Consider the following 121,896-nt stretch of genomic DNA (forward strand, 5'->3'; position numbering starts at 1 on the left):
AATATGTCTTCAAGTTTCACATCAGGATTGGGAATGATGGGCAAAATTCCAAAAAAGTGCAGTTCCCCCTTTAAGAAGCCAAAAACATACCACTTCCACACGGAAGGTGAGAAGAACTAATTTTCTGTGCATTATAACACAGACAAAGGGAAAGAAATATGTCTTCATGTTTCATCAGGATTGGGAATTATGGGCAAAATTCCAAAAAAGTGCAGTTCCCCCTTTAAGAAGCCAAAAACATACGTACCACTTCCACACGGAAGGTGAGGAGTACTTATTTTCTGTGTATTATAACACAGACAAAGGGAAAGAAATATGTCTTCAAGTTTCACATCAGGATTGGGAATGATGGGCAAAATTCCAAAAAAGTGCAGTTCCCCCTTTAACAAGCCAAAAACATACCACTTCCACACGGAAGGTGAGGAGAACTTATTTTCTGTGCATTATAACACAGACAACGGGAAATAAATATGTCTTCAAGTTTCACATCAGGATTGGGAATGATAGGCAAAATTCCAAAAAAGTGCAGTTCCCCCTTTAAGAAGCCAAAAACATACCACTTCCACACGGAAGGTGAGAAGAACTAATTTTCTGTGCATTATAACACAGACAAAGGGAAAGAAATATGTCTTCATGTTTCATCAGGATTGGGAATTATGGGCAAAATTCCAAAAAGTGCAGTCCCCTCTTTAAAAAGCCAAAAACACCACTTCCACAGGGAAGGTGAGGAGTACTTATTTTCTGTGTATTATAACACAGACAAAGGGAAAGAAATATGTCTTCATGTTTCACATCAGTAAAGTGCAGTTCCCCTTTAAGTTGAGAAGATGTACATTTGAAGCTAACTAGTTAGCTTGCTGGCTAGCGGCCATATTGGAAAATTAAGTTGGACGAATGTGAAGAAAGATTATTTAAGAAGAAAGTTGAAGTATTTGGAAAAAAATGGAAGAAAAAGAGCTGAGACCGAAGTACATGCTAGTCAAATTCTTTTTGTCGCTTATATTACAAAGCCTAGATGGGTTTTTTTCTGAACTATGATGTACTTTCTTATCATATGTATGTACATGTATTGCTTTACAAACTATCAAAGTGGTCCCCAGTTGCATCCTTTCATTTTTCACTACATGGAAAAGGTTCCATTCATTTCCTCACTTTTTTGTCAGTATGTCCGTGGTTGATTAAATACGTCCAATTAAAGAAAGTCCAATTAAAGACAGTCATGTAACCAACCGAGCGACCGAGATACTCGACTTCTTGTTTTGATTGTTCCCACGAGCAGCAACACTGCAGCCGTTATTGGGCGTCCAGTAGTGGGGTTGAGAAAAGGGATGATGCGTCTCCATGTGACTTTAATTGAGTGATTAAGCGTAATTCAATAAGCAATGGAAGGGCCGTGCGCGTGAGTTTGAGGCGTAAAGCAAAGGAGGGCTGGTGAGTGGATTCTTTGTCCTTGACCCTCCACCATTGCTGCTACCTTTCAGCCTCAATCACGCGCTATCGTAGGCCTTGGCCCGGCCCGCCAAGCCGGACTGGAGCGCCGCATCCTAATTGTCCAGGCCTGCCGCTTTACGGAATGACGCTCATTTTGCTGTTTTAATGGTCAGCCATGCTCTGCCTTGTGTTTGCCATGTGAGTCGCTATGCTATTTCCAGCGGCATCAAACACACTCCTTTTGTGGGCAGACAAAACCCAACCTTTGGAAACCGTGAAGGACGTATTTGCTAATGCCCATAAGATGGTTCTTTTAGTCAAAGAAATTATTATAAAATAACTATGAAATGAGTGGAAATGTTCAGCATTCACACAAATTAGCAGTTTTTGTGGGGGCCTGTAACCCATAAACTCATGCATGACGAGCTAAAACCCGTCTTAAAAGTCTCATTTATTTCTTAATTGTCTTATTTTCATCTATTATGCCCACTAAATTGGGTAATAGGAGTGTAAACGTTACTGTAGGGGAGTTATATCATGCCCGGAGAGCTCTACTACTGTTTAGAAGGTCATAAACAGATTACTTTGCTGTAAATTCGCGTATCAAAGCAATTAACTGCGATAAACAAGGGAATGCTGCACTGTATTGTTTGATCACCTGTCTGTGATATTATTTTTCTGACTTGAAATTTCTCACACATAATTTATTTATTTAGTCAAATCACCACACCATTTGCTACATACTTTTAGCAGGCTAACAAATTCATGTGTAACAATAATTTATACAGAGGTACAAGAAAAATTGTCCAATCACCCGTCCAAATATGTGTGTGTGTGTGGGGGGGGGGGGGGGTAGACAGGACAGGATGACTGGGCGATAAAAGAGGAAAGGGAACAACAGAAGGAGAGGGGAAGAATATAGAGAACAAATATTAGCTTTATCCGATATGCTATTATTGTCTAACTAAACAATTTCTGATTCGGCTATCAACCAATACCAATTAGCGATACCTGTAACATCACATATCACCTGTTGCAGGTTTTTTTAACTGCGGTTTTGATACTGATATTTACTCATTTTAAATTTTATGCCAATATCAACCATATATTTTTATCTATTCAGTAAAACCTCCACTTACAAAAACCTCATTCATTCATTCATTTTTACCGCTTAGCCTCACGAGGGTCGCGGGGGTGCCCAGAAAAGGGAAAAGCAAAATGTGTTCATGTTTCACATTAGGATTGGGAATGATGGACAAAATTCCAAAAAAGTGCAGTCCCCACTTTAAGAAGCCAAAAACATACCACTTCCACACGGAAGGTGAGGAGAACTTATTTTCACACTACCATGTGTGAGCTATTGTCTCAATGTTTTGTATCATTATTGCCACCGAGTGACCACAATACTACATATGATAATGTATATGTACAGTATATGTATATTTCATATGTTTGACTAATAATAGAACCCACAAAAGTCTACCACAAAACAGCAATCAGAGGCGGGGTACACCCTGGACTGGTGGCCAGCCAATCCCAGGGCACATATAGACAAACAACCATTCACACTCACATTCATACCTATGGACAATTTGGAGTGGACATTTGGAATGTGGGAGGAAACCGGAGTACCCGGAGAAAAGCCACGCATGCACGGGGAGAACATGCAAACTCCACACAGAGATGGCCGAGGGTGGGATCGAACTTGGGTTTCCGAGCTGTGTGACCACTCGTCCGCCGTACAGCCACCTTGTTACACAAAAAAATGTCAGAATTCACGAAAAAACATTAAAATACAAAAGTGCATCTCCTCCCAGAATTCAATTGGTATCACATGAAGGCTTTGTTGTGCTCTCCCATTGGCTATGGTGGTTATCTCCCAGAATCCTCAGCAATGCTACGTCACGGCGCAGTGCAGAGTAGTAGTAGCGTACCTAAAGCTCTCATTCCTTGTCTTGAGTTTTTGCGCTGTGAATTTCGAGGGAATTTAAAGTACACGTGTCTTTAAAAAGTGAAGCCAATTAAAAGTATAAAAGTGAAGTTATGTCAACTCATGTATGATTTCTGACTTTGTACTAAATATGACTGTTGGGCTAGAACAGGGGTCGGCAACCTTTATTATCAAAAGAGCCATTTTACCCACACGCTTACTAAAGGAAAACAGATAGGAGCCGCAAAACATCATTTAAAAACAATATCTTATAAACTTTTGAAAGTTTGAATCAGTTTTAACGCCAAATTTTTACACCAAATTGTTGCTTCTCGTCACATGTGAGCTCTTTGAGCTCATCCAATCACGAGTCAGAACTCATTCACTTCAATTCATTCAGGGTCTCACAGAAAGTCAGATTAAAAAAAAAAACTCATTAAAAAATGCATATTTTTTCCCATTAGGGTATTTAAAAAAAATACTTGAGCGTTGTGAAGGGAGCCACAACAAAGTGGCTGAAGAGCCACATGCGGCTCTGGAGCCAGGGGTTGCTGACCCCTGGGCTAGAACAAATTACGGCATTTATAGGGTACATTTCATCATACGAAAAATCCAAGATAGGAAAGCCGCTCCGGAATGAATTCTTTTTGTACGTCAAGGTATCTGTGTATTAATATAATGGTACATTTTGAGCAAGATTGGTAGTAAAGCATGGCCACTTTGGACAGGACTTAGTCCCAAAAGTCAACATTCACATTATAAATGGTTGATGTTGCCTGATTGTTGCTGAGCGGCCCAACAGCTGTACTCCTCTGGCATCACCAGCAATTTGTTAAAAGTTAACATACGGAAAAAACACAAAAAGCAGCAGGGTTAACAAGTAACAAGACTTAGCAACAAATTTCCCATGAGTCATTAACCATTTGTCTAATGATTGTAACATTTTGTATCGCAAGTAGAGCAGCGTTTTCCTTTTCTATAGCACAACCCACAGGGGGTTCCACAAATATCATCTTCAAATCCGAGTGCAACTGAAGCAAGAAAAAAAACACATTCATTGTAGAATAAAAAGCCCGCTTCAAAAAATGTCAGCCAGTTGTCAGCACTATTGGAAGAGCTCCTTGTGGAAGCAATCACAGGCCATTATTATCCAACATGTGTCTTTAATGCTTGGGCGGCCCACCTGCCAACACTCATATTGTACTACAGTACATTTGGCTTGTGCCAACAAGACCCAGAGACTTACAGTAATACCTTGCAGCCCAACAGGGAGCGCAGACGTCAGCCGCTGGCCCCCGGTTGGATTTAAGACCAGAATTGCTTCAGAATTCTACGTACGGAATGACAAGGAGCGCAACTGACTTGGCAAATTTCGGCAAACGAGAAACGCAGTTGATGCTCGGTTGCCAACGACTTCTCATGAAAAAGTACGCATGGTGGTTAGGGGTGCCGTGTGCCACGAGGCAAGGCACCGACAGCCCAGTTGGAGGATTCCAAACGCGATGCGTCATGCTGATGACCGCTGGTTTGAGGGACCCTCTATGAACTTTTGCTTCTGGCCCCAACAACTGTTACTTGCACTTCGGGTCCATTATTCGGGTCCACTTATTCTGATATATTTGGAACTTTTGCTTTGAATGCTTTCACAGGTTGGCAACACTTCCAAACAATGGGAAAGGAAGTGTCATGGAGACACAGACTGTGGTGGTCTGGCAGGTTTGTTTCTGCGGACAGTTGTGTGTGTGTGTGTGGGGGGGGGACAAGGCCGTTGTTCAACAAGTGTCCTCCTGAATTAAGTGCAAGCTGCATGACTCTGATTAGGGAGCATGTGAAAGGATTTCTTTCTTGTCTCAACGAGGACATTCCGAACAATTAGGAGGATGAGTACGGCTCTGTTTGTCACTCCGAAGAAACCCTCGTCCCTGGGGTCACGACTACCTGGGAGCCTGAGATCCATGTGATCCCGAGTATATTGCATTGTGCACTCTACTACAGGAAGTTGTTGCGCTGCAACAGTACACCATACACTGTACACAACAGTACACCATACTTGCCGACATTAATATTTCCTTTGGGATACTCCCACTTTTCCCCCTTTTTCCCAGCGCCCCCACATTTCCTAGTTTCCCATATTATTACTTTAAAAGTGACTTATTATTATTATTATTGCTCTCTGGTTCTACCATATCTTACTTATTGTCTGGAAATATGGGCTAATAACTATAAAAGCAATCTTCACTGGCTAAATGTACTGCAAAAAAGGCCAGTAAGGATAATTCATAATGGCGCCTATAGAGAACATACTAACTCCTTATTTGTAAAATCGCAAATACTTCAACTTGCTGATATAGTTCATCTTCAAACAGCTCAAATAATAAAAATAAGCAATTAGCTAAAAATGTCATCCAATACAAGAGAGGAGACATATGATCTCAGGGAGGACTACGTTGGACCTGCACTCAATTGTAATCTGATGCATGTTCAAATGAAATAAAACCATTACCATTAGCATATTATACTCATTCCCATGTCCTTGTATTGATTTATGGACTCCTATAAAGCAGCTACACACAAATCCCAAAACGGGTCTAGATCTCTGCACGTCTTCCGGCAGTGTTTCCTTGGATTTCCTGCCTCCCATCCAAATGGTCTGTGTAATGATTGGTCACATTCCCAAGCGCTACAGAGGACTTCTGGAAACGTTGGTCTGCGTTTACTGAGTGCCGCCAATACGTATAAGGACGTTGGGGTGGCATTGATGTCAGCAGAACTCGGTGTTAAACAAAAAACCTCAACCTGGCAACTTTGTCTGGTGACATTCCAATCACGCTTTGTGACATATTTTCTCACAAGCGACTAGCGACAAATTTGAACTTTTTCTGGCTTTCTTGCAGAGTTTTCTGGTATTTGAGGACTTAACAGTGAAAGCACAAAGTGAAAGCCCACAGCATAGTGGAGCTCCACGCATACATGAATCATGCATACCGGCGGGTGGATTTCTGGGACAGCTAATAGCTACGTTTCTTACTGAGGAGTTCGCAAATCCTGGGAAATTAAACAAGGGACACCATGTTGGCAGGACCATGCCAGCATTGTCCAACTCTTAATTTCAGATTCTCATATAAGTAACATCACATATCTCCTGTCGTATGTTAACTAGGGTTGTCAAAGTTAACGCATTAATGACGCCATGATTAATGTGCACTCCTGCTGTTTGACCCTCGGCCCCCAACGTAGTTTGGTCAAAGGACGGTAACTCAAAGCTGGAACAAATATTGATGGGAAATGGAGAAAGAAAAGAGTATTTAGATTGGTAACGTTAGTTTCAAAGCCCTGGTAGATGGCTCTTGTAGCAAGACCAAAGTTATTTGTATCTACTGTCGCTGTGTTTGACTTATCCTGGATTACGTGGCCTGCCAGAGACTGGAGCAGTGCAGGTATTGTTTTTATTGTCATATACAGTGCTACCTTGGCATAAGAGTGGCCCAAATAACTAACCGTGGATACAAGCAACTGAATTGAGTTTGGGTAGAAATAGACTAAGGAGCTCAGTCATCTGGGCGGGGTTCAGATAGGAGAGGACACAGACCTACAGACCTACCAACATGTACAATTTTATAGTACTCAACATGCAATTTGACTCCTGAATATGTTTTGCTGTATTTTCCTGGATTCGGTTTCCAGTTCAGTCTGTACAGTACAGATAAATGAATAAATATGATCAGTTTCTCTCGTATTTCAAATCAGAGTGGCACAAAAAAAATTCTGTGCCTTGATGGAATGACAAGCATGACAGAAAATAAAAGAAATACTTGAGAAAAACTGCTTTACCACAATTCTACTCATTAAAATTATGCCTCTATGTGATGTTGTATCAGTATTGGTTGATATCGGAATCGGAAATTGAGAGTTGGACAATATCGGTATATCGGTTATCGGCAAAAAGACAATATTGGACATGCCTAGACTAATTTTAGAAGCATAAAATTGAAATATGAATAAAAAAGACTTTTCCCAATTATAATATTAGAAGAGACAAACAAAACAACAAATAAAGTTTACGTTTAAAAAAAAAAATTAGGTTGTGGAAAAAGTTATGTCACCAGAATAAAATCAAGAAAAGAAGAAAATAAAAAAACAGCTGTAATTTCACATGAATATAAATAACATACATATAATCACATATAGTATAAAGTAATATATAAACTTAATATATAATATATACTTTTTAGTAGCGGAGTTGAAATATCAAAGAAAAAAAATAACGCCATAATTAGGGTTGAACCGATTATGGGAACGTTTAATGAATGCGTGACTTGTGGTGCCATTGGCTTCAGTTTTTGTTGTGTTAGTTTAGGGGGAAAAATTATACTACTCTGCAAATAACTTATGGGAATAAAGTCGCAATAGTACATCGGAAGAAAGTTTCAAATACTTGAAAAATGTCTGAAATAATAGCAAAAATGGGGGGAAAAGTCATAATACAAACTCATAATCCACTTTTTCATCTGTATGACAAAGGCGAGATGCAATTTTGCCTTCTCAGCATATCTAGCGGTGTACGTACAGTATGTACGTGAGGTGGAAAAGGTTTGGACACCCCCTGAAATATGGTCGGCAGTCCCCCCACTTCCTGGTAACACTCCTTGAAAGCAAGATTCTTAGATTGGATTATGGGCGGCCTGGGGCGTGTGTAGGTAGCGGTAACCTCACCAGAGGGGAAAACAGGGTCAGCCAACTGTTTCAAGTGAAGGTGGAATTTGGGGCATCTGCGTTTGTTTGTAATTGGCCGCGTTTGGGGCCAACTGTGACATCCTGCAAAGCCTAAGGGGGAGGGCAGAGGTTAGCATTAAAATGCATTTAGTGCAAGTCAAAAAAAAAGAAGAAGAAATTACCAATACCAGCTCAAAAATGTCAGCTCTGGACGATTGTGGCGATGTGAACAGCCCTGAGGTAAAAGGAGAAAACAGGTTTCTCTCCACAGAAACACGAAGCGTCATGAGACATGAAATCCTAAAAACCTCCTGTGGGCCACCTCTGAATCTCCCGGGGTGAAAGGTTACTGCCGTGACAGCATCGGCTCATCCGAGGGTCACTTTTTACCCCAGTAGCAAAACACCAGAGGGCAAGATGGCGGGCTTGGACCGGCCACCCCGACCTGACTCCCCAGGTTCCTGGCAGGGAGGCGCAGAGCCCGGGATCAGGGTTCTCCCCCTTGCACAAATACAGACGGGGTCGTGGGTCATCTGGGGAGCTCACACAAGGCTTTCATCCCGGAGCAGCTCATTTCAAGGGAATGTGGCTCCTTACCCATCCAGATATGAGTCCTCCTTGAGCCCTGGTGGATGAGCTCAACCCTGGATCGACAGACGTGTTCACTCAGACGCCTTTGTTTTGCTTTGTTCCTGCATCTCTGTGGACATCGCCAGGCCCGGTCCGGACACTGCGGTGGGAAGATCAGGTCGGGGCGACACACATGGTGCTCTGTTACAATCCAAACACGTGCTAACACTGTATCAAATAGGCAGATAAAGGAAACCTGGGTAAAACAATAATAATATTGCGTGGGTGATACTTAATGTTATCATCATAATGATGTCTTTGAACGCAACCCCTCGCTGCTCATTTTTCTGCATGCGACCCAGAATACCTGGCGGCGCCCCTGCACGGATGCCCACTAAGTGCTGTAACATGTATTCCAGGTGGAAATGTAAGTATGTGTGCGGTTTGCGCCGCCATTTGACTTACATAGCATGTCCTTGAATGCGAGTCTTGGTGTGAAGTAGTTAAGGCCGCGCACGCCGCCATGTGTTGTGCTCCGAACCGCTTTCAGAGTTCAAAGATGAGGAATATGGGAAAATAGAAATTGAAGTGAAATGACTTATAAAATGACAGCCTTCTTACTTTTTTCCATCACAATCCGGAAACAAAGCCCTTTCGGCTCGGGGCCATCTTGGTGAAGCTAATGTCAAAATTGCAGGACATGGCGGATATTTTTGGAATGTTTGGCACAAAGCCGGTCATTATCCCGTGTCTGTTTGCAGCAGCTGTTGCTTTAAAAAGCTGAAATTCACCATTCCCATATTTATCACCATGTTTCAACTTTTGTGGTGCATTAATACCGCGTGTGTGTGACAGGGAACGTGTGAGAGAGCTGCTGTGATATTTGCAGCATGTGTCCTCTGAAGTCTGCCATATGTCCCCCGTTAAAACAATTATGAGTGCTGTTTTACTTTCGCCGTTATTACAGCGAGACGCTTCCATGAATATGTTAACACTGCCGGGTGATAAATTTATTCCACATTTTAGCCTGCTCATGTCAAATGTTTGATCAAAAAAAGGCCTGGCCAAATATAAGATCTACTAAATCTACTAAAAATGAGTGAAATTATCTGTCCGAGTTCAATTAAGATTGCTTAAATGAAGATTTCCATATCTTAACGTAAAGGGGACCTATTATGCTCATTTTTCAACCCTTTGTATTAAGTTGTGGACTCCTATAGAGCAGCTACACACAATAGAAAACTTTTTCGATTTTCCAGAATCTGCACCTATTCAGCTGTATTTCCTTGGATTTGTGCTTCCTGCCAAAACGGTCTGTTTTCATTTATTCCTCTTAAAAATAAGCAAGACCTTTAAGCTGGGAATACTTGAATAAGAATGACATACTTATTTCTTTACTTTGTTACAGCTGATACAAAGTGACTAGTGGTTCCAGGAATATCTTAACTCATGCTGTTAAAATCCCAAGCAGAAGTGCTCATTTGCTAAGATGGTAAACAGTCTTTCGCTTGTTTAGTGCTTTTCCACCTCTAGTACCTTTACCTATTGATGACGCAGCATCAGGACCAGGACCAACTAAGTAGGACGTAATCACCCTGTACTTTGGTGGTGATAAAAAAAAAAAACACCCAAAAACTTAAACTGGATTATGAAAGCAGGAAGTGAACAAATGTAACAGTTACTGATTGTAAAAGTACCAGATGGAGGGGTAGGATTTAATAAGCTTTGCTTCTTTCTACTCCTTTTGGACATGTGGAACTGGGAACTGATTATGGGATGCACTCAATTGGAATCTGATGCATGTTCAAATGAAATAAAACCATTACCATTACCAGTACCATAAAACCAGGCTAGCGCCCCAGAGGCTAACATGAGAAGCTAGCCGACAACAGTACAGTCAGAGTGGCCAGGGACACAATACCGATACCGATGTCTACCAATTAGAGGATTTTTGGGGCTGATGCTGACTGATATTGGGGGCTGAAAAGAAGCTGATATCCAATATATTGTCCAATAACCAATATATCAGCCAATCTACAGTATGAAAAGAGCATACTGTAATTTCTTAGAATAGCCAAAATATGATTCAATGCAAAATATTTGATTTTTGATGATTCATCAAACATTTTTAACAGTCCTTTTTTACAGACCAAATTTTTTCCTACCTGACCGTTTCGACTGGTCATGTGATTGGACGTGCCATGACAGCTGATTCATATAACACCTGTATAAGTCATTCATCATAAATCAAATCAGACATTTTTTTTTATGACCAGGGATATTTTTGGTGGGTTTACTCATTCGACTTTTTTTGTTCCTTACTGCGTCCAACCTCACCAGCAACGGCGTCTCAGTGTTGATACCTGACAGAATACGACATTGAATCCACATTCTGCTGAGGATACAACTATCTATCCACCATCTAGGAGTGTTTTATAGTGAGGTGATGGATTGATGGAGAGCTAACAAGTTGTACAAGTGGTAGTTAAATCAAGTGGCGAGACGGCAGCGCAGCATCTCCTCCGTCTGCCCCCGTTTGTTCCCGTTTATTGAATTATACATCAGTACAACCGCTGCTCTTTTTTCCCCTCTCCTCTCATCTCCATCTAATTTGATCAGAGAATCTGCTGATGCGGTGTGCGTCCGACTCATGTGAAAGCAATTTCAAAATACGCACACAAACCTAGCGCCTGTCCCTGGCACGCACACACATACACACTCACACACACACACACACACACACACACACACACACAGGGTGTGGTCTGTACTATTTCTCAACCAACTAGTAATATCAAATACAATAAATTATGAATGGTTGTCATGACAGAAGAATGGCCTTTAATATTGTTAGGCTTTTTACATTATTAGAGGCCTCCAAACATGAAATAACACCCCTATAGTCACCTTCAAACGCCTATTACCCAATATAGTACAAATAACTATATAACTATAATTATTGTGCCTGCCAGCTAGGAGACCAGGGTTCAATCCCACCCTCGGGCATCTCTGTGTGGAGTTTGCATGTTCTCCCCGTGCATGCGTGGGTTTTCTCCGGGTACTCCGGTTTCCTCCCACATTCCAAAAACATGCTAGGTTAATTGTCCATAGGTATGAATGTGAGTGTGAATGGTTGTTTGTCTATATGTGCCCTGTGATTGGCTGGCGACCAGTCCAGGGTGGACCCCGCCTTACGCCCGAAGACAGCTGGGATAGGCTCCAGCACCCCCCCGCGACCCTCGTGAGGAAAAGCGGTAGAAAATGAATGAATGAATATTGTGCCTGCTGCAATAAAGGGTTCAAGTCTGGTGCTTGTGTGTCTAACCCAACATTGAATTAAAGGAGAACTGCATTTTGTTTTTAATTTGCTCATCGTTCACAATCCTTATGTGAAACATGAACACATAATTCTTTCCCTTTTCTGTGCATTCTAGCGCGAGAAAACAAGTTTATATCAGCTTGCTAGCAACAGGCGTCACAGGAAATACCTATTTTGACACTAAACCCCTCACAGAAAACGTCAAAAGTGTTTCATTTACATAATTTGCATAATCTGATTTGCATATTAACTAAGCTATTACTGTAGCAGCTGACATGAAAAAGTATTTTTATCTCGAGGACTAACACGACGCGTCGCTAATGGCTAGTCTCAGTGTCATTCACAAACAGAAAAGAGGATACCTAGCTCTCAATTTGGCTACAAAGACTCGTTTGCCACTCGATTGCTCGTTTTGCCATCAGCATTTTTTACCTGAAGACTGGAGCACACGTCTCGTGCTGGAAGACACAGCGGACATCGCTGCTGTTGTTATTGAAGGAACTAGCATAAGTAGCATATGTGTATTTTTTTACGCTTCATAGTCGACAAATGGGCCTTTCCCAATGACAGCATTGTAAGCTAGCTGAAATTAACTTGTTTTCGCATGTTAATTCGCATGTAAAAGGGACAGAAAAGGGAAACAAATATGTGTTCATGTTTCACATAAGGACAGCAACGAGTGTAGAATACTACATATGATCACAACGTATTTGCATTTTTCTGCATTTAGACATTTTTATGCTTGAAAATGCTAAAAAAAAAAAGTAATGTGCTTAAATATGCATATTTTGACTTATAGTAGGCCGTATTCAACAATGAAACAGTCTGATTTATTAATTCTGTCATTCTTACAATTCCATAACAATGCTATACTTTAGGGATGTCCAATATTGCCTTTTTGCCAATCGACACTTTACATCTTTCTTTTTTAATACTGTATATTCTATCCTATGAAGTAGGGGGAATAAGGAATAATAAACCATGACTTGACGTATATTCACCCTCAGGATTTATTCTTCCTCTCAAAAATACCAAAACTTCAGATATCATAAGATGATTAATCAACAATTACCAATTTGTTTCCAGACACGTTTCACATATTTCAATTAGCCTGCTTCATGCTATCAACTGTACGTTAAAGCTTGCTAGCATTAGCCATTTCGCTTATGTTCATATCCTCTACAACACATTTTGTAACAAACATTTAGCAGTCAGCTGTTTACTCTAGCAACTTTCTAAACTCTTTACAGCCGCTAAAATATAAATTATCTCTACTTTGTACTAACCTGTGGTACACAATAAGGAAGACAATCCACGATGACTTGACGTATATTCACACTCGGGATTTATTCTTCCTCGGCTGTTTTGTCACCTCCTCTATACCACCATCGCTGCTAGCACCCCCTAGTGGACTTTGCGGTATTACACCCAAACGCCAACAATGGAGATTTGGTTATTTTAGAATAGAACAAACTAGTAAAAAATAGTAGGGTGTCTTTTTTTCTTTTACAACTGAATTTTATATGTATGACATGAATTATTACTACTCTTAAATGCTTTAAACATATTTATGCAGTTTTTTTAAACCTTATCTTTTATGTACCTTACGTACACATTGAGACGTGTTTATTCAAGCACATTTTCATATGCCATGAGAATGTGGCTTCTGTGTGATTCCATGTTTACCCATTGAGGGAAGACGCTGTATCGAGCTAAGATGAAAGCTACGCGGCTAGCACGAATCAAGATAAAATATATATTTAACCCTCAAAATAAGCAGATTGCATGTCATTTTCTGAGTGAAAGTTACATAAACAATTGCCATGCAATCAAGGACACATTTATGTTTATAATATTGACGTAATAATATTGATAATATTCAAAATGTTCCTTTATAAATGACTGGTTGTTGGGATCACAAATTTAAATATTATACGTATATAAGTTATAAATATATCATATAGCAGACCAACATATGAAGTTTATAGGAAAAGTGTGCAATAATTATTTAACCACTTTTGTTGTTTTATTGATACAAAACATCGGAACGCAAAATTTGTTAATTTGGTAAGCTCACTGACCTTTGACCTACATACCTACATACAAGTGAAGCCAAATCATGATAAAGAATATTTAAGGTGGCCAATTGCAAGTTGTTAGAGTAGCAACATGGTAGCCTCAAAACAACTGTCAAATGACCTGAAAACAAAGATTGTTCATCATCATGGTCTAGGGCAGGGGTCTCAAACTCAATTTACCTGGGGGCCACTGGAGCTAGGGTCTGGGCAAGGCTGGGCCGCATCAGGATTTAAAAAAAAAAACAAAAAAAAAAAAACGCATTCATTAAAAACAGAAAAATATACAAACTTTTTCAGTGCTTTGGTTCCGATTTTCTCCAATAAAAGCTCTGATAAAACATTCCACTGTTCTCAAATATCTTACTTTTTATTTTTCTGCACAAAATAAGATGAAAAATAAATAAATCAAGAATAAAGAAAATCAATCAATCAGTAATAAATAAATATAATAATAATAATAAAAGGGCAAATAATAAAAAGTTAAGAAAGCACATATAGTTGGTGGGTAGACAAATTATTTTTTCATATTAAAATGAACAAAGCATTATTAGAGCCCTGTAGACATGACAAAACACGACTATAGTCACATTTATACTCTTTTTATTTACAACATATTGCGCAACTGCAGGGTCTTGAGACGCATGCTAACTCGCAAACTAGAGAGCTAGCGACCTAAACGGTAGCCTTCAAGTTATTTCCTTTCAACTTAAATAGCCAAATACTTACCACTTCCACACGGATAGGGAGGATAACTATTAACAGTTATTTAACCTTTAACATGAACATGAATCAAACGTAATCATTTTTTCTGGGTACATGATACCATACAGCATCCATGTCAAACTCTCATATCAAGGCGGGGGCCTCAAACTAGTGTCCTGCGGGCCACATTTGGCCCGCGGGCCGCGTGTTTGAGACCCCTGGTCTAGGGGAATGATACATTAAGCTCGGTTAGCCATTAGGTTCCACTAAATATTGATGCCATTTTTCTGTTGAGGTTCCCAAATTTGGACACATGATTTGAAATAATTATTGAACAATTTCTATAAATCCTATGAACTTCATTTCACTTCTCATCTGTATCATCACTGTGTTGGTCTGCTGTATGATATATTGAAAAACATGCAAAAACTTGCTGTGCTGCCTTTGCTACGTTGGTGCAAATGACAGCCACAAAACACTCCTTTTACCACGTCAAACCAAACACAGCATTGCAAAGAACGGGACTCAAACATGCGTCACCGTGACGCTCGAGTAATACATGAGGCCGATGTCAGCGTAAACTGCGAGTCTCTGTGCTTCGCCATGCTGCCATGGCGGCCTCCTCCAGGCGGCAAATAGCTGGACTTGCTTCCTGCTGGAAGTTAAACAACCAGGTTGCCATTTAACCAAAACCTTTTAGAGAGAATGCCAAGCAGAGGCCGTGTATGTATATCCAGGACAGCTGAGCCGCTAGCCTGCAGCACACCAGTGGTTTATATTAACCCAGCCAGGGGGGAAACATTAAGACAGGGCCCCCCCAAAAATAGGCACAAATTAAAATATCATTTTGCTATTTGGGTTGAGATATTTCTTTTAAATATAGTCATAAAACAATCAAAATGATCTCTTTGTTTTGATGGTGAAAACGTGAAATCCACATGGACCAAAAAGTAAACATCCATATTCGCCCTTTCTATGTGTTCTATGACATGGATGGATAATATTAAATATGGAATTATACAGTATTTAAAAACTTTTAAAAAAGTACACGTCCTGTTTTGATTTTAAAAGAGAATAAATGTGTCTTTTGTTACAGTGAGAATTAAAAATAGTACAGCAGTAAAATGTCGATGCCATTAATGTATGATGGGGCTATTTACAAGAAACTTAATGCTAAACTTATTTTCTGCGCTGTCGCTGATGATAATGTGCCAACAAAATGAACGAGTTCACTTACACAACTGTAAACCCGTATTAGCATATCGGTATACGCATCGGTATACGCTACTGTGATAATATTTCTCCAAAATATGCATCTAACTAAATTCAGGTTTGAGTCAAATGCAATTTATGGAATCCCATATTTTGCTCATCATCCGCAATCCTTATGTGCAACATGAACGCATATTTCTTTATCTTTTCTGTGCAGTCTGGCAAGCAAAAATGACTTAGTATGAGCTAGCTAACAATGCACGTCATTGGCACGTACCTATGAATCCAATCCACTTTATTTATATAGCACGTATTATAAACACAGTTTCTAACATGCAGCACAGACAAGTAATGTAAAAATGTAAAAATGTAAAAATGTAAAAATGTAAAAATGTAAAAATGTAAAAATGTAAAAATGTAAAAATGTAAAAATGTAAAAATGTAAAAATGTCAAAATGTCAAAATGTCAAAATGTCAAAATGTCAAAATGTCAAAATGTAAAAAATGTCAAAATGTCAAAATGTCAAAATGTCAAAAATATGTATTAAATCTTAAATATTAAATATTAAATCTTAAATCTTAAATATTAAATATTAAATATTAAATATTAAATATTAAATATTAAATATTAAATATTAAATATTAAATATTAAATATTAAATATTAAATATTAAATATTAAATGTTAAATGTTAAAAGTTAAAAGTTAAATATTAAATATTAAATATTAAATATTAAATATTAAATATTAAATATTAAATATTAAATATTAAATATTAAATGTTAAATGTTAAATGTTGAATGTTGAATGTTGAATGTTGAATGTTAAATGTTAAATGTTAAATGTTAAATGTTAAATGTCAAATATCAAATATCAAATATCAAATATTAAATATTAAATATTAAATATTAAATATTAAATATTAAATATTAAATATTAAATATTAAATATTAAATATTAAATATTAAATATTAAATATTAAATATTAAATATTAAATATTAAATGTTGAATGTTGAATGTTGAATGTTGAATGTTGAATGTTAAATGTTAAATGTTAAATGTTAAATGTTAAATATCAAATGTCAAATGTCAAATATTAAATATTAAATATTAAATATTAAATATTAAATATTAAATATTAAATATTAAATATTAAATATTAAATATTAAATATTAAATATTAAATATTAAATATTAAATATTAAATATTAAATATTAAATATTAAATATTAAATAGCCCCTTCAACGCAACAAACAAACAGTAAAAAGTTTCAAATCGTTGTCTATTACGACTTCAAGGTTGGTGGCTTTGGGACTGGCCATAAACTCCCTGAAAAAAACCTTTACGGTTTGATATAGATGTTGTGATCATGCATGAACACGTACACTGATGATAACATGTAATATTTACAGTATCCTGCCATATTTTGATGACTTAAAACATTACGGAAACTTCTTTCCAAGGCGTATTGATTTGACATAGAACAGTAGCTTACGCTACTTCCGTTTTTTTGTTAGCTGCTACAATAAAAATATCACTGGAGCTTGAATATACAGGAAATGGAACACTGTTTTTTTTATGTCTGAGGGTTTTAGCAACAAAATAGATCCCATAGCTCCCATGACATCCATTGTTAGCAAGCTCATACTAACTCGTTTTCTTATGCTGGAATGCATGCATTGTGATTATTATTTTATTCTATCTGATTTCATTTATTCCACTCCCGACACACCTGCTCCAAAGTGATTATGCTCCCAAGTGCTCTTAAGGACTTCCGGACAACTGCCGAACCCCACTTTCTAATTTTGTTGGTATAGGACAGGGGTGGGCAAACTTTTTGACTTGTGGGCCGCATTGATTTAACAACATTGACGGGGGGGGGGACAGACTATAATATTTTACACGTAACGGTCAATTTTTACACGTATATTTCACACACGTTTTACATGTAAAAGTGTCATGCAATCTGCTATATGTGCACTTTGAAATCATTTATTTGATATAAAGTGTGTTAGAAATTAAATGTATAATAATAATAATGATTATTATTGTTATTTGATAATTATTTTTATTTACTACTATTATTAATTAATATCATTAATATTAATTATTATTTGTAATTTAATATTCATATTATTAATGGTAATAATTTATAATATTTTATTGATTGTATTATTAATATAATTATTATTTATTTAATATTATTGGAAAATATACATTTTTTATATTTATTATTATTATTATGTGCTTGTGTCCCTTTTTTCAGGAGCATTTTGTAAACATTAGACCACATCAAATAACAAAATTGATAAAACCATCAAAAGGTTGGCTCAGGCCATGATGCCAGCTTGTATGCTGAGTTTAAATGAAATACTTTGGAAAGAACAGGCGGGCCGTATTCAAGCACTTGGCGGGCCGGATGTGGCCCCCGGCCCGTAGTTTGCCCACCCCTGGTATAGGAGTTGATAATAAACGAATAAACCCTTGGGGGAGCTACTTGAAAAGTGGTTTGGAAGGGAAGCAGGACATCCATGGAAACACTACTGGAATAGGTGCAGATTCTGGAAGATCTAGAAAGCTTTCTGTGGGGGTTATTGTGTGGAGTTGCTCTATGGGAGCCCACAACTCAAGAATTAGAATAGGTGCCCTTTAAAGTGCTGCTGTTTTAGTCTTATTGGGACATTTGGGCTGAATTTGGAAAGGTTGTCAATTTTGTGCTATATATAGCACATTTAGCATATATGCTAAATGATTTCCAATTTTAAAACGCAAATGCTAGCGGAATAGCTTCATTAGGCATATTAGTATCATTAGTATGCCATATTGTTGGCATATTAGTATCATTAGTATGCTTCTTTGATGGTGTGTGACGTGGGCCAACTCACAGTTCCACACACTCCGTGTTTTAATAAAGGTCTGTGAAGGCGACATGGGCGGGTCCCATCACGTGCAGTACGGAGCTGTCAATATGTTTCAATAAAATGATGCGTTCACGTCTTACGTAATTCCGAGTCCGTTAAAGTCCTTGAGATGTCGTACACACAGCTGCTCCGGGAGGGGGGGGCAATGTGATTGGCCCTGAACGCAGCACTTGGGCCTGTCACTCATATACGGCCGTCATTTTACCTGAAAACTATCTTTAAACTGAGACTGCTTTGAAGCTAAACTAAATTAGAATCAAACACATTTTTTATGAGCCAAAATACGCAGAAAAAATATCATTTTCTTCTCGAGTTCTATAAGCAAAATAGCAAAATGAATATTCCTCCTCATCTCAATATTGGTGTCAAAGCATAAATAAGTAACCCGAATTTTGTTGAAACTCATTTGGATCCATTTGCTATTTTAAAATGATTTTTTTAAAACAAAAATAACAAGAACAAAACGGAGTTAATTTAATGTCATTTCATTTCAAATCCCATCCAAAGTTAAATTAACGGCTTTTTAAATTATTTTAAAAAGCACCGAAACCACATCTAAATGGATTATGTTGGTATATTTAAAAAAAACAACTAATAATAATCATATTAAATAGGTACATTTCCAATGAACATTATTGTTTCGTATCGTATTGAAATGCATTTGTTACTTATGATATAGTATTATTATTATTAAATAGTCTAGTAATATATATAATAGAATTCAGGAGCAAACTTATTATTCCATTTGCGCACAAACGACAAAAGACACAAGTTGTGTTTACTAGCAAGGCAAACATTTCAACGAGGAATATTGGTGGTAATTCTTTGTAAGTAATTGAATATTTACCTAAATAAGACGACTTGGCAGCGACAATCGTCCTTTGTGCGTGGATTCTATCCTCAGTAGTTCGCTTTGGGAAATAGTTAAAAAAAAAAAAGACAATATAATATTTAGCATTTGGAATCATTTCTTCAATAAATAAATACTAAAGACACAAAGAGACAAAAAATTAAAAAAAAAAAAAAAAAAAAAGCATGAATGTCATGTGTTGTGTTTCCCGCGTGTGTGTCTCCCCCCCCCCCCCCCCCCCAATCAACCCCCCCCCGGAGGTTGACCTCCATAATAGCGCAGTCAGAGCGCAGTGGGCCTACTTGCAGTGCGCTCAGCTTGAAGGTCGGTGCTCTGCTGCGTGATATTTCCCACTGTGGGCTCCCAACATCTCACAGCAGCTTCTCCGTGGAAAAAAAATCTCTTTTTTAAATCCGTCCCTGATGCGTGTGTTTGAGTGTGTGCGTGGAAGGTTGTGGGGTTCTGTATAAAAAGTGGGAGGGCAGCGTGGATTCTCTCTTCTTTCGTTCTTTCTTTCTTTCTTTTTTTTTTTTTTTTTTTTAAATCTAACCTTCTCGGCATGAACGCAGATACTTGCGTGTCATACTGCGATATGACATCGATGGATTCCTATTACACTCCGTCTTCCACGCAAGGCAGGGAGCACCAGGCGAACCCGTTCAGGACTTTCAGCGCCACGGAAGCCAAATACAGCCCCACCTTCCCGGGCGGGAAAGGGCAAGGTTTTGCGGAGAAGTCCCGGTCCAGTCCCTTCCAGTCCGAGTGCCAGACTCTGGACGGCGCGGAAGGAGAGAGCACCTTTAACAAGTACCAGGTTTTCATGCACAGGCCCGCCTGCAAGACTCCCCCCGAAGGCGGCAAGCTGCACCCGGACGGCATCCTTCCCTGCTACGGTGAGTGTGCGCGTACTTTTTATTTTTATTATTATGATTTATTTTTAATACGCAATAGTCAAGTTGCAATATCGTAATGTGTGCATTTTGGCACAAAATAAACGAATTAAAAACAACAAATATGTGTCAAAAATACATGCTACGATTACGCCAATGTAAAATATTAATAAGTATATTAGTATTAAACTATATTACATTAAACACAAGACGACACACATATTCTACTTCTTTTTAAACTTATCTTTAATATTAAAGACGACACTTTAGGCCTTTACATTTTTTAAAAATATATATTTTAGATTGCGATTTAAGATGAAAAAGCCAATTTACAATATTTCATTGTTTTTTTATCCAGCCATATAGAGATAAATATGAAGGTTATGTCAAGTTTAAAATAAAAATAAACAAGTTAGCTCGGGTGCATGGATTTCGAGGTACCTTTTTCAATTTAAATGGTTTCCAAAGTGCGGCCCATGGGCCATAGGCGGCGCGTGGTGCATTCTAAAAAAAAAAATAATTTAACATTAAGAACTATATTAAAAAAATACACAATAAAAAATGGAATTATAAAGTCAAAATATTAAAAAGAAAAAGTTTGTAAATTAAATTAAAAATGTTGGAATTCCACGAGAATACTGTCATAATGTTATATAAATGTTATATAAAAAACGACGAAAAATTGAAGAAAGGCATTTTTTTTCAACTTCATAATATGACAAACAAACAAAATAAAGTCGTAATTTTGGGAAAATTAGTTTGGGGGAAAAAAAGCTATACTATATTATTACCAGAAAAATTATTGATATGATTATTTATGCAGGTTATGGAAATATTTGGAAAAAAGTTCATACAAATAAATACACTTTTTCATTTACATCACTTATATTACTTATATACAACTTATATTTCTGTTATGTTTTTCACTACGTGACCATTGGTGGGGGTAAAAGTGGACACCCCCGCATTACAGGTTTGGTGGGGGTCAGCGGGGGTCAGCGGGGGTCTCCAATTAAAATAAGTACAGACTTTTTTGGAGCGGTGCTGTACTTTAGTGAACTAACCTGGCGAATGTACTGACAGAGCCGTCATTAAACGCAGCAAATGTTGCAGCCAGATGAAGGCGCGGGGGCCCTGGGGTTGGGGTTGGGGGGGGGGCGCTTTTGGGGTCTGTATAGTCAAAGCCTCAGGCGTCAACAGGCTTGTGTTCTTATGTGTGGTCCAACATGGGAGATATATATGACTCGACGCTGATATTTCATACCCTTCCAAATCATGTGATGTACACACGGAGTGTGCGTGTGCCAGGATGCCGGGATGGGCCCTGAATGCAACGTTGTTTACATGGCAACCGGGCTGTTGTGAGCTTTTACAGCCGTGCTGCAGGTGGTCATAATTTGTAAAATTTCTGTGTCTTACCATTTCAAAATTTTTTTTAACAGTTTGTTAGGAAATGTTCCTGTCTGAAATGATCAATTACCAATGTATGTATGTCAGCGATTCTACAATCTCATTGATAACCCTTTTTATTCCAGATGATGGTTGATTCCATTACAATCAGATACGTTAAGTAACAAACAACAGGTTCCCGAGACGGGACGGGACGGGACAGGACAGACTAGCGCTTACAGGTTACACCACCATTCAGCACACAGTGGCTCCTCAAAGTAAAGGGTGGTCTTATATTATATTAAATTATGCTAATTTTTCAGGTCTATGGGAGTTGTGGACTCCTATAGAGCAGATAGACACAATAACCATCACAGAAAGCGTTCTAGTTCTTCCAGAATCTGCACCTATTCCGCTGTATTTCTTTGGATTTGGCAACTTTATAGGAGTTGGCTTGATAATAAACAGTAAATTATCTTTATAAAATGTCCTCTTTTAACATGTGTTCAATCCCAAACCTGAAAAGACTTCAAGACGTCTCTCATTGACTAATTCCGTTAAGTATCTTTAGCATTTTGACTTTTAGATTTGTGTTTTGCGGGACTACCAGTGTTTAAAAACGAATTGTGGTGGAAAGGAAAGTGATAAATGACTTCAGTGTGAATCAGTGAATGTCTCACGGGGGCGGGGCACCTACCTGCTCACCTCCCGAGTGAATGAAGTGAAAGCTGGAGTATCAAGGAATGCAAATGAGTCCTGCAGCATTAATCGGAGGCAGATGTGCATCACTGGCTCCTATATGCTTTTTATTCATCCTCCCCAAACACAATTCCACCCGCAAGCAATGACATAGAGGGCCTGGTTTACGTAACCCTGCCTCCACCGTGCCTTGGAAAATAAACAAAGTGTCACAAATGGACGGGGGAGACATTTTTCTTTTGCACATACATATACTCAAACCAAATATAGACTAAGGACAAATATCAATTTAAAGGAAAACTGCACTTTACTTATAATTTCTTTTTAAACGTGTATATGATATATTTATCAAATGTATATGCCACACTAATTGTGTGGAAATATGGGCTAATAACTATAAAAGCAATATTCACTGGCTAAATGTACTGCAAAAAAGGCCAGTAAGGATAATTCATAATGCCACCTACAGAGAACATACTAACTCCTTATTTGTAAAATGACAAATACTTCAACTTGCTGATATAGTTCATCTTCAAACAGCTAAAATAATGCATAAGGCTAAAAAATAAGCAATTAGCTAAAAATGTCATCCAATACTTCTCTACAAGAGAGGAGAAATATGATCTCAGGGAAGAAGTACATTTGAAACACTTCTATGCTAGGACTACGTTATGCTAGCCATAGCATTTCAGTATGTGGAATCAAACTATGGAATGCATTGGATGCTCATATCACAGAGTACTTCCGTATGGGACAAATTTTATTTTATTTTATTTTATTTTATTTTATTTTATTTTATTTTATTTTATTTTATTTTATTTTATTTTATTTTATTTTATTTTATTTTATTTTATTTTATTTTATTTTATTTGAATGAAAAAAAAATATATTAGGAAAGCAGGAAGTGAACAAATGTAAAACCATTACCATTACCATTACCAGTACCATTGTTCACAAATGCATGTCACAAAGCACCAGCTGTACACACAAACCACCCAAAAATGAGTATTTTTTGTACTTTACTGGGGGTCTCGGGTGACCCAGACCCAGTCAGTATCTGGTGTGACCACCATTTGCCTCATGTAGTACAACACATCTTCTTCGTATTGAGTTTATCAGGTTGTCAATTGTGGCCTGTGGAATGTTGGTCCACTGCTCTTCAATGCCTGTGCAAAGTTGCTGGATATCAAATATTTAGACAGAAATAAAAATAGTAGAGGAAGGGCCGATTTGTACTGATTTATTGTACTGAGTCAACTTTATTGATAGAAAAACATACGTACATTATTTAAAAAAAAACAACAACCTTAAACTATATTATGAAAGCAGGAAGTGAACAAATGTAACAGTTACTGATTGTAAAAGTACCAGATGGAGTTTGCCATTACTGAAATAAATGTTGAATTACATAGTGTAAATATTTCTAGTTAAATACCCATATAATACAAGTACTTTTGATATTTGATTCCTTTTTGGTTCAGCCATCAATTAGGTTATGGATGTTATTATTATTATTTTTTCCTTACAGGTTCATTGGCGTATTTATGAAAAAAACATTGGTAAATTTGGTGTTCTGCATTATTGTGTCTGTTGTTCTGGAGATCAAGTCTGGTGCTTGTGTGTCTCACCAAACATTACAGTAACATTACTGTCACCTAGTGGTCAGTGAACAACATTACAGATCCTTACAAAGTCTGGTTTTATTTACTCATTCCCTACCAAAACATATTCAAACATTTTTTGTTCAACATGAACGCCCGATGCCAAGCTCTGCATGCATCCTTCTCACGTAATAACAGGAAGTAAAAAGCACGGAGGAGTGTAGCGTGCACAAGGTTAGCATTGAAGGGAAATTTTAACAAAGTTCAGCTCTTAATGCGAAAACTGTAAATTGTTCAGTTTTTGTGTTATGTTGTGATATACTGTATTTTTTGGACTATAAGTCGCTCCGGAGTATAAGTCGCATAATGCCAAAAATGCATAATTAGGTACAAAAAAACATACATAAGTCGCACTGGAGTATAAGTCGCATTTTTTGCAGGTAATTTATTTTACTACTTGACCAAAAGAGACATTACTTCCTCTCCAAATTGTCCATAGGTATGAATGTGAGTGTGAATGGTTGTTTGTCTATATGTGCCCTGTGATTGGCTGGCCACCAGTCCAGGGTGGACCCCGCCTCTCGCCCCAAGACAGCTGGGATAGGCTCCCTCGTGAGGATAAGCGGTAGAAAAATGAATGAATAAATGAAAAACTATTTAATGGTGATTAATTACATTTTAAAAATCCACAGTTAACTCATAATTAATCGCAGATGAAAAAAGTTGCTAACAAGTAGGGATGTACAAAAATGTAGTTTATATGCAACTACAAAGATACGACATAACATTTTATGAAGGCAATGTCAAAATTTGGAAATATGGGCCGTTGTTTAAATTAAAATATAATATCCAATTAGAAATCTCACAGTCACTCCGGAGTATAAGTCGCACAAGGCCAAAAATGCATAATTAGGTAGAAAAAAAACATACATAAGTCGCATTATTTTCCAAACTACTTGACCAAAACAGACGTTACGCCATCTTGGAAGGCAAGTTGTAACAATAAAAGAATAGAGAACAGGCTGAATAGGTGTAAGATATGCTAACACAATGCTTATTCAGCTACACAAAACATAAACATGAAAAGATAAACACTTTCATTTATAAGTCGCTCTGGAGTATAAGTCACAGGAACAGCCAACCTATGAAAAAACTTTTGGAAAATAGTGTATTTGTGTATATATTTTGGTAAAATATGTATGGCAAAATTCAATTGTCCAAATTTCAAAATTGTCCAAATTTCAAATTGTCAATATTTTGCTGAAACTTATATGTTCTACTGCTGATTACTAAAGAATAGAAAAAAATGGAAACTTTTTTTTCCTGATGAAAAACTACATGAACAATTTATGTTCATGTAGCCCAAGAACACAATATTCTATGTCCCTTTAAGGACCAGTCAAATCCTCTAATGTGGTCAGGACTGGGGGGGTCGCCAATGGATGACTCTATACCAGGGGTGGGCAAACTTTTTGACTCGCGGGCCGCATTGATATAACAAAATTTCCGGGGGGGGGGGGGGGGGGGGGGGGACTATATATTTTACACGTAACAGTCCACCTGGTATTATTGTATCTGTATATTTGTCATGCAATCTGCTATTATTATTTATTATTTTATATTTATATTTAAATATTTTAAAAATAATAAAATATTATAATAATTACAATTAAATTAAAATAATAATTATTATTATGTAAAATATGCAAATATAACAATTTTATTATATATAATTAATATAATAATTAGCATTAATATAATAAATATAATAATCATAATAGTTATAATAATAATATAATAATTATTATTTTAATTTTTATTATTATTATGTGCTTGTGTCTCTTTTTTCAGGAGCACTTTGTAAACAACAGACCATGTCAAACAACGAAATTGATAAAACCATCAAAATGTTGGCTCAGGCCATGATGCCAGGTTGTATGTTGACTTTAAATGAAATACTTTGGAAAGTCTGGGCGGGCCGTATTCAAACCCTTGGCGGGCCGGATGTGGCCCCCGGGCCGTAGTTTGCCCACCCCTGCTCTATACGTTCAGGTGTGTGTCGGAGAAAACAGGAAGGTTCAAATCGGAGCATTCTGTGATCCGTACAACGTGTTTCTCAACGCACGAGAGCAAAACAAGACCACAAGAAGGTTCTGGCAGCGCTTTAAAAGCATCCTGTCAAAATAAAGTCTTTACTTCCACTGAGCGAGGGGGCTGGGGGGGGGGCTGGGAAATGATGTCATGGTACATGTATGTATATTTGGGATGATGACTACCACATTTTGTGGATGTTAGCGACTGAACTGTGATCCTACCTAGCAGTGCAACACGGAGATTAGAGCAAAGTTCACCGCATAGAAGATCTGAAGTAACGGCGTCCATCAAAGTGGACGTGTTGGTTCCTCAGAAGGCGACACCAACATGAAGCCTGATTCCAGACCCATGAAATAAGATTTGGTAAAACTGATGAGGTTTTGGTTGTTTATGGGCCACTGAGAGACACGATGAATAGGAGTTACAAAAGAAAAAGAAAAACAGCGCTAAGTGCATTGTTATGATCTGCTGTCACGGACTCCATAGGGGCTAATAAGCTAACAACTAAACTATGACGAACAGGCTTTTGTTGGTCCCTGAACGTCACCTTGACAACCCCTGATCTCTTCTATTAGATGAGGGAATCAGTGTACATAACAAATGTCCCAGAAGTTGTGTGTAAAAAAACAATTTGGGGGGATTTTTTGGTGTGCATGAATGGGGTTGCGGGCCACATTCATTTCTTGTTTTGAGCCCCCAAGGACCCTTGCCCCGATGCTGGATGTCACACACAGCATGTAAAAATGTTCTTGAATTAACAAACAGAACAGAACTCTTAGCAGCCATGTTATTATGCTAGGAGTCCACTGGGCCGGTGCCAGTTGGTGCCAGTTGGTGCCAAAGATGATGTGATTGGCGCGTATGTTGCCATGTTGCTGTTATTCGGTGCCACAGCGAGCCTATACACATCATCTTTGGCGCCAACTGGCACCAACTGGCACCGGCCCAGTGGATTCCTAGTATAAGTGACGCAACTTGGCTCGCGCCATTACATTCCAGTGGATTCCAATAGGCGGATTGTTTGCGACATTTGGTTCCACTTGGTGGACACTTTGAATGAAGATGAAGATTTTAAACATTTTGAAATTTTCTTGCCGCTAAACTACATTTTTACCGCCGTAACGGGCAGCCATGAGCCAGTTGGGAGGCAGTTTGAGCCACTGCACGCCACTAGGCACCTTATTGGCGCCACGAGGTGCCACAGTAAGTTGCATTGGTGCAAACTGCCGCAAACTGGCGCAAACTGGTGCAAACTGGCACCAACTGGCACCAACTGGCACCGGCCCAGTGGACTCCTAGCATCTTTGACGCAACTTGGCTCGCGCCATTACATTCCAGTGGATTCCAATAGGCGGATTGTTTGCGACATTTGGTTCCACTTGGTGGACACTTTGAATGAAGATGAAGATTTTAAACATTTTGAAATTTTCTTGCCGCTAAACTACATTTTTGCCGCCGTTACGGGCAGCCATGAGCCAGTTGGGAGGCAGTTTGAGCCACTGCACGCCACTAGGCACCTTATTGGCGCCACTAGGCGCCACAGTAAGTTGCATTGGCGCAAACTGGCGCAAACTGGCGCAAACTGGTGCAAACTGGCGCAAACTGGCACCAACTGGCACCAACTGGCACCGGCCCAGTGGACTCCTAGCATCTTTGACGCAACTTGGCTTGCGCCATTACATTCCAGTGGATTCCAATAGGCGGATTGTTTGCGACATTTGGTTCCACTTGGTGGACACTTTGAATGAAGATAAAGATTTTAAACATTTTGAAATTTTCTTGCCGCTAAACTACATTTTTGCCGCCGTTACGGGCAGCCATGAGCCAGTTGGGAGGCAGTCTGAGCCACTGCACGCCACTAGGCACCTTATTGGCGCCACTAGGCGCCACAGTAAGTTGCATTGGCGCAAACTGGCGCAAACTGGCGCAAACTGGTGCAAACTGGCGCAAACTGGCGCCAACTGGCACCTACTGGCGCCGGCCCAGTGGACTCCTAGCATCAATGGCGCAACTTAGCTTGCACCATTAAATTCCACTGGATTCCAATAGGCGGATTGTTTATGACATTTGGTTCCACTTGGTGGACACTTTGCGCCGATTGCTTGATGCAAGCTATGAAGATTTTAAACATTTTGACATTTTCTTGACGCCAAACTAAATTTTTGCCGTGCCACTAGGCGCCACAGGAAGTTGCATTGGCGCAAAGTGGCGCAAAGTGGCGCAAAGTGGCGCAAAGTGGCGCAAACTGGCGCAAACTGGCGCAAACTGGCGCAAACTGGCGCAAACTGGCGCAAACTGGCGCAAACTGGCGCTGTCCCAGTGGATTCTTAGCATTAATTCCACTCCATACATACATACATGATAAATAGATTTAAATCGGATGGTGTTAAATATGTCAATTTTGGCACTACATTTTGGAGCGTGTTGTAGAAACAATACAGTGGCAGGGCTACGAGGTGCATTTCAGTATGTGGAATCAAACTATGGAATGGATTGAGTAAGGAAATCAAACAATGCACAACGATGAGCCAATTCAAGAAACAATACAAGCAGTTGATGTTTGCTAAATACAAGGATGAAGAGTCTTGAACCAGTCATGATGTGCTATATATATCACTATATTGACACGCACTATGGTACCCATTATGGCATTGGATGCTCATATCACAGAGTACTTCCGTACGGGACAAATTTTATTTTATTTTATTTTATTTTATTTTATTTTATTTTATTTTATTTTATTTTATTTTATTTTATTTTATTTTATTTTATTTTATTTTATTTTATTTTATTTTTATTTTATTTTATTTTATTTTATTTTATTTTATTTTATTTTATTTTATTTAATTTTACTTTACTTTACTTTACTTTACTTTACTTTACTTTACTTTACTTTACTTTACTTTACTTTACTTTACTTTACTTTACTTTACTTTACTTTACTTTACTTTACTTTACTTTACTTTACTTTTATTTTATTTTATTTTATTTTATTTTATTTTATTTTATTTTATTTTATTTTATTTTATTTTATTTTATTTTATTTCATTTCATTTCATTTCATTTCATTTCATTTCATTTCATTTCATTTCATTTCATTTCATTTCATTTCATTTTATTTTATTTTATTTTATTTTATTTTATTTTATTTTATTTTATTTTATTTTATTTTATTTTATTTTATTTTATTTTATTTGAATGAAAAAAAAATATATTAGGAAAGCAGGAAGTGAACAAATGTAAAACCATTACCATTACCATTACCAGTACCATTGTTCACAAATGCATGTCACAAAGCACCAGCTGTACACACAAACCACCCAAAAATGAGTATTTTTTGTACTTTACTGGGGGTCTCGGGTGACCCAGAACCAGTCAGTATCTGGTGTGACCACCATTTGCCTCATGTAGTACAACACATCTTCTTCGTATTGAGTTTATCAGGTTGTCAATTGTGGCCTGTGGAATGTTGGTCCACTGCTCTTCAATGCCTGTGCAAAGTTGCTGGATATCAAATATTTAGACAGAAATAAAAATAGTAGAGGAAGGGCCGATTTGTACTGATTTATTGTACTGAGTCAACTTTATTGATAGAAAAACATACTTGTCTTACTTTCTTTCTTACCTACTTTTTATGTAGCATGTTTTTCACTTCATGTCACTCTCACAGTTGTAAGTACAGCAGGTAAGTACCACACGGCAGACATGTTTGTTTTGGTTTTGACAAGCCTGCACAGTGTGAAGGAAATTGGGTGGGGGACGCTTCTCCGAGATGTTAGAGCAAGACACTCCACGACACACAGGCATCGTGGAAAACTGCAGTAATACTAGCCAGAAGACATTGGCCTTGATAGGCATTTGTAAAAGTACCAGATGGGGGGGTGGGGTTAAAAAGCTTTGCTTCTTCCTACTCCTTTTGGACATGTGGAACTGGGAATTGAATTATGCCCATTGGACAATTTTGTTAACTCGGTGCGGCCTGCGAGTCAAAACGTTTGCCCAACCCGTTTTAAGTTCAAGTTCAAATTGCAAAAAGAAGAAATCGGACTTATTTGATACTTTGGTCATCATCAACTGTGCAAAAAATGCAAAGAAAAAGAAAAAAACAACACTTTTTTTTACATTTATCCTTTATTCTCCAATTTTTTCTGCAATTTTATTCCAAAATCAGGAATTACCGTTTGCTGTATGGTATCATGTACCCAGAAAAAATGATTACGTTTGATTCATGTTCATGTTAAAGGTTAAATAACTGTTAATAGTTATCCTCCCTATCCGTGTGGAAGTGGTAAGTTTTTGGGTTTGATATGGATTCTGTATGGTATCATGTACCCAGAAAAAAATATTACGTTTGATTAATGTTCATGTTAAAGGTTAAATAACTGTTAATAGTTATCCTCCCTATCCGTGTGGAAGTGGTAAGTTTTTGGCTATTTAAGTTGAAAGGAAATAACTTGAAGGCTACCGTTTAGGTCGCTAGCTCTCTAGTTTGCGAGTTAGCATGTGTCTCAAGACCCTGCAGTTGCGCAATATGTTGTAAATAAAAAGAGTATAAATGTGACTATAGTCGTGTTTTGTCATGTCTACAGGGCTCTAATAATGCTTTGTTCATTTTAATATGAAAAAAATCATTTGTCTACCCACCAACTATATGTGCTTTCTTAACTTTTTATTATTTGCCCTTTTATTATTATTATTATATTTATTTATTTATTACTGATTGATTGATTTTCTTTATTCTTGATTTGTTTATTTATTTTTCATCTTATTTTGTGTAGAAAAATAAAAAGTAAGATATTTCAGAACAGTGGAATGTTTTATCAGAGCTTTTATTGTAGAAAATTGGAACCAAAGCGAAGTTTTTTAAATTTTTTTTTTTTTAATAAATGCGTTTTTTTTTTTTTTTTTGGAAAACCTGATGCGGCCCAGTCTCACCCAGACCCTAGCTCCAGTGGCCCCCAGGTAAATTGAGTTTGAGACCCCTGTAGTACGTCATAAACACTTTTTTCATTTATAAGTCGCTCTGGAGTATAAGTCGCAGGAACAGCCAACCTATGAAAAAAAGTGCCACTTATAGTCCAGACTATAAGTGGACTATAAGTCGCTCCGGAGTATAAGTCGCAAAAGGCCAAAAATACATAATCAGGTAGAAAAAAACATACATAAGTCAATTTTTTGTGGGTAATTTATTTTCCAAACTACGACATTATGACTTATTGCGACCGGAAAATACGGTAAATTTTGTTTTGCTGGTGATTGCTTGAAAGTGGGTGTTGATCCTAAATTCACCTTTTATAATCAGAAATATTTGTAAATATAATAATAACTGAATGAGGACATTGCACTGTGATACATGAAATACAAAATATTGTTCATAACAATACCGTTTCCTTATTTGTTGGTTAATGCGAGTGCTTGAAGATCTCCGATGGCTCCGTTTAAAAGCATTCCTTTGTCTTCTCTCGTTAGTGCGTGGTCATTAACCCTTCCCTGGGTTACTAATTTATAGTGCTTCTTTTATTTGGCTTCACTTGACCCTCCTCGTCCCATTCCATAAAAAAGTGAGAGGGTGCCTTGTTGCTTTACAAGCAGTTAAATGACACTTTGATGTTTTCAGCAGTGATTAAATGGCCGACCCTAATAAAGTGCTGACCTCGGCAAACCAAAGAGGTCTGTCGCTCGTCACAAAGTCACTTTGGCAAACGGCAGACGGAGGCCTTGCTTGTTCCTCATATTTCATGTTTCTTGGCGTTGTGGAAGAACGTGAGACTCGTGCGTGGTTACAATTAGCGTGCCACAGAAGAGATTGTTTAGCGTGCGAGAGGGATGAAAATACTTGACTGTAAATGTTGATGGCGTGCCATCCGCATGCGGGGATGAACGTACAGTAAACTTTGGCGGGGGCCACGTGTGCACCCAGCTGCGCCTCACATGTTGATATCGCCACGACGTTTGTCCCGTAGGGATATGCATTTTTGGGTAAACTTGTGGTAAACAGGTGTAAGGTATGGGCAGGGCTACAGGCGTACTTGGAGCACAATGGACCCTAACTTAACATTTTAGGAGCGCAATCAGAAAACTCAACTCAATTTTTGTACATTACTACCTGTTATCAACTTTTTTCATCTGCGATTAATTACGAGTTAACTGTGGATTTTTTTTAAAAAATGTGATTAATCATGATTAAATAGCTTTTAATTCATTCATTCATTTTCTACTACTTATCCTCACAAGGGGGTGCTGGAGCCTATCCCAGTCGTCTTGGGGCGAGAGGCGGGGTCCACCCTGGACTGGTGGCCAGCCAATCACAGGGCACATATAGACAAACAACCATTCACACTCACATTCATACCTACCGACAATTTGGAGTTGTTAATTAACCCAGCATGTTTTTGGAATGTGTTAGTGTTCTTACAAACAACACTAAACTCATCACACAGCAACTTAACACTCAAAAGGTATAATTATGAAACCAGCTCAACCGAATCATTAATTCATTCATTTTCGACCGCGTATCCTCACGAGGGTCGCGGAGGGTGCTGGAGCCTATCCCAGCTGTCTTGGGGGGAGAGGCGGGATCCACCCTGGACTGGTGGCCAGCCAATCACAGGGCACATATAGACAAACAACCATTCACACTCACATTCATACCTATGGACAATTTGGAATCGCTAACTAACCTAGCATGTTTTTGGAATATGGGAGAAAACTGGAGTACCCGGAGAAAACCCATACAAAGATGGCCGAGGGTGGAATTGAACTCGGGTCTCCTAGCTGTGAGCTGCGTGCTAACCACTCGCCTGCCGTGCAGCCCTCCACCGTATTACTGAAAAATACTAGCTAAAAACATGCTAGGTTAATTAGCCACTCCAAATTGTCCATAGGCATGAATGTGAGTGTGAATGGTTGTTTGTCTATATGTGCCCTGGGATTGGCTGGCCACCAGTCCAGGGTGTACCCCGCCTCTTGCCCCAAGACGACTGGGATAGGCTCCAGCACCTCCTTGTGAGGATAAGTAGTAGAAAATGAATGAATGAATGAATGAAGAATTTAATCAGGATTAATCACATTTTTAAAAATTCCACAGTTAACTCATAATTAATTGCAGATGAAAAAAGGTTGATAACAGGTAGGAATGTACAAAAATTCACGGATATCGGTCAATACTGATCCGTGGTCGATGCATATAAATATAAATATAAATATACCTTTTGAGTGTTAAGTTGCTGTGTGATGAGTTTGAATAGCTATAATCTATGTATGTTTTACTGAGGCGTTGGAAATCCCTAGCTAGTTCCATGCTATTGCTAGCATAGCATAGCTCGACACGCCAAGGTAGCGCTGCATATGACAATAAAAACAATACAGGGTATTAATGAGGACAATACCTGCTGGTAGCATCACAACATCTGTGAGATGAGGTCATGAACTCCTGCTGGGAAAGCCGAGTGGGGCGGGGGGGGGGGGGGGGGGTCTGACACGGCATTTCGGGACACACCAGCGGAAGCATCTTAATCCGTGAAAACAAAAACATGTAAGTTGTAGACAGCCAACGTCTGGCCTCATCACTCCACAACTATTCCACCATTTTACTCAGCAGTAACTTCCTCATGATTATTATAAATTATTGATAATTTTCCGGAAGTCCTCAGGAGCACTTGGGAGTGTGACAAATCACATAGGAGGCGGGAGGACGGAATTAAACAGAATTAAATTCAACCGGAATTGAGTCCCGTGGGACTCAATTCATCAGTGTCTTAAGTGTGTTTATTTTGTGTAAGTAGGCAGTTGTGTGTAGCATTATAGAGTGTGCATACAGGGAGTGTCTTGCATGCGTGCAAATGACAAGAGTAGCCTTTTTTCACGGGTAGTCACACAAAAAAAAATGTTTAACGCCTGAAAGTCAGGGGTCTCCAGGCAGTGGCTCGTGAGCTACCAGTTGCTCCTAACCACTTTCCAAGTATCTCTCCAAAGGCTTTATTCATTTACTATCAACTCCTATGGTGACAAAATTAGAAAGTGTCTCTAGTCTAGTGGGTGTGGCTGGAGGCGGGCCTTGGGTGTAATAAATGAAAACAGAAAGGAAGATCTAGAAAGCTTTCTGTGTGGTTATTGAGTGTAGCTGCTCTATAGGAGTCCGCAACTTAATACAAAGGGCCAAAAATGAGCCTAATAGGTCCCCTTTAATTTAAACAAGCGTTTTATGTTGGCTACTGACTTCATGCAATTTGTGTGTGAAGCCATGGGTAACATTTCCATACACAGCATATGTACACTTTTTTCCTTCAAAATAAGAGCAGATTTTGTCTGCAAATTAAGAGCGACGATACTTAAATATCTAACTAAACTAAAATATAACTAAAATATCGATATTTCTTTTAAGCACACTTAAAAATAAGCATTGTTCATATCGATGTCGACTGGATTTGACGCAGAGGTCTCATGTTTCAAGATGGCGGCGCCCGAGTGTAAGCTAGTTACTGCTGCGTTTTTACTGTTTAATTGTGCTTTATTGATGACTTTATGATTGTTTTGGTGCCGTACCGACCCCTTTAGCAAGTGTGCAGCTACGGATGTTCATCTTTTGTAGCTTGCCGCTTGCTATTGTTGACACGCAGCTGTTAGCAGCTGTTAGCAGCTGTTAGCATCCCTTTGCTACGTGGAATGATCGGATTATAATGCTTTGTTCATTTTAATCTGAAAAAAATCATTTGTCTACCCACCAACTATATGTGCTTTCTTACGTTTTTATTATTTGCCCTTTTATTATTATTATATTTATTTATTACTGATTGATTTTCTTTATTCTTGATTTGTTTATTTATTTTTCATCTTATTTTGTGCAGAAAAATACAAATTAACATATTTGAGAACAGTCTCAAATATTAAAGAGAACATCTCTTTACCATTATTACAAAAGAAAACAAGTTAATATCAGCTAGCTAACAATGCTGTCATTGGGATACACGTATTTCGACTATGAAGCCCTCTAAAAATAAACCTCTAACAATATCACATGGTTTGATATCCGTGCTGTGATCATGTATTAACACGTACACCGATGATAACATGTAATAGTTGCAGTATCTTGCTGTACTTTGATGATTTAAAACACTATGAAACTTCTTTCCTTGCTGCATTAATACACAGTTATGCTAGTCAACAACAACAACACTTACAATGTCTGCTCTGCTGTCTTTTTCGGGAAATCCAGAGCTACGTATCCACTCTTCTGTCTGGGAATGACGCTAAGACTTGGCGAGACGTTGTGTTAGTTAGCTAGTATCAATGCGCCCATCTTGGTAGTGTTTTAAATCATGAAAATACTGCAGTGATTACATGTTATCATCGGTGTACGTGTTGATGCATGATCACAACATGGATATCAAACCTTGTGATATTGTTAGAGGTTTATTTTTAGAGGACTTCATAGTCGAAATACGTGTATCCCAATGACAGCATTGTTAGCTAGCTGATATTAACTCATTTTCTTGTGTTATAATGCACAGAAAGGGGAAAGAATTGTGTGTTTATGTTTAACATAAGGATTGGGAATGATGGGCAAAATTCCAAAAAAAAGTGCAGTTCCCCTTTAAACACATGTAACCAGTAGATGTGAACACAACTTTATTGGAGTTGATCCACTTTTAACATACAGCCATATGTGTTGGATCCCAAATCCGATCCGGAAGTAGAGACTGGACAGTCGGAAGTTTCTCAAGAAAAGAGGTTACTTCAAGACGTCTCTCAATGGGAAGTTGATGTAGCATTTTAGCATTTTACGGCATCGGTAATGCTACACAGACAAGCGTTTTTGCTCCAAGACTTCCCCAAAATAAAGACAGTTAGGACCCTGATAAACTACTTCAATGTTCAATGCTGGTAGGGAATCAGGAATTCCAACCACTTGTGCCTGACGGCGGCGTCTTTAGGAATTGGAAACTAATGTGGCTTTCCCTTACGAGTCATTGCTAGCAATGTAAGCAGAGAAACTGTGCTCGGAGGAGGGGCAGAGCGCTTATCTGGCTTACAGACACGCCCATATAAGGAAGTCGTTCCCTTTGTGACATCACAAAGGGGCAGTTTTATCACGCCTTCTGAAGCCAAGCGTTTAGAGCCATCCCAAACTTCTTTCAGGGCTCACTTCCAAATCCGCAAACCTCATGATCTGAAACGTTGGCATGGTTTAACACCAGAATACTACATTCTAACTACATTTATAGTTCAGAAAAGTGGAAAAAGTAGAATAGGTCCCCTTTAAGAGTGTTTCATTTTGAAGATTTAATTTTTTATATTAGTCTTCCTATTTGATTTAGTTTATCCTCACGAGGGTCACGGGGGTGCTGGAGCCTATCCCAGCTGTCTTGGGGCGAGAGGCGGTGTCCACGCTGGACTGGTGGCCAGCCAATCACAGGGCACATATACGTAGACAAACAACCATTCACACTCACATTCATACCTATGGACAAGTTGGAGTCACCAATGAACCTAGCACAGGGGTCAGCAACCTACGGCTCCAGAGCCGCATGTGGCTCTTCAGCCTCTTTGTTGTGGCTCCCTTTGCAATGCTCAAATATTTGTTTTAACACCCAAATGAGGAAAATATGCATCTTTGTAATTACTTTTGAAAAAAATGGGACTTTCTGTGAGACCGTATACTAGCAAGAGTACTTGATCAACTCCGCTTTTTCTCCTCTGAACTACTTTGATACCCCAAAATTCCCTCCAAATCTGGCAGTCAATCAAAATCTTGGGAGACTCGCAATTTGCTCTGGATGTGAGCATGTTGCTACACATTTCTTGCACGGGGAGAACATGCAAACTCCACACAGAGATAGCCGAGGGTGGGATTGAACTCGGGTCTCCTAGCTGTGAGGTCTGCGCGCTAATCACTCGACCGCTATGCAGCCCCTATATTCTGCTGTTAAATTATGTTTCGCGGCTCCATTCTATTTTTCTTCAGTGATCGAGGGGGTAAAATGGCTCTTTTGATAGTAAAGGTTGCCGACCCCTGACCTAGCATGTAGAGGACAGTGGAGACATGCACCAGTCCACATGAATTCCCAGTCACAGACACAAGACATCTTTGTTGATGGAACACAAAGAGCATCACCATCCACTAATACTCGTTTCATTTTTACTGTATTTTTCTAAGCCTGTTATAATAAATTATACTTTATACCTCCATGACAGAAGCACAGAATTAGCCGATAAACATACATGTGATATATTTACGCCTGATTGTGTTAGCTTTGCACCGGAATGTTGACTTTCTTAAGGACAGGACGGAATGTTGGGATATGATGGACCATGAAGGTTGCTTGGAATGCAGACTTGGTCTCAAAGGAGAAGGAGGACCCATTTGGAGGAGCCTTGGTGGACGTTCTAATTGGGACGGCCTTCTGTAGCACCATGACGTCATGCAGCCTAGAAATGAGCACTTTTAGGATGCAGACTCCAAATTCAAACACTGCCAACTTTACGTTTGAGCGGGTACAAGATACCGCGATCGGTTTGGGGGAAGGAATATTCCACGCCTGTCTGTGAATCCGATTATATGTTCATTCGGATTGACACTTTTCTTTGGGAATGCGGAGGTTACCATGGTTAGGTTCTTTCTGTTTGCGCAAATAAATCGGAATATGTGGATGGTTGTTTGTCTATACGTGCCCTGTGATCGGCTGGTGGAACGAAGCCTAGTTCACAAAAATATAGATTTAAATGTTTCCTGGGAAGTGGCGGTCTCATATGAATATGGGCGGGACTTATTTCCTCAATGATGTCATGAAAAATGTCATGATCGTTTGAGTGACGTGGAGAAAACAGGCAAAAAGTCAATATAGACTGGTTCATTTTTGCTTCATAGTGGAACTGAACAAGGTCGAGCTCTGGGTGACGACAGGAAGTAGTGGAATAAAAAAAACATTTGGTACATTTGGCCCCGTTACTCACCTATTTCTTAATCGTCTTCACGCAGGAAAAGACAACAATGACTTGACAGACTCAGAGCTGCCCCCCAGTGTCGACACCCCCGGGATGGAAGGCGGCTACCTCAATCTGAAGGAAAGCGGCGTGAAGGGTCCAAACGAGCGTCCGGGTTCGGATCTTTCCAGCCCTCTGGACAAAAACGAGGCTGAGAGCAACAAAGGCAAGAAGAGGCGCAACCGCACCACCTTTACCAGCTACCAGCTGGAGGAGCTGGAGAAGGTCTTCCAGAAAACTCACTACCCGGACGTCTACGCCCGCGAGCAGCTGGCACTGAGGACGGATCTGACAGAGGCTCGTGTCCAGGTAAGGCCTGGAGCCACTCGGGAACTACACTCAGTCACGGTATCGTTCATGGTACACATTGCTGTACCGTAATACTCCGTAGTCGCTCCCGTTTGGGACATACCACCAAACTCCAGTTATTTGAAGGAATCATCCATTCAGGGACCGATTCCTTATTATGGGGCAATGAGGCGGGACATGGAAACTTTGCACTCAACACACAAACTACACATCAAAAAAGTCAAGTCAAAGTCAACTTTATTATCAAATATGCTAATCATTCTTTCATTTTCTACCGCGTATCCTCACGAGGGTCGCGGGCGGCGTTGGAGCCTATCCCAGCTGTCTTCCACCCTGGACTGGTGGCCAGCCAATCACAGGGCACATATACGTAGACAAACAACCATGGACAATTTGGAATCAATTGGATGAATTTGGAATCGCTAACTAACCTAGCATGTTTTTGGAATGTGGGAGGAAACCCGAGTACCCGGAGAAAACTCCACACAGAGATGGCCGAGGGTGGTTTGAACTTGGGTCTCCTAGCTGTGAGGTCTGCACGCTAACCACTGGACCGCCATGCAGCCCCATATGAAAGATACAGTAAACCTCGGATATATCGGACTCGGATATATCGGAAATTCGCTCACAACGGACAGATAAAAAAGAACCGATTTTTCTGTAATGCATTTCCAATAAAAATTCATTGCATATATCGGATTTTTTATAACGGATTTCGCCTATTTCCGACAAAATCTCCAGTCCCGTTCCAATGCATTTCCATGAAATTTCCCTCGCATATATCGGATGGCCGCATCGTGGCGCTCCGATTCGCCGAATCGTGACAGGCTATCGCTATACGACGTCATTTGCAGCGTTTGCAGCGTTGCCTGCGCGTCCAGGTACATTGGAAACATAGTCAAGGAAGTGCCTTTTTATAACGGATAAAATCCCATTTACGCATATACCGGATATAAATCCCATATATGCGTAAAACGGACATTTTCCGGTATACGCATATAACGGATTTTCGGACAAAACCAGTGGGAACAATTGAATCCGATATATCCGAGGTTTACTGTATAAATACGTTTTTAGTGGTTGGTGTACAAGATATCAAAGTAGGATGCTTTTAGTTTTCAGTACGAGCCCCTCTGGGAAAAAAAGTTTAGACGCCCCCGGTGTGGACTCTGCATGAAGGTCAAAGGCGCCACTAAGGTCAAAGGACTTCCTCAAAGGGGAGTGTAAAACATAAGCGGAAAAGAAGTCATGGGACTATTTTGTACGGCTATAAAAAGCACTTGAGATGCCAGTTTGAATTTCCCAATGCAGTTTGAGACGAAGTCAGGGACGGCATGGCCGGTCTGGGTACAGTGAAAAAACCAGTACACCATGTTGCGCTCACACAGACCCGTCTATTCCCCAGATGAATATCATTAACTTCCCCGACTGACAGGCACACCGCCCAGCCTTCTGAGTCAGCGTGAGGTTTGACCCGGAGTTCTACAAAACAGACCCTAAATATGCACGCAATCAAGTCTAAATCCCACAATTGCAACAGAAGGTCCATGAAGACAAAGTCCAGGGCTACGCGACAGCGGAATACCAAGGGGGCATTGCAATCTTGGCAAGCAATTGAATCCTTCTTTTCATCTCGGAAGCAACAGACACTGAAGCCCAGATGTGTTCTGCAGAAAATGTGAGAGTCTCAGTTTTTAAGGATGAAAGTCTGCAGGGGCCGTTTGGGGCTTTTGCCGCCATTATGTTGGTTAGACTTGAACGTCACCTTCCTTTCTGCGGAGGAGTGGGCGCCGCGAGCGAGGCACCGCACCGCCCGAGGCACTCTATCAATCGCAGCCGTCCTCCATGACGGAGATGAGGTGAGACGGCTGAAACTTCAAAGACGCTTTTGGAGTTTGTGCACTCTGCCCTCCCTCTCCTTCTCTCCTTCTCTCCTTCTCTCCTTCTCTCCTTCTCTCCTTCTCTCCTTCTCTCCTTCTCTCCTTCTCTCCTGTTGGCCGTGGAGCATAAATAAAAGCTCTTTAATGGCTTTGCCGTCAACATCTTCAGCAATGACCGTGTTGCTCCGAGCCACCTTCCTTGCAGATGTCTGCAAGAATGAAAGCTTCCAAAAGCTTCCAAAAGCTTCCAAAAGCCTATGTTGATGTTGCATGGGAATTATCCGCGTTGTGCAAAGACGCCACTGGCCTGTCGAGAAGAAACATTTAGAAGTTGGAAAAGCGAGGATGCAGAGACACATGTGACTTCATTGGCTCCACCAATGATCTCCCCGACAAACTATTTGGCTGGCGTCCCTTCCTACAGCTGCTCAAAGGCGAAGCAGCGTGGCGCAAACCCTCTGTGAAACACGATACAGTCAGAAAGCAACACGTTACATACATACATACATACATACATACGTACATACGCTCTTTTGCAATACATTAGCAGCATTGAAGCCGAGGGAACCCATGAGTCACTAACACATTAGGAACGTTCTAAATGACACGCTACTATGGAAATGTGGGCGTCCTGCGTCTTTCGTCTGGACGCCTCCAAAGAGGTCAGAGGGGTCAGCGGCGGAAAGCCACGGGCTTTGGCGGCAGGAAATTAAACATGAAATGAAAACAAGCTCGGGTTTGAACATTCTCCCATCTCACTCTCCAATATCCCCTCTTCCCCTCGCAGACATAAAAGGTAGGGGGGGGGGGGGCGGAGCGGGGGGGGGGGGGGTCGACGACAACAAATGGCAGATCATTAAAAAAATCCCACAAACTATTTCACGCGACATTTATCTATCTATCTATCTATCTATCTATCTATCTATCTATCTGTCTATCTGTCTATCTGTCTATCTGTCTATCTATCTATCTATCTATCTAGTATCTATCTATCTAGTATCTATCTGTCTATCTATCTATCTATCTATCTATCTATCTATCTAGCGAGCGAGCTATCTATCTATCTATCTATCTATCTATCTATCTATCTATCTATCTATCTATCTATCTATCTATCTATCTATCTATCTATCTATCTATCTATCTATCTATCTATCTATCTATCTATCTATCTATCTATCTATCTATCTAGCGAGCGAGCTATCTATCTATCTATCTATCTATCTAGCTAGCTAGCTAGCTAGCTAGCTATCAAGCTATCTAGCTATCAAGCTATCTAGCTATCTAGCTATCTATCTATCTAGCTAGCGAGCTATCTATCTATCTATCTGTCTATCTAGCTATCTGTCTATCTATCTATCTATCTAGCTAGCTGTCTGTCTGTCTGTCTGTCTGTCTGTCTGTCTGTCTGTCTGTCTATCTATCTATCTATCTATCTATCTAGCTAGCTAGCTAGCTAGCTAGCTAGCTATCAAGCTATCTATCTATCTATCTATCTATCTAGCTAGCTAGCTAGCTAGCTAGCTGTCTGTCCGTCCGTCCGTCCGTCCGTCCGTCCGTCCATCCGTCCGTCCGTCCATCCATCCATCCATCCATCCATCCATCTATCTATCTATCTATCTATCTATCTATCTATCTATCTATCTATCTATCTATCTATCTATCTATCTATCTATCTATCTATCTATCTATCTATCTATCTATCTATCTATCTATCTATCTATCTATCTATCTATCTATCTATCTATCTATCTATCTATCTATCTATCTATCTATCTATCTATCTATCTATCTATCTATCTATCTATCTACTTTCCTATGTTCTACTGCTGATGACTAAAGAACGGAAAAAAGTAGAAACAAACGATTGTTTTTGATGAAAGACAGGAATCGAATCTTTCCTTTGGTAGCTTGTATGTTTATATAACCGTAGAACACAATACTCTGTGAAGATCCGTCACAATCGTCTAAAATGGCCACCACTGAAGGGGTTGATGAGGTCAAGATGGACCAGGCTGGTTCAAGCTTTGTTGGCACCAAACTGGGTGACTCTTACTTCAAGTAGTCCCTAGAATAGAATATTGTCATACTCACGAACATGTTTACGACCTTCTAAATACAGTTTTTAATCATGGTTGACCGATTATCAGCTGGGTCAATAACCAGGGCTGATTTTTACATGTTTATTGCAAAGGAGTATTGGCTATCAGCTTCCAAAACTACTACTAATAACTACTACAATAACATTACTGCCACCTACTGACCAGTGTAGAATACTACATATGTAGGATGGCAACATCTTTGAATGCCCCCCAGTGGCAAAGCTCCAGTTTCGCCTGCAATTGCTGCAAGTCGGGAAAAGTACCATCGGATTAGCAGACTGGGGTGGTGGTCCCCAAGTATAGGTGGATCACACTCCTCAGTCTCCCTGGGAACTCTATTCCAGGGTTCTGGAGAGAAGGGTAGGACCGTTGGTCCAACCTTGACTACAAGAGGTTCAGTTTTCGTCCTGGTGGTGGAACACTGGACCAGTGCTGGAGGGTGCATGGGAGTTTGTGGACTTGGAAAAGTCATACGACCCCGTCCCATGTGGCACCCTTTGGGGGTGCTCCGGGAGTACGGCATGGGTGGCGTGCCACCATGTGCCATTTGGTCCTTGTACAAACAGAGCGGGAGCTTGGTTCGCATCGCCAGTCGAACGTTGGCCTCCGCCAAGGCTGCCATTTGTCACACCAGGTTCCCGAGATACGACCCCCCTCCCGGTGGACACAGGAAGTCGGAAGTGGTCCCAAACGAAAGCTTGTGCCCACTTATGGGGGGAGTCGGCCTCGGGAAAAACGCGATAGGACGCACCGTTCTCAAGTTATTTGCTTATGGTAGCAGCTACCAAGACCTTCTTGACTATACCTATGTCAAACCCCAACCCCAACCCCAACCCTAACCCCACCCCTACCACTATGTCGCCATCTGGTGGTTCACAATTTTCATGGACCAAATTTCTAGGCGCTGGCCAAGGCGTAGAGGGAGTCCGTTTCGGGGGCCACCTCTGCTAGAAATCAAAGAAGTTAATGTTGAGAAAAAGGTAAAGATGTAAACGAAACAAAGATCAAAACACACAAAGAATAATTATCTGGAACGGATGAACCGGATTGGAAAACCGTGATAGAGGAAGCCCCCATGTGGGTCGGGGCGACCATACCAGGGGCGTCAGTGAAAATCAGTCCAATCACAGCCTGTTGTAGAGCCTATTGAACACCTAACCCTAACCGTGGAAACTTGGGGTACATCTGCTCAGAACAAACCATCTAAACGGACAACACCAACATCAAACAACAACCCCCCCCCTTGACCAAAGCCCCTCGGGGATGGTACAGACTTTAAGCCCTCCTGCAGACGTATGATTGAATTCATAGGTCAACGACCCCTCACCTCGACACGGAGGTGCAGCAACAAGTTCGCCCAACACTTTTCAACTTTGGGAGGCCAAGTCAGCTGACCTGTGGAATAGGAGAAAGAGTTCTACATGTGAGATTCCGACAAAACCATCCGACCGTAGACTGTTCCCTTTTTTAAATTCAAGTTGTGGTCCAAAGAAACGCCTGAAAATGAAGGCATTTTGTGCCACTAATATGATTAAAATACCACTAATTGGAGAAATAATGCTCATTTTTTAGTACAAACACAACAGAGATGGTGGTTGAATCTGGGACGGGGTTGAAAAACGGGGTGACTTTTGGGAATGTTAGTGTCAAGGGCTGATTGGGTTGGGAATCAACCACCAATCAGTGGAAGCAGGATTGTTTCCCCTTTGTGCTTAAAGATGTAAATATTTTTTTTTTTCTACTGTCACTTTTTTATTATTATTCACTTGTTATATTATCAATATTGGCTTTTTGGACAAAAACTCTCAATCCAACTCTCAATTTCCAATACCGAGAGCGTTATGTGTAACGTGACATATCTCCTTTTTTTATAGTGGCTTTCTTATTATATCTACCTATATCACATTTTTATGCTAACATCGTCCCGATTATCGGTATATATAAATCATTTGTATATTATTTATAGTTATAGTTATTCAAACATGAATTACTAATAGAAGTGATATATTACATATACTCATGTCCCACATTCACTGTTTGTCCAGCCTACAGTTATGGTATTATTATTATTATTAATCAGGTATGGATTCATTCATTCATTCATTCATTCATTCATTCATTTTCTACCGCTTTTTCCTCACGAGGGTCGCGGGTGGTGCTGGAGCCTATCCCAGCTGTCTTCCACCCTGGACTGGTGGCCAGCCAATCACAGGGCACATATAGACAAACAACCATTCACACTCACATTCATACCTATGGACAATTTGGAGTCGCTAATTAACCTAGCATGTTTTTGGAATGGGGGAGGAAACCGGAGTACCTCCCAACACAGTCATCCCAATGAGAGCGGACATCTTAAGTGTTGTTGCTGTATCTGTGCTGATGTTGTTGACGGAACTAACGTGAGCTCCTGGATTCCAATAACTGTGACAGTTGCCCTAGTTGACTCAAACACAGTTTACCTGGGTGATGGTGGAGGACGGTGGAGGATGGTGAAAGATGGTGGAGGATGGTGGAGGATGGTGGAGGGTGTTGGAAGATGGTGGAGATGGTGGAGGATGGTGGGTGATGGTGGAGGATTGTGGAGGACGGTGGAGGACGGTGAAAGATGGTGGAGGATTGTGGAGGGTGGTGAAAGATGGTGAAAGATGGTGAAAGATGGTGGAGGATGGGTGAGGGAGCGTCCACATGAGGCTGGGCATCATGGAATATTGTAAGCAGGTCTGTTGGATGAGCTCATTTCCAAAGTTGTGTTGGTCAATCAAATGTAAATATGAGTCAATAACAATGCAACTCAACATAAAATTCAGTTATTGAATGAAATATTGTATTATTATGTGACTAAAATCCCAACCTACGTGGTCCTGTGTGAAAAACCGATTGCCCGCCTGTTAAAACCTAACTGAATTGAGAGCCACAGTGAGAACCATTGTCCAAAAATGGCCAAAAGACGGAACATGACCCAGAGAGCACAGCGATGACTCATCCAAGAGGTCACAAAAGACCCCACAACAACATCCAAAGAACTGCAGGCCTCACTTGCCTCAGTTAAAGTCAGTGTTCAGGACTCCACCGTAAGAAAGACGCCAGGCAAAAACGGCCTGCATGGCAGAGTTCCAAGACCAAAACAACTGCTGAACAAAAAAACATCTCAATTTTGTCAGAAAACAGGACCTTTGCCTCTGACAAGACAAAAGTTTGTGTCCCATTACTTTTGTCATAAAAGTAACATCGCATTTCAGTAAAAGAACATCATAGCAACAGTCAAATATGGTGGTGGTAGTGTGATGGTCTGCAGCTGTTCTGCTGCTTCAGGACCTGGAAGACTTGTTGTAGACTTGTAACAAATGGAAGCATGTCAGCTGTCTTGGGGCGAGAGGCGGGGTCCACCCTGGACTGGCGGCCAGCCAATCCCAGGGCACATATAGACAAACAACCATTCACACTCACATTCATACCTATGGACAATTTGGAGTGGCTAATTAACCTAGCATGTTTTTGGAATGTGGGAGGAAACCGGAGTACCCGGAGAAAACCCACGCATGCACGGGGAGAACATGCAAACTCCACACAGAGATGGTTGAGGGGGGTCCATCTTGGTAGAGGTGGTCGCTGTGTGTGTGGCCAGGCTCAGTGTGAAGAGTGAATACATTATGAGTATTTTCCTTAAACAAGGATAATCAAGAAATGTACTCGTTTGGCAAAAATTAATTATCTGCAATGAATTCTCATATTTGGGTTAAACATTAGTGGCGGGCAAAACAGTGCATTTCAGTGAACCGGATCATTCCGGTTAATTCAATTTTGTTCGTTTCGTTCATTTTGTTCATTTTGGCCATTTCGATCATTTCGGTCATTTTGTTCATTTCGTTCATTTTGGTCATTCCGTTCATTTAGTTCATTTCGGTAATTTTGTTGATTTTGGTCATTTTGGTCATTTCGTTGATAGCGTTCATTTCGGTCATTTCGGTCATTTCAGTCATTTTGTGCATTTCGGCCATTTCGGTCATTTCGTTGATTTTGGTCATTTTGGTCATTTCGTTGATAGCGTTCATTTCGTTCATTTCGGTCATTTCGTTGATTTTGGTCATTTTGGTCATTTCGTTGATAGCGTTCATTTCAGTCATTTCAGTCATTTTGTGCATTTCGGCCATTTCGGTCATTTCGGTCATTTAGTTGATTTTGGTCATTTTGGTCATTTCGTTGATAGCGTTCATTTCGTTCATTTCGTTCATTTCGTTCATTTCGTTCATTTCGTTCATTTCGTTCATTTCGTTCATTTCGTTCATTTCGTTCATTTCGTTCATTTCGTTCATTTCGTTCATTTCGGTCATTTCGGTCATTTCGTTGATTTTGGTCATTTTGGTCATTTTGGTCATTTCGTTGATAGCGTTCATTTCGTTCATTTCGGTCATTTCGTTGATTTTGGTCATTTCGTTGATAGCGTTCATTTCAGTCATTTCAGTCATTTTGTGCATTTCGGCCATTTCGGTCATTTCGGTCATTTAGTTGATTTTGGTCATTTTGGTCATTTCGTTGATAGCGTTCATTTCGTTCATTTCGGTCATTTCGTTGATTTTGGTCATTTTGGTCATTTCGTTGATAGCGTTCATTTCGGTCATTTCGTTGATTTTGGTCATTTTGGTCATTTCGTTGATAGCGTTCATTTCGGTCATTCCATTCATTTCGTTCATTTCGCTCATTTCAGCCATTTCCGTCATTTCTGTCACGATCGGGCTCCACCCCCTCGTGACAGCTTCCTTAGTTTTCGTCTTTCCTCTCTGTTCCTCATTCGTGCCCTTATTTTGTATTCACTTCCTCTGTTGCTCTGTCCTGCTTTCCGTTTCTTTCCATTTTCTCCTGCACCTGGTTTCAATCAGTGATTGCCATTTAGTTCAGGTGCACGCTCCCTTCATGTCGGTTCATTGTCTTATGTCTTTGGTTTGAGTTGATGTTGCTTGTGCGCCATGCTGCTGCATAGCGACAAGAAATACATTTTTACCTGCATTTGGGTCCTAATCTCTGCATCCTGGGGTCCAACCTTACAACTCACAAGCCGGACCGTGACAATTTCGTTATTTCATTCGCTTCGTTCATTTCGATCATTCCGTTCATTTCAGTCATTTTGTTGATTTCGGTCATTTCAGTCATTTCGTTCATTTCGGTCATTCCGTTCATTTCAGTCATTTTGTTCATTTTGTTCATTTCGGTCATTTTGGGCATTTCGTTGATTTCGGTCATTTTGGTCATTTCGTTGATATCAATCATTTCGGTCATTCCGTTCATTTCAGTCATTTTGTTCATTTCGACCATTTTGGTCATTTCGTTCATTTCGGTTATTCCGTTCATTTCAGTCATTTTGTTCATTTCAGCCATTTCAGCCATTTCCGGCATTTCGTTGATTTCGGTCATTTTGGTCATTTCGTTGATATCGTTGATATCGTTCATTTCGGTCATTCCGTTCATTTCAGTCATTTTGTTCATTTCGACCATTTCGGTCATTTCGTCAATTTCGTTCATTTTGCTCATTTCAGCCATTTCCGTCATTTCGTTATTTCATTCACTTCGTTCATTTCGGTCATTCCGTTCATTTCAGTCATTTTGTTCATTTCGGTCATTTTGGTCATTTCGTTGATTTCGTTGATTTCGTTGATTTCGTTGATTTCGTTGATTTCGTTGATTTCGGTCATTCCGTTCATTTCAGTCATTTGTTCATTTCGACCATTTCGTTCATTTCGCTCATTTTGCTCATTTTGCTCATTTTGCTCATTTTGCTCATTTCAGCCATTTCCGTCATTTCGTTATTTCATTCACTTTGTTCATTTCAGTCATTCCGTTCATTTCAGTCATTTTGTTCATTTCGGTCATTTTGGTCATTTCGTTGATTTCGTTGATTTCGTTGATATCGTTCAGTTCGGTCATTCCGTTCATTTCAGTCATTTTGTTCATTTCGGTCATTTTGGGCATTTCGTTGATTTTGGTCATTTTGGTCATTTCGTTGATTTCGTTGATTTCGGTCATTCCGTTCATTTCAGTCATTTTGTTCATTTCGACCATTTCGTTCATTTCGCTCATTTTGCTCATTTTGCTCATTTTGCTCATTTCAGCCATTTCCGTCATTTCGTTATTTCATTCAATTCGTTCATTTCGGTCATTTTGTTCATTTCGTTCATTTCGTTCATTTCAGTCATTTTGGGCATTTCGTTGATTTCGGTCATTTTGGTCATTTCGTTGATTTCGTTGATATCGTTCATTTCGGTCATTCCGTTCATTTCAGTCATTTTGTTCATTTCAGCCATTTCCGTCATTTCATTCACTTCGTTCATTTTGGTCCTTTCATTCATTTCATTGATTTTGTTGATATCGTTGAATCCGTTGATTCCGTTGATTCCGTTGATTTCAGTCATTTCGATCATTTCGGTCATTTGGGTCATTTGGGTCATTTGGGTCATTTGGGTCATTTGGGTCATTTGGGTCATTTGGGTCAATAGGTGGTTAGCCTGTGATCCCCCCCCTGCATAGACCCGGTCAGCCGTGTCGAGTCAGTCCATTGATTCATGTTCACGTTGGTTCCGACTCAACAGCGCAACAACACGTGATGACTCGTGATGTGTCGGTCATGAACGAACGGGTCAAAAGAACTAGTTGTTTTTTTTGTGAACAGAATGAACGAGGTCAATCAGAATGAACATCAATCGATCAGAATGTCCATCAATCTCTTAATCTCGGTCTTTCAGTCAGCTAACCCCGCCCACCCACAGAGTGAGGCACGCAGATAGCCCCGCCCTGCAAAAGGAACGGTGAACTGACTCTCCGGCCAATCAAAAAAAAGCAATTGCAACTGAACGGGTATTTTAGGGGCGGTGCCCTCGTTCATTCCATTGGTTCCCAGAAGTGGTTCCCTAACGGGTAACATTCTTTCTAGGTGTGGTTCCAGAACCGGAGAGCCAAGTGGAGGAAGCGGGAGCGCTTTGGCCAAATGCAACAAGTTCGAACCCATTTCTCGACTGCTTATGAGCTGCCTCTCCTAACTCGGCCCGACAACTACGCACAGGTAAGTCCCGGTCCTAAGTCCACCCGCCCTGCGGATCCGCCATCACCGCCTTGCAGAGGTCAGGACGTCTTTGTTGGAGTCTCGTCACCTTTGCTCTTTGCTTTCAGATCCAGAACCCTTCCTGGATCGGCAGCAGCGGTGCGTCTCCGGTGCCAGGTTGCGTTGTTCCTTGTGATACCGTGCCCCCCTGCATGCCCCCTCACACGCACGCCCATGGCGGGGTCTCAGACTTCCTGGGTGTGCCCAGCCCAGGGAGCAGCCACATGGGACAGACACACATGGGAAGTCTCTTTGGGGGACCCGGAATGGGCGGAGGCATGAATGGCTATGATCTCAATGTGGATCCGGACCGCAAGTCCTCCAGCATAGCAGCCCTGCGTATGAAGGCCAAGGAGCACAGTGCGGCCATTTCTTGGGCGACATGATCTTCTGCTTCTCCTCAGCAGCCGTGAAGCTGTGGTGGGCTTTGCAGAGACCGCTAACGATAACGCAGGTCACATGATCACATCAACATGAGGGGGGGTCTTGATTCATTCATGTCTCAGGTCTAAGTGAACTACATTCACATGAGTGCTCGTTTTGGAAAAATGAATATCACAAATATGTGCTGCATATCTAGCTAGCTAGTTATAGACAAACAACCATTCACACTCACACTCGTACCTTAGCATGAATGAACCTAGCATGTTTTTGGAATGTGGGATGAAACCGGAGTACCCGGAGAACATGCAATCTCCACACAGAGATGCCTGAGGGACGATCCCTAGCTAGCTAGCTGGCTAGCTAAACATCCATCCTTAGCTAGCTAGCTAGCTAGCTAGAGTTTTGCGCCTAGTTTCTGGTCTTCGGACTCCAAATATGACTTTTGACCACCGTGACATTTTGTTTTTAAAACAAACAAGCAATGCGGTTATTTTGGAGCTCCTTTTTGTCCCACAAGAAAGTGGATATCATACATTTCATACGGTACATGCTAACATTTGTTTGGCTAACAATTGTTTTACAAAAATACAAACAATCTATAAAATGATTTACTAGGATCTCTTGGACTTGTCCAACTATGGCCCTGTCCAATAGTGCTCGTCATAAATAGCTGGGATAGGCTCCAGCACACACAGTCGTCTCAGTGACGATAAGCGGCAGAGAAAACGGATGGACGGACGGATGGACCCTTCCATGCGGTTGGTATCGGCTGATCTAAGTCATGGATGATTGATATCAGAATGGACATTTATTGGAGTTAAATGTCAAATGACAACTGTCATTTTATGAGATTGAAGTAAAAAAAAAATATATTGAAGAAAGTTGTTTTCTAAAGAGAGACATACATTTTATGAAACATAAACTCATAATATCAGCAAGAAAAATATCATTTTATTAGCATAGAATTGATTTTTTTTTTAGTTACAATTAAGAGACAAAAAAAATGGTTCACATTTTTGGAACATTTCGTTGAGAAAGTAAAAGGAATGAAATTAATATATGGCATAATTAAAATTTGAAAAATTTGAACAAAAAATTTGAAAATTAACTCAAAGAAAGTTGAAATATTGAAAAAACTGAAAAAAAAAAAATACTGAAAAAGCAGTTTTCCCTCCAGTGGCCAAAAATGTCTGTGTGGATGAGAAGCCAAAACGACCATTTTGACCATTTCGTTCATTTCGTTCATTTCGCTTATTTTTCTCATTTCAGCCATTTCCGTCATTTCGTTATTTCATTCACTTCGTTCATTTCGGTCATTCCGTTCATTTCAGTCATTTAGTTCATTTTATTCATTTCGGTCATTTTGGGCATTTCGTTGATTTCGTTGATATCGTTCATTTCGGTCATTCCGTTCATTTTGTTCATTTTGTTCATTTCGGTCATTTTGGGCATTTCGTTGATTTCGGTCATTTTGGTCATTTTGGTCATTTTGGTCATTTCGTTGATTTCGTTGATTTCGTTGATATCATTCATTTCGGTCATTCCGTTCATTTCAGTCATTTTGTTCATTTTGTTCATTTCGGTCATTTTGGGCATTTCGTTGATTTCGGTCATTTTGGTCATTTTGGTCATTTCGTTGATTTCGTTGATATCATTCATTTCGGTCATTCCGTTCATTTCGGTCATTTTGGGCATTTCGTTGATTTCGGTCATTTTGGTCATTTTGGTCATTTCGTTGATATCGTTCATTTCGGTCATTCCGTTAATTTCGGTCATTTTGTTCATTTCGACCATTTCGGTCATTTCGGTCATTTCGTTCATTTCGTTCATTTCAGCCATTTCCGTCATTTCATTCAAAAATTTGAACAAAAAATTTGAAAATTAACTCAAAGAAAGAAAAAAAAAACTGAAAAAAAATACTGAAAAAGCAGTTTTCCCTCCAGTGGCCAAAAATGTCTGTGTGGATGAGAAGCCAAAACGCATTAAAAAAAAAATGCCGGCAAAGCACTCATGCGACAATCATAAACATACGTGATGCAACATCATGCCCCCCCCCCTCACTTCAATTTCGATAAGGAATTTGTGACTTCCTGTTTACAAGTTTTTGGATGGCGTCGGTGTTTCAAACTGCAGCTCTTACCACGATGATACTACTGAAAAGACGTGATCATGAAGTTGTTCTGCGTGAATATAAACAATGTGTATTATTATACTGTTCTCTTCTTGTACATTAATGCCAAACCATTGAAATATTACGGTTATATTTCCAGTGTAAAGTTGTGCTATTTTGGGCTTTAAACTATGTTTGAATAACCTTCTCATTGCTTTAAAGGGGAACCGCAGTTTGTTTTTTTTGTAAGGGCTTTAGCCGATTTTAAAAAAAATCCATATTTCCATGTCCAATCGTTGTTAGATAGATGATATTAACTTTGCGCTAGAATGCACAGAAAGAAATATGTTCATGTTTCACATTAGGATTATGAAAAATGGGCAAAATTCCCCAAAAAGTGCAGTTCCCCTTTAAGCTGCTTTTTGTATAATAACCAAGTGATTGATTGTACTTCTGATATTTTAATATGCCATTGCAATAACTTATTGCACTTACAGTTTGGAGTATTTTATGTCCAGACTATTTTGTGTAGCCAAAAAAAAAAAAATCAATAAATGCTTAACGCCGTCCCAATTTAGCACCGCGACTGATGTCCGCTCAGGGTGCTGATATGTTCTTGTAAAAAAGTAACTTGTTTTTCAATGATTAAATTGAATAAAATATCAAATATGTTTCTTCTTTTTGCTAAATCTGGACAATATCTGTGGAAATATGAACAAACCGTGTATAGTCACCGACTCCATAGGGGCTCATATGCTAACAACTAAGCTAACGAATGCTTAACCGGACACAACAACATTGACGCTAGCTAGCAGGTGTAGTACTACTTCATTTGGCAGAAAGTCTAATAATAATAATAATAATAATAATAATAATAATAATAATAATAATAATAATAATAATGATACTTCATTCATTCATTTTCTACTGCTTATCATCATGAGGGTTTGGGGGTGCTGGAGCCTATCCCAGATGTCTTGGCAAGAGAGGCAGGGTCCACCCTGGACTGGTGGCCAGCCAATCACAGGACACATAAAGACAAACAACCATTCACACTCACATTCATACCTATGGACAATTTGGAGTGGCTAATTAACCTAGCATGTTTTTGGAATGTGGGAGGAAACCGGAGTACCCGGAGAAAACCCACGCATGCACGGGGAGAACATGCAAACTCCACACAGAGATGGCCGAGGGTGGAATTGAACCCTGGTCTCCTTGCTGTGAAGCCTGTGTGCTAACCACCCGTCCGCTGTGCAGCCCTGGTTCAGTATATTTTTCATGGCCAAAATGTTGTGTTGCTGCTGGATGTTCACAGTATCCGAGTGATACTGTTGTGGGCGTGCTGGAGCCTATCCCAGCTGTCTTGGCAAGAGAGGCGGGGTCCACCCTGGACTGGTGGCCAGCCAATCACAGGACACATAAAGACAAACAACCATTCACACTCACATTCATACCTATGGACAATTTGGAGTGGCCAATTAACCTAGCATGTTTTTGGAATGTGGGAGGAAACCGGAGTACCCGGAGAAAACCCACGCATGCACGGGTAGAGGTGGAATTGACCTCGGGTCTCCTAGCTGTGAGGGCTGCTCGCTAACCACTCAGCCGCCGTGCAGCCCAATAATAATAGTAATAATTCTATGGTTAAAAACGAATAAAACCGAGGTTTGGTCATAGTAGTTTGTCCTTGAACCTGGGTAAAACTAAAAACTACAAACGTGCTATTTGGTAGCAGAAAGGACACCAGGATACCAGCAAAAAACAACCAATGGGCTGCTCACCTGGGACGAAATAAGGGACGACCTAAGACACGCCTCCTGGCATCCATGATGGATTTAACCGTAAAAGCAAGACGGACGTCCAGCAGCCAAGAAGGAGGAGGGCACAGGAGGTGACTGGCTTCAGGAGGACCACGTGAAAAACCGTGAATCTCTTGATTGATGGGAGAAGCTTGAGTCTAGCGGACGCGGGGTCGATCATGCGCACCAGCTCGAAGGGACCAATGAAACGAGGAGACATCTTCATCGAATCGCCACCCACAACGACATCCAGACCTTCTGGCCGGCGTTGGTCTACGATGGTGATCGGCCAACCTCTGGTGGCGTCTAGCAGACCACAAGAGTGCTGCCTGGGTGTCTCCTGGGTGCCTCGCCATACCCGATGGATACGATGCAGATACGAGGCAACCCGGGATTCAGTCTCTTGGGAGGAAAACCGGGATGAGTTGACTTGGAAAATCTGTCGACGAAGGTAAGAACAGCAGTGACATCTCTTGAGGCGAGAACTTCAGAGATGAAGTCCATAGCCACGTGCGACCACAGGCGGAAAGGGAGGGGGGGGGGGGAGGGGCCACAACAACAAGACTTGTCCCGAGCGCCGGTGATGCAATCTGCTATGAACTGTTTGGTATCGGAGTGGAAGGATGGCCGCAAGAACCGATGAGAGTACGAAGGCGGTACGTTTGGTTCCCGGGTGGCAGGCAATGAACATGCATCAGATTCCAATTGAGTGCATCCCATAATCAGTTCCCAGTTCCACATGTCCAAAAGGAGTAGGAAGAAGCAAAGCTTATTAAATCCTACCCCTCCATCTGGTACTTTTACAATCACTAACTGTTACATTTGTTCACTTCCTGCTTTCATAATATAGTTGAAGTTTTAATTTAATTTAATTTAATTTAATTTAATTTCATTTAATTTAATTTAATTTAATTTAATTTAATTTAATTTAATTTAATTTAATTTAATTTAATTTAATTTAATTTAATTTCATTTCATTTCATTCAATTTAATTTAATTTAATTTAATTTAATTTAATTTAATTTAATTTAATTTAATTTAACATTTTAAAAACAACTGTAATTTTATGAGATTGAAGTAAAAAAAATTGTTTTTTAAAGAGAGACATACATTTTATGAAACATAAACTGATAGTATCAGCAAGAAAAATATCATTTTATTAGCATAGAATTGATTTTTTAATTTTAATTCAAATTTGAAAAATTTGAACAAAAAATTCAAAAATTAACTAAATTAAAAAAAATTAAATTAAATTAAATGTAGCACATCATGACTGGTTGAAGACTCTTCATCCTTGTATTTAGCAAACATCAACTGCTTGTATTGTTTCTTGAATTGGCTCATCGTTGTGCATTGTTTGATTTCCTTACTCAATCCATTCCATAGTTTGATTCCACATACTGAAATGCTATGGCTAGCATAACGTAGTCCTAGCATAGAAGTGTTTCAAATGTACTTCTTCCCTGAGATCATATTTCTCCTCTCTTGTAGAGAAGTATTCGATGACATTTTTAGCTAATTGCTTGTTTTTAGCCTTATGCATTATTTTAGCTGTTTGGCGGCATTATGAATTATCCTTACTGGCCTTTTTTGCAGTACATTTAGCCAGTGAAGATTGCTTTTATAGTTATTAGCCCATATTTCCACACAATAAGTAAGATATGGTAGAACCAGAGAGCAATAAATTGAATGTTTTTGTACTTAGTTTAACATTAGAGCCCTCTAGACATGAAATAACACCCCTATAGTGAACTTTACACTTCTATTCCCCCAAATAGTAGAAAATAAGTTATTAAAAGCACAAGTGAGTATGAGTATGAACATTTTTTTTTTTTTAGACTGAACATTGGCTGACCACAAAAATCACGTAAATCAGCGCTCTTAGGAACGTTTGGACGTTGGAGCTTCCGTGAAACCAGACGTTCACAAACTTTTTACAGTCACGTTCCCCTCGGGACATTTGACCTGGAGCAGAGTACCCCCTACTCGTAAAAAAAACATAAACATTTTTATGTTAATTCACTGAAAATATTGAACACCAGGAGTTATGTGATGCACCTGAATGCACCATTTTAGAAAAAAAGCTTAAGCTCTGCCAAAAGATTGTTCGTTTTGATCCTGCTTGTTGGGTATAAAGTTACCAATATCACCATTATCTGACTGGAATATTTCCATGGAATATTTCCCAAAGAAATCTCCACAACCAACAATAAAGTCTCATTTTCGAAACTCGTACCACTGAATTTTTGAAGATTTTTAGTCGTCGTTTCCAAAGTCAAAGTAAATGTGACCGAGCGGCTCCGTCATGGACTAAGTTCACATCTACAGTCCGTCAGCCCATGAAAGACACTTTTTAAACTTTATTTCCGTGTTAAATGTTGCTTTTAAACGCTTTTCTTTTTTTCCGTATTCGACAGATTGTTCAATTGAAAGGTCATTTTGGGGGAAAAAAAAAATATGCAATGACATGTTACAACCGCTAGATGACGCCAGAGACAGCTTGGCTTGTGTGTGAAGTGAATGGACTCAAATGAATGGAGCCTTCATTTGAATATGTATATGACTATATTAATATATATATACATCGTGTATATGTGTGTGAAAGTGTATAAAAGTGTTAGCAGGTCCATATTCGGTTCAGTTCCACTATACTCTTAAATGAGATAAGATTCTAACTAAAAAATGTTAAAAATTTCTATTGAATAAATGCTGTACTGTCAAATATTAAGAATTGTTTCAAACATTATGTTTATTACATTATCATATAATGCATTCCATCCCATGTAATTTCTTTTGCTTACTATATAGGAGAGCTTTACTATAATCAGAATCAGAAAAGGGTTTATTGCCAGGTATGATCAAACACATTTGATCATAAATCAATAAATTTGGTCAAAATTCAACCTGCATGGAATTCTACATTCATATGGATTCAACAAGGTGAGTTCAGGGGCCCATAAAGGGTAGGACAATTCCTAAAGGACGTCAAAGGATGAAAAACATCTTGTATTTGGTAGTAACTTAATATAAAAAAAAAAAAAAAAAAAAAAATACTAAATATTAAAACTTAAAATCCATATTGACGAAGCACCCGACCCCCCATAGCTATATGAAATGGTTTGGTCCACACTCGTTGCCTGCTAGTTGGCAGAACAAGAGTGAAACAATGCTACCAGTGCCTTATCAAATGTCTGTGAAGAAAGGGGTTAGAGCAGGGGTGGGCAAACTACGGCCCGGGGGCCACATGCGGCCCACCAAGCGCTTGAATCCGGCCCGCCAGTTGCTTTCTAACTTTTAACATACGTACACGCTGGCAACATGACTTGCGAGTCGGATGTCTTATTCAGTAAAAAAAATATTAATAAAAATAAAAAATAAAAAAGTAAAATTAAAGTTTGTAGTTTGATGTGGTCTGATGTTTAAAATGCTCCAAAAAAGGATACATGGAACATATTTAAAACATATATCTAATAGTCTTACAGATAAAATTATACAAATAGGTAAATAAAGAAATATATAATATATTAAATATAATATAATTGATATATATAATATAATTAATAATAATCGTATAATTATTATATAGATAAAATATAATAAATAAAATTTGACAAATAATTCAAGGTGGACTGTTAAAATTATACAAATAAATAAAATATATAAATAATGAATATATATAAAATATAAAGATAATCATTATATAATATAATTTATATATATTAAATATAATACAATTAGACAAATAATTCAAGGTGGACTGTTAGAATTATAAACGTAAAATAGTGTGTGTTATAAATTCTGTCTGTCAGATTAAGTGTACCACAGGTGCGTTCAAGGCCCACCAGCAGAAGAGGAATTGCTGTTGCAGACAGCAGGACCCAAATGCAGGTAAATGTGTCTTTAGTGCTTACCTGAACTAAATAGACATCACAATGGGAAACGGGTGCGAGGGATCAATGCAAAACAGAAACCGGAACAGAGCAACACAGGAAGTGAATACAAAATAAGGGCATGAACCAGGAACTAAGGCATGAAACCAAATGAACTGTCACGGAGGCTAACTCCCACATCGTGACAGTACCCCCCTCCCCCAAAAGGACAGATCCCAGACGTCCAAAAGGGGCTAAACCAGGGGTCTCAAACTCAATTTACCTGGGGGCCACTGGAGCTAGGGTCTGGGCGAGACTGGGCCGCATCAGGTTTTCAAAAAAACGCATTTATTAAAAACAGAAAAATATACAAACTTTTTCAGTGCTTTGGTTTCAATTTTCTACAATAAAAGCTCTGATAAAACATTCCAAAATAAGATGAAAAATAAATAAAGAAATCAAGAATAAAGAATCAATCAGTAATAAATAAATATTATAATTAATAATAAAAGGGCAAATAATAAAAAGTTAAGAAAGCACATATAGTTGGTGGGTAGACAAATGATTTTTTTCAGATGAAAATGAACAAAGCATTATTAGAGCCCTGTAGACATGACAAAACACGACTATAGTCACATTTATACTCTTTTTATTTACAACATATTGCGCAACTGCAGGGTCTTGAGACACATGCTAACTCGCAAACTAGAGAGCTAGCGACCTAAACGGTAGCCTTCAAGTTATTTCCTTTCAACTTAAATAGCCAAAAACTTACCACTTCCACACGGATAGGGAGGATAACTATTAACAGTTATTTAACCTTTAACATGAACATGAATCAAACGTAATCATTTTTTCTGGGTACATGATACCATACAGCATCCATATCAAACATTAAACTTTCATATCAAGGCGGGGGCCTCAAACTAGTGTCCTGCGGGCCCACATTTGGCGTTCGCTGATGCCAGGAACTGCAGATGAGGCCTTCAAACCTGCTGATATTGACTATTTGTCCTACCAGTAGTAAACCCATCCAGCAACCAGTCCTAATATGTCATAAAAATGAACGAATGTTTATTTATTATTATGTTTGCATTATGTTCTTGTGTGGAAATCTTGCACAGAAATTCATATATATATATTTTTTTAATATTATTCAAGTCATGATTAACACACATACACATCATTTGTACAAAGGGTCATTGAAAATAGTGACGTCACTGTCAAAGCATTGTCATATGGACTATTTACAACTTCTAATAAGGTTAGCAATATTTCAGAATATCTAAATCCATATTCACCCTATAGTCATTATTTCCAAGATAAAACCAGTTAAACCCGCCCCCCCCCCCCCCCCAAAGAGCCATAAATCCCACCTCTAGCAACCTACTGATATAGAAAACATAACAAGGCTTAGCATTTTAAACACAACTTATAAACATACAGCGTCAAAAATATTGTTATATGAACGTCATATGACTGTCCATGTACTTAGCAAAGAACGTGACAATTATGATGCTAAAAGCACATCTTTCAAACCCCCGATGCAATTATATTATTCATTTTAATACGCGTGTCTCACACAATAATCGGCAGTTTTACAAAGTAAACAAATGATAAAAAGCCAAGGATTTGATGCTAGTCCTGATTCAACCTAACTCTAAAACTGATCTTCTCAGCCTTTTCAAGTTCAGGCTGGTGAAAGTCAAGTCCTCAACAATTTTTGACAGAGGAGCCAAAAAAAAATGTCTCCAGGTAAGCAAATTTGACTTGAAATCCAAAAGTCAGTGCAGCACCTTTACGCTTTTTCTGGCCGTGTCAACTTATTATTCCCAATCGACAAGACCAGATTCCCACTTTTGACGTGTTACTTTGTTACCCACTACCTCAAAAGTCCAACTCAACGACTCAAGTTTAAGAATTTCCTGTTTTGCACCAATTGTTAAATAAACAACTAATTCAATGGAATTATAAGTGTCCATTATCTTTACTTCCTCGAAAAATTTAGTTGCTACTAGAGTTCCCGGTAGAGCATCACAGCAAGGAACATGGCAAGGAGCTGGGAAAAAAGGAACACACTTGAACACACCACTAGATGGCGATCTTTCCATAGAGAAATACTAAGAAGAAAAGCCCTCCATACCTCAATGGTGAGCAGCAAAATGACCATGGCTCCAATCCAATAGGGGTATGCTTCATAGTCAGAAAGGACTTTGTCATAACAACCCTGTGGAAACAGTGATCATCACTTCACTGTCAACATGGACAATTGCTTGGACAGCCGCAAGGAAACATCTGGCTTCATCACATCTCATCTTCATCACTCATTTGGGGATTTACATTCATTTCCTTTATCGCCGTTAACCGCTTCCAGGCCCGACCGCGATCACTGAATTTCCGCAAAGTAGGATTCATTATTTTAATTAGCAGGAAAGACCCGGGTTCGATTCTCCGCTTGAGCATCTGTGTTGGCTCTGGTTTCCTCCTACATTCCCAAAAACATTCGGTGAATTGTATTGTCCATAGCTAGGAATGTGAGTGGGAACGGTTGTCCATTGGCTGGCAACCATTCCAGTTCGGAACCCGCCTCTCGCCCAAAGACAGTCGGGATAGGCTCCAGCATACCCCCAACCCGAGCGAGGATAAGTGGCATACAACATGGTTGGATTATTTAGAATTGGACTTTCATGGTTTATGACCTTCTAAATAGGGTTTTTAACATTAGCGTTTGAAGCGTTAGACAAAACAAACATATGATGCCTATTAGTCTTTAGGCAGGATATCTGCACTTAAGACAAACGGGACAATTCTTACTATAGCACAAGATTGAAGATTTGGACTTGAAATGCACACATTTGGTGAAAAGGGGGTGCATTCAGGGGAACTGTTACATGCCAACTAGTCTTCTGTTTGGGGCCTGTGCTTGCCCGCTATGCAAGGAGATGACTTTAGAGCAGGGGTCGGGAACCTTTTTGGCTACGAGAGCCATGAAGGCCAGATATTTTAAAATGTGTATCTGTGAGAGCCATATACATTTTTTTAAACATTGAATGCAATAAAATGTGTGCATTTTTATGTAAGACCAACAGTTTTAGATATAATGGGCTCTAATTACGTAGACCAGGCACACTACCCCATGCCAAGGGGGTGTGGCCAGCACACTTTCGTGAGCAGCGCAGTGTCTAATAATAAATCAAATACTTGTTGCCATTAATGCAACTTCTGCTGCTGCATGGTTTTGCACCATACTCAGTATATTTCATTCTTTTGGCCATCTTTGCCAGAAGGCTTGGTTCTGCAGCTTTAGCTAGGTGACTATTTGACTAAAGGAGGAAAGTTTATATTTACATGTTGACATCTCAATGACCGAGGTAGACTACCGCATTACCCAGTAATAATCCAGTTTTGGTGTTTGACCTGGAAAATATATTCAAGAAAGATGGATATGGTTGGCCGTATTGCAGTAGAAAATAGATGGACAGATTAAAATGCATAAGAAAGTTGTTGATTTTTAATATTTTTAACAGTGATTTCTGTGATGTTTACTTTAAAATGTTAGCAAACATACATTTTTATTGGGGTAAATGCTTGAGAGCCAGATACAGTCATCAAAAGAGCCCTACCTGGCTCCCGAGCCATAGGTTCCCTACCTCTGCTTTAGAGGAATTGAAATTGTATGAAGATAGAAACCTTTTCCAAAGGTCAAAGTGTACAACTTTCAGTATCCAACTGCCACACTTCCGCCAGTAGCCTTCTAGTATTTGATATATCAGCAGAACATATACTGTCCCCAAAAGGCTGGTCACATATGATGAGACGTTTCACTCACTCGGGCTCATATAAACTTCCAAAATTCCAGACATTCCAGAAAATGGAAGACCTTTTAAGGCCTGGAAAAGCAAAAGTTGCATGAAAATCTTTTCAATCTTCTTTAAGACGATCCTGAATTCATCGGAAATAATCATAGTGATGTCACCGTTTACTTCCTGGAAGGTCGTTTTCAACCAATAAGACGGAAACATACCACTATCGTGGAAGGGAATACGATGTCAACGAGGTTGCCGTCCTGGCAGTTTGTTTTCACATCGTCGGCCAGCTCTTCGCAGCATTGTTTGGGGACTTCGGAGAGGTTGCCGGTTTTAACATCCTCCGGGCCGAACACTCCACAGCACTTAAACTGAAATGAGCAGAAAAGAACAAGAGATCCTCTTATTCACATTCACCAGACGCATGTAGACATGGAGCTTTATTCATATTCATATTCGACACTTTTTCTATGTTTTTACGTTTTCTTCAATGTCCAAATCTCAAGAACACTGCCATGCTTTTAGTTTGAAACACGCCTATCAAAATAAAGGTACAAATATCCCATTTGGGTCTGGCATCTGCAGGGTAGACCTGGACTTTGGTTGGTCATCAGAAGGGTCGCACTGTAAACATGGCTCCTGACCGAGCCGCAAAAAAACAACTAAAACGGTGTCTGAGTGTAAGGACTTACGGCCAGCATCAAGCCATCCCAATGACTTAGAGGAGTAGGATTTGAATCGGAATCTGAAGTCTTCTGTGCGGCTGTAGGGGAGACCAGGTAGAGTTGGAACACAGGATAGTTGGAACAGTCTGGTGGAGCATGTCCTTAGGGCTACATCTGTTTTGGACTCCATTGTGTGGTGTGTTGCGTTGATGCTAGCTTTGAAGCCAAATGCTAAAAACGGTTAGCTTTTTAATGGCTGCCTGGGTCGGGGATGGCTGGAACAGTGGAAGCGTTCAGTTATTGCAGCAAATGTCAAGTTCTGACACAGAAGATGATGAAAACATCTGCATGGTGTGCTTGGGGCACTTTGATAGTTCATGGCCAAAGGAAGTGGACATTTTGGGCCCATGAAGCCTGCACCCCAGGCAAGGACCGGTACATTTGCCATCATTGCCTGATTAAACCAAACAGCAGTTTACATGGTTAATAGGTTCAAAAGTGGTTTGTTGATTGTTGCATAGATCTCAATTGTATTTATTTGATATATTTCCATTTTTAATCATTATTTTGTATTTGTATATTTATATTGTTCCTTTATAATTCCTTCAAGTTCTAGCATAGAATTATTCATGTGGATGACAACGAACCATCCCCAAGTGGTCCAACCTACCCCAGTACCGGTTAGCTTGGAACAACCACCACTTTGTATTTGACAATAGGGTACTACATACACAAACTGAGTTACCCTATTTTCCACACTGGAAGGCGTACTTGAATGCGCCTTTAGTTGGGGGGGCGGGGGGCTTACTTTGGTAAGCTGTACGCTTGATTGACTGTCGGACCATTTAATACAGAGTGTATTGTTACATAGTAGAATAAAGTTCCCTAAACTCACTCTTTTGCTTCTGTTGCCTTGTTTTTCTAGACCGCATGTTTCAGAAAGCGCCTTATACAGTGGCGGGGCAAGGGGAGGAATTCATGGGCCCCCCCGTGGCTGATAAACCTCGTGACTCGCACTGATTGACGCAAACATCGCTGAGAGCAGATAGGGGTTTGCCTGTTGGTACACCCCGCCTCTGGCCTTAGCCTTGTGTATGGATCAAGTACAGAAAAAGACCCCGTAATTGAGACTGCACCTTCCAATGTGGAAAATAGGGTATACTTGCTCAAACTAAAAGTGTTACAATTGTCTCCGGTCTCCCCTACCTGGATTTTCCTCTGCACTACTGGCTTCACTACTGGCCCCACTATATGCTGCATACATTTGTGCTTTGAAGGCCTCCTTTTGGAGCTAAAAACACACAAGAGCACATGAAAGAAGTTTGAGCCAAGCACTATGACTTGAAATCAGAAATTGATCCTTGGATACCAGAGCTTACTTTGGTACGATTTACGAAGAACAAGAGGAGACCAAGTAGCTGCATTACGTAGATGACGATGATGGCCATGAAGAACTGGAAAAAGCCAGCAGCAGAAAGTTTCAGGAAAAAAAGCCAGTCAGTAAAAATCCCATTTTGAACACTTAAATTTAAATAACCCTTCTGGAAAAAACAAAACACAAATAATAATTACAATAATAATAGTAATTAGGATTAATTAATTTCATAAATCCACCAATGAGCCTGGAAGGAAATAACAGCGGTAACCGCATATTGTTCCAAGCTGCTGTTTCATGTGTAAACTGTAGAGGGCACTGACGTTCTGCGTGCTGGTTGGAGCCAGCGTTTGGAGGTAAAAGGCTAGAATAAGAGATTGAGGAAGTGTTCATGGCGTAACGAACATTACAATTATCATTGTGAACGTGAACCCCACCACACTTAACCCCACACTAACTTTACCAAATACCACGCAGGTGCATACAATTCTACACAAGTTCCCAAGCCTTACTTAACCGATTAAAGCCAATGTGAACGTGACACTGCCAACACTTAACGTTAGCGGGCTAATGCTAACACAGCCAACAGGAGAACGCCAAACTGCAGAAGTAAATAGCAACTAAATGCACCGCAACGGAATCAAACTCCGCTATGACTGATAGTTGTAAACAGTATCTGCTACCCAGTTGTGTTTTTTTTTTTTTACAAAAACCACGGATGTAACGTAGTTAAGCCTCCTCAGTTGCTGTGAGGCACAGCCAGCAAGCGCTCGTGGTGTGTCGGTCATGAACGAACGGGGGAAAAAAATGTTACCGCCCCTAAAATACCCGTTCAGTCCGTTCACATGCAAATGCTTTTTTGATTGGCTGGAGAGCAAGTTCACAGATCATTTTTTGCAGGGCGGGACTATCTTTATGCTTGCCTGTCTTATCCTATCGTAGCACCTCACTCTGTGGGTGGGTGGGGGTTAGCTGACTGAAAGACAGACCGAGAGATTGACCGACACTCGTCCGTGTCGTTCATTCATGTGTCGGTCATGAATGAACGGGAACACCACAGGGTGCCAGTAACTGCAGTAAACAGCTTTATCTACTGCTACATATGCTTTAAAATTGGCGTTAGGTGGAAATTCAAGTTCCAATGAAGCCACAGCATTGTTGGTGTTAATGCACCTAACAGCTATTGCAACATTGGTTTTCTTGCTGCAGCATAACATCATCTGGTCACTCATTATTCAAATCAAAAACTCCAGTGGAACCACAATTAGCTTACAGCGGGGTCAGTGTGTTTTCAAATTATTTTGTGTGCAATCTCCGGTTTTTGTCTGCATGTTTCATAGCATTCCATTTATAGTTTGACATGCAGAAAACAATGCTAAATGCATATAAATGCCAAATTAAGGGGATAACTGTTCCAGACACGACCATGATAAGAGAATTTTCACATAGTAGGACACCGTATTTATAAATGGAATGCTGTCAGAGTTCAAGCATAGAAACCTTGTTTACAACCTTCTAAATATATATATTTCTCAATTATTAGAGCCATCTAGACAAGAAATAACACCCCTATAGTCACTTTTACACTCTTACGTTCATTCATTTTCAATGCTGTTTGTTCTCACTGGGGTTGCAGCATCGCAAAAGTTTTGTTCAGGGATTATTGTGCCTGTGTTCGGGGGCCGATCGATCGGTATTGGCCGACATCAGTTAAAAAGGACGGTATCGATATCGGCCGATACTTGGCTGCATCTACACTTCAGAAGGCAGCGGATGCGGCTGGAGGGACCCAGCAGAGGTGGATAAACCTGCGTTTCATTCAGGTTTTGAGTTAATAATGCGAGAAGACTAGAAAGAAATGCTTTGTGAAATACAAAAGGTGAGTTGTGGATACCAGCATTTTGTTCATGTTCTGGTAAAACAAGCATATTGGCTTTGTTTGGCTTGAAATAAGCGATGGAAATAAATGGTACAAGAATAAGTAGCTCTTGGCCAATTTCATTTTGTAAAAGTAGCTCTCTCATGAAAAAAATCGGTACTGGTATCGGACGATTTCACTGGTGGATTATCGCCATTGGTATCAGCAGCATAAACCCCTGATCGGAACATCCGTGGCCTGTGTAGAATCCTCAATTCATGAACATCATTTGAGTCGTTTGAATACCATATATTGGTATTTTAGCTCTTTTAGCCTTATTATGCTTGAAAATGTTTATTTTAGGAAAGACAAAAACCTAATAATTGCTGGAATATGCAGATTGTTGATAACAAGACCCCCACTATGAGGGTGCTGTCTTTATGGGAGATCACGTGCACATCATGTGCCCCATTTGCTCCCACACAAGTCAAACCCTCGACACGTGCACAATTTCATCATCATCATCATTACTATCATCGACTCACCAAGCTGAGAAGGAACTGCTTTTGACGGAGGGCCCCAAAGCATCCCACGAGGCCCACAAGGAAGAGCACGATACCCAGGAACAGGCCGCAGCTGACGGAAGATCTCACCGTGGAGTTGACCATCACGACTTTTCCAATTTCATCATTTTCCAAAAAGATCCACACTGTCACTATTATGAGCAAAATACCCAGCAGCTGCCAAATGCAAGAGAAATTAGGTGAGACATAACAGCTGGGATAGGCTCCAGCATGCCCGTAGTTTGGCGAGGCAGATAGCTGTGCAACCATTCATGACAGTGACACCAACTTTACTCACAAGGTGAGACGAGAAGTACTTACAGCCATGAGGGAGCTGCAGATCATTAAGAGACGTCTGATGCAGTTTACACAGTCGCCCATTATGGATGTCGTCAAGCGTGCTGAAGCTTCTCCTTGTCCCTGTCAACAAATATAACACACATGCAGTTTTCCAGGTTCTGAAGAAAGCATTTTTCCCGGTTAAACCTGGTTAAAATGGGTGTCAAAAGTGAAAGTTATGCTTAAAATGTATCTCTTTAAGAACTAATATTTTTGCTGAAATGTACCCGTGTTCTACTGCTGATTACTAACCAACAGAAAAAGGTAGAAACAAACTATTGTCCCATGAAAGATGAGTCTAATCTTATACTAATCTATATAATCTTAGAGGCTAAATTTACATCACTACCGTTGACTGATCAATATTCAATCATAAACAATCATTCCCACTTTCACAATTTAGAGCAGCCCTCACCAAATGGCAGACCGCGGTCCGGATCCAGACCCGTGACTAATTAAAGTGAATGGGAAATATAATAGCTTTTAATCATGTTCACGACCATTCACAGCGGCTGTTACCCCGCGTAATTACTTCAGGTATTACGGTTCATGTGACAGCATTTGCGATGACGTCACCAGCCATGAGCCAATGAAATTGTTTACCGCCGGGAACCCCCAGACATCTTTTTATGTGCCGCTAATCTTCGAATACTAAGACGTTGGTAGAGAAAAGCCAACCTTTCAAAGTGAAAGGACGGACCAAAATGTGTTAATTATTCCAGAAACCAGTACCAAAGAATCTAGGAGCGTCATAGAGCATTCATTTACAGCACAGTAAACGAGACTTCAAGTGGATACAAAAAACATCTTTCGCTAAGGGGAGAGTTGTGGAGTTGTGCTTCAGAGATCTATGTACAATGTACGGCTGCAGCTTTTCTATTAAAGACACGTATTCAGTTTTTTCTTTAAAAAAAAGCGGCGCATTTTTATTTAACTTAAAAAATAAGCCTCTCGTTTTAATTGTTTGTACAGTCAAATATTGTAATATTTATGTGACACGTGGTCCTGTTTTTTAATGCAACTTGTGCCGAAATAGGGCAGTGTTTTATCGATGAATAACCTGAAATGTGCTAACGCCGCTCCACCAGCACAGCGGTAGAACTAGCTATACTTACAAACTCCTTGTCCAAAACCTTCCCGGCAAACGTGTAATTGATGTTTATCAGTAACTCTCAAGCCACAACACAGCTACCGAAAACGCCTTGAGGTAAAGCAAAAGGTAATTGTTCACAACGTAATTGCCAGCTAGCAGTGGTCAAGGCCGGAGGCCCCCCAAGACGCGTGGCGTAACATTGGCTTTTATGCTCACCTTTGTCGCCTTCGGACCACAAACAAACGTCCAATGTGTGTGGAAATCATCGCACTTGCATCCAGTTGACGTTAAGAGCAAGCGTGTGATTTCGTTGGCTGAATGTGGCCAACACGACCAAGACGTGTGTACGTGTGTAGAGTGGGGACGAGCCTGTGACGTCACCACAACGCCGCTTTTATTAGTTCTATTATTTGGAGTGCGCGTGACGGAAAAATGTGTCCGTGGGGCCTATTGCGCAATTAGTGGAAAGTGGAATGTGTCCTGACGCAAGTTACCATGGAGATTTGTTCCGTGGAGTTATCTATTTCATCTCATCCCTTATATCTCAATCAGTAGTCACCATTGATGGAAAGCAACAATTCATCCACTGCCAACTACACATTTGTATCACATTCAACTCCCTTTGTCATCATTCTTTTCAATCATTGTACATAAAGGGTATTAGATGATGTGGATATCATTGGATGATTTATTCTTTACCATACTATACCAGTGGGGACCAAACTACCCCTTGAGACATTTGACCTGAAGCCCTGTACCCCCGACTCCTGCCCACGTAAAAACATACACCTTTTATATCTTCATTCACTTGAAATATTTGCCCCAATGAATGGCTTCCTTCATTTTAATTCCAGGTCAAAAATGTCACATTTTGATTGAGCGCTGATAAATGGGTAAGTTATCATCCCACATATATTTTATTCCTAATGTTGGCGTCCTTCCGTATGAATGGGATCTGGTTATCATATATAGATGCTTCAGATGCCATAAAATGGACATTGGACAAGGAATGCATGGGATGACGGGTTGCTGTCTACTCTGACTCATCCCACCTGGGGATGACATCGAGGTTGAGGTACCACACTCAGCCACATGTACACATGCTGACACACTGTCACTTTCTTCTTCTTCAAGTAGATAGACCCACCCCCGCTGGGGGGTACATATAACAAATACATATATAGAATGCAGAAATATAATTTCAAGGGCGATGGCAATTAAGTTCAGTAGCAATATGTCAACTCTATGGTGATGGAGGGGGTTTTCCTTTGTGTATGTGTGTATCGTGGGCATGCTGGAGCCTATCCCAGCTGTCTTCGGGCGAGAGGCGGGGTACACCCTGGACTGGGGAACCATTGATGACTGAACCATGATGTTTAAACTTCATATGTATATGTATATGTATATGTATATGTATATGTATATGTATATGTATATGTATATGTATATGTATATGTATATGTATGGAACAGCATGAATATATATATATATATATATATATATATATATATATATATATTATAACAAATATATGTATATATCTGGGATAGGCTCCAGCATACCTGTGACCCTAGTAAGTGGCATAGAAAATGGATGGGTGGCAAAAGAACAATCAAGAAGCTGTGCTAATAATGAAAGATGAAAAGATGCCGAAAAGGCCTTTGATTTGGTAAATTGGACCCGGTCTGTTTGAGATATTAAACCACTTTGAATTGGGATTAGAATTCACTTTATGGAGACAAGTGTTATCCATCCATCTATTTTCTATACCACTTATCCTCACGAGGGTTGCTGGCATGCTGGAGTCTATCCCAGCTGTCTTCGGGCAAGAGGCGGGGTACACCCTGGACTGGTCTTATGGGTCCTGTGGTTTCATGAAGTGGAGGAGCCAATATATCCTAGCCAATATACTGTAGTAATGAATCTGGATAGAAAATTAAAGGGGAGCGATTATGCTCATTTTTTGGCCCTTTGTATTGAGTTGTGGACTCCTACAGCAGCGACACACGATAACCAGCACAGAAAGCTTTCTAGATCTTCCAGAATCTGCACTTAGTCCAACTGTATTTCTTTGGATTTAGTGCTTCCAGTGAAAATGGTCCAGCAAGTCATCCACTTTTATAATCACAGCATCTATAATCCACACAAAATCTCCACATACAATGAAAAAAAATTTTTTGGCCCTGTAATTATTACCTCAAATATTAATTTAAATTTGACAAAGATTTATTATTTAACTTATTTTATTTATTTAGTGCCTTACTTGATAATTGTGTGTAACTTTGTATCTTTGCATTTATATATGCATACATTTTATCATTAACATCAAGTAATATTTACGTAACTAATGTATTGATTTTACAACCTGATACCAGATAGTAAAATGTACTTAATAATAGCAGTGAACCTGGCCACCTTGTGGCCATTCTGCGCATGCGTCAGAGGATCGTTTGCACTCAGACTTGCAAAGGCTAAGTTTGCGGGCGTCGTGTTTTCACGGGAAGACGCTGGAAGACGACACGGACAGTCTTTTAACAAGGATATTCATGTATGTGGAGCCATATGGGTAGGTCATAGGTTTATTCGACGTTTTTCTGTCACCTTTCCTCATCTGTTTAAGTCAGTGTTATAATATGAAATACTCGACGTTAGCATTAGCTTACCTTTAGCCTGCCTGCCAGCTAGCTAGCTATCAACTGCGAATTTTGTGGAGGTGTTTTCGGTTGCAGAACAGGAGATTTTTATGTTTACTATACTTGTAAGGATTCATTCGTCATATATGTTATTTGTTTATTTTGGCGGCCCCGCAGCAGTAGTGTCCTCTAAGCCATGAGAACCGCGTGTAGCTTAAACATTTGTTGAAGTATGCTAGCGACCTGAGTCATGTTCATACTGTGGGGGAGCGGGAGTTTTTGTTTGTGACAAGTAGTCCATTCACCAAAAAGTGGCAGGATAGGAACTGAATTGCAAAATTTCAGCAACAAGCAGAGCTTATTCAGGCCCTGAAAATATATCAATAGTGACTTAAACCTACCTGGAATGATTAGAAATTTTGGAGCAAGTTTAGTTCACTGCGTCTGTGGTCATTTTAATGTCAAAAGTATTTTAGGTGAATTGTGCCATCGGTCCAAGTATAACCAAATAAACGTTTGTTTTAACTTCACATACTGTAACACATAATATTTTCATGATTTGTTACTACAATGTTTTTTATTCCAGTTGTCAACAGCAAGTTACTGCAATCAAAGAGTCTAAGAAGCAAGAGTCCTCTCTGTGTGGAAAGCAGCAGCTTGCAACAACTAAAATACCTGACTATCAAGGTAACATTACAATAATCCGTATATTATTTGCGGTATGCGATTTGAATCTGTAAATGGCATTTAAAAGAGTTTGATAATGGATTTCCGCAATAATATTAGTCTGAAAACAGTGACGAATAAAGATTAAAAAACATTTACCCATAAGTTGTTGTTTTGAATGTTGTAGTTTTGTTTAGGTTAGGTTTCTAGACACAGATGAATAAATATTTGGATTGAAAACTGAGTTGATTTTGAGTGTTTTGTTTAAAAAAAAAACAACAACAACAAATATTATCAAGCAGCTTTGTAGTTCAGACTAATGTCCACACAATCAGAAACCATTGTGATGATTTTATATTTTGCATTGTTGTCATAATTATAATAATTTCCCGATCCACTTCACAGAATATCAAAGGGCGTTGAGTCTCAAGAATTTGGTCACAACAGCTTAGACAAGGTAAGATCTCAGTACAGCTGTTGAATGACACCAATATGCTTTAGTTATTCATTCATTTTCTATCTCACTTCTAGGGTGGGGGTATGCTGGAGCCTATTCCAGGTGTTTTCGGGCAAGAGGCGGGGTCCACCCTGGACTGGTGACCAGCCAATCCCAGGGCACATATAGACAAACAAACAACCATTCACACTCACATTCATACCTATGGACAATTTGGAGTGGCCAATTAACCTAGCATGTTTTTGGAATGTGGAGGATAAGCAGTAGAAAATGAATGAATGAATGTAAAACAAATCTCCAATGATTTATAATGTTTTCTATGGTATTTCTAATTACACCCATGACTGCTGGAAGTAAATACACCTTAACTACAAATGTACTAAAGGTGTTCTGGTTTTCATTTAATATTTGTGGAAGAAGTGTTATGATAATTTCATTTAATTCGGAGAAGGCCATCTTAAAAAATGCAACACAGTCATATTAGAAAAGTGGTGTAGGTGGTAGCTTAAATCCTATGTAAATATTACTTATAAATTGCTCCAAATGAGGCTGCACGGCGGCCGAGTGGTTAGCGCGCAGACCTCACAGATAGGAGACCAATTCCACCCTCAGCCATCTCTGTGTGGATTTTGCATGTTCTACCCGTGCATGCGTGGGTTTTCTCCGGGTACTCCGGTTTCCTCCCATATATGTGCCCTGTGATTGGCTGGCAACCAGTCCAGGGTGTGCCCCGCCTCTCGCCCGAAGACAGCTGGGATAGGCTCCAGCACCCCCGTGACCCTTGTGAGGATAAGCGGTAGAAAAGAGTTGACATAATTGCTACTTGTCGCTCTTAAGGACAGAGTGTGTTGCACCAGAGTCGACTGGGAAGGAAATAACCTTGCCATCGCCCTTGAAATGATATTTCTGCATTCTATATATGTATTTGTTATATGTACCCCCCAGCGGGGGTGGGTCTATCTACTTGAAGAAGAAAGTGACAGTGTGTCAGCATGTGTACATGTGGCTTAAGTGTGGTACCTCAACCTCGATGTCATCCCCAGGTGGGATGAGTCAGAGTAGACAGCAACCCGTCATCCCATGCATTCCTTGTCCAATGTCCATTTTATGGCATCTGAAGACATTTTTCTGACATTTTTGACCTGGAATTAAAATGAAGGAAGCCATTCATTGGGGCAAATATTTCAAGTGAATGAAGATATAAAAGGTGTATGTTTTTACGTGGGCAGGAGTCGGGGGTACAGGGCTTCAGGTCAAATGTCTCAAGGGGTAGTTTGGTCCCCACTGGTATAGTATGGTAAAGAATAAATCATCCAATGATATCCACATCATCTAATACCCTTTATGTACAATGATTGAAAAGAATGATGACAAAGGGAGTTGAATGTGATACAAATGTGTAGTTGGCAGTGGATGAATTGTTGCTTTCCATCAATGGTGACTACTGATTGAGATATAAGGGATGAGATGAAATAGATAACTCCACGGAACAAATCTCCATGGTAACTTGCGTCAGGACATGTTCCACTTTCCACTAATTGCGCAATAGGCCCCACGGACACATTTTTCCGTCACGCGCACTCCAAATAATAGAACTAATAAAAGCGGCGTTGTGGTGACGTCACAGGCTCGTCCCCACTCTACACACGTACACACGTCTTGGTCGTGTTGGCCACATTCAGCCAACGAAATCACACGCTTGCTCTTAACGTCAACTGGATGCAAGTGCGATGATTTCCACACACATTGGACGTTTGTTTGTGGTCCGAAGGCGACAAAGGTGAGCATAAAAGCCAATGTTACGCCACGCGTCTTGGGGGGCCTCCGGCCTTGACCACTGCTAGCTGGCAATTACGTTGTGAACAATTACCTTTTGCTTTACCTCAAGGCGTTTTCGGTAGCTGTGTTGTGGCTTGAGAGTTACTGATAAACATCAATTACACGTTTGCCGGGAAGGTTTTGGACAAGGAGTTTGTAAGTATAGCTAGTTCTACCGCTGTGCTGGTGGAGCGGCGTTAGCACACTTCAGGTTATTCATCGATAAAACACTGCCCTATTTCGGCACAAGTTGCATTAAAAAACAGGACCACGTGTCGCGTAAATATTACAATATTTGTACAAACAATGAAAACGAGAGGCTTATTTTGTAAGTTAAATAAAGATGCGCCGCTTTTTTTAAAAGAAAAAACTGAATACGTGTCTTTAATAGAAAAGCTGCAGCCGTACATTGTACATAGATCTCTGAAGCACAACAACTCCACAACTCTCCCCTTAGCGAAATATGTTTTTTGTATCCACTTGAAGTCTCGTTTACTGTGCTGTAAATGAATGCTCTATGACGCTCCTATATTCTTTGGTACTGGTTTCTGGAATAATTAACACATTTTGGTCCGTCCTTTCACTTTGAAAGGTTGGCTTTTCTCTACCAACGTCTTAGTATTCGAAGATTAGCGGCACATAAAAAGATGTCTGGGGGTTCCCGGCGGTAAACAATTTCATTGGCTCATGGCTGGTGACGTCATCGCAAATGCTGTCACATGAACCGTAATACCTGAAGTAATTACGCGGGGTAACAGCCGCTGTGAATGGTCGTGAACATGATTAAAAGCTATTATATTTCCCATTCACTTTAATTAGTCACGGGTCTGGATCCGGACCGAGGTCTGCCATTTGGTGAGGGCTGCTCTAAATTGTGAAAGTGGGAATGATTGTTTATGATTGAATATTGATCAGTCAACGGTAGTGATGTAAATTTAGCCTCTAAGATTATATAGATTAGTATAAGATTAGACTCATCTTTCATGGGACAATCGTTTCTACCTTTTTCTGTTGGTTAGTAATCAGCAGTAGAACACGGGTACATTTCAGCAAAAATATCAGTTCTTAAAGAGATACATTTCAAGCATAACTTTCACTTTTGACACCCATTTTAACCAGGTTTAACCGGGAAAAATGCTTTCTTCAGAACCTGGAAAACTGCATGTGTGTTATATTTGTTGACAGGGACAAGGAGAAGCTTCAGCACGCTTGACGACATCCATAATGGGCGACTGTGTAAACTGCATCAGACGTCTCTTAATGATCTGCAGCTCCCTCATGGCTGTAAGTACTTCTCGTCTCACCTTGTGAGTAAAGTTGGTGTCACTGTCATGAATGGTTGCACAGCTATCTGCCTCGCCAAACTACGGGCATGCTGGAGCCTATCCCAGCTGTTATGTCTCACCTAATTTCTCTTGCATTTGGCAGCTGCTGGGTATTTTGCTCATAGTAGTGACAGTGTGGATCTTTTTGGAAAATGATGAAATTGGAAAAGTCGTGATGGTCAACTCCACGGTGAGATCTTCCGTCAGCTGCGGCCTGTTCCTGGGTATCGTGCTCTTCCTTGTGGGCCTCGTGGGATGCTTTGGGGCCCTCCGTCAAAAGCAGTTTCTTCTCAGCCTGGTGAGTCGATGATGATGATGATGATGATGAAATTGTGCACGTGTCGAGGGTTTGACTTGGGTGGGAGCAAATGGGGCACATGATGTGCACGTGACACCCATAAAGACAGCACCCTCATAGTGGGGGTCTTCATTCATGTTGATTATTTTTTACAGTAAGAACATTTTTTTGTGGATGTCAACATTGAACATGCTGCCGTTAACATTGCACACAATACTGGGGCTGCACAGTCATGCAAAAACTATTTTTTCAGTACTGAGAACATTTATTTTTCCACACGTGCAAGTCTGAACCGGACGAGGAACAAGTCCCTGTGTTATGTTCATGTTCAAATTTAGTAGGCAACGCCTTGTTAGTCAACAATCTGCACATTTGAGCAAATGTGAAAATTCACTTATCACGGTCACTGCAGTAAATGAGGGATCACTGTGCAGTGGAACGTTGGTTGGTGTCATCAATGCGTTCAAGAAAATAGTGAATCCAGAAAGCCAAAAATCTTAACGCCACATTTAGTTTTACATGTAAAAAGCTATTCTAAATGAAATGGATAAATGAACATGTGAGGTTACTTCTACCTTCAGTCAAGACGCAATTGTTTGCAAAGACAAATATGACAGATTTCTTGAATTCAATAGTGCCTCTAAGTGCTGCATTTCTTGAACACGGCTGCAAAGTAAGCCAAATGGAGCCAAAGAAAGTTGGAAGTGGCCAGCCTTTTCATCAAGGTGAGAACCAATTTTCAACAGCGTGTCTTTGGCAAGAAGGCGACCTGAAATGTTCATTTATTATTAATTTGGCATTTATATGCATTTAGCATTGTTTTCTGCATATCAATCTATAAATGGAATGCTATGAAACATGCAGACAAAAACCGGAGATTGCACACAAAATAATTTGAAAACACACTGACCCCGCTGTAAGCTAATTGTGGTTCCACTGGAGTTTTTGATTTTGAATGAGTGACCAGATGATGTTATGCTGCAGCAAGAAAACCAATGTTGCAATAGCTGTTAGGTGCATTAACACCAACAATGCTGTGGCTTCATTGGAACTTGAATTTCCACCTAACGGCAATTTTAAAGCATATGTAGCAGTAGATAAAGCTGTGGACCACTCTTGGTCACATGTCAAATGCAGTTACTGCCACCCTGTGGTGTTTATAAAAAGTACATGCCAAAGTACTTTTGACTTGGCCATATTTGCGAAGTAGACTAAACCTGGAGATCAATCATTTACCTCCATTGGTGTTGAGTAGGGGGGGGAGCCGGACCCGAATACAGTACTTGGAACGGCATGACTATTGACTTTTTTACTTTTTATTCAAGTTTTACTCTACTGTGTTGCACACCCTTAGTATTGAGAATGTGATTTTTACCCACTGGCTTTTTTTCCTGAAACTTTCGGCTGCTGGCTTTTTCCAGTTCTTCATGTCCATCATCATGATCTACATAATGCAGCTGCTTGGTCTCCTCTTGTTCTTCCTACACCGTACCAAAGTAAGCTCTGGTATCCAAGGATCAATTTCTGATTTCAAGTCATAGTGCTTGGCTCAAACTTCTTTCATGTGCTCTTGTGTGTTTTTAGCTCCAAAAGGAGGCCTTCAAAGCACAAATGTATGCAGCATATAGTGGGGCCAGTAGTGAAGCCAGTAGTGCAGAGGAAAATCCAGGTAGGGGAGACCGGAGACAATTGTAACACTTTTAGTTTGAGCAAGTATACCCTATTTTCCACATTGGAAGGTGCAGTCTCAATTACGGGGTCTTTTTCTGTACTTGATCCATACACAAGGCTAAGGCCAGAGGCGGGGTGTACCAACAGGCAAACCCCTATCTGCTCTCAGCGATGTTTGCGTCAATCAGTGCGAGTCACGAGGTTTATCAGCCACGGGGGGGCCCATGAATTCCTCCCCTTGCCCCGCCACTGTATAAGGCGCTTTCTGAAACATGCGGTCTAGAAAAACAAGGCAACAGAAGCAAAAGAGTGAGTTTAGGGAACTTTATTCTACTACGTAACAATACACTCTGTATTAAATGGGCCGACAGTCAATCAAGCGTACAGCTTACCTCCCCCAACTAAAGGCGCATTCAAGTACGCCTTCCAGTGTGGAAAATAGGGTAACTCAGTTTGTGTATGTAGTACCCTATTGTCAAATACAAAGTGGTTGTTGTTCCAAGCTAACCGGTACTGGGGTAGGTTGGACCACTTGGGGATGGTTCATTGTCATCCACATGAATAATTCTATGCTAGAACTTGAAGGAATTATAAAGGAACAATATAAATATACAAATACAAAATAATGATTAAAAATGGAAATATATCAAATAAATACAATTGAGATCTATGCAACAATCAACAAACCACTTTTGAACCTATTAACCATGTAAACTGCTGTTTGGTTTAATCAGGCAATGATGGCAAATGTACCGGTCCTTGCCTGGGGTGCAGGCTTCATGGGCCCAAAATGTCCACTTCCTTTGGCCATGAACTATCAAAGTGCCCCAAGCACACCATGCAGATGTTTTCATCATCTTCTGTGTCAGAACTTGACATTTGCTGCAATAACTGAACGCTTCCACTGTTCCAGCCATCCCCGACCCAGGCAGCCATTAAAAAGCTAACCGTTTTTAGCATTTGGCTTCAAAGCTAGCATCAACGCAACACACCACACAATGGAGTCCAAAACAGATGTAGCCCTAAGGACATGCTCCACCAGACTGTTCCAACTATCCTGTGTTCCAACTCTACCTGGTCTCCCCTACAGCCGCACAGAAGACTTCAGATTCCGATTCAAATCCTACTCCTCTAAGTCATTGGGATGGCTTGATGCTGGCCGTAAGTCCTTACACTCAGACACCGTTTTAGTTGTTTTTTTGCGGCTCGGTCAGGAGCCATGTTTACAGTGCGACCCTTCTGATGACCAACCAAAGTCCAGGTCTACCCTGCAGATGCCAGACCCAAATGGGATATTTGTACCTTTATTTTGATAGGCGTGTTTCAAACTAAAAGCATGGCAGTGTTATTGAGATTTGGACATTCATGAAAACGTAAAAACCTAGAAAAAGTGTAGAATATGAATATGAATAAAGCTCCATGTCTACATGCGTCTGGTGAATGTGAATAAGAGGATCTCTTGTTCTTTTCTGCTCATTTCAGTTTAAGTGCTGTGGAGTGTTCGGCCCGGAGGATGTTAAAACCGGCAACCTCTCCGAAGTCCCCAAACAATGCTGCGAAGAGCTGGCCGACGATGTGAAAACAAACTGCCAGGACGGCAACCTCGTTGACATCGTATTCCCTTCCACGATAGTGGTATGTTTCCGTCTTATTGGTTGGAAACGACCTTCCAGGAAGTTAACGGTGACATCACTATGATTATTTCCGATGAATTCAGGATCGTCTTAAAGAAGATTGAAAAGATTTTCATGCAACTTTTGCTTTTCCAGGCCTTAAAAGGTCTTCCATTTTCTGGAATGTCTGGAATTTTGGAAGTTTATATGAGCCCGAGTGAGTGAAACGTCTCATCATATGTGACCAGCCTTTTGGGGACAGTATATGTTCTGCTGATATATCAAATACTAGAAGGCTACTGGCGGAAGTGTGGCAGTTGGATACTGAAAGTTGTACACTTTGAACTTTGGAAAAGGTTTCTATCTTCATACAATTTAAATTCCTCTAAAGTCATCTCCTTGCATAGCGGGCAAGCACAGGCCCCAAACAGAAGACTAGTTGGCATGTAACAGTTCCCCTGAATGCACCCCCTTTTCACCAAATGTGTGCATTTCAAGTCCAAATCTTCAATCTTGTGCTATAGTAAGAATTGTCCCGTTTGTCTTAAGTGCAGATATCCTGCCTAAAGACTAATAGGCATCATATGTTTGTTTTGTCTAACGCTTCAAACGCTAATGTTAAAAACCCTATTTAGAAGGTCATAAACCATGAAAGTCCAATTCTAAATAATCCAACCATGTTGTATGCCACTTATCCTCGCTCGGGTTGGGGGTATGCTGGAGCCTATCCCGACTGTCTTTGGGCGAGAGGCGGGGTCCGAACTGGAATGGTTGCCAGCCAATGGACAACCGTTCCCACTCACATTCCTAGCTATGGACAATAGAATTCACCGAATGTTTTTGGGAATGTAGGAGGAAACCAGAGCCAACACAGATGCTCAAGCGGAGAATCGAACCCGGGTCTTTCCTGCTAATTAAAATAATGAATCCTACTTTGCGGAAATTCAGTGATCGCGGTCGGGCCTGGAAGCGGTTAACGGCGATAAAGGAAATGAATGTAAATCCCCAAATGAGTGATGAAGATGAGATGTGATGAAGCCAGATGTTTCCTTGCGGCTGTCCAAGCAATTGTCCATGTTGACAGTGAAGTGATGATCACTGTTTCCACAGGGTTGTTATGACAAAGTCCTTTCTGACTATGAAGCATACCCCTATTGGATTGGAGCCATGGTCATTTTGCTGCTCACCATTGAGGTATGGAGGGCTTTTCTTCTTAGTATTTCTCTATGGAAAGATCGCCATCTAGTGGTGGTGTGGATCAAACGTGTTTTCTTCTCAGGTCTCTGCCATGTGCCTTGCCGTGATGCTCTACAGAGAACTCTAGCCATCTGCAAAGTTTTTCCAGGGGAAAAAAGGAAATCCAGCAGAAAGACGATCATCAACTCTGGTTTTTGTTTCTTTCGGCTTTTTCCTGATTGAAATTTAATTGAATAATTGGTTGGGGAAAACATGAAATTCTTTAGTTCACAGTTGGACTTTTGAGGTGAGTTCGGACTTTGGAGGTAGTGGGTAACAAGGCAAGACATAAAAATGACGAGTGAATGGGCAAGGTGGTGTAGATTGGGCATACCCTGTAAAGTCGACGTGAGGTGAGGACCAGATGAAGCCCAAGAAGACACTACACTAACTTTTGGATTTCAAGTCAAATTTGCTTACCAGTTCTAGATGTTTAATGTATGTTTTAGCTGTTACCCATTCCCTTTGTTACTGTATATGTTAAATTATCATTTCCCTATAATGTACATTGTATTTCAGGCACTTTTTTATGATGTGTATAGCGAGGTGAATGTCAAAGCTAATAGCTCATTTTATTTTCTGTTCATATGTTAGAACTTAATGCGGTCCAGATGCGACTTACATGGGCCGCTTACCGGTTTGGAGGTATGCCACGGTCCGGGCCAGCTCTACACCGGTGTGTCATGGTTCATTTGCATACTATCAATAATTGGATGTTTACACAAACCAGACCGTGAAGGAAACCCTGTTCATAAAATAAAATGTCTTGGCTCATGATGTACATTCGGCCTATGAAAATATCCCAGTTTGAAAGTGGAGGTCCATGCGTCCTGGCAATTGCTTAGCAACAGTTGCTACAACAATCACATGACCCAACTATTGTGGGTCGCCGCAAGCAAATGAAACTAATGGATGGATACCGCTTTATCTAGACTTCAACCATAGCCATACTGAGGACAAAAATGGAGCGGTGGGTGCAGTGAAGTATGCTGGCCACACCCCATTGCCCTGCCTTTAAGCCGAGATCCCAATCGGACCTGGCCTGTTTTTGTTTTTGCTTGGGTAGACCGTATCACTCTGCTGTGGCTTCACTGGTAAAGCCAAAGTACTGTACGTGGTGCGTACCGACCACCTAAAATCCATACTGGAAACATGTTGGTTCAGCACATGTCTTCTGCATCAACTACCCTCATGTCCTTCACTACATCCATAAACCTCTTTGGTCTTCCTCTACGCCTCCTACCTGGCAGCAACCTACCAATATATTCACTATCTCCTCTGGACATGTCCCAACCATCTCAGTCTGGCCTCTCAACGTAATGTCCCTCTGATGGAATCCTGATCCTATCCATCCTGGTCACTCCCAATGAGAACCTCAGCATCCTCATCTAGAGCAGGGGTCTCAAACTCAATTAACCTGGGTGCCACTGGAGCTAGGGTCTGGGCAAGGCTGGGCCGCATCAGGTTTTCCAAAACATTTTTTTTATTAAAAACAGAAAAATATACAAACTTTTTCAGTGCTTTGGTTCCGATTCTAAATTTTTATTTTTCTGCACAAAATAAGATGAAAAATTAAACAAATCAAGAATGAAAATCAATCAGTAAATATAATAATAAAATGGCAATTTTTTTATGACAAAACACGACTATAGTCACATTTATACTCTTTTTATTTATAACATATTGCGCAACTGCAGGGTCTTGAGACACATGCTAACTCGCAAACTAGAGCGCTAGCGACCTAAACGGTAGCCTTCAAGTTATTTTCTTTAAACTTAGATAGCCAAAAACTTACCACTTCCACACGGATAGGGAGGATAACTATTAAGTTATTTAACCTTTAAATGAACATTAATCACACGTAATCATTTTTTCGCGGGCCGCACTAACATTAAACTTTCATGTCAAGGCCGGGGCCTCAAACTAGTGTCCTGCGGGCCACATTTGGACCGTGAGACCCCTGCTTTAGATCAAACAACATGGCTGGTCTCACCACACTTTTGTATACCTTTCCTTTCTATCACACATCATGCCTGACACTTTTCTCCCCCCGTCCATCCCGTCCCATCACCATAGCAAACAAGAAGGGGCTCAGAGCTGATCCCTGATGCAGTCCCACCTCCACCTCCTGACCAGTTTCTTGTTTCTTTATTCTCTTTGCTTCTTCTGTTTCCTCCAGACCCTGGTCCGTCCTAAAGGGAGGAGCTACCCGGCCCGCCACAGGTGTTTGCCATCGCCACTTCTCCTACTTGGGCACCCCTGGGCACGCCCAGCAGTAGGGCGTCGTTCTATTGGTCCTCCCGGACACATGACACCAGCCAGCTCATCTTTGCCTTTTGCCTGCCAGCCAGGTAAGTGCTCCCAGTCTTAGCATGTTGTAGCCTCACCTCAGTTGTTTTTTCTTTAGGAGTCCTTTTTGTTGTTCAGTTTTTGCTCGTCTGGCCATTAGAGCAATAACAACTCTTTATGATGCCTGCATGCGTGCATCTTTTGGGGTCCAAACCATCCTGAGGCGTGACCTCATGCAGAACATGCATAGGATATCCACTCACATACGTTTATATTGCTATTTGTCTTGTATATTTCTTACCTGCCCTTGGAGTGTAAAGTTGCTGTGTGATGATTTTAAGCGTTTGTTTGAAGATGACGCACGGAGAATTTCTGATGGGCTGACGAGCTCGTTGTGACTTCCCTTATCGCTCACGTTTGGCTTCTGCCAAAGAAAGAGCTGCCGTTTCCTCACTGACTCACGAGTGGCACAGCATTAAATGACTAGTACAGGGGTGGGCAAACTACGGCCCGGGGGCCACATCCGGCCCGCCAAGTGTTTGAATACGGCCCGCCCAATCTTTCAAAAGTATTTCATTTAAACTCAACATACAAGCTGGCATCATGGCCTGAGCCAACCTTTTGATGGTTGTATCAATTTCGTTGTTTGACATGGTCTGTTGTTTACAAAGTGCTCCTGAAAAAAGGGACACAAGCACATAATAATAATAAAAATTAAAATAATAATTATTATATTATTATTATAGCTATTATGATTATTATATTTATTATATTAATGCTAATTATTATATTAACTATATATAATAATATTGTTATATTTGCATATTTTACATAATAATAATATAATTATTATTATTTAAATTTTATTTTAATTATATTTTATTATTTTTAAAATATTTAAATATAAATATAAAATAATAAATAATAATAGCAGATTGCATGACAATTTTACAGATACACAATAATACCAGGTGGACTGTTACGTGTAAAATATATAGTCTGCCCCCCCCCCCGGAAATTTTGTTATATCAATGCGGCCCGCGAGCCAAAAAGTTTGCCCACCCCTGGACTAGTAGTAGTTCCGAAGTAAAGGCGAGGTCACAAAATTAGAAGATGGCCATAAATAAGACACTGCTGTGTAAATTGCAATGTTCAAAATTCAGGAGAAAAATCTGTACCAAAAAAAATAGCGTTTAATTCTGAATGGATATTTTCCTTTGCCGTGACTTCTGATGATGCTTGCTTTCCCGCCTGTGTGCTTGACACAAATAACATTAAATGTTTTTCATAAATCATCTCAAATAACCTTTGGTTTCTGAAAAGTACCCAACTGAAGGTGGACTTGAGAAGAAAATGGGGTCACAGCATGAGTCCTTACCAAATCCCAGTTACCGTGGTTCCACACACATTAAAGATTCAACATATGCAACAACACAAATTTGTAGATTTTTGGTCAAGAAGTTGTACTTTTTTTGGGGCGGGGGTTCTTAATACAGCATTAATCTTTAGCCCACCATTTTTTATGCCTTTATTAGGGCTGGCAAATGATTACAAAATGTAACCAGATTAATCAGACTTTTAATGCATGAATCATGATTAACCACCATTGACAAGCATGAAATATGCCCATTTTTACTGTATTTGATGAAAGATAAATGATGATGTATATATCGGTTTGTATTGAAACTTCCATATGAACCGACTATGCCAATCAAGCTAGCACATAAGTGTAAAAATCCATTTCTCTAACACGAGTCTCTTGAATAGTTGTATAACATTTGAACTGTGTTATTATGAGCAATGAGGGATCGTGTTCACAGACATCATAGTTTATGGTAAATCAAGGTACATTTTGTCAGTGTCATTTCAGCATACTTATACTCTGAATTGACCCTTTAGGCGCCCGAGTTGTTAAAAAAAGAAACTATTCAGTTTTGATAATAGTAGTGTTGAGATTTTACACTTTGCCGGCGGTCCTAGAAAATAAACTATTACCAAACGGAGTCCATCCATCCATCCATCCATCCACGGGGGGTGCTGGAGCCTATCCCAGCTGTCTTCGGGCGAGAGGCGGGGTACACCCTGGACTGGTGGCCAGCCAATCCCAGGGCACATATAGACAAACAACCATTCACACTCACATGGACAATTTGGAGTGGCTAATTAACCTAGCATGTTTTTGGAATGTGGGAGGAAACCGGAGTACCCGGAGAAAACCCACGCATGCACGGGGAGAACATGCAAACTCCACACAGAGATGGCCGAGGGTGGAATTGAACCCTGGTTCAGTATATTTTTCATCAAAATAGTAGTCAGGCCAAAGTGTTGTGTTGCTGCTGGATGTTCACACTATCCGAGTGATACTGTTGTGGGGGTGCTGGAGCCTATCCCAGCTGTCCTCGGGCGAGAGGCGGGGTACACCCTGGACTGGTGGCCAGCCAATCACAGGGCACATAAAGACAAACAACCATTCACACTCACATTCATACCTATGGACAATTTGGAGTGGCTAATTCACCTAGCATGTTTTTGGAATGTGGGAGGAAACCGGAGTACCCGGAGAAAACCCACGCATGCACGGGGAGAACATGCAAACTCCACACAGAGATGGCCGAGGGTGGAATTGAACCCTGGTTCAGTAAATTTTTCATCAAAATAGTAGTCAGGCCAAAGTGTTGTGTTGCTGCTGGATGTTCACACTATCCGAGTGATACTGTTGTGGGGGTGCTGGAGCCTATCCCAGCTGTCCTCGGGCGAGAGGCGGGGTACACCCTGGACTGGTGGCCAGCCAATCACAGGGCACATAAAGACAAACAACCATTCACACTCACATTCATACCTATGGACAATTTGGAGTGGCTAATTCACCTAGCATGTTTTTGGAATGTGGGAGGAAACCGGAGTACCCGGAGAAAACCCACGCATGCACGGGGAGAACATGCAAACTCCACACAGAGATGGCCGAGGGTGGAATTGAACCCTGGTTCAGTATATTTTTCATCAAAATAGTAGTCAGGCCAAAGTGTTGTGTTGCTGCTGGATGTTCACACTATCCGAGTGATACTGTTGTGGGGGTGCTGGAGCCTATCCCAGCTGTCCTCGGGCGAGAGGCGGGGTACACCCTGGACTGGTGGCCAGCCAATCACAGGGCACATAAAGACAAACAACCATTCACACTCACATTCATACCTATGGACAATTTGGAGTGGCCAATTAACCTAGCATGTTTTTGGAATGTGGGAGGAAACCGGAGTACCCGGAGAAAACCCACGCATGCACGGGGAGAACATGCAAACTCCACACAGAGATGCCCGAGGGTGGAATTGAACCCTGGTGTCCTACCTGTGAGGTCTGCGCGCTAACCACTAGACCACCGTGGAGCCCCTTCTGTGAATGACATCATGAAAATAAGCAAGTTTATTTTCAAATGTTTCTGTTGAAACAGTCCACAGTAGGCGACACATCCTCCAGACATCATCACATTCCTCTTGGTGGTTCTGGTTCTAAGCATGGATGTCCAGATAGAGGGGTGTGGCTTTCATCAGCGATAATAGAATCTTCTGAATTTCCTTCATGTTGAGACGCTGTTGTGGTTCTCTCTGCCAGCAACCAAGCATAACGTCATAGACTTCTTTGGGACAGAGGTTGGGATGCTCCAGAACCCGACCCTGAGTTATACATTCCACCACCTGGAAAGAAGAAGACACAATATTTCGACACCATAACCACAAAAGCTTCTTAATACACTCTGGTGTATACTTTGGTTTATAGAACTAGAATAGCTGGTCTAGTTAGGCCCTCAGCAATATTTATGTGATTGTTGGTCTTTGTGGCTCTGCAAAAATTGGTATAAATTTCTATTATATTTTTAGTATCATCTTGCGAATGGTCTCTAGTATTTGCCCCGGTCATCACAATTTGCGGCTGATGTACGTAAATAACTTACATACGGTACCTATACTGTACCTACATAACAAAAACCAATAATGAATCTGTGTTGATCTCGATGCCAGGTTGTGTCTTTGGCGACAATCACATCTTCAATGAAGGCAAAAGGAATGTTAGTTTATTTTTTGTTTATGTTAATTTATCCCATTGTGAATTGTTTTGTGCCCTTAAAAGTATAATTGGAAAACTAATTTTTATGGAATTATTTGTTTTGGGATTTTTTGCGGGGGAATTTGAATTTTGAAAATTTTCCCCGCAAAACGTTTGTTAAACTAACTTTAGTAATAATTTATTTACAAATATAACACTAGTATGAACTATTTACAGCAGGGGTCTCAAACTCAATTTACTTGGGGGCCACTGGAGCTCGGGTCTGGGTGAGACTGGGCCGCATCAGGTTTTCCAAAAAAAAACAAAAAAAAAACGCATTTATTAAAAACAAAATTTTTTTAAAAACTTCGCTTTGGTTCCAATTTTCCACAAGAAAAGCTCTGATAAAATGATGTTTTCTCAAATAAAACTGATGTTCTCTTATTTTTCTACACAAAATAAGATGAAAAATAAATAAACAAATCAAGAATAAAGAAAATCAATCAGTAATAAATAAATAAATATAATAATAATAAAACAGCAAATAATAAAAACGTAAGAAAGCACATATAGTTGGTGGGTAGACAAATGATTTTTTTCAGATGAAAATGAACAAAGCATTATTAGAGCCCTGTAGACATGACAAAACACGACTATAGTCACATTTATACTCTTTTTATTTACAACATATTGCGCAACTGCAGGGTCTTGAGACACATGCTAACTCGCAAACTAGAGAGCTAGCGACCTAAACGGTAGCCTTCAAGTTATTTCCTTTCAACTTAAATAGCCAAAAACTTACCACTTCCACACGGATAGGGAGGATAACTATTAACAGTTATTTAACCTTTAACATGAACATGAATCAAACGTAATCATTTTTTCTGGGTACATGATACCATACAGCATCCATATCAAACTTGTGCGGGTCGCACTAACATTAAACTTTCATATCAAGGCGGGGGCCTCAAACGAGTGTCCTGCGAGCCACATTTGGCCCATGGGCCGCGTGTTTGAGACCCCAGATTTACAGTTTTCACATTTGGAAGTAAAATTAGCCTACAATGCATGGCCTCGTCGTGTGTGATTTTTCCGTCCACATGATCCCTGCCGAGTTCTTGTCAAAAGCACTTCTGCCATTGGCCGTTTTAATGGCTTAAAATTGCTCTGTAGTGAAATCCATGCGTGCAGCGTTGCATCATCCCCTCTTTTTGCCTCTCGTGCAAAAAAATTTGAAAGATGTTTAAATATGTTATTGGGGTCGGGTGTACGGGTTTATAAAGATGTATAACTAGGTCTTTGGTATGTGTTTATATATATATACAGATACGTATATATACAGGTACTATGTACGTCAGGGGTCTCAAACACGTGGCCCGCAGGACACTAGTTTGAGGCCCCCGCCTTGATATGAAAGTTTAATGTTAGTGCGGCCCGCGCAAGTTTGATATGGATGCTGTATGGTATCATGTACCCAGAAAAAAAGATTACGTTTGATTCATGTTCATGTTAAAGGTTAAATAACTGTTAATAGTTATCCTCGCTATCCGTGTGGAAGTGGTAGGTTTTTGGCTATTTAAGTTGAAAGGAAATAACTTGAAGGCTACCGTTTAGGTCGCTAGCGCTCTAGTTTGCGAGTTAGCATGTGTCTCAAGACCCTGCAGTTGCGCAATATGTTGTAAATAAAAAGAGTATAAATGTGACTATAGTCGTGTTTTGTCATGTCTACAGGGCTCTAATAATGCTTTGTTCATTTTAATATGAAAAAAATCATTTGTCTAACCATGTGGTTTCTTAAGTTTTTATTATTTGCCGTTTTATTATTATTATTATTATTATATTTATTTATTTATTACTGATTGATTTTCTTTATTCTTGATTTGTTTATTTATTTTTCATCTTATTTTGGGTAGAAAAATAAAAAGTAAGATATTTGAGAACAGTGGAATGTTTTATCAGAGCTTTTATTGTAGAAAATTGGAACCAAAGCGAAGTTTTTTTTAATTTTCTGTTTTTAATAAATGCATTTTTTTTTTAAAACCTGATGCGGCCCAGTCTCACCCAGACCTGAGCTCCAGTGGCCCCCAAGTAAATTGAGTTTGAGACCCCTGATATACGTAGTACGTAAGTCAACGTATACCTCGTTATTGGCCAGCTGGAACCACGGCTGTTTGCCGTGAGTGAATATTTCCCACAGAATAACTCCGTAGCTCCACACATCACTCTCGGTGGTGAACTTCCTGTACATGATACTCTCCGGGGGCATCCAGCGAATAGGCAGCATTGTGTGACCGCCCACCTGAGCACAAACACAAATTGGGATGTTTGGAAATCTTACTCGTTGATGATGAAAATCTGGATCTACAATTCTGTCCCATGTTAGCCACCCCTCCTGGTCTGCACGTTCTGCAATGAAATCAGTTAGTAAACAGAGCTAGAAAAAATAAAAAAAATGCAATAAAAGCCTGTTGTTCCAGTGGTCAAGCCTGAATGTTACATTAACATTACTAGCATTAAAGCAGCGGTTACATCCCGACGTACGTTACCACATAGATATGCCGCTTAAACATGGCACAAAATCATAATAAACACTAAAATTAAACAGGTTGAATTGGCGATAAACACAGTGAATTTGACAGTGAATGGAAGCTAGCATGGTTGGCTTAGTTTAGCACAGGGGTCGGCAACCTTTACTATGAAAAGAGCCATTTCACCCACTTGCCCACTAAAGAAAAATAGCCTGGAGCCGCAAAACGTTGTATGTTTAAAACAACATTGGAGGGGAAAAAAAAAGACGAGTTGGAGTACTCTTGCTAGTACTGGAGATAAACTTTTGTTTTTAAATGAGCTCTAATTTATTTTTTAGAATCGTCAAATAACTCATTAATAATAATTAATAACTCAAATAACTCAAAGTATTACTCATTTCCCTTCATGTTAACCTGTCAGAGAGAACTGGATAGCATCCTGTCTGCTCATTCAGTCACCAGTCAGAACTCAGTCAGGATGCATTCATGGTCTCACACAAAGTTGGATTTTTGTAAACTCATAACAAAGACGTGCATTTTCACCACACGGGTGCTAAAAAATATTCAAGCATTGCAAAGGGAGCCGCAACAAAGAGGCTGGAGAGCCACATGCGGCTCTGGAGCCGCGGGTTGCTGACCCCTGGTTTAGCATGCTAGCGTGGTTGCATGCACAACTCATGCTCAAAGAGTACGTATATCTTCACCGCCCGATGACGACATGCAGTGTTTATCCAACCCAACGACACATTCGCTACCAGCCTTCAAAATAAAGGCGCAGTTTGCCGTCTCACTGTGATCTTCCATACGCAGTTGGAATTGCATGGGTGACTACATCTTCCTTAATCACAAGCAAGGCATTACAGTTTATTGAAGATTTGGAAGCAACGTGTGCAGAGGCTGACATGTCATTAGATACGTTAGCCAGATTGTTACCAAGAGATTTGAAATAACAATTTGAGACGAGTGTATTTCGTGATATGACTTTTTATACAAGACATTTTTTATCATCACAGGTGAGCTTGGAATCACACCAAGTTTCCGGGGTGTACTCCGCCTCTCGCCTGAAGACAGCTGGGATAGACTCCAGCACCCCCACGACCTTCGTGAGGATAAGCGGTAGAAAATGAATGAATTAATGAATGAATGTTGGTAGTGTGCCAGTCCAGGGTGTACGCTGCGTCTTGCCCAAAGACAGCTGGGATAGGCTCCAGCACCCCCACGACCTTCGTGAGGATAAGCGGTAGAAAATGAATGAATTAATGAATGAATGTTGGTAGTGTGCCAGTCCAGGGTGTACTCTGCCTCTTGCTCGAAGACAGCTGGGATAGGCTCCAGCACCCCCGCGACCCTAGTGAGGATAAGTCGTATAGAAAATGAATGAATGTTGGTAGTGTGCCAGTCCAGGGTGTACGCCGCGTCTCGCCCAAAGACAGCTGGGATAGGCTCCAGCACCCCCACAACCTTCGTGAGGATAAGCGGTAGAAAATGAATGAATGTTGGTAGTGTGCCAGTCCAGGGTGTATCCTGCCTCTCGCCCAAAGACAACTGGGATAGGCTCCAGCACCCCCCGCAACCCTCGTGAGGATAAGCGGTAGAAAATGAATGAATGTTGGTAGTGTGCCAGTCCAGGGTGTACTCCGCCTCTCGCCCGAAGACAGCTGGGATAGGCTCCAGCACCCTCGCGACCCTAGTGAGGATAAGTCGTATAGAAAATGAATGAATGTTGGTAGTGTGCCAGTCCAGGGTGTACGCTGCGTCTCGCCCGAAGACAGCTGGGATAGGCTCCAGCACCCCCGCAACCCTAGTGAGGATAAGCGGTAGAAAATGAATGAATGAATGTTGGTAGTGTGCCAGTCCAGGGTGTACCCCGCCTCTCGCCCAAAGACAGCTGGGATAGGCTCCAGCACCCTCGCGACCCTAGTGAGGATAAGTCGTATAGAAAATGAATGAGTGTTGGTAGTGTGCCAGTCCAGGGTGTACTCTGCCTCTTGCTCAAAGACAGCTGGGATAGGCTCCAGCACCCTCGCGACCCTAGTGAGGATAAGTCGTATAGAAAATGAATGAATGTTGGTAGTGTGCCAGTCCAGGGTGTACGCCGCGTCTCGCCCAAAGACAGCTGGGATAGGCTCCAGCACCCCCGCGACCCTAGTGAGGATAAGTCGTATAGAAAATGAATGAATGTTGGTAGTGTGCCAGTCCAGGTTGTACCCCGCCTCTCGCCCAAAGACAGCTGGGATAGGCTCCAGCACCCTCGCGACCCTAGTGAGGATAAGTCATATAGAAAATGGATGGATGGATGGATGTTGGTAGTGTGCCAGTCCAGTGTGTATATGCCGCCTCTCGCCCGAAGACATCTGGGATAGGCTCCAGCATGCCTAGTGAGGATAATCGGTATAGAAAATGGATGGATGTTGGATGTGTGTCGCTGATACGACACATTTAGCATTTACTCTTGCATTTGAGTATTGCATATCCACCACTGTACATATTTCACCCGGGGTGCAGAAAGGTCCCCTATGAACAAATGCCTTTAGCGTGGAACCTCAACTTTAGCATGAAAGATAAAAGTATGAACTTACCCGATAATAATCGGTGCTGTAAATGTCTCTTGACATGCCAAAGTCTCCTATTTTCACCTGGAGACCATTCCCCACCAGACAGTTTCTGGTTGCCAAATCCCGATGCACAAAGTGTTGCGATGCCAGGTAGATGACTCCTGCTGCGATTTGACCGGCTATGTGAAGCTTCTGGGACAAACCCAACTCGCCGTTAGTCTTCAGTGGCTGTCCGTCCACCAGGATCAAGGCATCTGGCCCGTGAGCTCTGAGGAAAATTGGAGTTTGGAAATTGTTGGAAGAGATCTATTCCGAAACTAAAACATCTAAGATGGATCTAGATGGACCAACCATGGAAACCATAACTAAAGATACAAATACTTTTGTTCTGCATCACACCCCAGACTGCCAAGGAGATTATGGTACATGCGGGTTTTGGAGCATGCGTGGGCAAACAGATCGCACCCTTTGTGGTTCTTGTTTCCACAGTGCAAGGAGCGAGTCAGCCTAGCATACGATGGCGCCTCGACACATGAGTAGAATCCAGGCTTCTGGGACTGAATTATTCAAGAAGAGGCTGTACTTAAAGGGGACCTATTATGCTCATTTTTCGGCTTTTTGGATTGAGTTGTGGACTCCTATAGAGCAGCTACACACAATAACCAGCACGGAAAGCGTTCTAGTTCTTCCGGAATCTGCACCTATTCCGCTGTATTTCTTTGGATTTCCTGGTTCCTGTGAAAATGTTCAGCTTTAATGTATTCCACCCACGGCCCGCCTCCAGGCACGCCCACTCTGCTGTGGTTGGTCACGCTGCTGAGTGCATAGAAACACTTCCGGTTTGTGCCGCCAACTTTGTATCCGATCCGGAAGTAGAGACTGTACAGTTTCTCAAGAAAAGAAGTTACTTCAAGACGTCTCTCAATAGTAGGTAGCTTTAGCATTTTAGCGTTTAGCGGGTCGAGCCACTAATTGTGGTGGGAAAAGGCTATTAGCAACCCTGCTTCCTCTATGCTACAATGCTACACAGACAAGCCCAAAATAAAGACAGTTAGGACCCTGATAAACTACTTCAATGACTTACTGCTGGCTCTTCTGACTCTTCCACACCACCAAGTAACGTTGGAAAGGCGTTTGTGGGCTAGTCCAGCTCCATGGTGGCCCATGTTCACTAAACAGTCCAGTGGGAAATGCCGTTGACAGATTAAAATGTATTTCTTTTGCCGGTAGGGAATCAGGAACTCCAACCACTTGTGCCTGACGGTGGCGTCTTTAGGAATTGGAAACAAATGCGGCGTTCCCTTGCGAGGCGTCGCTAGCAGCGGAACAGCGATTGGGGGATGGCGGAGGAAGCAGAGCTGTGACGCCCCTCTGTGATGTCACAAAGGGGCAGTTTTACCACACCTTTTGAAACAGAGCGTTTAGAGCAGGGGTGGGCAAACTTTTTGACTCGCGGGCCGCATTGATATAACAAAATTTCCGGGGGGGGGGGGGCGGGGGGGGGTATTATTGTATCTGTAAAATTGTCATGCAATCTGCTATTATTATTTATTATTTTATATTTATATTTAAATATTTTAAAAATAATAAAATATTATAATAATTACAATAAAATTAAAATAATAATTATTATATTATTATTATGTAAAATATGCAAATATAACAATTTTATTATATATAATTAATATAATAATTAGCATTAATATAATAAATATAATGATCATAATAGTTCTAATAATAATATAATAATTACTATTTTAATTTTAATTATTATTATGTGCTTGTGTCTCTTTTTTCAGGAGCACTTTGTAAACAACAGACCATGTCAAACAACGAAATTGATACAACCATCAAAAGGTTGGCTCAGGCCATGATGCCAGCTTGTATGTTGACTTTAAATTCAATACTTTGGAAAGATTGGGCGGGCCGTATTCAAACACTTGGCGGGCCGGATGTGGCCCCCGGGCCGTAGTTTGCCCACCCCTGGTTTAGAGCCATCCCAAACTTCTTTCAGGGCTCACTTCCAAATGAGGAAACCTCATTATCGGAATCTTTGGCATGGTTGAACACCAGAATACTACATTCTAACTACGTTTGTAGGCCATAAAAGTGGGAAAAGCATAATAGGTCGCCTTTAACTTGCACTATTTTTGCCAAGCTATTTTATCAATGTCGGGATGCTCACCTGAGAAATTTATTGAGATCTCCGTGCTTCATGTACTCAAAGACCATGATGAGTGCATCTCCTTCAATGCATACCCCATAAAACTTGACAATGTGCTCATGTTGGAGATTGGTCAGCAGTTCAGCTTCACGCTGGAGATCTTTCCTGGCTGATGGCGTGGGATCTTTCAGAGTCTAGACAGGAAGAAAAAACCTTGCATTGTACGCTCAAGTGTCCATTCAAGTGTTCCGTGTTAATGCAACCATGGCCAACCAAAAATCTGAATTTATTTTCTATTAACTACGGCTGCCAAATACTCGCAAGACAATATCAGAAATTCCAATGGTTTTATTTCATTTGGTAGCAAAAGGAAACAACCAACAAGCTGGGATGGGAACGTAATGGTTCTTTTGGTGTATACCAAGTCTATGTAGCCCAAGAACACAATATTCTGTGTGCCTTGAAAAATCTGTCACAATCATCCAAAATGTCCGGTAATCTTACCTTTGCAGCGACAAGCATTTTGTCCTTCGTGGGACTTAGATTGGAACATTGAGCTAAGAAGACCTTGCCAAACGCTCCCTCTCCAAGCTCCCTCTTCAAAATAATGTCCCGCCTTTTGATATGGTGAACATCTGAAAGAGAATGTAAAAATTCAGTCTTTTTAACTGATACATTTCTCATTTTTAGCTCACTTATTGTGCGGAAATATGGGCCAATAACTATAAAAGTATCTTCACTGGCTAAATGTACTGCAAAAAAGGCCAGTAAGGATAATTCATAATGGCGCCTACAGAGAACATACTAACTCCTTATTTCTAAAATCACTAATACTTCAACTTGCTGATATAGTTCATCTTCAAACAGCTCAAATAATGCATAAGGCTAAAAATAAGCAATGTCATCCAATACTTCTCTACAAGAGAGGAGAAATATGATCTCAAAATTTTTTTTAAAACAATTTTATAAAATTTAAATGTTTTTTTAAACATAAAAAAATAATAAAAAAATATATTAAAAAAAAACAAAGATCTTGAACTATATTAGGAAAGCAGGAAGTGAACAAATGTAACAGTTGAATCCTAGTGGAATGAGCCCAACTCAGTAACCCTCAGTGTGCATCCATAATGAGAGAGAGCCCCCCAAGGCTGAAGAGAGCGGGGCAAACTTGACACGACAACCAGGACCATGATGTTAGCTACTGGCTAGCTAATTAGCATACGCAGTGTTCATTTATGGCTGGAATCTACCTCTTGGCTGCAAAACAACAGAGGTAAAAGACGTGAGCCAAGGTTGTGTATAGTACGTATTTTTTTTTCATTTAATTGATTTATATTTTGTCTTTTTTTGTAAAATGGGAAATGGTTCATGGTTCAATCTGCTGTTAACTGGGCTAATTGATACCTGCAATCATATACAATTATATTATATAATTATTATATTATCATTATATAATTATAAAATATATATTATAAAATAATAATTATATAATTATATAAAATATTATATAAAATATTATATAATATAAAAAATATAAAAAATATAAAAAATTATATAATATAATTATATAAATTTGTATAAATTAAATTATGAATCAAAATGTAATTTTACCATTTATTTGTAGGCAGGTGAATGGGTCATCTCATCGTCTAGCTCTGTATTAATTGTGTTTATTTAACACTTACTGTACATCAGGGGTCTCAAATTCAATTTACTTGGGGGCCACTGGACCGCATCAGGTTTTCCAAAAAAAAAAAAACGCTTTTATTAAAAACAGAAAAATGAATAAACTTTGCTTTGGTTTCGATTTTCTACAATAAAAGCTCTGATAAAACATTCCACTGTTCTCAAATATCTTACTTTTTATTTTTTTTTACACAAAATAAGATGAAAAATAAATAAATAAACAAATCAAGAATAAAGAAAATCAATCAGTAATAAATAAATATAATAATAATAATAAAAAGTTAAGAAAGCACATATAGTTGGTGGGTAGACAAATGATTTTTTTCATATTAAAATGAACAAAGCATTATTAGAGCCCTGTAGACATGACAAAACACGACTATAGTCACATTTATACTCTTTTTATTTACAACATATTGCGCAACTGCAGGGTCTTGAGACACATGCTAACTCGCAAACTAGAGAGCTAGCGACCTAAACGGTAGCCTTCAAGTTATTTCCTTTCAACTTAAATAGCCAAAAACTTACCACTTCCACACGGATAGGGAGGATAACTATTAACAGTTATTTAAGGCTTTTATTTAGTTTCTACTTACATGTGGTGGCTTTATTCCATTTGTGTCCATGTCTGAAGTACTGTGGGTTCTCTATAACAGGGATCCTGTTCATTCCAATGATCAAAGCATCCAGTCCACCATCCAGTCTACACGGGCTCACATGGCGCCGTGGGCCGGTGGAGTCTTCCTCACCACTCATCGCTGCCACTGGACCTGGAAAAAAAAGTAAGACACACCATATAATCGAGAAATACCAAACAAGATCGCAGTACGTTTAGTACTACAAAAAAGACTCAAGGAAAAGGAGCTTGGTAGGATGTCCTGCTTGCATCACTGACATGACCTTCATCCCAACTCAAACAACCATTCACACTCACATTGGACAATTTGGAGTGGCCAATTAACCTAGCATGTTTTTGGAATGTGGGAGGAAACCGGAGTACCTGGAGAAAACCCACGCATGCACGGGGAGAACATGCAAACTCCACACAGAGATGCCCGAGGGTGGGACTGAACTCATGTCTCCTCGCTGTGAGGTCTGCACGCTAACCACTCGACCACCGTGCAGCCCTGAAGATATGATAAGATACAGACCAATGACTAAATGGCTAAAAGCCACTAGCATACATGGTGGCCTCTGATGTGCAGTCCAGTGGGCCCTGCTCATTTGACAGCAAACCCTCTCACACCTTCTCTCCTCCGTCTTTGCCACTTGCGGTGCTGGGAGGGACGGAGGCGTGGGTGCACGGCGGTGCGCCAGACTCACTAGTTTGGATCACACCGCACCACTCAGGCATGCCCATAATTTTTCACCTCATGAACAACTCATTACTGTTTGAACAACATTGTTATTTTTGGGGTTTTCTGGGGGGGGGGTCAGCGATAGTCTTCGAATTTAAACCAGCTGATGACCAGCGTACAGTATTTGACCTGAATGCTTATTAGGAATAAATTACTCGTGTGCGGTCGTACCTTTGATGGCTGACTTGGAATGATACTTATTGATCAGGAGGAAGACAACCGTCAACATCACGCCAACAAACCCTGCAAGGCCGACTGCTATGGAAACCTGGAAATGGGAGGAGGAAATGAAAAGCCATGACTAACAAACAAAGCCCCCACCAAATCAATGCTGTCATGGAAATGCAGAATATTAACAAAAATATATATATATAAAATATAATATTTTGGCACTAACCAGAATATAGTAAATATTATACCCCTCAAAAACCTTCACATTGCCAATTCCAAATGAAGGTCTTTTTTTTTTAATGAATAAACATGAATTTATTAATGTTGTCATGCTGTCACATGTCAACATCCATAAAAATATGGACGACATATGGACTGTGGGCTTAGCAATCACTGTCGCCAACCTTTCAGTAAGAAAAGTAGCTATTGGCTGTCCTGGAAGTCGCCACATGATGTCATCATCTAATGCACAACAATAAGTGCTTTCACTCTTAAGTCCCAAAATACCCCCCCCCCCCCCCCCTCCTCCAAAAAAACCCAAAGACGCCACAAAAAATGTCTTGCTTTAGAGAAATATGTCATCGAGGGGGGGTTGCCGTTTCCCAGCAAAACAGCTGGGATAGGCTCCAGCACCCCTCACGACCCTCGTGAGGAAAAGCGGTCTAAAATGAATGATTGATTTGAAACTGAAAAAGCACTCACCCAGAAGGTATCACCATGTGGGTCCTGAGTTTCTACAGTTGGGGTCACTTGGGTGAAAATACAAGCAGATAAAGACAAAGGATAAAATATAGCCAGAACAAAAATGTAACATCATATATGAAATACCCTGCATGTCTTTAAATAAAACATACATTGGGGAGACAGAGAAGGAATTTAACACAAAAAAACCCCATACCTGGGATGTGGAACTTACCATAATCATAATCTGTTTCTCCAACTGGGAAAGAAATAAGAAAAGAGAGAAATTAGATTCTTGAAGGATAAAGTAAGCCATAAATCAACGTGACCCAAACAATATACAGTGTCTCTTCATATGGGAATTATGGCATTTAAATAAATGGCGTTACTAACGGGTAATCTAACAAATTACTTTTATTGTCAGCATAACGGCGTTAACGTTTTAGAGCACATAAGCAATGAGGATTGGCTAAGGTGTCGTAAAATTGCGTTTTCAGCCAATCAGCGAACTTGGGTGGGCGGGTGTTTAGAGCAGGTAAGCAATGAGGATTGGCTAAGGTTTAGTAAGATTGCGTTTTCAGCCAATCAGCGAACTTGGGTGGGCGGGTGTTTAGAGCAGGTAAGCAATGAGGATTGGCTGAGGTTTAGTAAGATTGCGTTTTCAGCCAATCAGCGAACTTGAGTGGGCGGGTGTTTAGAGCAGATAAGCAATGAGGATTTGGCTAAGTTTCGTAAAATTGCGTCATCAGCCAATCAGCGAACTTGAGTGGGCGGGTGTTTAGAGCAGATAAGCAATGAGGATTGGCTAAGTTTCGTAAAATTGCGTCATCAGCCAATCAGCGAACTTGAGTGGGCGGGTGTTTAGAGCAGATAAGCAATGAGGATTGGCTAAGTTTCGTAAAATTGCGTCATCAGCCAATCAGCGAACTTGAGTGGGCGGGTGTTTAGAGCAGATAAGCAATGAGGATTGGCTAAATTTCGTAAAATTGCGTCATCAGCCAATCAGCGAACTTGAGTGGGCGGGTGTTTAGAGCAGATAAGCAATGAGGATTGGCTAAGGTTTAGTAAGATTGCGTTTTCAGCCAATCAGCGAACTTGAGTGGGCGGGTGTTTAGAGCAGATAAGCAATGAGGATTGGCTAAGTTTCGTAAAATTGCGTCATCAGCCAATCAGCGAACTTGAGTGAGCGGGTGTTTAGAGCAGATAAGTAATGAGGATTTGGCTAAGTTTCCTAAAATTGCGTCATCAGCCAATCAGCGAACTTGAGTGGGCGGGTGTTTAGAGCAGATAAGCAATGAGGATTGGCTAAGTTTCGTAAAATTGCGTCATCAGCCAATCAGCGAACTTGAGTGGGCGGGTGTTTAGAGCAGATAAGCAATGAGGATTGGCTAAGTTTCGTAAAATTGCGTCATCAGCCAATCAGCGAACTTGAGTGGGCGGGTGTTTAGAGCAGATAAGTAATGAGGATTTGGCTAAGTTTCCTAAAATTGCGTCATCAGCCAATCAGCGAACTTAAGTGGGCGGGTGTTTAATGCAGATAAATAATGCGGATTGGCTTAGGTTCAGTAAGATTGCGTCTTCAGCCAATCAGAGAACTCGGGTGGGCGGGAGCACATCCAAAGTGCTGGCTAGTAAGTGATACAGACAGTGAGCGGAGTAGCACTTTAAGGAAGGCGTTCCTTGATTGTCACTTCCTTTTCTGAAGTGAGAACCACAACATGTCTTGTTTTTGTCATACCCAAGAGGTCGGTAAAGTGCGGTAACAAAACACAATTAAAAAACCAACACTGGCACCAAGTTACTCGGTGTGACGCCTGTAACACAAAGCGACGTGTAACAATACCGTGTGTTAAAAGTGGGACTGTGTACTGTTAATATGTTTGTTTGGAACCAGCACCAATTAGTAAGTGAGAGATGTGACGTGTTCTTTATTACACTACCCAGTAGTTTACATGTATTTATGCATGTTTCATGTTTTTTTGTGACAGGCCAACAAGACTGGGTTGAAGAATGAAGAAATATGGCGTCGAATCGACAATGGAACATGACGGCGTGACCACTGCAAGGTACTGCAGGACTGGTAGGATCAATCCTTTGTGAAAAAAAAAAAATGTGTCACACCCGGGATTAACGCTGGATTGTTGATTCAGGACAATCAAATGAAAAATAAATAAGAAAAAATATTTTACTTCAGTCAAAGTGAAAGTTATGCTGTATTAAATTTTTTATATTTTATATTTAATTTTATTTATATATTTTTATATTTAATATATGCTGACATAAAGCTGTAGTAGAAACAAAGTATTTTCTGATGAAAGATGAGAGTTTAACTTGTGTTTTGGTATATACCAGGGGTCAGCAACCCGCGGCTCCAGAGCCGCATGTGGCTCTCCAGCCTCTTTGTTGCGGCTCCCTTTGCAATGCTTGAATATTTTTTAGCACCCGTGTGGTGAAAATGCACGTCTTTGTTATGAGTTTACAAAAATCCAACTTTGTGTGAGACCATGAATGCATCCTGACTGAGTTCTGACTGGTGACTGAATGAGCAGACAGGATGCTATCCAGTTCTCTCTGACAGGTTAACATGAAGGGAAATGAGTAATACTTTGAGTTATTTGAGTTATTAATTATTATTAATGAGTTATTTGACGATTCTAAAAAATAAATTAGAGCTCATTTAAAAACAAAAGTTTATCTCCAGTACTAGCAAGAGTACTCCAACTCGTCTTTTTTTTCCCCTCCAATGTTGTTTTAAACATACAACGTTTTGCGGCTCCAGGCTATTTTTCTTTAGTGGGCAAGTGGGTGAAATGGCTCTTTTCATAGTAAAGGTTGCCGACCCCTGGTATATACTATGTCCATATAGCCCGAGAACACAATATTCTGGGCACCTTCAAACATCTGTCAAAATCATAAAAAATGGTCGGTTCCAAGAGGGACGTATTTTGATAAATGACTGGGATTCTAATCATTTCTAATCATTTTTTTCCATTACAATACCGCCATTTTACAGCAATGGGACAGGGTTCTCTGCCAGGGTTGGTCAGGTTTATGAAACTGAGCATGCTGTGCTGCTTCCCACCACTTTTCACTTTCCAAACTATCCAAGCCAATGACTGTATTACTGTGCATCATGCAACCCGGACCTACTTACCCTCAAAGGGCTTGTCAAGGAAGTGGCCATACACAGTACCGGTGACCTGACCCAGGTAGTTTGTGGCCTGCAGTGTGTAGTTGCCGTTGTTGTGATGAGTTGGGTTTTTGAATGTAAGACATCCTTCTATGTAGTCCTGGTAAATATCCATATCAGGACGCACATAATCAGTGTGGGAAATTTCCTGCATGATAAAGACAGTAAATGATGAGTGGCGGGGTGTCATAACACAAGTCAACGCTAGAATCCCTGCAGATTTCCGCTGCTACTGCAAGTAGTATCCAACTTCGTATATTGGTGATCACCTTATTGAGAAGTACAAAACAAACATGTGTAGCCAAAGTACTGCCGTACCCCTCCCTATCTGTCAAGTACTAAGTAATGTTCGTATCACAGTCCCGTACCGAACTGGTGATATTATATTCAGACTTTGGTTTTCTTTTGAAATGTTGAGTATTATTAAGTCACACTTGCTTCTTTTCATTGTCAGAGTGGGAATCTGCCTTGCTCTTTGTGTTTCCTCTCATCAAATCCTGTCAACTTCCTGTCTACCTGTGCTCTGCCTTGTTGTCTTGTTAGTCTCTGTGTTTATTTTGGTGGTTTCTGTTTGGTTGTGGGTCAGTGTCATGTGTGGTTGGGCATCGAGCATTGATGGGAACCACTTCCGGCATTCGGATTCTCCCAGAATATGTGCCATTGTTTTCTCAAATTGTCTTCTAAATACTATTGTTCATGTTTAATGGTTTGAAAAGAATCGGATTCAAGAATCTTTAGGAACAGGAACTGAAATGAGGAATCGGAAGCGGAATTGCTCGAACTCAAACCATGGCCAAGCCTTGTCGTATGTGGTGAGACTGCCCCGGACTGTTCATACCTTGCATTGTATGTCTGGTTTTCAATCATGGACTTCTGGCTAGGAGTTTGCGTGTCCCAATGATCCTAGGAGCTAGCTAACCCTAAGCCTTCTCAGGGACTGGCATTGCCAGGCAGGGGTGGCAATTCTTGTTGTGCCCCGGCTCATGGCCTGTACGTTGGAGTTTAACCCGGTGAACGAGAGGGCAGTTTCCCTCCGCCTTTGGGTGGGGGGTACGGGTCCTGTGAGCAGTTCAGAATACCCACCCTATTTGGAGTCCCTTGTGGGGGTCCTGGGGGGTCTTCAGTGCTCACGTTGGCAGCAACAGTGCGACCTGGAGAGGCGTGATTGGGAGGAACGGCCCCGCTGATCTGAACCTGGCGCTGTTATGTTGTTGGACTTCTGTGCCCATCACGGTTTCTCCATAACAAACCCAATGTTCAAGCATATGCCACATCTAGTCCCCATATAGTGCACCAGGACACCCTGGGCCGCAGTCCGATGATTGACTTTGTGGTCGTGTCATCGGACTTGCGGCCATATTTAATGGGCACTCGGGTGGAGAGGGGCGGAGCTGTCAACCGATCACCACCTGGTGGGGGAGGATGCCAGTCCAATACCTGGCAGGCCCAAACATATTGTGAGGGTCTGTTGGGGACAACTGGTGCCCGAGGGTGGGTCTCCTAGCTGTGAGGTCTGTGCGCCAACCCCTAGACCACCGTGCCGCCCTTAAATTAAAAAAAAAACCTTAAACTATATTAGGAAAGCAGGAAGTGAACAAATGTAACAGTTAGTGATTGTAAAAGTACCAGATGGAGGGGTAGGATTTAATAAGCTTTGCTTCTTCCTACTCCTTTTGGACATGTGGAACTGGGAACTGATTATGGGATGCACTCAATTGGAATCTGATGCATGTTCAAATGAAATAAAACCATTACCATTACCATTACAAAGCGTAACCAGAAAACTAAATACAGACCCAAATGGGCCAAACGAGGCTGAGCTGGACAGGGCACACGTAGAAGGAGGAACAAAACACTACGTAATAAAATCCAGAGTGAAGAGACGGGAGCAGATGAAAATCCTCAAACAAAACCACCAGTCAACGTGTTCATCACAGAAGTTATTGAAGTTATTCCACTGAAAGATGAAGAAGGGAACCTTGTTGTTGTAGAACCATCTTAATGTCGGCTGAGGTGATCCTCTAACAGTGAATTCTATGCACGTGTCATGGCGACGCTCTGGCTCCTTCAGCTTTACTATAGAAGGACAAACTGAAAAAGAAAGAAGCAACAAATTATTGTCGTAACGAGAGCTGTCAATTCATTTTTTAATTCATCACCATTCACAATTTGATCTGAAACATGGCAATTTTGACTATTTTTATCTGTATATTTTTAGACTTGGTGCTAGCTTTAGCTTAATTAACATATGCACATGCATGTGTGTGTGTGTGTTCTTACAATGAACATTCAGCTGAACGGAAGCGTTGGCCATTCCTACAACGCTGGTGGCTGCGCAGGTCAGAAGAGCGCCGTTGTGATCTCGGCTTACATTTACCAAAGTGATGCTAATAGACTGAGCAGTGCTGTTGTTGTAGACTCTGTCCTGTAGGGAGTTACGATTTAACGATAATAACGTTTTAAAGTTTTGGCTTATTACATAACCAGCCCCCCGAACATGCTTGGAATTGTGTAAACAAAAAAATTCTGGCAAAAGTAAAAGCACAAATGTTCATTTTAATTGTACAAAACAACACTAACCGAGCACTAGGACTTTTTGTTGGGGGGGCTGGTTATGTAATAGGCCAAAACTTCATTGTTAATAACTCAAAAACAAAAGCAAAACAGCCCAAAAATTTGACTCTTTGAGTTTTATGACCAAACTGGTGAATGGATAATGGCTGTTAGATAGCAGTGCAAAATAATGAGACATATTTTGGTAATGGTAACAGCATCGTGATGTTTGAAATACAGTAAACCTCGGATATATCGGAAATTCGCTCCAAAAAAGAACCATTTTTTCTGTAATGCATTTCCAATAAAAATTCATTGCATATATCGGATTTTTTATAACGGATTTCGCCTATTTCGGACAAAATCTCCAGTCCCGTTCCAATGCATTTCCATGAAATTTCCCTCGCATATATCGGATGGCCGCATCGTGGCGCTCCGATTCGCCGAATCGTGACAGGACACTATACGACGTCATTTGCAGTGTTTGCAGCGTTGCCAGGTACATTGTAAACATAGTCAAGGAAGTGCCTTTTAATAACGGATAAAATCCGATTTACGCATATACCGGATATAAATCCGATATATGCGTAAAACGGACATTTTCCGGTATACGCATATAACGGATTTCGCTTATATCGGACAAAACCAGTGGGAACAATTGAATCCGATATATCCGAGGTTTACTGTAGTATTTAACTTCCTGGAAAACTGTAATGGTATTCATATTACTCCCATGTGCTCTCATGAAAACGGGGTGCCAGGTGGTAGTTTGCTAGCAAACGAGCAGTAAGCAAACCACCCTCATATCAACATATACAGTATCCAAATGTAAAGGAGGCATATTTGGACCTACCTCCTGTAGCTCAAAGGTGTGTAAAGCATTCATGGGCCAGTCCACCTCAGGTAAGGGGGATCCGGAGCCGATACATGTTGCTGTTATATTGTCACCCTCTTTAACTGTGAGGACGCTGTGGCTTATGGCAATCTCTGGAAGGTCTGGAAAAAAGGGAACGGGAAGATACCATAAAATGTTTTCCACATTTCCAGGCAGAACACAAATAAAATTTGTTAGATTAAACATTTGGACTCTATTTTCGTGGCGCAGGGAGGCGCCGTGAGGCAGAGAGTGGCGCACCACACGCAGTGATTATTTCATCCACGGCACCACTGTGCGCAGACAATTTGGTAATCTGATGGACTGGGCGTGGTGGCGCACCAGTGGGAGGTGTCCATATTTTCAGCTTGTTACAGAGGGAAACGCTGGCATGCTGGAGCAGCCAGGACAGGAAGTGACAATGGAGCAAAAGCAGGAGAAGCAGGCCAGCTGGATACACCCACGCCATGGGGGATGAGTGCACCCAAACTATATCCTGTTTGGGTCTGGCACCCAGACTATATCCTCTTACTCCTCCGGAGTCAACTTAGCGCATTCCTCCTCCAATGCCTGAAAGATCTGCAGGGTCCAGAAGTCCGTCTCCACGAGGTCGTCTTCGTCTGGTTGGAGCATTCATGTGGAGGTCTGCCAGGGAGGGGAGAGGGCAGCCCATTATCTTCTGTGCTGCTTTGACTGTCCTACATAGCCCGTCTCTGTCGGCAGCGGTGCAACTCCCGTACCAGATGGTCAGGCAGCAACGTCAGCAGGCTCTCCATGGAGGAACGGTAGAAGGCCAGAAGCAGTTTCTCGACCATGTTGTTTTTCCTGAGGACTCTAAGGAAGTGTCACCGCTGCTGAGCCTTTTTGATGATGGCTGAGGTGGTTCGAGTCCAGGTCAAATCACCGGAGATCTGGGCTCCCAAGAATCTGAAGTCATGGACCCTCTCCACATCCTCGCCATTGATGTCCACGATGATCTCTTTGGTCCTGCTGGTATTCAGAGTCCATTTTTTTTAGAGCACCAGGTCGTGAGTCTCTGAGTAGAGTAGAAGTCTTCTCTCTGTAGGCCGTCTCATCTCCATTTGAGATCAGCCCGACCACGGCGGTGTTGTCCACGAATTTGACGATCCTATTGTTCCTGTGGGATGGACTGTAGGTGTAGAGACAGTACAGCAGGGGGCTCGGGACACAGCCCTGTGGTGAGCCAATGCTTAGAGGAGAGGTGGGGGCCAAACCTCACTTTCTGTGGCCTGTTGGTCAACAAGTCCATCATTCAGCCTCATATGAGAGGGGGGAGGCCGAGTGTGTCCGGTTTTGTGTTCAGAAAGTCCGGTCCAGGATGATGGTGTTGAAGACCTAACTGTAGCCAACGAAGAGCAATGTGGCGTCGGCCTGCTGCTGTTCCAGGTGACTCAGCACAACATGCGGAGCGATGGCGTCCTCTGTAGATCTATTTGTGAGGGCAACAGGGCGGTAATGGTTGAGGCTGCTTGGTGGTGATTTTTTGGTGATTGGAATTATTGTGGCTGATTTTCGGCATGTCGGAATGATCGTTTGGGCCAATGAAAGATTAAAGATCTTGCAGAAGATGTGGGACAGCTGGTGAGAGCAAGTTCTGAGCACCTTTCCAGGTACTCCGTCAGGGCCAGGAGCTCTCCTGGGATTCACTCCCTTCAGAACACGTCTCACTTCCTGCTCCTCAAGGATGAGTGGGGGGGGGGGGGGGGGCGCTGGGCAGGGTTAGATCAGATGGGTGTTGTAAAGCGGGCGAAGAAGCAGTTCATCTCCTCTGCCAAGGACTCACACTGGTCTGCCGTCACATTAACATCTGCTCGATGTTCTTGATGCCCTGCCATACTTTCTGTGGTCGGTTGCTAGCGAGGTGGGACTCCATTTTCTCCTTGTAGTCCCCTTAGGCTTTTTGGATTCCTTTCCTCAGGTCAGCTCGGGCTGAGCTGTAAAGTAGAATCGCAGGCCTTGAGGAGTGAGCGGACCTGGTTGGTCATCCAAGGTTTCTGGTTTGGAAAAACCCGCGTGGTTCTTGTCACTGAAACGGTTCCCATGCAGAACTTGATGATCCAGAACTGTCTCTGTGAATATTTCCAGGCCCTGATTGTTGACAGACAGTGAGGGGGAGGGGCATTGCTCTGTATCCGTGTTTGATGTTGGAGTACACTTGATCTAGAAGAGTCCTTTCCCCTCTTGTTGGGCGTTTAACATACTGGTAGAACTTCAGGAGTACAATCCTAAGATTGGTCCTATTGAAGTCCCTGGCAATGGTGTGTACTCCCTCGGGGTGGGCCCGTTGTTGTGAATTGATGGCGTTTAGCAGGAGAGAGAGCGCCATGTTAGCATTAGCGTCTGGGGGGATGTAAACGGGCTGTGATGATCACCACTGTGATCTCTCTTGGCAGAAAGTAAGGCCGGCATCTCTAAGTCCGCAATCGATGTCGGTAGCGTCTGGCTAGCTATACACTAGCGTTGGGGATCTTTGAAGTGAGCCAGGTTTCGTAGCGGTTTCCAACGAGCTGTAGTTCTAGGTCTAGAGACCAAGCTTGGGAGGGGTGGTTTGTGCGGTTGTAGCCATAAGCCATAAGCCGGCTCTACAACCTCGTTTCTGCTTCTTCTCCTTCCTCCATCTGCGCCGCTTTGCAGACCCGACAACAAGTCCAACTGCCTGGATTCAAACCTGGCAGACTGCCATGACCCGGATGACGGAGAATCGACACGTTTCAGAGTTCCATTTTAAGCTGAAAACTTACCACATTTGCTGATGCTCATTTCTTGTAGCAGTATCTTCTGGGAACCAGAAGCACAATACAAGTGTTGGCTACTTAGCCCCGTAGCCCCCCTTTGTTGCCACAGTTGCAGCCAGCGGATCTCACAGCCGCAGTCAAAGGTTAGATCTTCCAAATGTCTACAAGGGAAAAGAAAATTGACATCACATATGACATCACATGATGTAATCAAGCCATAGCAAATGGGAGACCACACTTGGTATAAAAGTGAAAGTCTGAGACTATAGTCCTTCGGTGCATACTGTTCATCCTAAAGATCCTTTTGCCGTGTCTGTGGCTCTTTTTTTTTTTTTTTTGAGTATTTGGTTCATCTAATCCAGGGGTGCTCACACTTTTTCAGCATGCGAGCTACTTTTAAAATGACCGAGTCAAAATGATCTACCCACTACAAACATGCAAAACATCTATTTATTTTCAAATGTATTGAGGATTATTTGTACGTACAATGTATGTTGATGTACCTTACATAACCAAATGAGCCAATATTGCAAAACACACATAATTAACTATTAACATTTTTTGTAATTACCTGAGTTTACTTTGATGACTTGCACTGAATTGAACCAGCCAGGGATGCATAGTCCGGACAGTAGCTGCTGATAGCCAGCCTCAAGCACACTTCCAAATGTTTATCAGTCATGGATAATATCCGTATCATAATATCCGTATAATATTCTATATCCGTATGGAAGTGATATGTTTTTTGCCTTTTTACTTGGTCCGATTTTTGCCTTTTTACTTGGTCCAGCTCCTTCACTCATTTTAGTGACCATAAACTTTAGCGAGGGCTTAAAATCTCGCAATTCGCAGACTAGCTTAGCACTTTGCATCGTTGTTTACGCATGAGCGGTGACCTAAAGGTCAAAATTCAGTTGTCATCTGACTGGTTGTCCTGTATGTCAATCAAGTAACGGGGATGGATGATAGGCTGACATCGTAAGTTCTGCTGCACTTAGAGACGTTGTTTGATTTGATTGGTCGCCCGAAGGGCAACATTCAGTTGTCATCTGAATGGCTGCCCTGTATATCAATCAAGTGACGGCATTGATGCTGGGATGATATTTTTTTAATGTCACGCCGCGATTGACCAGCGATCGACCAGTACCACCTCCGCGATCGACCGGTAGCTCGCGATCGACTTAATGAGCACCCCTGATCTAATCAAATATACCTTTTACTTCCTGTGCTTGGCAAGCCAATTTCCGACTTTGTTTACCCGAGGGTGTCAGATTCATGACACACTGACTCACCAGTAATTTTGAGACATCGGCCTACTTACTATTGTAATCTGTGGAAAATGTCAACTTACATTTCCATGAGCGGTAGACTTTCAAACACCTTCCAGGACAAAGTAGTCAACATGGGATTCTTGGACAGGTTTCTGGATAAAGGGGAATGTCAGAGGCATTTATAAAATTGATTGCAAAATAAATCACTCTGAAATCCAAATCCAAAACGACAAAGATTTAATGTAATCAATATCAGAGTATTGGCTGCACCTGTGTTAGTAAAGCAATGTTCTTGATTATTTAGCTGATCCTAAATGTTGTTCCTTGCCGCCTCTATGGGCACTCTTATAAATTAGTGCAAATGGTTGTCACACAATCTGGGGGGAAAAAATGAAGAAAATAACAGATCAAAAAATGACACAAACCTCATATACAAAATGAAATTCTTCTATTATTCATCAATTGAAACCCAAAAAGTCATGTGATTATGTGAACTGAAGATCGGATCTGTCCAGTTCACACCCCGGAACATGTGGCGAGGAGCTGCAATCAATCAGTCAATCATAAATAAATAAACGGTTGCCAATTGGCCTGTTACCGATCTGCCCAATGGGAAAAGTCCCAATACCCCAATGGCCAGTCTGTCCCTGGGGTCCAGTTTTATTTGATGCATGAACTAGAAATAAGAATTCCAGAGTTTGAACACTTACATGTAGCTCAGTTGTGGGTTGTTGAAGAAAGCATGTGGTTGTATAGTCTGAAGGCTGCTCCTTGTAATAGTTCTGCAATCAAGAAAAATGCGTTACATATGTTGGCGGATACCAGCTAGCGTGGCTGTGCGACTGTAAGGGTCTACGAGCCGTAATTGGCTGTGGCCGCATTGGGAACCCTTTCTCCTTCGCAGCACTGGTCATGTGTTTTACTTGGATGCCAAATTGTATGCCAAGGTTTTTTTTTAACACTCCCACACTGCGCTCCTTTCATTTAGGGGGGTAGTTTGGGGACGTTTATGGACTTTAACTTCCGACGTACACCAAAACTTGACCAAAGACTTCATGTTTCCAGCATGTAATTGTGTAATTGGCTAGTTGAAAACATCTTCCATTGCTTCCACTTTATTAGGTTTTCCGCTTTTTCGGTTTGTACGTAAAGTTACTTGGTAAATTGGTTTTGCAACGTAAGCAGTGCATTTGACAAGACAGTGCCGCACATTCTTGTGTTGCATGCGTCACTTATTAGGTACACCTTAGGTACCACAAGGGGTACATGACCGCTTTTTTCCTTGAAATGTATTTTTGCCTTATTACATGAAGTCGTCATAAAACAGCCGTGCTACGTACGTACAATACAAGAATTTTGTAAATTTTCAATTGGCAGATTACAGGAAGTGGTAACAGTAACCTGCATTGACTGGTCACAACATTAGGAACACCCGCATAATAGTAAGTGCCGTAAGAGCCGTTATCAAGCAATGTGTCAGTACGGCTATGATTCTACAGTATATACATCCATCCATTTTCTAGACCATTTACCCTCACTAGGGTTGTGGGGGCATGCTGGAGCCTATTCCAGGTGTTTTCGGGCAAGAGGCGGGGTCCACCCTGGACTGGTGGCCAGCCAAATCCCAGGGCACATATAGACAAACAACCATTCACACTCACATTCATACCTATGGACAATTTGGAGTGGCCAATTAACCTAGCATGTTTTTGGAATGTGGGAGGAAACCGGAGTACCCGGAGAAAACCCACGCATGCACGGGGAGAACATGCAAACTCCACACAGAGACGCCCAAGGGAGATTTGGACCCAGGTGTTCTGTGCATGACTGCACCGCTCTCAATACGTTGTCATATGCAATCTTAAAGGGGACCCATTATGCTAATGTGTCGCCCTAGCTTTGTAGATCTTCCAGAATCGGCACCTATTCCAGATGTATTTCTTTGGATTCTAATACAGGAGTGGGAGTAGTGGGAGTGGGATCCCCCGTCGACTAGAGGGTCCACCCATGTGCTTTCTTCTCGCACCGCCTCACCACCGCAGAGGGTAATCGTGAGCTGCCGGCCATCGTTCTTGGCCCTGCCATTCATCGTGTTAACAGACCAGAAGAACTTGGCTTATATTGGAACTCCTGTCAAAACAAACCTAAAGCCTGATGCCCTCTCCAGGGTGTTCGTCCCAGCTGAGACGGAAAAGACCGGTGTTGGGAGCTCTCCAGTTGGAGGTGGAGGTGGAGCTACAGTGGTTTGCATATCGTCGCCTGCTTGGTTCTCAGCAGTACCTTTTTGTTTTGTACAGTTTTTTGCCACGCCTTTTTGAGTGACATTTCCATATCTTCACCCGCCTCTGCATCTTGGGATCCTGGTAACTGGCCTTGGCCGCTTGTGACAGTTACATAACATTGTGAATGGAGGAAATCGGGGGAAGGAGAGCTGGGGCGTGTGAGATCACAAACCCACAATTTTACAACGCCCTTTGACACCAAATGAGCCATCCCCATCCCAAACTTCTTTCAGGGCTCATCTCCAAATGCACAAACCTCATGACCTGAACCTTTGGCATGGTTTAACAGGAGAATACAACATTCCAACTACATTTATAGGTCAGAAGAGTGGAAAAAAGCACAATAGGTCCCCTTTAAACTTGTTTTGTAATGTACACGGTGCATTTCACAAGACAGCTGTGTACGGCTCGTATACACTTATAAAGTGTCGTAACCACCCAAAGCAAATTATGTATGTAAATGGAGGTTTTTAGGTGGAATAGCTGCGTTCCCAATATGTGCATTATTTATTCATCTTCTACCAGGGGGGGTGCTGGAGCCTATCCCAGCTGTCTTCGAGTGAGAGGCGGGGTCCACCCTGGACTGGTCGCCAGCCAATCATTTCACTGAAAGTAATGTGTGCTAGTTGATCAATAAATCAACAAATAGTACTGCACTTCTTTTCCGATGGTATATACGTATATATATATATATATATAATATATATATAGTACCCTGGGATTTGTTGTGCATTTATTGTTATTCAGGTAAAACTGCCCAATTTATCGTGATATTGATTTGAAGTCATATCCCCCCACAGTATGTTAATAGTCAAGATTCTTGAGTGTTAACAGAAAGACAGACACAAGTATTGTTAAAAAAATAATAAAAAATATGAGACAAACATTGATATGCCTCATGACATACAGCCTCTGCAAGCCAGTGAAGATCTCCATGTCAACGTCTCTCAACGTCCGTACACCAGTCCAGTTGTCAATATGTCTGTAAAGAAGCACAAAGTGCACACGCACGTCATAATTATGTCATTCTCAGAATTCATATTTACTTTTTAAAATGGACACATTAAGTGAATTTGGAAAGTTTAGCTTCAAGCTATAGCTTTTTAATTAATTGGGTTAATTGGTTAATTGGCCGCTCCAAATTGTCCATAGGTATGAATGTGAGTGTGAATGGTTGTTTGTCTATATGTGCCCTGTGATTGGCTGGCCACCAGTCCAGGGTGGACCCCGCCTTTTAACAAACTCATCTAAACTCACTTTTATGCCGCCCTTATTTAGTACCCCCATCCAGGGGTCCCCACAGCAAACCTCCATCCTCCCAACTACCCTCATGTCCTCCTTCACTACATCCATAAACCTCCTCTTTGGTCTTCCTCTACGCCTCCTACCTACCTGGCAGCATCCTTCTACCAATATATTCACTATCTCTACTCTGGACATGTCCCAACCATCTTAACATGTAATGTCTCCTTCCTGATCCTATCCATCCTGGTCACTCCCAATGAGAACCTCAGCATCCTCATCTCTGCTACCTCCAGTTCTGCTTCCTGTCTCTAGACCAAACAACATGGCTGGTCTCACCACGGTTTAGTATACCTTTCCTTTCAAACTCTTCTATCAAACATCACACGTCATAGTCCATGGAGATCCTCTGTCAGCCTGTCCATCACCATAGCAAACAAAAAGGGGCCCAGACCTGATCCCTGATGCAGTCCCACCTCCACCTTGAACTCTTCTGTCACACCTCCAGCACATCTTAGCACCGTCTTCCAGTCCTCATCCATGTCCTGCACCTCTTGGACATACTTCTCTGTTACTCCAGACTTCCTCATACAATACCAGATGCTGACTTCTGCCCTTAGGCTAGCTCAAGGGTCTCAAACACGCGGCCCGCGGGCCAAATGTGGCCCACAGGACACTAGTTTGAGGCCCCCGCCTTGATATGAAAGTTTAAAGTTTGATATGGATGCTGTATGGTATCATGTACCCAGAAAAAATGATTACGTTTGATTCATGTTCATGTTAAAGGTTAAATAACTGTTAATAGTTATCCTCCCTATCCGTGTGGAAGTGGTAAGTTTTGGGCTATTTAAGTTGAAAGGAAATAACTTGAAGGCTACCGTTTAGGTGGCTAGCTCTCTAGTTTGCGAGTTAGCATGTGTCTCAAGACCCTGCAGTTGCGCAATATGTTGTAAATAAAAAGAGTATAAATGTGACTATAGTCGTGTTTTGTCATGTCTACAGGGCTCTAATAATGCTTTGTTCATTTTCATCTGAAAAAAATCATTTGTCTACCCACCAACTATATGTGCTTTCTTAAGTTATTATTATTATTATATTTATTTATTACTGATTGATTGATTTTCTTTATTCTCGATTTGTTTATTTATTTTTCATCTTATTTTGTGTAGAAAAATAAAAAATTAAGATATTTGAGAACAGTGGAATGTTTTATCAGAGCTTTTATTGTAGAAAATCGGAACCAAAGCACTGAAAAAGTTTGTATATTTTTCTGTTTTTAATAAATGCGTTATTTTTTTTTTTTTTTGGGAAAACCTTTTTTGGACCCAGACCCTAGCTCCAGTGCCCCCCAGGTAAATTGAGTTTGAGACCCCTATAGTCTAGCTTAACCTACGGATCAGGAAGGAATCCATCAGAGGGACGTATTATTACATATTAGAGGCCTTGGATATAAAGTCAGTTATCAGCCAGACTGAGATGGTTAGGACATGTCCAGAGGAGGTAAATGTTTATTTTTTGTGTATGACATCAGACCCGTCTGGTGCACATGAATTAATGACACAAAGAAATGTCATGAATTCATTAATAAAGTAAATTGGTTACCACCGATAACACGTTATTATTATGTATTCCAAGAATACACATGATCTCCAACTCTCCCTGAAGCATTTAACGTTTGACCATGCTGGTACTTACATGGAAGTGATGTTCTGGAAATGGTCTTTAGTGCTCCCAGTAGCGTTCCCAGAGCTCCCAGTGCCCCGGAAGGACAGGAGTGAGAAAAACCGGTCATTTTCAGACAAACTGCAGTAGATGTGGTTGGGGGTGCATGCACAGGTGGGGGTGCAGTACAGCGATGAGCTACGGTAGCTGTGAACCAAGATGCTGAGCACGAGGAAAAGCCTCCGACTGTGCCATGTTTTTGGTGAGCGACAGACATCCAATGGTAGGAAAGATCCAAATCCACACATATTAAACGGTCCGTCCGTTAAAATCGTCCCAAAAAAAAAAATCTTCGCTTGTACTTGTATCGACGTTTGTTCATAAGAGCACAAAGAGTCTTCTTACTTATTTCTGTCCAACTAATGAAAAGGTCAATAAAAACATCTCCATATAAATGTACAGATACCTACTTACCAGGGTATGGTAGGATCATACAGTCATGGTCATTAAAGTCGTCAGTAGTCAGAAGTGTGTAGTGGAGTACCCCCCCCCCCTCTCTGTCCCTCCCCATTTCTCTCTCCCACTCTCTCTCTCTCACTCTCTCTCTTATCCAATATCACTTTTTATAATTAACATTTATTAATCATCATTTGCAAATATTATAATATAATATCCATTATGTCAATAGTATACATGGACCCAAATATTCCAATTCACTTTGGTTTATTTGCTCAAACGGAAAGAATTGAACAGGAATGGAATATTCCTTTAACCGATCCCATTGAGGTATCAAACGGAAAGTTGTCAGACTGCGTTCTTCTTCCTGGTGTTTTTCTTCTTCTGTTGTTTATTGGCGGTTGGCAAGCAGCTTTCGTGTGCATTAGCGCCATCTGTGGAACAGAATCTAAACCAGGGGTGGGCAAACTACGGCCCGGGGGCCACATCCGGCCCGCCAAGGGTTTGAATACGGCCCGCCCAGACTTTCCAAAGTATTTAATTTAAAGTCAACATACAAGCTGGCATCATGGCCTGAGCCAACCTTTTGATGGTTGTATCAATTTCGTTGTTTGACATGGTCTGTTGTTTACAAAGTGCTCCTGAAAAAAGAGACACAAGCACATAATAATAATAAAAATTAAAATAATAATTATTATATTATTATTATAACTATTATGATTATTATATTTATTATATTAATGCTAATTATTATATTAATTATATATAATAATATTGTTATATTTGCATATTTTACATAATAATAATATAATAATTATTATTTTAATTTTATTTTAATTATTATAATATTTTATTATTTTTAAAATATTTAAATATAAAATAATAAATAATAATAGCAGATTGCATGACATTTTTACAGATACAATAATACCAGGTGGACTGTTACGTGTAAAATATATAGTCTGCCCCCTCCCCCCCCCCCCCCCCCCGGAAATTTTGTTATATCAATGCGGCCCGCGAGTCAAAAAGTTTGCCCACCCCTGATCTAAACCCTTCTATACGCCATTCACAAGTCCAGTTTTATTAAAAAATAAAATATATATCTATATAAAACATGTCCCGAGTTTAATTATAAAATATTAGCAAGATTGAATTTGATCTTTTCCTGTTTAAATTGATCCCGGGTGCGTTCTTTCAGAGCATGCTCAGATATGACGTAACACGCAGATCCAGATGTTCTTCACTTTTAAAAATGGAGGCCAGCAATCGGCACTGGACTAAGCAAAGTTTGTTTTTGATTCAAACTAAATTTCAAGACTGGATGAAGGAAAAACTGGCAATACGGAGTTATTCCAACAAGTGAAAGAAAAACTCGAGGAAGTCGGTATCACGTGATGTTGGTGTTTACGTTTTACTGGGCATGCCCTATTGACTATTCTGTTTGATTTTCACAGCCCATGTAGACAAGAGATTGGAATATTCCTTTCTATGGATACCATTGTTTCCGGAAAGGTGATTGGGAAAGAGAAAAAGTGGTGATGTAAAAACTTGTCTACTGTGGAGTGTCTGTGGTGTAAAGACTAGCATAGCAATGTAATATTGGTCCGTGTGGCAACACCTACCTTGTTCCTCCCATAGACTTATTGATGCACGTGTGAGGTCGTGGTGACATTTTGGAACATTTTTGGTTAGTGGTGTGCAACAAGATTTTTGGCTCAAAAAAGGTTGAGAATCACTTCCTTAAAGGACACATGAATTCCACCATATTTGTCCAGTACTCGCACTGGCCCCGCCTTCATTTCAGATGCGACTTTAAGGTCTGTTACTTGGTTATAAAATAGTACATAGTTGGTACCTTCCTATTTGGTCGGCCTATGCTCTCAACATGCTGGTCTTTGCACAATCAGAAAGAAGTATGCGGCCTGAGAGCCTTTTTTTATTTGGGTTCCAAGACTGTGGGATGCCCTACCTGCTGATGTTGGAGCTAAAATGTTCAAGTCCCGACTTAAGACTTATTTTTACATTTGATCATTTAGTTTTAGCCGGTACACCACTATCTGTATGTGTATCTGTTCACCCGTCTAAATGATCCATACTCCAAGTGGATGTGGTTTCATTGGAAATGGGCGTTGCTTTAAAGCCGGGCTTAAAACTGTACATTATTTTAAATCTGAAATGTACCCGTATTGATCAGAAATTGCAATATGGATTGTGTATTATTTAGCTATATGTGTATGTTTAATTACTTATATATATTATAGTTATTCTATTTATATGAGCTGTGTGAGGTTGCATACATGGCAATAAACACAACAATAATGTGTCAGACTACTACAAGTACTACGAGCACTTTTTCCAACTGACTTTATATCACCAGCCACCACTGGAAACAAGCAGACAAAAAAGTGACTCAGTCAGTGCATCAGTCAGTGACTGATGCACGATCGTGCTCTGCTGTCCTGTTAAAAATACAATGTATTTTATCAAACAGGTTTAAAGGGGAACTGCACTTTTTGGGGATTTTGCCCATCATTCCCAATCCTGATGTGAAACATGAACTCATATTTCTTTCTTTGCCTTTTCTCTGCATTCTAACTAAAAGAAGAAAACAAGATGATAACTACACATGATTACGAGCACACAAAGCTTCATAGTTCTTCATACTTCATACTTTGTAGTTATTCCAGAATCCTTTTCAGCTACATTTCCTTGGATTTTGTGGTTCCCGTGAAAAACACTCTTTTTTTTAATGTATTGAATCAATGGCCCGCCTCCAGACACGCCCACTTTGCTGTGGTTGGTCACACTACCGCATACTTAAATCTAATATGACAGCATTGGTAACGTCTAATGAGTCCTAATTATGGTGGGAAACGATTATTAGCAACCCTGCTCTCCTGTAGGCAAGCGCTGTTGCTGTTGACTTACACAAAATAAATAAATTAATAATTACTTCCTGCTTGCTCAAGCCACATGACCAAATAATGTTGGAAAGACCTGGGCTAGTCCAGCTGCATAGTGGCCCACGTTCACAACACATGAAATACCGATGACGGATTAAGATTCAGCGACTCCGGCCACTTGGTGGCCTGATGGTGGCGTCGTTATGAGGCTTTGCTAGCAAGTAAACAGAGGAGCAGAGCTTGGGGGAGGGAGGTCAGATCGCTTAGCAGCTGACAGACATGCCCATATAAGGAAGTCCGACCCTCTGTGACATCACAAAGGGGCAGTTTTACGATGCCTTTTGAAAACGAGCCGTGCCAAACTTCTTTCAGGGCTAACTTCCAAATACGCAAACTTCATTAGCTTACTTGAATATTTTGATAGAGGACACATAAATACCTACTTATTCCTGGTCAAGCCGAAAATAACTGCATCAGCAAGTAAACCGGTAATTTTGACCTTATCAATTGATAACATAATCAAAAACAACCATAAAATAAATTTCTGGGGATCACAATAGATGAAAATATGAGCTGGAAACCTCATATTACAAATATACAACATAAGGTGGACAGAAATATTTCAATATTGAACAATTTGTTCTCAATCAGAAATCTACCATATCTTACTTATTGTGTGGAAATATGGGCTAATAACTATAAAAGCAATCTTCACTGGCTAAATGTACTGCAAAAAAGGTCAGTAAGGATAATTCATAATGCCGCCTACAGAGAACATACTAACTCCTTATTTGTAAAATGACAAATACTTCAACTTGCTGATATAGTTAATCTTCAAACAGCTAAAATAATGCATAAAGCTAAAAATAAGCAATTAGCTAAAAATGTCATCCAATACTTCTCTACAAGAGAGGAGAAATATGATCTCAGGGAAGAAGTACATTTGAAACACTTCTATGCTAGGACTACGTTATGCTAGCCATAGCATTTCAGTATGTGGAATCAAACTATGGAATGGATTGAGTAAGGAAATCAAACAATGCACAACGATGAGCCAATTCAAGAAACAATACAAGCAGTTGATGTTTGCTAAATCCAAGGATGAAGAGTCTTGAACCAGTCATGATGTGCTATATATATCACTATATTGACACGCACTATGGTACACATTATGGCATTGGATGCTCATTAAATTTAATTTAATTTAATTTAATTTAATTTAATTTAATTTAATTTAATTTAATTTAATTTAATTTAATTTAATTTAATTTAATTTAATTTAATTAAAAAAAACCTTGACCTATATTAGGAAAGCAGGAAGTGAACAAATGTAACAGTTAGTGATTGTAAAAGTACCAGATAGAGGGGTAGGATTTAATAAGCTTTGCTTCTTCCTACTCCTTTTGGACATGTGGAACTGGGAACTGATTATGGGATGCACTCAATTGGAATCTGATGCATGTTCAAATGAAATAAAACCATTACCATAAAAATACACAAATAAAGGTAAGAATAACAAACTAAATTTGAAATGCTAACCAACAGGTTTTTCATTTTGAATGAATAAGATGAAAGGAAACGTTTGTAATAATATCCGACATTGTGTTTCAGCGTTGCTTCATATACCCTGTAAACATAAACTGGCGTGTTTGTTGACGTTAACAACAAGAGCTGTTCTCTCCTTGTTGTAAAAGACGATGTGATATTTGACGATGTGATATCTGTGTAACCATAACTCCATAACCACAACGTTAGAGTGCATTAGAGCACATTAGTCGTGGTTTGGGATTGTAATTTGTGGCGCGGCTTAGAGTCTTACATGGTGGTTCTGGAATGCTGTTGTGGTGTGAAAAAGCTGTCCAGAATTTGCTTGGCAGCATCTTGTGTGTGTGTGTGTGAAGAAGGGTCGTTAAAGGGTCGTTAAAGGGTCGATGAGTAATTTAGGATTCAGTGGCTAAGAGACATTAGTACATTGGGGAAGCATTAGGGAGCAGATCCAATTTAACTGGGACTTAAAACAGTAATGGCTTCCATTAACATGGCTGAACGATGACAGATATATTATAATGATGGTTAGCAAATATGTAAACGTCTGCCTGAGGATGTTTGTAATATGTGCCATAACATAACATATAAGGCAGGGGTCTCAAACTCAATTTACCTGGGGGCCACCGGAGCGAGGTTCTGGGTGAAGCCGGGCCGCATCAGGTTTTCAAAAAAAAAAAAAAAAACGCATTTATTAAAAAAAATCTGGAAAAAATCAATAAAAAAACTATCTTCAATGCTTTTGCTTCTGCTATACCCTTCACTTTTTCACTACTTCCGGTTTTCCACACCAAAATATCTGATAAAACATTCCACTGTTCTCAAATATCTTCATTTTTATTTTTCTATACACAAAATAAGATAAAAAAATAAACAAATTAAGAATAAAGACAATAAATAAATCAATCGGTAATAAATAAGTAAAATAATAATAACAGCAAATAAGAAAAACATAAGAAACCACATACAGTTGGTAGAGAAATGATTTTTTTCAGATTGAAATGTACAGTATTAACAGTTATTTAACCTTTAACATGAACATGAATGAAACTTAATAATTGTACCCAATTAGCAAGTTAGCATGGTACTCAGTTCCATCTGGGAGCAGCGTGGTAACTTTAACAACATGTTTGATGAGATGCTTTATCTTGACGTGGATTTTCCCTTTTATTCCAAATCATTTCCTGCGTTTATTTGTACCCAGCGTCATAAGCCTTTAGCTTCATTGCTAATCCAAAGCAAAACAGGGCGGGGTAACAGTATGGGCGGGGCAAAATCATGTTCATTGTGTCCGGTGTGCACACAGCTTTAAGCTGTCATTTCAACATTAAACTTTGGGGGCCTCAAACTAGCGCGAGTTTGAGACCCCTGCCTTAAGGGGAGAACTACTTGCCTGAACTTGCCCCATGTAAAATGAAAAGACTGCCATAATGATATCATCTCATTTTTGCGGCATCACATGAGAATCTGAAATAAAGATGAAATGATGATCAGTGGTGTTCTCGCCAACAAGAACGGGTGTGGGTAAAACGCGGACCGCGGTCTAAATAAAGGATTCTGATTGGTCCGTTTCAAGATTTGCAAGGATTGCTTTGCAAATTACCACCGGAATTACGCAGTCCGTGTTTTACCAACACCCAACAAGAACCGCTTTAAAAAAAACTCTTGGTCAGTATGGCATGCCAAGAGTCATTGGATTTACTTGCCCCAATTTGGGTTTAACCTGCCCCGGGCCATCGGTACAACGTTATTGTCATGCCCTCGAACTCCAAAATTTGGTTATGTAGTACACCTGCTAATATACTATGAGGCTGATATATGGTTGAGTCGTTCGGCTACTCTATAGTACTCTGTACTATACTGCAGTATAGAAAGCAAACCATTTCCATATCACAGAAGTACAATCATTTCCTTGTCTATAGTCTCCGTACAAATGACCATGCTATGCCTAGTATGTTCTTCTCTTGGATCTTGCACCGAGTTCTCAGACTAGTCTGACGGGTGTGTGTCCCACATAGTCCTTGAGCATGTACTGATGAAGCCTGCTCAGATGGGAGGCCAAACGTCTTCTAAAAACAGCCTGAATCGTTCAATTGCAAGTGAGTCAGTACAATGACCTGCATGAATAAGTATGCAGGGATAAGTATGCAGGGATAAGTATGCAGGGATAAGTATGCAGGGATAAGTATGCAGGGATAAGTATGCAGGGATAAGTATGCAGGGATAAGTATGCAGGGATAAGTATGCAGGCATAAGTATGCAGGCATAAGTATGCAGGGATAAGTATGCAGGGATAAGTATGCAGGGATAAGTATATCGGGATAAGTATGCAGGGATAAGTATGCAGAATAAGTATATAGGGATAAGTATGCAGAACAAGTATGCAGAACAAGTATGCAGCGATAAGTATGCAGGGATAAGTATGCAGGGATAAGTATGCAGAACAAGTATGCAGGGATAAGTATGCAGGGATAAGTATGCAGGGATAAGTATATCGGGATAAGTATCCAGGGATAAGTATCCAGGGATAAGTATGCAGGGATAAGTATATAGGGATAAGTATGCAGAACAAGTATGCAGGGATAAGTATATCGGGATAAGTATGCAGGGATAAGTATGCAGAATAAGTATATAGGGATAAGTATGCAGAACAAGTATGCAGGGATAAGTATGCAGGGATAAGTATGCAGGGATAAGTATGCAGGGATAAGTATGCAGGGATAAGTATGCAGGGATAAGTATGCAGGGATAAGTACGTATATAGGGATAAGTATCCAGGGATAAGTATGCAGGCATAAGTATGCAGGGATAAGTGTGCAGGGATAAATATGCAAGGATAAGTATATCGGGATAAGTATGCAGGGATAAGTATGCAGAATAAGTATGCAGGGATAAGTATGCAGGGATAAGTATATAGGGATGAGTATATAGGGATGAGTATGCAGGGATGAGTATGCAGGGATGAGTATGCAGGGATAAGTATATCGGGTAAGTATGCAGGGATAAGTATGCAGAATAAGTATATAGGGATAAGTATGCAGGGATAAGTATATAGGGATAAGTATGCAGGGATAAGTATGCAGAATAAGTATATACGTAGGGATAAGTATATAGGGATAAGTATGCAGGGATAAGTATGCAGAATAAGTATATACGTAGGGATAAGTATATAGGGATAAGTATCCAGGGATAAGTATCCAGGGATAAGTATGCAGGGATAAGTATATAGGGATAAGTATCCAGGGATAAGTATCCAGGGATAAGTATCCAGGGATAAGTATGCAGGGATAAGTATATAGGGATAAGTATCCAGGGATAAGTATGCAGGGATAAGTATATAGGGATAAGTATGCAGGGATAAGTATGCAGGGATAAGTATGCAGAATAAGTATATACGTAGGGATAAGTATATAGGGATAAGTATGCAGGGATAAGTATGCAGAATAAGTACATACGTAGGGATAAGTATATAGGGATAAGTATATAGGGATAAGTATCCAGGGATAAGTATCCAGGGATAAGTATCCAGGGATGAGTATCCAGGGATGAGTATCCAGGGATGAGTATCCAGGGATGAGTATCCAGGGATGAGTATCCAGGGATGAGTATCCAGGGACGAGTATCCAGGGACGAGTATGCAGGGACGAGTATGCAGGGATAAGTGTATAGGGATAAGTATATAGGGATAAGTGTGCACAAATAAGTATGCACAAATAAGTATGCAGGGATTCCCAAACCAAGGGGGGCCATTTGGTCTAACATTTCAGGTCTTTGAACAGACCAAGTTAGTTTTCCTAAAACCCACTAGCATTTTCCTCAGAGTGGTCACATGATGTTCCTGTGATCAGCTGATGTCCATGGTTGTTGTTGCTGTCTTCCTGTCAATGAAGGCAGGGCGATGGCGCCATCTGCTGTCCCACTTATTTGGGACCACGTCCCAGGTGTGAGAGTGCAAAGACCCATGTTTAGGTTTATTGGGGGGAATGTAGGATGAAACCGGAGTACCTGGAGTAAACACAGGACAAGCACACAGGATGTTATAGTTGGGGTCCACTTTTCCTTTGGTTTCTACTGTGCTCTCCAGGCTCTTCATGAACCTCACTATGTGTCCACTGCTGCAACGGTTTACAGTGAAACATGAGGGACAGTTCTGGGTCTGGACAGTGACGTATAAACATGGCACTCGGGTCACATGTCAAATTGTCAAAATTCATATTTAGTCTCTTTAGACCAGGGGTCTCAAACACGCGGCCCGCGGGCCAAATGTGGCCCGCAGGACACTAGTTTGAGGCCCCCGCCTTGATATGAAAGTTCAATGTTAGTGCGCCCCGCGCAAGTTTGATA

At 40.6% G+C, this 121,896-nt stretch overlaps 4 protein-coding genes and 1 long non-coding RNA gene across 6 annotated transcripts; 2 read left to right on the top strand and 3 right to left on the bottom strand.

Annotated features, from left to right (window-relative positions):
- Positions 1-1,264: 1,264 nt before the first annotated feature.
- LOC131138890 (uncharacterized) lies at positions 1,265-13,315 on the bottom strand. The gene is made up of 5 exons (XR_009132155.1): positions 13,250-13,315; positions 8,672-8,804; positions 8,397-8,575; positions 8,263-8,309; positions 1,265-8,185 (listed from the first exon to the last, which is right to left on the bottom strand). It is a non-coding gene; the product is annotated as an uncharacterized LOC131138890 (long non-coding RNA).
- A 6,750-nt stretch (positions 13,316-20,065) lies between these two features.
- alx4b (ALX homeobox 4b) lies at positions 20,066-52,857 on the top strand. Its single transcript, XM_058087095.1, has 4 exons — positions 20,066-20,621; positions 38,379-38,692; positions 49,600-49,728; positions 49,836-52,857. Exons 1-4 carry the CDS (start codon positions 20,288-20,290, stop codon positions 50,151-50,153), a joined length of 1,095 nt encoding a protein of 364 aa, XP_057943078.1. The 5' UTR covers positions 20,066-20,287; the 3' UTR covers positions 50,154-52,857.
- Positions 52,858-59,291: 6,434 nt separating this feature from the next.
- LOC131138433 (tetraspanin-18-like) lies at positions 59,292-68,056 on the bottom strand. Of its 2 annotated transcripts, none has more exons than XM_058087341.1 (9): positions 67,848-68,056; positions 66,521-66,619; positions 66,182-66,376; positions 63,783-63,857; positions 63,610-63,694; positions 62,431-62,501; positions 61,957-62,109; positions 60,076-60,159; positions 59,292-59,991 (listed from the first exon to the last, which is right to left on the bottom strand). In XM_058087341.1, the coding sequence occupies exons 2-9, from the start codon at positions 66,578-66,580 to the stop codon at positions 59,947-59,949; spliced, it is 768 nt and encodes a 255-aa protein (XP_057943324.1). In that variant the 5' UTR covers positions 66,581-66,619; positions 67,848-68,056; the 3' UTR covers positions 59,292-59,946. The 2 variants fall into 2 exon arrangements, with proteins under 2 accessions (XP_057943324.1, XP_057943325.1); XM_058087342.1 differs by lacking the exon at positions 67,848-68,056 and adding an exon at positions 67,654-67,828.
- A 4,930-nt stretch (positions 68,057-72,986) lies between these two features.
- LOC131138375 (tetraspanin-18-like) lies at positions 72,987-80,791 on the top strand. The gene is made up of 9 exons (XM_058087230.1): positions 72,987-73,167; positions 74,391-74,489; positions 74,634-74,828; positions 76,250-76,324; positions 76,413-76,497; positions 77,590-77,660; positions 77,982-78,134; positions 79,223-79,306; positions 79,392-80,791. The coding sequence occupies exons 2-9, from the start codon at positions 74,430-74,432 to the stop codon at positions 79,434-79,436; spliced, it is 768 nt and encodes a 255-aa protein (XP_057943213.1). The 5' UTR covers positions 72,987-73,167; positions 74,391-74,429; the 3' UTR covers positions 79,437-80,791.
- A 4,169-nt stretch (positions 80,792-84,960) lies between these two features.
- On the bottom strand, positions 84,961-112,956 carry LOC131138377 (NT-3 growth factor receptor-like). Its single transcript, XM_058087234.1, has 18 exons — positions 112,682-112,956; positions 110,652-110,726; positions 108,173-108,244; positions 107,543-107,614; positions 106,198-106,352; positions 103,415-103,557; positions 102,289-102,433; positions 101,987-102,099; positions 99,973-100,156; positions 97,054-97,077; positions 96,840-96,886; positions 96,138-96,234; positions 95,205-95,378; positions 93,427-93,557; positions 92,944-93,116; positions 90,783-91,026; positions 87,816-87,974; positions 84,961-85,326 (listed from the first exon to the last, which is right to left on the bottom strand). The coding sequence occupies exons 1-18, from the start codon at positions 112,954-112,956 to the stop codon at positions 85,141-85,143; spliced, it is 2,469 nt and encodes an 822-aa protein (XP_057943217.1). The 3' UTR covers positions 84,961-85,140.
- Positions 112,957-121,896: the final 8,940 nt, after the last annotated feature.

This window comes from Doryrhamphus excisus, chromosome 11 (genome assembly GCF_030265055.1).
Source record: "Doryrhamphus excisus isolate RoL2022-K1 chromosome 11, RoL_Dexc_1.0, whole genome shotgun sequence".
Taxonomy (NCBI): Eukaryota; Metazoa; Chordata; class Actinopteri; order Syngnathiformes; family Syngnathidae; genus Doryrhamphus; species Doryrhamphus excisus.

What these genes read in the sequence shown, in the direction of transcription:
- LOC131138375 (XM_058087230.1), top strand. Translation starts at nt 74,430, where the DNA reads ATGGGCGACTGTGTAAACTGCATCAGACGTCTCTTAATGATCTGCAGC. An exon ending in AGCAGTTTCTTCTCAGCCTG is followed by an intron (nt 74,829 to 76,249) that starts GTGAGTCGATGA and finishes GGCTTTTTCCAG; the next exon opens with TTCTTCATGTCCATCATCAT. An exon ending in GGGATGGCTTGATGCTGGCC is followed by an intron (nt 77,661 to 77,981) that starts GTAAGTCCTTAC and finishes TGCTCATTTCAG; the next exon opens with TTTAAGTGCTGTGGAGTGTT.
- LOC131138433 (XM_058087341.1), bottom strand. Translation starts at nt 66,580, where the DNA reads ATGGGCGACTGTGTAAACTGCATCAGACGTCTCTTAATGATCTGCAGC. An exon ending in TCTGCAGCTCCCTCATGGCT is followed by an intron (nt 66,377 to 66,520) that starts GTAAGTACTTCT and finishes TGCATTTGGCAG; the next exon opens with CTGCTGGGTATTTTGCTCAT. An exon ending in TCTTCGTAAATCGTACCAAA is followed by an intron (nt 63,695 to 63,782) that starts GTAAGCTCTGGT and finishes GTGTGTTTTTAG; the next exon opens with CTCCAAAAGGAGGCCTTCAA.
- alx4b (XM_058087095.1), top strand. Translation starts at nt 20,288, where the DNA reads ATGAACGCAGATACTTGCGTGTCATACTGCGATATGACATCGATGGAT. An exon ending in CGGCATCCTTCCCTGCTACG is followed by an intron (nt 20,622 to 38,378) that starts GTGAGTGTGCGC and finishes GTCTTCACGCAG; the next exon opens with GAAAAGACAACAATGACTTG. An exon ending in GGCCCGACAACTACGCACAG is followed by an intron (nt 49,729 to 49,835) that starts GTAAGTCCCGGT and finishes CTTTGCTTTCAG; the next exon opens with ATCCAGAACCCTTCCTGGAT.
- LOC131138377 (XM_058087234.1), bottom strand. Translation starts at nt 112,956, where the DNA reads ATGTGTGGATTTGGATCTTTCCTACCATTGGATGTCTGTCGCTCACCA. An exon ending in AACCCACAACTGAGCTACAT is followed by an intron (nt 107,615 to 108,172) that starts GTAAGTGTTCAA and finishes CCCTTTATCCAG; the next exon opens with AAACCTGTCCAAGAATCCCA. An exon ending in GATGGTTCTACAACAACAAG is followed by an intron (nt 100,157 to 101,986) that starts GTTCCCTTCTTC and finishes TTTATCATGCAG; the next exon opens with GAAATTTCCCACACTGATTA.